General features: G+C 40.5%; 1 protein-coding gene, 1 long non-coding RNA gene and 1 pseudogene across 3 annotated transcripts; 2 read left to right on the forward strand and 1 right to left on the reverse strand.

Moving 5' to 3' along the window:
- Positions 1-14,370: 14,370 nt before the first annotated feature.
- Positions 14,371-24,510, reverse strand: Dynlrb2 (dynein light chain roadblock-type 2). Its single transcript, XM_042700798.1, has 4 exons — positions 24,423-24,510; positions 22,370-22,445; positions 15,705-15,872; positions 14,371-14,608 (listed from the first exon to the last, which is right to left on the reverse strand). Exons 1-4 carry the CDS (start codon positions 24,423-24,425, stop codon positions 14,565-14,567), a joined length of 291 nt encoding a protein of 96 aa, XP_042556732.1. The 5' UTR covers positions 24,426-24,510; the 3' UTR covers positions 14,371-14,564.
- A 137-nt stretch (positions 24,511-24,647) lies between these two features.
- Positions 24,648-85,339, forward strand: LOC122126172. Of its 2 annotated transcripts, none has more exons than XR_006150865.1 (3): positions 24,648-24,915; positions 29,444-29,512; positions 85,246-85,339. It is a non-coding gene; the product is annotated as an uncharacterized LOC122126172 (long non-coding RNA). The 2 variants fall into 2 exon arrangements; XR_006150864.1 differs by lacking the exon at positions 85,246-85,339 and adding an exon at positions 33,158-33,809.
- Positions 85,340-87,517: 2,178 nt separating this feature from the next.
- Positions 87,518-93,376, forward strand: LOC122126053 (annotated as a pseudogene).
- The last annotated feature ends 50,803 nt before the right edge of the window (positions 93,377-144,179 follow it).

Genomic DNA, 144,179 nt, shown 5'->3' on the forward strand with positions numbered 1-144,179 from the left:
TCTAGACTCTCTTGGTGACCCCCCCTCCAAAGCACTTCCCCACCCCAAAGTCCTTTCCTTTATCGTATCTTAAGCATCCTCTCTGTGAAGTGAGCTCACTTCACAGGCCATCATCCGTCTCTGATCAGGGCAACGGAGGCACAAGGGAAGCTGGCTGGCACTGGTGGCATGATGAGCAGCAGGTGGACTAGGGATTTGTTCTGAGGTGAATGGGGTCTGGGTGGGAAAGCCAGTGATTGAGGGGGAGCCCTCACTGAGGTGCGGAGAGCAAGCGTGAGGACAGGAGGCTGAGGGAAGGTGGAGGAGGCCACACCCATTTTGAGATGCCCATTGGACAGCCTAGGGGAAACATCCACCAGGCATTTAAAGGGATAGTTCTAGAAATGGGGACAGAAGCCAGGGCTGGTGATAAAAATGGGTGAGTGAGTGGGAATAGTCTATGGAGAAAACTGAGTCACAAGACCAGGTGGATCACGCTAAAGACAGGGTGAGATGGAGAAGAAGGTCTTGGACTGTAGAATGTAGAGGAGGAGGAGCCAGCAGCGTAATTCTCCTAAAGCACAGCTCTGATCATGTGGCCCAGGGTACACCATCCCCTCGGTCAGTCTCAGCATCGGCATGGGGGGATGGAGATGGTGCCTGGCATGGAGGACCTGCCCAGGCCAGCAGCTGTTGAGAACTGTGCCCACGGTCAATGCTTTGGGCTCTCTTGTCCCCTGGATCTGCACACAGTGCATACTCAGAGCTGAGCAGTGCAGCCTGGGGGAGGCTTGACACCTACCTCTTTCCTATTGCCAGCAGTGCAGCGGTGGCATCTGGCCTGCTGTCACGTTAAAATAATCTGAGGAGCTTCTGGAATGTGTAAGTGGAAAAGCAACTGAATGGAAATTCAGAGAAGGGAGGCCAAAGGAGCCAGACTTCTGTCTCTTGAAATGTTGCTAGTTGATCCTGATGCTTGGTGGGTTGAGAAGCCCAAGTGTAGGAGCCTAGGAGGTTGAACCCCACAACCAGGGCTAGAGGGGAGTAGATTCCAGAGGGGATATAGGACAGGACTGTGGATTTGACTTAGCTAGGGATGTCTGGGATGGCTTCCCAGAGGAAATGACCTTTGAGTTGAGATCAGAAGGACAAAGAGGGAAACAAAAAGATGAACAGAAAGCAGCACGTGCAAGGGCCCTGTGGCTGAGGATTAGGGCAAAGCTCTCAGAAGGAACTGCTGCGGCTGGAGCCAGGAGAGCTGGTTGGGGATGCTGGTGCGCAGGGAGTTGGAGGGGAGCAGGAGAGGAGTCAGCCTCCCCAGGCTTTGTTATTTTTGCCAGCTAAAATAGAACCTTTCTGTATCCTGAGATGAAAGAGAAAGTAAAGGGTGCTGAGCATGGGCTGGCATGCCCACACTTAGACGCACACCGCAGGCTGCAGGTGGAAGCGTGCACTGAGTTCCTGGTACACTTTAGAGAGGCCAGTCGGGAGGCCATGTTGTGGTCCAGAAGGGAGGTGAGAACCTGGGATTGTGGGATTGGTGGTTAAGAAAGATGGCCTGATGCCAGGGCTTAAGTCGTTTGGCTAGGATCATATGCCAACAAGTCAACCCTAGTCCAATTGTCCTACAAAGCTCACGTATCAAGCCACCGCAGTCCTAAATAGAGTGTTTGCTCATGCAATCAGGCCACCATTTTGTGGATCACAACCAACTAGAATTTGCAAAGGAAAGCAAAGCAAAAGAAATGGAAAGAAGGAAGGAAGGGAGGGAAGGAAGGAGTGAAGGAGGGAGGGAAGAAAGAGAAAGGAGGGAAGGAAGATAAGTAGAAAGGGAGGAAAGGAGAGAAAGAAAGAAAGAGAAAGAAAGAGGGAAGATAAGGAAGGTAGGAGGCAAGTTAAAGAGAAAGGGTAAAGGAAGGGTAGAGGAAAGAAGGGTAGGAATAATAGATAGATGGAGGGAAGATAAGGGAAGGGAGAACAGAAGAAGAAAGGGATGAAAGAAGGGAGGAAGAAAGAATGGAGGGAGAAGAAGAAGGAATCAGGTAGAATGAAACCCATTTCTTGCAAAGATCTGAGGGTCGCTTCCTGGGTCCAAGCTTGTTTGGTGGGCACAGCTATAGCGGCATGCCCTGGGTGTGATACAGACGATTTATGGGGCTGGTCAAGGCCCTCTTAGAGACTCTTTTATCATCTTCCACCTCCTCTCACTGGCTGACTCTGGGTCCTGTGTAATGAGTCACAGTCATTTCCCTCCATTCTGCTATGAACATCATGGCTTCTGACAATGCAGTTGGGGAAGGCTAGTAGAGGGGCCCAGGCTGCAAACGGAGCTGCTATGGTGGGCTGTCCCCAGGGAGGGGAAGGCAATGTGGGTCCTCAGAGATGCAGAGTCCTTCCTAGCCCAGCCCCACGGTAAAGTATAAGCCACCTTGGAGTATTGCCATATTATTTATTCACAGCTACAACCCCCAGCCATGAGTCAGAGCACCCGTGACCAGATTCGCCCCCATCCCTGGCTGTGGCTGCAAGGCAGGAGTGGAGCCATGGAGCCCAGAGGGCTTTAATTTGCCATCAGATGGAGTGAGTTGCCGATGACGGCTGCTCCCGAGAAAGACAGCACATAGCTCTCACAGGAAGGAGCTGGAGAGAAGACAAAATAGAGACAGGATACTCCCCTCCCCTTCATGTCACCACCCCCCTTCTCTGGGCCCTGAGAACCCATGATCTGGTCTAATGGGATGGGTGGGCATCTTAGTCAGCTTTCGGTCTCTGTGAAAAATAATCTAAGAAATCAACTTATACAGAGGAAGAGTTTATTTTGGCTCGTAGTTCCAGAGGTTCAAGTCCAGGTTCCTTGCTTGGTTCCATTGTTTGGGCCTGTAGTAAGGCCATGCAATACAGTGAAGCACGTCTGGTAGAGCAAAGCTGATCATCTCATGGTGGCCAGGAAGCAGAGGGACAGACAGACAGACAGAGGCAGAGAGGGACACAGAGAGAAACAGGGACAGAGACACAAAGAAACAGAGACAGATTCAGTAAGACAGAGGCAGAGAGAGACAGAGACAAAGACAGAGACAGAGAAGAAGGGTGTGGGGGTCCCAACACCCTCCTCAAGGCACACCCCCAATGACCTAACTACCTTCCACTAGGCTCCACCTCCTAAAGATTCTACCATCTCCCAATAGTGTTATAGGCCAGTGACAAAACCTTTCATACACGACCTTTGAGATCCAGATGATGTGGAGAAAATATACAGACCGGGGCTGCTGAGTCTCTTGGAGTCAGTGTTGAGCCCCAGATGTGTAACGAAAGGCTTGAGTCACCCCTGTGAGTAGCAGTCTCCTCATTTGTACAGTCCCATCACTGGAAACATGGTTATGCTTTCATTGACATGCACAGTGATTGATTTTCTTCCAGTTAGATCCTGAAGTGGAAAAGAATGGCAAGGAAGAAAGGCTGGCTCCAGCCACCTGTTTATTAACCCCTCTCCTTTGCTTCCCTCTGCTTACATTTCTAGAATCCCCTGTAGCCAGTCCTGCTTAGTAAAAGGTTGTCAGAGGTTCTTCCCTCCCTCCCTCTCCTCCTTCTTTTGCTCCTCCTCCTCTTCTTCCTCCTCCTCTTCTTTTTCTTCCTTCTCCTCCTGCTCTTCATTTTCCTCTCTCCCCTCTCTTCTCTCTCTCTCCTGGAATCATACTTGCTAAGCAGGCACTCTACCTCTTGAGCTATGCCCTCACCCTGGAAGGCTTCTTTGTTCAACTGAACCACCTCCCTCTTCGACATGGTTATGATGTCTGGACATACAGCAGCCATTTTGAGACCATAATGCTGCATGATAAAGATAAAAGAGTAGAATTACAGTCATGTGTTTTATGATGCTGTGTGGCATAGACTTTGAACTGTGTACCTTCAGAATTCATATTTATTTAAGCAGTGAGATTAGTTCTTTTACTTATAGGCAGGTGTACTTGACTTACGTAATGATCTATTTATGTTTAGCTTTATCCTTAAATTTATTCAATAAACACCGATGCACTTATCTGTTATGTGGTAGACAGTGCAACTGCAGAGTTTAATCACATTTGGGTCCTTGCCTGTAAAAGCTTAATGTCTATTGTGTGAGGCAGGAATACAAAACCCTCTTTACAACAAGGTCTATCTGCTCTTTGAGTTCCATTTCTGAACAGGTACTCCTGTGAATTCCAAGGTGGTTTTATAAACTCAAGTTCACATTTAGCTCTGGCTTGTTTTTGCTTCTTTTGGGATGTTCTCATATCTAAATTTAATCTTCATTCCTTGTTACTTCCAGCACAGATCCAAACAGGAAACGTGTCTTCTTTTATCAACCAATAAACCACCCCTTGCTATTCAGAAAAATAATCAAACAGAAACACTTATCCAATGCCATAATGCCATACCCAATCTCATTGTATCACTTGGTAAGGAAGGACTCCTTTTTCTCCTGTAAACTGGAGAAGTACGAATCCACTCTGACTGTTATCCTTCTTTTCTTAAATTGATAGGCACTTCTTCATACAACATCAAATTCACCCTCTTAAAATGGGTGCAACTCAATGTGGTTAAGTCTATTCACAGAGCTGTGTAGTCATTATGACTCATTCCTGAACATTTTCACCATGTTAAAAAGAAGCCTTGTGCTGTTTGTTAGCTACCAACCCTCTTTCCCATGTCTGGTGATCCCTAATCCATATCCATCTCCTTGAAACTGTGGAGAGTTCTGGAATCAATGCCTCCAGTCTGTGGGCTGTGAACTCCCTTTTATACAGCTTTGGTCCTAACATCTGTAGTATTATACTCTGCTTCTTCTCTGACAACTGTTTGTCTTGGTTGTCCTACAGGTGAATCTCCTGTGCATGTTTGTGGAACCCTTGAGTGTCCAAGTTCCTGTAGGAGGCAGTGGTCATCTGTCCCCATTAAAGTTAAATCAGCTAGAGATAGGGTTTCCCAGACTCCCTTGCAGCTAGTCCTTTGATGTATCAACTAGATTCAAGTTTAACCAATGACTTTGAATTGAAATCCATGGCCTGAAAGGCCAGGGACATTGGAGAATTTTGTCTGGAGTTGTGGTTGCAAGCTGAGTAGTATCAATGGTCTACAGGTGGTCATGGTAAGATGAGGAGCCCATGTTCAGTGGCACTGAAGTCTGCATTGGGTTATTCTGATTTTTACTGCAGCCTGGCCATCTCTTAATGTACCTTTGTTCCTGGCCACTTTTTAATCTGACTAATATGTGAGCTAGACCCCATCTTTCAAATAGATTTATTTCCTGCTGAAGTTATGTAGTATTTGTTTCCGTTCTTTCAACCAAGATTTGTATCAGCAAGTAGCATTTTGTGAACAGTGTTTCAACAGAAGCAGGTATATGTACCTGCTTAGGGTTTGACCCTGAAGCATTATAGTTTGGAGGATGCACATTAGGACGTGATCTCCCCTCTCCCATACCCTTCCTTCTTGTTGCCCTATAGTGGTGAGCTAGCCTTGTCTTTTAACATTGCCCCTTTTATAGCAGGTAAGACAAGATGGAGATGCCAACTTGGATAAAAGATATTGGGTGCCCATCCTGGAGTCCCTCTGTGGGAGTAGTAGCCAAGACCTTCCTCATCTCTCTTAATCTCCTTGTTCAGAAATGTAGCTTCTGGCTGCCTGAGTTATGTTACAGTTCCTTCCAAAGATATCTTAAGTCCTAACACCCAGTACCTAAGGATATGGTTTTATTTAGAAATAAGGTGACTTCAGACATAAGATGAGGTCATTCAGAAGTTCTGTGGGCCTTTAAATCAGTCTAAGTGCTGTCCTAGGGAGAGGATAGAGGATGACACGAGGACACACACACCAGGAGGAGGCCATATGCTGGCAGAGGCCGACACTGGAAAGAACCAGCTGCCAGCCAAGGCAGGCCAGAGATGCCAGTCACTGCCCCAGGCCAGGGGATGAAGGAAGGATTTTATCCTCCAGAACTGCCAGTGAGTAATTCCTGTTATTTTACACCCTCTCAATGCAGTAAAAGTGGAGGAAACGACCACATCCATCATACCTAGATTCCTGGCAATGGCTCCGCTTAAGAAAACAGCATTAGAAACAAACAACTGAGCTTGAGTCTTAGCTCCATTACTGTCATCTGCATGGGTGATGGGAGCTGTTTACCTTCCTGGAATCTCCAGTTCCTCACCTGTAAATTCCTGGTGCATAGGCTTGGGATTTAGAGCAGTGCCTGGCACACAAATGGCTGCCATTAATATCAGACAAGTGTGTCTTAATAGTATCTGTCCCTGTCAGCCCTTTCCTAAGATCCCTTTTAAGGGGTATGTCTAAACTCGTAGGGTCCTGATCAATGCTGTGTGTTATTCAAAAGCAGTGAATTTCTTTTCCAAAAACTCCAAAAAACAAAAACCCTGATAACTTCATGTCAGCCATGCTACCACCCCTACTGATTTAATATTTTTCTGCATCCTTAATTTGGGGTGTAGGAAGATAAGTGAGAGTTAACTTGTTCACACAGGGTTGCCTGTCATTGCCCAAGCCTGCAGCCCACCTTCTTCCTAGCCTGGGCAGGAGTGGAAGGATGCAAACGCTGCACAAAACTGTCAGGAATCTGGCCACTGATCTAGGGAAGCGCAGGGCAACCATGCCTTTAATATCCGCTCTCCCCAGCTTCATCTCCACTAGAGAGGGCTATGCTGATTGTAAGGCAATAAAGCTGGAGTTATGGGTATGTGTGTGGTGTGTGGTGCGGGGGGGTCTGCTGTTGCTGGTTATTTCATTTAGAAGCCACTGAGATGCTCTTCAGGGAGGGATAGGAGCAAGCAGGTAATTCAGGACTCTAGGAGCCCAGGATGTTGATGATTGCTTCTGACCCTGGAGATTTTATGATGCGCAGCATGTGCTTGCACAAGTTTAGCATACTGCTCACACAGGGAGACATTTAACAGGTGTGAGAACCAACCTACCCGTGTCAAGTGATTTATACACAACTGTCTACAGATTCCTTACCTACACCTAGGCTGCAGGAGACTGACCAGGTGCCTTGGATGTAGATCGCGTAAGGGAAGGATTTCTGTGCAAGTGACTTAGTAAGCAAGACCCTCCAATAGGAGACAGGCAAAGGAAGGAAGGGGAAGGGGAGGAGAAGTAGAGGAAGTCCAGTGAGAGTGTGATTTCAGGCCAAGACCCATGCAGGGTCTAATGTGGCTTCCCGAGCTCATGCATGTGGCTGCCCCTTCTCTCCTCTTTGCATTTCGAATGCCCTTCATACAGAGTTCTCTTGCTGTTGACTCACTATTGAAAATGTAGGCTTTTGTACATGGCCATCCTCATGGTCACACCAGGAGCTCTTTTGGACAGGGATGATACTAGGCACAGAGCATGCCTGGCATGAAGAAAGTTCTAGTTAAATGCTTGCAGAATGAGGGGCACCTGTTTCATGGGCACCTGATTAAAAAGCACATCTCCTTTCCTTTGACTCCTCAGATGGAGGCGATACACCTTTTTATTAATTCAAAATTTCATAAAAGGCTAATAATGCATGTTTGCCTCTCACGGAAATTGCCAGGCTTGTCAAGGGCAGGTAAACGTGTTCAGATAACATCTCCCTCTCTCACCTGATAGTCTTGGGCTTTTTTTGTTTTGTTTTGTTTTTCTCCTGGAGATGCTAGATGATTACTCTTCTCTATTTTCCCCAAGCTTTGATGAAATCCCCAAACAAAAAGGTTCAGAGGTGGCCAGCAGCTTAAAGTTCATGCCAGATGTGGTTGGCAGCCCTGTTTGGGAAATTGCAGTCCACAGATGCTGGCATGAGCCCATTCCCCAGAGGTCTGGGACTTGCTGATACAGGCCTGCTGTGCACACTCTGCAGAGGGTGCAGCTGGGAACGCTGGATCCACTTCTGAGGTGTTGCTCCCTCCCCCACTGGATGCCTCTTTGGGAATAGCCAGGAAGCAGAAAAGTTGTAGAGGCGCAGGCACAGGCGCAGGAGGAGGCCTGGGAATCAGTGGTCTCCCTTGATTTCTTTCTTTTTGGATTGATTGATTTTCCTATGGGAATTGAGAACTTTCAAGTATGAAAGCATTCATAGGTCAGAATCTTGTCTTTGAGATTTACCTAACTGGGCCTATTTAAAAAATGTTCATTAACTTGTTGGACCCCTTTGCAGTCAATCTCAAGAGCCAGGGAACAGTGCAAATGGAGCCTGGGAGGGGATGGAGACCTTGGCTGTTCACCTTTCAGACCCTGAGCCCTCCTAATTCCATAAGCTCTGTCAGGCCTGAGGGCAGGGAGAAGACAGTGCTTGTGTCCTCAGCCTCACGTGCTGTCCAGTGCACAGCATAGATCAGCTCCTCTTGACTGGATTGTTGAGTCAATGAAGCCAGTCAGCACAGGCCTGAAAATCAGTTTGATGGGTCAGACTGCCCATAATTCAGACGAAACAGAAAAGACTGGCTATAAAGGTAGGCGGTGTAGAGACAGGAAGAAGGGATCATTTGAACTGGTGACAAGTATAAACATGATAGAAGGGAAGAAAGCATAATACAAAGTCTTTTTATGTATAGGGCAGAGATGTATGGGTGTATTCTGGCTCAGGCTTAATCCAATGAGCTGTTCATGGGACATGGTATATGAATGTAATGGTAGCCAACAACCTGTTGACTGGATGGATAGTTTGATTGCCAGGATTTGAGACACTCAGAGGAAAAGTTTGAGTAACTACTGTACTGGGTGACCCCCCCTCAGGGAATATCATCAGATACTAAAATCTGACATCAGTCTTATTCATGGTGATAACATACTGGCTAATAAGGTCATGTCTCACTATTTATTGGTATTCCAGATAGTAGCAAACATGGTAGTAATGCTGGTAGCAACTACCAATTGTATAACATCTACAAAGTGTCAGTAGTGATTTATATAATTTATTCTGATCTCTCAATGACCTAGCATAAGGGGATTATGGTCTATAATTCATAGGCAAGGATTCTGAGTCTCAAAGAGGGTAATTTCCTTGCCATGTATCTGGTGAATAGGCAACATAGAAATGCTTAAGTAAATGTGTGCCAGGATCAAGTATCAGGGCTCAGAATGCCTCTTCTTACACACACTCACACCCCCCCCCGTTCCCCCGCAACCTCAATAGACTTTGGGTTACCTACAAAGCTTTATTACGTCTTGGTGTTTTCATCTGTAAAGTGTGGCGGGAATCCAATGTGGCATTCTATAAGTGACCAATTAGTCTTAACTGTGGTTGCTGCTATTCTTTTTGTTGTTGTTGGTCATGGGGCTTGAAGGCTGGGCCTGGGTACTGTCCCTCAGCTCTTCAGTTCAAGGCTAGCACTCTACCACTTGAGCCACAGTGCCACTTCTGGCTTTTTCTGTTTATGTGGTGCTGAGGAATCGAATCCAGGGCTTCATGCATGTGAGGCAAGCACTCTACCACTGAGCCACCACCTTCCCAGCTCCACTATTCTTCTTCTTGTTTCCTTTTTATTTCTATTATTGCTAGCAGGGCTGGAAGACTAAGATGGCTCTGTCTGCCTGTAAATCAGTGTCCTTTCTTCTGTACCACATTGTGTAGTAGGAGATCAGGTGAATTTGTCCAATACTTCTTTATCCTTTTTCTTCTTGTGTAGTTCTCCACCATTCTGGACACCATTGGCCTCCTGGAGTAGGAATTGGGCAATGAACAATTCATTTCTTAGCCAATTAAAGAAGAAGAGGCCACTCTCTAGGTGGAAATGATGACGAATCCCAGTGAGAGGAATACCTCAGGGCTTCCTCATCCTCCAGAGCTCTGCTTGCTGATGTGTCCATTGGGGCCCTCCCTCCTGTCTATGCTGGGAAGCAAAGGAGAGGGCGATGGTGCCCCATGTGTTCTGATCTCTGATTAATACACACTTCCTGGGGAGTCGCTGGCATAGCTCTGATTCTTCAGCAGCATCTGATCAAATTAGCTGGAGTTGACCCAAACAAAGTCCACATGTGTCTGTTAACGTCCTTTGGTTTTAGACAACAGAAAATGGCTCTAGAGTTTAATCCCTAGTACCACAGATAAAACTAAACACAGGACAAATGAACAGCCCCACCCTGATTGTGTGCACTAAAGGGAATGACTTGACATAGATTAAGATGCATTCTATACATAGTGTGCTTTGTTAAATGGCAGAAATTCAATATATATCCTACAAAATTAAGTGAGGGAAGGCTTGGGTTGGGGGAGGGAAGGGTGACAATGTGGAAGGGTGTGACATTGATCCAGGCGTACTATATGCATAAACTTATTTGTTGAATGGCAACTCCTTTGTACACCTTATAGAACTGAAGGATCCAAATGAAGCTGAGGACCTGGACCGTGACAGGTAACTCACATGATGAGCGCCCTGCCTCTTGTTCTTTGTTACAGTACATGGCTGCTGGGTGCTCTCTGATATCCCCTGTGGAAATACGACCATCTTAACTTCTGTGTTTGTGCACAGGTTCAGCACATGGGGGACTTCTCTCTAACTGAAACTTGATGTCAGGGAAGTATCTCTCATTGGCAAGATCTTCACTTCTGGCAGGTGGAATTGTATTCAGATGTTAAGAAAAACCAGTATAAATTAATTGTGTACTTAGCAGGGTTGTAACTATATAAAGCTACTTAGGCATCTGAGGAAGGATAAGAAGAGGCCGTGGCAGTACCTAATAAACAGCACATGCTATGGTGAATTTGGCATTTTTGCTACTGTTATTAATAATAGCAATTATTGGCATCTATGCTGTATCAGCAGCAAGGCCACTGTGGGGCTTTATACATATTGACTCTCCTAATAATAGTTGAGTCAGACTCTAGTCCCTACGTACCTTCAACTCTTCTGCATTGTGTCACATATTGTAAAGCTAACCGAAAAAGAGAATTTTAAATTAATTCTACATGTGGTAGGAGTTCCCAGGTTTTGAGACATCCTTCAAATGGTTACTGATGGACAATAAGGAGTGGCTCTTTCCTGACTTACAAAGCCAAGAAAAAGTAAGATTCAATTTTCTCTTCTTTGGGTTCAAGGAACAAGTGGGTGTATGGCCAATCCTTCATGACCCATCTTGCAAAAGAAATAGATGAACAAGGTATCACTAGCCTTAAATATTCTAAACTGTCCTGGGGATGTCAATTTTTCTGCTATGAAAGATGAGTTTGTATTAAGGGAATGTTGGAATGTCATGGTCGACAGCATTTGAGGGACTGGTTTATTCTTTGTGAATACTCTGGCTGGAGATTTTACCTCTACTGTGAAAGCTCTGTGATACCACCAAATGTAATTGACTTTTTTTTTAAGACAAGGATTATAAGACTACATACTGGCTGGAGATGGCCAGTTCATCTTTATGGGTTACCATTCTCATTTTTATAATTTTCTAATACCAGAAGTGTGAGGATATCTTACCCCATGTTGAACACATGTTGAGGTTCATTGCAATTTTTCAAAAGCCAAGGAGGAAAGTGATCCAAGCTTTGGTGTATGGTAATTTTGGCTTTGAAGAAAATAGGTGATATTATTCTAGAGTCTTGACCTCCTGACCTCCCCCCAACCTCCATTGGGATGACCCTACTCTTCAGAGATGAAGATTGTGGGGCTTGTAATGCTAATGATGAGTAAGTGCATTTTCAGCTACTTTATTAAGCTGGCCTTTTCAGGTTCCTTATCATTAATATTTATGATTAGGATATGTTTCTCTAGAGACTCTGAAAATTGCTTTCCTATTGCTCACATAAAATTTATGGCTAAGAGGAGATCCCACACAAACCAAGACTTCTGTTTCTTGCAGGAAATGAAAGCTCTACCAATGGCATTTGATGGTATCACTCTTTAGTCAATGGGTCTGGCCATCTTTTAAACAACTATGAATCCAAGAGAGAATGTGAAGGTCTGTGTACTGGAAAGCAGAGGCATGGAATAAATTCTCCATGACCACATCCTCCTCTGTTGTAATTGGCCCTGGCAAGTTCTGCCTTTTGCTTCCGCAGTATTTTTTCCAAATGAAGGGTAGTTTCCTTTGACTGCTGGGAGCTCCCTGCCCTGCAGGATGGAGGGGCCTTCCTCCTTAGCAGAGCCCACATAGAACCCTGGCACTCAAGGCAGTGCCATCTGCAACCTGCCAGCGATTTTGCACTGTTCCATCTCAAATGGGGCTTGAAATTTCTGGCTGGGCCAGGAGGAAGGAAGTGGCTTTACCACTCGGCTTCGCATCTGCTCATGAGCTCTCATGGGCTCAGGAACTCAAGAGGATATTTCAGATTTAGGCGTTGGAATCAAACATTATTTCTGGTGTATTTTTTTCAACAACGAGCAATTCTGTACTAAAAATAACTTTTGAAGGGTATGATAAAATCTTACAAGAGCCCCTAATAAGATCGTCAGTGCCAGTTCTGCGGGCATGACTAGACAAATACAGTCTCATGAATCTAGTGCTTTAAGGACACCGACTCTAGGTTCAGGTGTAATCCTTACCTGTAAACCCCTAGCATTTGAAATAGTAGTGGTCCTCTCCAGCTCTATAAATTTGTCACACTTGTGAAATGGTCCATTTCTGTTAGTGCACTTGCTTGCTTTTTTTTGGCCCTTGTTTATGTTGGAATCCTCAGTTGATGCTGGAGTGGTCTAGGAGTGAAGGTGTTTACTCAGCCTATGTGGGGTTGAATGAAGGGGAAGCTATCACCCACTCTTCACCTGCATTACTTGGCAGTATAACTGGACCCAGCCAAGAAGTGCTCTAGGGGATTAAGGGCCAGGTGGCACTGGGGACTCTCAAGAGGGCAAATATATATTTGATTGTGTTTAAGGACGTTTCTAAAAGCAGCTGAACAGCTAAGGAGACATGATAACAAAATGTATTGGGTGGCCCTTGATAGTGCCATGCGTGGAAAATAGCTATAAAAGACATTACTGGGACCACTGGGGAAGTTTGCATGCAGCTTCATTTTGGATGATGTTATTCTATCAATATTAAATTTATTAAGATGAACTAGAGGAGGTCATTGTTTTGGAGAAAAACTTGAAGTATTTAAAGCAATATAGTATCTGAGGCTTTATAGGGTGTATAGTACATATTATACATGAATATATAAATATATATGTATATATATAACATGTATTTATAGCGGATGAAGCAAATGTCATGTTAGCAGTTGGTGACTGTATGTACATGTGTGAATTCATTGTGCTGTGCTGTTCTTATCTTCTGTAAACTCCAAGTCTTTTAAATAGAAAGTGTGGGGGAGTCATGCAGAAGTCAGGCCTGTGCTACCGCATGGGTTGTCCACTTGCCAGTCCCTTCATCTTGCTTGGTTCACCCATAGGCATGGAGTGCTTGCTCCTATTGTATGATTTGGGATCACTTCCTTTATCCTTTCCTCTCTGAAGACAGTGTCAACATCTTGCCTGTGATCGTGCCAATGTGGTGATACAAGGGTGCAGGACTGACAGCGATACCTGTTCTTGTGACCCGTGTCCAGTGTCTGGGCGCACTCCCCGACTATCCAAGCTAACATCTGTTGAGTTCATCTGCAGCAGCTCAGCTGTTTCTCACAAACTCTGGTCGGTTCTCTCATCCCATTTCACAAATGAAGTTATGGGGTGTATGCTGCTTGCAAAAGGCAGAGACAGAATGTAAAGATGCAGGACCCATGATCCCCAGTCCACATTCCTATCCACTACTCAGTGGGCCTCAGGCTGGAGTTGCTTTGCAATTCCCTGTTGAGTGTTTTCCCAATCCAAGGGTTTTGTTATGCAGTGGGGCTCAGACATTACTGGATAGGCTTGGTTGGTTGGTTTCAGCCTCTTCATCCAGCTAACGGCAGGGAAGTTCCATCTGTGACCTGTGTCTTCTCCCAGCATCTGCTGAAGTGGAAATCTTAGGGATTTGACCATATGGATTTGCTTCAGTCTTGCCTCTCTGTGTATATACATTGTCCATAGCCTCACAGGAAGTAAATGGTTGGGGATGAACCACATTCATCTTCTCCCTCAACTAGCTTGCGGTGGAAGGGTAGCAGGAACATACTGAAGGTGCCTGAGAGCTGCCGTGGGGTGAGTAGGGGGGACTCCTGATAAGAGACCTCTGGGGAAGCAGGACAGAAGCTCGAGGGGCGGGGCAGGATACACCTCTTCCATCATGTTCTCACTACCCTCACTCAACCTGGGGAAACAGCTGGCGTTCTGGGCATTGGAATTTCTGCTTTCCTTATGACTGTCATGGTGCACCATTGAAAATCCTTGACATATCATGGAAACAGGAAAAATTATACTTCTTTCCCATGGAGACAGCCACTTCTAAAGAACAATCACCAGGCAGGCTGTCCTCTTACTAAAAGCCTTCAGTTTTGTGTATTATAAAAAAACTAGAGACATACATGCCAGCATTTGTTTATTATGTAGCAAAAGTGCAAGTTTGCAGTGTAATCAAAAGGGACATGTAGATGAGTTTTAGATGTAAAAATAGAAAAGAATGTGCACAGACTTAGATTGGAATTCAGTCTTAAGAATCACTAAGGAGTGAAATGTTTCCAGCTCAGTGTCACAAGGACAGACGTGGCTGTAGCAGGTCTACTCACATGGATTCTGAATGACAATCAGAAGATACTCCTTATCTAGAAAGAAATGTGGACAAAATTAATTCACCCTAGAAATTACATGTAATCAACGAACATTTCAGCTAGCCTGCATTTGTCTTCCATAGACAGCATACATGTAGATTGAAGGCTGCACATCCAAAGGTTGGCCCTAGAGATTCTGATTTTATTGGTATATGTGCATCCTAGACATACTTTTTTTTAAAAAATAAAAAGCTCTCCAAGTGCTATTAGAAGATAGCCATGGTGACCAGAGCTATAGAGAAAGCTTTGGTTTATGGTCATTTCTGATTGGACAGATGTGCTATGAGAACTTCATTCTAGACTAGATTTGAAAACTGGACAGTCTCCCCACAGGCCTTGGATCCACCCCCTCTTTATTCCCTGGACAGAGGACATGTCTGCTACTCTTTGAAGAGTCTGTGTGCTCAGCTCACTGAAAATGAGAACTATGTCTAGATTTTTGATGATTAATAATGCATATGGGAAAAAATTCAACACAGTCAAAGGTGAAATAGCTGTGTTTTGAAGTTTAACTTTTCAGATTCAAACATGAATTTTTTGGAAGAACTGTAGTTTGAACTCTTGGCCTCATGCTTGCTAGACTATGGGCTATCTGTAGACTAGGTGCTATACTATTGGTTCATACCTCCAGATCTTTTGTGTACTGCTTATTTTTGAGATATAGCCTGGCTTCCCATCCAAGCAGGTTGCAGGGTCCACAGTCTGCCCTTTTCACCTTCTCCTCATAGCTGGGAGGATAGGCATGCACCAGCTTCTGGACTTCTCTAATCAGGCTGGCTAGAATGACTCTTTCCATCTCACCCTCTGTTTAGCTAAGATGGCAGGTGCACACCCATCTATAAGTTGAGAATGGATCTAACCTTTCTTCTTGGATGGCCTCCAAATGTAGTCCTCTTATTCTCAGGCTACTAGGTAGTTAGAATTACAGGTAATTAGCCACTGGCAGTTGGCTTAAACATCTTCATTTTTAATTCAAAGAATATTGTTTCATACTTTATGCTAAAAACCTATGTTCTCCATTGTTTTAAACAAGGATTTGAACCAGTGAAGTAGAACAATGCTGCAAACGTGAAATGAAATGCCAAATTACCTGGAGCTACCATGATTTCATGTTTCTTTGATCTGATCCTAAGAAAGGTGAGGTCATTCTGAGGATCAATATCACGGACTGTGCTCTTGGCTTTCATTGTGAGCTGATGAAGAAGGCCTGCATATTGAACTGTGGTTGAGTTGTCCAAGGTTGTACGGATTGGAATGCCTATTGTGAGATGTAATTGGGAGTTAGTTATTTTTTTTATGACAAGAAAATTCACATTGTAAAATACTGGAAGGCGTTGATAATTGCAAAGAATAAAAATTACCATGGATAGGATCACTGGTATTCAATTTTAGTTTATTTCCTTACATTCTTTTTACCTCGACATAGATTCTATTGAAGTATCTAGTTAGTATTTTTTCTCAGTAAAGCAGAATCAAGCATATGTTGTTAACATTCAGGAGTTCCGACCACTTGCCATGTTGCAGAATGGATCTACTGGTACAGGACACACAGTTCTGGCTTGACCAGTTGCTCTATGTACATTTCTAAGGATAGCTGACTCAAACTACATTGACAGATTTAGCTGTTTCTTTTTCCCCATTTAAGTTAGGTAATCCAAGTTGTCTTTGTTGATAATATCATCACACTATTTTAAATCTCTGCTTTTTTTTAATGGCTACATTACAGTATAATTCATCCTCAATTGTTTGGCCATTTGATAATTCTTATAGCTAATAAGAAACATTTCTGTTCAGAAAGCATTTGGAATCTGTTGAGTATTTCAGTGCTTAATTCACGGTTTTTGTTTGTGTTTTGTGTTTGATGGTTCTAGGAATTGAACTCAGGGCCTGGGTGCTATTCTGGAGCTTCTTTTTTTCTCAAGGCTAATACTCTCCCACTAGTGGAATTAGAGCTCCATTTCCAGCTTTTGGTGGGGGGTAGTTTATTAGGGATGAGTCTCATGGACTTTGCTGCCTGGGCTGACTTCGAACCATGATCCTCAGCTCTCAACCTCCTCAGTAGCTAGGATTACAGGTGTGAGCCACCATTCCTGGCTTTCATGTATTTAAAAAAATAAAATATTATAAAAGCATTGAATAGAGGGATTTGTATAAGTCAGATAAAGAGAACATTTCTTTTTGGACACCCCTTCCTTTGTTCTCTCCAAGTGTTTCTCTCCCTTCATGGATTTTTAATTTTTTGGGGGTGGGGGAGCATGGGGACTGAACTCTGGGCCTGGGCGCTGTCCCTCAGCTCTTCAGCTCAAGGCTAGCGCTATACCACTGAGCCACTTCCTAGCCCCCTTCATGTATTTTTATATAAAATATTTTTCGAAGTATCTTATCTACAGAAAATCTTTTAAATATTTGGTCTGTGACGATGTGTTAGTCTTCTCTGAAACCAGAAATGTAAAGACATTAGCACTGTCCACACTAGAGAGTACCTCCAAATGTATTTTCAAAATTTCTTCCTAACTCCTCACATAGTATTTTGCAAGCCTTCCATTTTATTTTAGCAGCACATGTTAATAGAGATACTCTAGTTTTGCTGTACACTATTTAATTTGCATTCATTTTTTTTTATTGTTGTTGGTTGTGGGGCTTGCACTCTGGGCTTGGGCACTGTCCCTGTGCTCTTCAGCTCAAGGCGAGCGCTCTACCACTTGAGCGACAGCACCACTTCTAGTGGTTTATTGGAGATAAGTGTCTCACGGAGTTTCTTACCCAGGCTGGCTTTGAACTGTGATCCTCAGATCTTAGCCTCCTAAGTAGCTAGGATTATAGGTGTGAGCCACTGGTGCCTGGCTTGCATTCATTTTTGACTTAAGCATTAAGTTTGGTCTTTTAGTCTTTCTACTGTTCTAGGATATAAGTTTAAGACATAATCTATTAATTTAACTATGAAATTCTAGCCAGACAAACATGCAAGTAGAATTCAGTTCAGATCACTGTAAGCTCAATTTGGGTGACCCAGAACTTAATGCTTATTAGTAACAAGTACTGATAGATATTTTACATATACTGTAATCTATGATAGCCTTCATGTTATTTTGAAAATTACTGGATAGCCAGCAATTCCAGGGATTTTATTTACAAATGTGCCTTTAGTTGATGGGGACACATTAAGTGACCTTGGGATAGCTGTCAAATTCCTTCAGTACCTGAAGTACCACTTAGTAAGAGTCTAACATGGCTTTTGATTTTCCTTACAAAGTGTAGCTCAAGAAAATAGTAAACTACCCTTTCTAGAGTTAAAATATTTAAAAGGAGGATTTTGTTTACATGAAACTGTTAGAGACGATGTGTGTGTGTGTGTGTGTGTGTGTGTGTGTGTGTGTGCGCGCGTGTGCGCGCGTATGCGCAGGTGCATGTGCAAGCACACCAGTCCTGGGGCTTGAGCTCTGGATTTGTGTGCTGCTCCTGAGCTTTCTAGCTCAATGTTAATGCTCTACTACTTGAGCCATAGCTCCACTTCTGGCTTTACAGTGGTTAGAGAGTCTCATGAACTTTCCTGCCCATCCTGGCTTCAAACTATTATCCTCAGATCTCAGCTCATGAGTAGCTAAGATTACAGGTTTGAGCCACCTGTGCCTGGCTGGAGACCATCTCTATTGACTTTGAAACAGCCTAATATCTTTTGAAGATAGCTACTATCTCCAGAATAAGTCTTGCTAAACAATACCAGGACAACATTTTCAGAGAAACCTACTAAGATAGGCAAGATATTATAGAATATTGGTAATTTCTGATAGTTACAGTTTTGTTGGCCATTTTTCCCATAAAAGACAGTCTTTTGCACCTGATAAAAGATCACAAGGCACAGATTTTTAGACAGTAGGAATCAGAAATGGAGTAGGCACTCAACTTTTAAGGAGAACTTTTGACAAATAGTTTTATTTTGCACCCTAAATCGTGACTATCTATGAAGTAAGCATTGCTCAGTGTCAAGACAAGAAATACAATTGGAATACATTATTCAAAATCTAGATGACAAGATTATGAATCAGATGTTCAGGCCTATTTAGTCTGTCTTTTCATGAGCCAAACCAAGAAATAAACCAGCTGGCCTTTCTGAATAATAAGCACATAGTATGGAAACTCATAGTAGGCTTACAAAACTTGGGAGGTTTGTATGTACACCACTGACAAATGAATATAAACAATCTGGATATATATTTATTAAGTTGATCTAAGATAATTAATTATTAAAAAGTAATTTTAGCATAAAATTCACCTGCCTCCTTTCTGAGAAGTGCCCACTGCTCCTAGTTTCTTAGGCCTCCAAGTTCTGCTAGTTCAATCCAAAAATCTATGTGTTTGTGTTTATGTTCTTTATTTTAATGGTGTCATTATTCTGTACTGCATGCTTTTCTTTTCAGACCCTTAGGAAATTGTTTGAGTCAGTACATGTAAAGCTAGGTCATGCATGTTAATGAATGTATGACAGTCTATTGAATGGATGTTTTGTAATATACAGCCATTATGTGCATTAGCCTGTGCTCAGTCTTTGACTTTCATAAACAAGGCTACTGAGTATGTCCTTGTGATGTCATTTCACATATGTATGTATGTGTAGGGTAAATTCCTGAGATAGAGCTCTTAGAACAAAGAGTATGTGCATTTTAAAATTGGATATTGATAAATTTATGGTACTACTTTAAAAATATGACTATGATCCTGGTAAGCTGGTATTTGTTATATTTCAATTTGTCATCTTCAACTGTACATTTGTGCTTTGGTTGATAGATTGCGTTTCAAAATAAAAGGAATTGGCTGGATAGCTGACAAAATCTAATGAAATTCAAATGGAGGATTGTTAGAAATGTCAAGAATATTTAAAATTAGAGCCTACAGAAATTGGGCTTATACACAGAGGAATATAGGACAGATATGACTGCCTGCGAGATAGACATTTATATTTGCCACTATCTAGTGTAATGATAAGTGTTGCAATACTCTAAAGGGAATCGTTTTACAAATGGGAAACCAGTTCTTACAAAGACTCTAATCTAAAGACCTATATCATTCAGCATTGACAAATTGATAAGTCAACTTTATTGTTACACCTAGGAAGTAACAGCAAATCCAAAAGACTAATGTTTAATATGATATATGATGACATATAAAGGGAAAAAACATAGTGACTCTATCCAACCACATAGACCATCTGAAAATATGTTGAAATGACTTCCTATAATTAGTAGACCAAAACTGCTAGCAGAGAACAAGAAGACCCAATCTCCACCTTAGTTAAATATTTTTAGTACTGGATTTCCAAAACTTGTAAAGCTGCAAGACTGAACTATAATAAATGACACTTTCATCCAAAATTGAGTAGGCTGTTGAGATTATTTTATTACATTCTGGTCACATAACTTATGCCATATGTCATTAATAAACATCCATGTCATACACTCTGGTTATTAATAATCTGACTATAAAAAAGCCTCTCATTTATATTTTGGAGAAAAAGGTTAATTTGACTTTCAGGTAAAAATTTGAGTATCCAATAATCTTGAGAACTGCCCTGAATCTTAACGTAATCTTATCCTAGTAGAGGTTAATGAAAAGTTAATGGGTATTAAAAATAATATTTTGTTGCCTTCAGATAAACGAGGTTTTAATTGAGAAACCTCAGGAAAATAGACAGAAAAGTCACTTAGACTTCCAATACTCAAAGATCATGATAACATAACCTTTCCTTATTTTAAGTGTATGTGTTTGTACTTGCTGTAGGAATGATAAAAACAGCTGGTTGCAGCTTCATTCCCTGTGTTCTCATCTGAATAGTTCATTGTTATTCCTCAAATATTCATCAACATTTAAAATAGTCATGTTCATCAAGTAAATAGTTAATGACTAATTTAAAAAACTGTCTTGCCTACTATCCAAATAAAATTTCTGATTTGACTGTTATGATTATTACATATGATGCCATAGTGAGTATTCTTCTATCTTAATCTTTGCTTCCTCCTTATGATAAATTCTTAGGGGTAGAGTTACTGATCCAGGCTGTAGATATTTTTTCAGACATTTGACATATATTGCCAGGGTTGTGTGGTTTTGACTAAGATATTCCAATGAAGCACATTAGATGTATTGGCTTGGGTGCCATGGGAGAATGACCTTTCTACTGGATAGACATGTCCCTCCATATTCAAGTCCACCTGAAATTCAGAAGGTTACCTTATTTGAAATAAATGTAATTAGTTACAATACAGCCATAGTAGATTAGTATGGGTTCTAGTTCATAGTAGATAGACACACAGACCACAGAATGCCCTGGGCCTTGGGGACAGACATGAACATTGTAAGCCAAAGGAGCATCAAGGACTGAGAAGAGCCACCTAAAGCTAGGAGCTAGAAGAACAGTCCCTTCTCCAGAGTTTTCAATGACAGAATGACTCAGTGATGTCATAGCTTCAACTCTGGCCTTTAGACTGAGAAAAAAATCTGGTATGTTTTAAAACCACCAAGTGCATGGTATTTTGTTTCTGCAGCCAAAGGAAGCTAACACAGCACCTCAAATTGTGTACATAGCTCACCACAGGGGTGAGGCAGCATACGCAAATACTGAAAGCCAAATCAGCTTATCCAGAGCCACACACTGGAACTGGACCACTTACTGGAAATATTTGGCATAGCTCTTGACTAGCTTGTAAAGATGACCCCAGTCCTCTGATTACTCAAGTTGGGTGAATTTATTGTGGTCTGTTCATTATCATCATTGAGTTATGTTTTATTTTATAAGACCAATGAAATTTGTTCTCTGTAAAATAAATTAAAATTTCCACATTCTCAGAATAATTAACGTGTTGGCTGCTGTGTCTGACACTTGACAATCATCTCATTTAATTGTCACAACCACCAGTAAAGTAGGTGATTTTTCTATCCTTAATGGGAAGGGAATAAATGTCTACTCATGGTTGCACAGTAAGTATTCATTGATAGATTTGCCAGATTATGAACTGGTAACAAACCAATTCTATGCTATACTATGACTTATGTGAAGCAGCTACTCTTATTTCAATGAATGTCCTGCAATTTCTGGTACCTCTTTCCCTTACAATTGCCTAATGAGCAATAGAACCAACAGGAACCTTGAAGATGTTGCTACTGTAGCCAAGCACAGATCAAATGCCAGAGAAAATGCCAAGTGGATCCTTAATAAGGATTGTGCAGTGGGAGCAAGTTTTTGGCAAGGAATCAGGTTTCCTGGTTGGAGATGTATTGACCCTTCTTATCCTACATCCATGAAGACTATCCTATAAGTGATAAGACAACACATTCTCAAAGTTTTTTTTTTTTTTTTATAGATGTGGAAAAAGAATGAAGACTGAAACTTGGTATCCTTTATAATGTTGACACAAAACTAAACATCCAAAAATGATATTCTCCTTATCTCCAACGTGACAGTTTTATTAGTACTCCTACTATGATGAAAGAGAATTTTAAAAGTTGATAATCTATAGTGTTTCTTAAGAATATGAACACATTTTAGACATACTGCATTCATATTTATAGCCCTAGTTCTTAGCAGAGGGTTTTGCATGTGACAGATACTCAACAGATGTTTGTGAAATAAATGCAATGGATAAAATATACAGAATAGGCTTTTGGTGTCAGATTCTAAGATGTGTATCTAAGTGCCTGGCACAACAAACAGGTTTCTGGTTGGCTCTGATGTGTCGGGAAGGCAGACTGGGAAGTGTTTACCTTCTGCATTTACCACCATAGTCCCAATAACCCCTTTATGACTCTGGATCCTCTTCAGGGTTTCCTCCACCTCCGCCTGGAAGAGATCAGGGAACTAATTCACCAAAAGGGTGACACCCACTCTAAACAGAACGTATCCAGAGAGACACTTATTCCCTTATCTCCTCAATCTATGGTGATGGATCTATGTTCTTACATTCTTATAAATCAGACTGGAGATGGTCAAGTCTTACATACCAACCTATTGGGAGACCCCACCCCTGCCTAAGTCTAACAAGTCTCTAGCAAGCCCTGACAAGTTTCTGGAACCCTTGTAGAGACAGGGAGCTTATTGCCCCCACAAGATTTTAGTATGTTTTTTGTCTGTCTTTACTAGAAAAGAATTTTTTACACTGGACAGAAATTTGTCCCAGACCATCTTTTAGCCATGGATATTTTATATTTACAAAAATTTCTATGTTACAGTCCTTTGACTATTTAGACTTACACTGAGTTCTCCCTGTCCAAAATTTGTGTTTTGTGAGAAGCCCCATTTTATTGTTACCTAAACGAGCGTTTACTTGGATGACTAATTTATAGAGGGGTATTCTGCAACCCCCTGACATATCCCAGGATTTCCTTTTCATAATTATAGCTTGACTCTCCATACAAGATAAACCTCCAACCATGCATGATTATGGTGGCTTTTAAACTCATTTATCTGAATGAATGTTATGTGTTCACCCTCTTATTCCACTTTTCTTCTTCTCTTTGAAATGCCCAAATCAAGAATAGTCTTTTCTAAACCTGCATAATTGAACAATCAATCATTATTTTGAATTTATATGGCATTATGCAGAGTCTCTTTATGAGAATTTAAAAAATGTTCTTATCCCCAACATCCTAAGATGAACATTGTTACTTTAGTTAAGATACACCTAATGCAAGCATAGAAATGTAACCTCTTTCCACCACCACAATAAGTGTTCTCTGGATTTTGGGAATGGATGTATTAGATTCACATTTTTTATTAATAAATGCTATCTATTTTTACTAGCATGTCCTTTAAGTTATTTCATTGTGAAATCCTTAAGTAAGTGCATCTTAAAAGGAAACCATTATCACTATTAATAGAAGTCTAGCATTGTTTGTCAAGATGAAAATGACTGTAAAAACAAATAAAACGAAGAAAGGACATGTTATTAAAAATTCCACTGGAATGAAGGTCTTGAGCTTGAGGTCTGTTCTTCAGGTGAAAACTGGAAATTATCAACTGGTGATAGTATTAAGGAACTAATAGTAGTAAAAGCTTTTTATCCCACGTACTGTCTAAACGAGGGTGAGAAAAGGGAGGGGATGTTTGCACGATGTGATTCATTCTGTTTTCACTCTGGTATGTCTACATTCCTTTTTGGGAAACTGCACTTCGTCCTAATAGCTGTGCCGGGGGATCAATAATTGGTTCCATTTCTGACCACTCGTAAGACAATGTCCACTGCTCCGCACAACACTCTATTCCCCCTGCCCCGTGCTTCTCTTCTTCTGATTGCTGAGTCCTTCCAGTACAATCTAATCCTCCCACGTGTACCCCCTTTCCCCTCTTAAAGCTCTTTGTTTCCCCCAGTCCCTTTTGGCTTTTTCTTGCTTTTTAATCTCGAAGGAAGAATGGTCCTCCCTGATCCCCTTCACTTCTTTCCAAAGCCCCTTTCTCCTGATCTTCTTTTCTCCTCCCTCCCTCCCTCCCTCCCTCCCCATCCCGTCGCTTTCTCCTCTCATTTTTGCTTCCTGGACCTTGCAAACTGTCCTACTTTCCAAGACTTCCCATCCTCCTCAGCATCCCCCATCCACTCCACCTCTCCTCTCTCCCCTTCATCTACTCCATCTCTCCGGTCTCCTCGTCATCTACTGCATCTCTCCTCTTTCTTTCTCCCCATCACCTTTCCCGAATTGTCACCCCCCAAATCAGCCCTCTACCTAGCTAGACATCTCGCCCCCTCCCCCAAGAAGCTTTTTGGGTAGCTAGTTTCGCCATGGCCCCAGGACGACACTTCCACCTGAGGCCCCAAGACTTTACCATTGCGTGGCCGGCGAGACTTCAGGCTCAAGACAGCACCAAGGCCTCCGGGGATATTAACAACGCTTGCCCCGTTGCTAGGAGACAGGGGAGGAAGCGGCCTCCCGGAAGCGCCGCGACGCGTACGCGCACGCACGAGGTGGGCAGAAGCTGAAAGCGCGGCTCTTCCGCCCTCACCGCGGCAGGACGCGTGCGGGCCGCGGCTGGGAGTGTTCTCGACAGCCGCGGCGGGCGGGCGCTCGCTCCCCCGCGCTCCTCGCAGACTTGTGGGGAGCCAGGGCGGCCGAGGCGGACGCGGGCGAGCGCGCCTCCGAGGGAAGCCGCTGGGTCCCCGGTCCCCGTCAGGCACGCGGTAGCGTTACCTGCCGCCCGCGCGCGCGGTCGGGAGCCACGTTCCGGCTCCCTGAGGGGCCTGCGCGCTTCTCACGGCCAGACCGACGGACGCCACGCCGCAGCCACGTGTCCACGTGCGACCGGATAGTGTCCACGTGAGGTACGGGGTCGGGGCCGAGGCCGAGGAGGCCTGACGCCGGGCCGGTGGCCGCGCCGCCTCGCCTCGCGTCTCAGTGGCGCCCCACACAGCCCAGAGAGGCCCCCCACAGCGCGGAGCGCCCCGCCTCTCTGCTCCCCCCTCCTTCCCTCCCCTCTCTCCCTCCTCCCCCCTCCCTCCCTCCCTACCTCCCCCCTCCCTCCCTCCCTCCCCCCTCCCTCCCATCTCCCTCTCCCTCCCTCCCCTCCCCCCCTCACCTATATCTTTCTATACCTATTGTCCATCTCTAATATCACTTACCTCCCTGTGTCATCTATGTGCCTGTATCATCTATATCTGCCATCTATATTGATTATCATCTATATTTGTCTACCTGTCTGTACATATATATGATTATGCCACCCCCCCCCCCCCGCCCCCCAGGTCAGTAGAGGAAGCACCATCTCACACCTTAGGCTGTAACAATGCTGTACATACACCACCCCTTTACACCTATCACCTCAGCTGAAGAGTTGCTACTCAGCGGTACTTTTACTCCTTGGTCCATTTGGGTTCTTTTTGCCAACCCCCCACTCCCCTTTTTTGGGGGGTTCACTAAGGCCTTGAGTTAGAGGAAAAACATTGCAAGTGATAGTGCTGGAGAGTCTACAGATTGCCACAGATGAAGATTCTGCTGGGAATTTTAAGACCAGATAGAGGAATCAGAAGTTAAAAATCAATTAGGTATAGTCAGAAGGGACTTGTCTTTTTGAAGGGAACTGATACTATTATGCATAGCCTGGGAGGAAGCGGCCGACTTCACAGCAGAACTTTTTTTTTTTTCCTTTAAATGGTTGAAGTCATGTTGTGAATTCCTGGGACCTGAAGAGAACATATGTTGATGACTGAATGCAGCTTGTAGGTTTAGGACTATATTGTAATGGATTGCTGTAATACTGACTTAGTTTGGGCTTCTATTGTCAGAGTCTCATCCAACCTTAAAAAATGGGTGTTTTTTGCTAGGACTGTTAGCTAGAATCTGAATAGGCCCTTGGTGAGGATTCTCAGCAACAATCAACTTGGTGATTTTGGACTAGATTTTTTTTTTTGCCATATATATATATATATATATATATTTACATCTCAAGTCTTATTTGTGATACTAACTTAGATTCTGAAGAGCTGAGAAATTCTAGTTTTGTTTCAGTCTTGAGAGGTGGATGATTTGGGCCACTGTAACCAACTCCTTCCCTTTTCATTTATATGTCTTACAATGGTGACCAATACCTGGGACTCCAACTGATGAAGCTAGGGTTGTGGGACATGAATCTGAATTTGAGGGTGTGTGTGTGTGTGTGTGTGTGTGTGTGTGTGTGTGTGTGTGTGTGTGTGTGTGTGTGTGTTTGGATATGTGTACAGATTTGTCTCTTAACCGACTACCATTTGTCAGTAATAAGTCTTTTTTGCAGTAACACTGGATGAATTGTGTGAGGACTGGTTCTTGGACTCAGAGTGTTTTTGATCAAGATGATGCCCACTTGAATTTATCCGTAGCCATTTGCTGTCCCTCCTCCCCCTTTTAAAGTCAGTGGCAGTGTACCATATCTTGTGTCAATCAGCTTTAATGAAGAAACTGACTGCATATGCATGGGGTGTGAACTCTTTCCTTTCTAGAGTGAGGGTGTCAAACTCATTCAATAGCTGACAGCTGTGATTAGAGCAAAGCAGGACTCCAGCAGAAAGGCAATGACAGGAGAACCCAACTGCTAAAAAAGAAATGAGAAGGAGCCAAACTGACTTCCAACCAACAGTCAAGTTTGACTCACTGTGCACAGGAAATCAATGAGGAGAATATGAGCTATTTTCTCTCTATTGATTTTCACTTCTAATTATTCTTTGTAGGTAGCTTTATTTAATTTTTGTGGGGGGTTTAATGAATATCCAGGGCAGGGCTATATACACTGCTGTGGCAGTGTCTGATATGTGCCCCCACACTATGGTACATGTGTACAGTACAGATGTGAATTCTCTCTACTCTCTCCCCCACCTTCTGTCCTCTTCTTTTTGGCCTCACAATAAATGTTAAATAGTTCTGAACTTAAAGTATTCATGAATATTACTTTACTCAAATACTTGGACATAACCCCAAAAGTTGTGGTATATGCAGAGAGAAATTCTATCATTTCTCTATCATTTTTGTCGAAATGAAACGATTTTCCTCTAGGGGACACCACTCTTGATCTTTAATAATTCTGGAGTACTCTCTGGTTAGTCTGGAGAAGTCCATATGATTTCTTTTCGTATCCCCTTGAAAATTTCTGTATTATCCCACATATCTATTTTTGGCATTCCTTCTGTTTGGCAAATACTGTGGACTGGGCTATTCTTTCTCTCTTCTGTCCATTTTTTTCTTAAAGAGGCATTGTTTGTCAATGTAAACAAGACTTCTAGTTCTCTACTGGTTTCATGCCAGAAAATAGAAAATAGACAATTCTAAAATGCCCCACAATTGTAAGGCAGAATTAGAGGATATGGGTGATCCCAGTAAGTATTCCACAGAACTGACCTACTGCCATAGACTCACGAAAATGAATCTTTACTTAGTTCTATAAAGTCAGCCATTTTCTTCTGAGGCAGAATCACTCCAGGGCAATTCTTTTCAGGATCTGAATGTAGCATAAATGTTTAACCTCCCTGTTGGTACTGAGTTGTTTCTTGGGGCACAGGATTTGGTCTTGTGCATCCCTAGAGTTGACATTTGTAGGTATAGTCCCATAAATAAACTCTCCAAGCTTCAGTTTCTACATTAGTAATATAAGAATGACAATACCTACCGAGTGGGTTGGTGTGAGGTTTCAATGATACTATGTAGGTGACATGTCTGATTCACACCAGATGCTTGATATGGATCATTTCACATTGTTTCTTTTATATTTTCCTTTTTCTAGTTAGCTTTTTGTTCTTTCCTCTGTTCTTTTCTCTCTTTCTCTTCTCACCTTTCCATTTCACTGCCCCTTACCTCCCTCCCTCTCTCCTCTGTTTCCCTTCTCTCTTCCTTCTTAATTCCCTTCTCTTACATTTCCTCTTTTGCATCCTCCCTAGGAAAAATCTCCAGTTCTCGTGAACTTTTCCCCTAAATAACAGCTTTTCCCTTTCCCTTTAGGCAGTCTCTTATTCATGTTGACCCTTCTAAGTCTTACCCTGATTTCACAACCCCCATTTACATCTCCAACAGACACACTTCCCATTTTATTATAGTGCAACCAGTAGATATGACCTGTTTCTCAGGGTTGAGAGAAAACGTAAATATTTCCTGGCCTACAAATTTTGTGTAAAGAAAGAAAAGTGTGAAGGGAGCAAATGATCCCATATAATAGGTAACCCTTCTTTTCTCTGGTAATCCAGTCTCAAGGTCTGTAACCTATATTTTCAAGATTTATGATCAAGTTAGTTTAAAATTTAATTGTAAGTATGACACAAAAAAGTAAAGTACGTACAGCAAACCACAAAACATAACAGCAAACCACAAAACTTAAGGAATAAAACACTGCTCACCTCCCAAAAGCTTCCGTGTGTGGCCAATCTCAGTCACTACATCTGCCTTTCACTAGGTTATTTACCTGACTTCTAGCAGTATTACTTAGATTACCTCACTTAAAATTATACCTTTAAGTGCACTTTTTGGTGGATGTTATGTGTAGTTCTAAGTAATGATTCCAAGTTATTCATGTGTTCGCTATTGAGAGGAATTTTGGATGTGTCTTCATTTTTATATTGTGAGTAAAGGACCACGAAGCTCCTTTCACATGTCATTGGGTGTATGTGTGCATTCATTTATTCTATGTATATTTCTGTGGTGAGACTTTTCCAAAATGGTGGTGCCAGTGTATGCAACAGTAGTGTAAGAGAATTACTTTTGGTTTGCAGCTTTTTAAGTTGTTGATATTGTTGGTCTTTTTAATTTTTAGCCATTTTGCTCTGGGTATTTTCATGTCTCCCTGTGGTTTTTTATAACATCATGCACATTTTCCACATTATTTATTGGTTAAATTTTGAATGTGTAAATGCACATATGTATCTATATGCTAGCTATTTATTAGTTATTTCCTATATCTACATTTACATCTATAGGAGTATGTAGCTGTATATCTGTATTACATGTATTCTACGTCATGGATAGAGTTTTATTCTTTCACTAGTATCTCTGAAGAATGGAATTTCTTAATTATTTATTCTAGAAATCAGTATTAATTTTCTTTTATGTCTTGTTTAGGAAATATGTTCCCTATCCCAAGGCCATAAAGACATTTCATTTATTTTCTCAGAAACATCAAATTGACACAGTACATTAATTGCTGGGGTTTGTGCTTGATTTTATTAATAACCAGAGGAACAAAAATTTAAAAGCCACTGGGAGATATGACAATACACATACAATTGAGAAGCCTAACAACACCAACTAATGAAAAAGCTGCAGACACTAAAAGGGTCAATTAGTTTCCCACTTCTCTCTTCCACATGCATGTTTTCTTGCCTTTCTGTCTTTCACCAGATGATGCAGAGAGAAGGTCCTTGCCAGATGATGGTGCCCTGATACTGAATTTCCTGGCCTTCTAGAAACGTAAGCAATAACTTTTTCTTTCTCTAAATTAAGTATTCTGTGACATTCTGTTAAAGCAACCTAAATTGGACTCATAATCAGGCACTGGAAAGACTCCTATCTCCACTGTTCCAAAGGGCCATATCTGACATATATGAAGTTCTCATACATGTGTGCCTGTTTTTCTTTTAATTTTTATTTTTATTGTTAATGGAAAGGTGATGTACAGAAGGGTTACAGTTGTATAAGTCAGTTAATAAGTACATTTCTTTTTAGACAATGTCACCTTTTCCCTTTCTCCCAGTTTTTCCCTCCCATCTCTATCCATAATGTGCCTCTCTTTTAAAAATACACTATTTCAGCTGGGCACCAGTGGCTCATGCCTGTAATCCTAGCTACTCAGGAGGCTGAGGCCTGAGGATCATGGTTCAAAGCCAGCCCGGGCAGGAAAGTCCGTGAGACTCTTATCTCCAATAAGCCACTAGAAAACTGGAAGTGGTGCTGTGACTCAAGCAGTAGAGTGTCTACCTTGAGCTGAAGAGCTGAGGGATAACTCCCAAGCCCAGAGTTCAAGCCCCACGACTGACAAAAACAAAAAAACGAAACAAAAAACCACTGTCTTGGATTTTCACAACACAGCTAAAAGAATTATGAGAAGGGAATTAATGGTGTTAAATGTGTTGTTAGAAAAGGTAAGTCTTAAGTTAATCTGGATTCTGATTTAAAAATAAATTCTGTTGATAATTTAACATTTTTTTCCCACGAGAAATATTCTCTGCAGATTCACTGGAAAACTCTACCGAACATTTAAGGAAGCATTTACACCATTTTATGCAATATCTGTTTTTTAAATCACCCTTTTATTTATTTTTAAAAATAATTTTATTGTTGCTGTACAGAGGGGTTACAATTTCATCAGTCAGATTATGAGTACATTTCCCTTTTTTCTTGGACAATGTCACCCCTTCCTTTTATTCAGTCTCTTTTAATGCTTTGATAATGTTAACTTTGCCCTGCTACCAAAAGTAGGGGTGACAGGAATGTGCCTGACATCTTTGCTGTTAGCTGAAGGTAAATAGGTACAATCTGTTTTTCCTGAAGTCACTTTTGGCAAGACCACTTTATAAGCCCCCTATCTGTGACCAAAATCATGGGGTCTGACTGGCCCTGATGCTCCCCACACGATGCTTCTGTTAGTAAGTCCCCCAGTAGCTTGTGCTGAATGCATTCCTGAACCTGTCTGCCCTTTTCTGTCTCATGGTACCTTGGGAATAGTTTCATACACTGGGAGTCCCTTGTTCATGAATAAGGATATAAAAATATAAATAAGCACATAAAATATACTCAGCATCATTAACTCTTAGGGAAGTGCAACTTAAAACCATAATGAGACATCATTGCACACTTATTGGAATGGCTAAAATGAAAGACAGTACAACCCCAAGAATACAAAGAAAATGAATCGTTTATTGTTATTTCATTATGTGAATTTGTCTTGCTTGGAGTTCACTGTAATTCTTGAAACTGTCCTACTGTCTTCTGTCAGTTTTGGAAAACTTTCATTCTCCCATCAATTCTGTAATCTAAAAAGTGTTTTTTAAGAATGCCTAAATATTATCCTTTTCTAAGAGAATTGATGGAGACACATTTACCTACATTGTATATCGTTTCCATTAAGTATGGAAGCAAAACAGAACAACTATACATGACATTTTCCTGTATTGTACTCAAAATGATCTTTCTCTCACCTGGATGTATAAAATACTTTTGTTGTATGTTTTATTCCTAGTTAGAGTTAACATTTATTAGGATATGAGGCAGTTAGCTGTTATTATCAGACTTTTAAAAGCTTAAGGATATTGGGTGTTGGATCAGTTCTTTATTAACATTTAAAACTCTTGGATTGTTAAAGTTTTTGTTAGCTGAGTATAACTTTTTAACACTTCCAGGATCTCTGTCTCAATTTCCTTTACTGTAGTCCTTTGAGCTGTCAAGCTTAGCTCCATTTTGCAGATGATATCTCTCTGACACGAAGAAGTTAAATGACAAAACAAGCATACCAGGGTGGGAAATCTCACTTTCTACCATTCTAAAACATTGCACAAGATGCCTTCTATATTTGAGTGCCCACTATATATCCGTCAAATTGTCTAGATTATCCTTCCTTGGGCAAAATAAGGGCTGAATAAAACCAGGAGCAAAATAGAGCTTCCTCATATTCTCTGTGCTTTTATGCCACCTCATATAGGAGAGAGAGGAAAGGAGGAATTTGTTGCTTTCACTGCAACAAGGATGCTGCTTCAGCATAGTATACAAAGCTTCCCAGATATGTCCCTCTTGAAATGTGTTGCTTGATTGCTGGTAGCTGACCGGGGAAATGGGATGAGTTGCTTGTAGATTCTATATTGACTCTGGAGATGGTGAAAAGATAGCTAAGCAAAGTTGCCATGAGCCTTGGCTATCAATAAATGTGTTGAATTGTGAGTACCTCTTTTGATCACTTTGAGGATTAGGAGAACAAGGTATGAGTGTGAGACATATGGAGATGACTGAGGCACATGTTTAGAAGGCACAGAAATGGAACATGAGAGTTGCTCTCAAGATAAACCATAACTTATATAGGACAACCATTCTGTCAGCAGTGTTGATGGAGTAAAGGCAGAACAAGGGAATAGAAGCAACTCCTAGTTTCATAAAACCTGCAGCCTAGTGGGAGGATGGTTAAGAAACAAGTAGTTACAACACTTCACATCAAGTTTTACCAGGAGGAAAGAAGAGGTTTCAAATGGGGTACTGGAAGTTGTCCCAACCCAGCATGGGAGAGGCCGGGAAGCATTTTTTGAGCTGGTCATAGCTCCCCAAGGAAGCCCTAAAAGAAGATCACATACTATTCAGGAGGCAAACTGAGGAATAACATATGCAGGAAAATGGAGATGTTTCAAAAGAACCAGAGTTACTTGGTATAACTTTAGCTATGGCTTTAGTATACTGGATGAGATTTCTCTAGGCATAGTAGTACTTTGGTAAACTGGGCAAGGATGCATTGCTTGAAATTTATAGTCTCTCCATGGTTTGAGCCATTGCCTCCCTACAATTGGAATGCTCATTTAGGAACCTGATTCATTTGTGGAGGGAAACAAAGTACAGTTAGGTAAGGCCCACTTCTGCATTGAACTGCTTGCCTGTAAGTGGGACCAATTTCTCCATGGAGGCAGAGAGTGCCCTCTGGTGGAAATACAGTGAACACCCTCTTGTGCCTTAAGGACCCCTAACCTACAGAGCAGGCATTTTTGGCAATTACCTATGAACCATAGAAAGCAAAGTCAGCTGAAACTCTGATTCCAGATTAATGCAATGGCAGAGTTACTTTCTATGAAGAGCTGGATAATCCTATTACCTACATTTTAATCCTCTTAATATGTGTAAAGAAGTTTCCAGATTAAGATAAACTGCAAAAAGTGGGAAATATTTTGTCATTTCTCTTTCAACTCCACTCATAGAACACTGATTTAGTTTTGGGTAGTAAGGTGAGTTAGTAACTGGATCTTCTGGTGTAAACAGTGTCCACAGAGAAAGTTCATTTCTTCTCATCTCATCAAAATACTCATTGAAGGTATGGCTTAGGAATGTGACTTTGACTCATTGTGAAATGTCTGGTCTTTCCAGTTGCTCTAGCGGCTGTTCAGGACAAAATGAGAAGCTGTGCCTGAGGGAGGAGTCAGCCATGTCACAGTGTACCAGGGCTTGGCTACGCTGGAACACACCAGATTACCACCTCCTGCAGGAGATGAATTGCCGTCCTCTGTGCAAATGTGCGGTGGCTTTGAGGTCATTCAGTTTAACTTGAGATGCTTCAAAAGGCACAAGAAGGAAGGTGTTCTCAGCAGGAAGAGGGCAAGTTGGGAAAATAAGCCTGTGTTGCTCCCAGAATCCTCTAGGTGGTGCTGCTGTGACAGCTATTAGTGGGATTTTTTTTTAGCGTAATGATCACACCAAATATTTAACTTTAAGTGTTTTATACTTATAGTTAATTGTTAAGATAATACAATTGATAATATATACAACACATTTACATTAGAGTCTTATAAGAACTAGCCTGCAGCCACAAGTTACACGACAAAGCAAATTTCAAGGTTTAGAATACATGTACTTCCTGGTTAGCAGTTAATTATATTAAGTCGCATGTGGGTAAAGTTTGCCACATACATAAAAATCAACGCTATGATGAGCTCTCCCTTACCTGTACCAAGTGAGACAAAGCAGTGCTCTGTTCACAGGTGCCAAATTAATTTTTACCAAAGGACCTTGTTCTTTTTTGTTTTTCCCCTTTAACTTCTTTTTGTGGATAAAGGTAAATAACTACATTAAGTATTTAAAAATCCTTAGTCACAGCTTGCTGCTTATCTTTGCTAATAAAAAGGTTTAGAAACCATTTTTTCTTTATCCCTGAGAATGGCCTGAGTGTGTATGTGTGTGAGTGTATGTGTGTGTGTGTGTGTGTGTGTGTGTGTGTGTGTGTGTGTGTGTGTCTAATCACTAATCACTTCTTTATTTTAAAGCAAATTGGTTTTTGAGCTTGGATCCATTGAAATGCAGGAGTGGTGTGAAAATTTGTGTTTGATAATTGTCCCAATCTTAATCAAGATTTTATTAAAATCAATATTTGATATGCTGCTCAATTTAATTAAATTAAGCCACAGAGAAATGAGTAGTAAATGAGTTTGAAAATCAATCACAGAATAAGGTATGTTTCTTTTAATTAGTGGAATATCTGAAATGTTGGGTAAGGCAAGTGCTGATGAGGAAAGAGAGAAACAAACAAGATGCCACTTTTGTTTATATAAGATGAACACATTCTTCCTGCCAGGCACTCATGAAACATAGTCTGTATGTGTCTTCATTTCTTCTGGAATGAAATGAGAAGGTCTGTTTCCTAAGTTTAAGATTCAAGCCCCAGTGGGAGCCATGAGGGCTGTGTAGTCCATCTGTTGGTAAATGGCAGGCCTAAATTTTAGTACAGTGTCCAAGTTCAAGTTGCTAACAAATCAGAAGGACAGGCACAGTCTATGTCTATTTTAGAGAACTTCATAGGCACTAATTTCCTTCTTAAATGTAGTTGTCGTAAGAAAGTAATTAGGAAGGGGAAACCCAGATTAAAAGGCATGAGAGTTAACTGGGCCTGGTGGTACATGCTGGTAATTCCAGCTCTCTGGAGGCTGAGGCAGGAGGATCCAGATATTGAGGCTATCTGGGCAAAATAGGGAGAACCTATCTCAAACAAAACAAGGGAAAATGCCATGATAGTTATGTGGCAGGTCTGAGTCCCAAGGTAGACACAGAATATAATTCTTCACTGCATAATTTATGTTTATTGGGTGGCCGAGGGTAATAGTGTTAGTAACAAAGAGTTCTAATGAGGGTTAGCTAAATGTGGTGGGATTAGAATACAATTCAGTACCTAATAAGCAAGAAAACAAATTTAATATGCATGTTAATTCCTTCACTCATAAATATTTATTGAAGGGCTACTGTGCACCAGTTGCTATCCTAGGTGATGTGGATATAATTGTTAAGTCAGAGCAACTGCTAGAATTACAGGAACCAGTTTTAGTATGAGAAGTTGAAAAAGCAATCCTTTTATGAATAGAGGATTTTTATTTGGGTAGCATGTTGTGGAGAATTGACATTCTCATTATTATTGTTAGTGCTAGCATTGGATATAAGTGGCCCCCTTTCTGATTAACTGCACATATATGGAGGAATACTCCTTAGGCTTGATGAGTCATTTTATCACATCAAGACAATATCTGATCTTCTTAGTTCAACATTTATTCATTCATTAACTTACACATGTTACCAAAATATGCTTGTAAGGTGCTCACATTCTTGTATCTACTGAAGATATTAAAATGACATTGGGCTCTTCCTTAAGAAACCCATTAAAGAGTAGAGGAAAGATGTAGCTATAGGTCAGAATCTTCCTAAGAGCCCAGAAAAGGAGTGGTCACAGACCAGAGTCATTTGTGAATTTCATTTGCATGTAGCACCTGCTGTGATTTGCATACACTCTGTTCAAACTACCCTGACACAAGTCCCAGTTGTCAAATACATCATGGTGAAGTAGCAAGCAACTCACTTTTCTGTTGGGAGAACCATCCTGGGAAGACTATTTTCTTAAACTAAAAGAAGTGTCATCATGGTCCATTGTAGAAAGATCAAAATGGCACCCTTAGGTGCTCAGTCCACAGAACTTCATTTCCATACATGGTTTCTCTGTCTGCAGCTGAGATGACAATGCGCTGCTTTTCTCTCATTGCAGTATTTTTTGACCCCTCATCTAGACTTTAAATACTCAGCAAGATTTAAAGTTGTCAAAGAATTCTAAACTTCTCTGATCTTAGGAAAAAATAACTGCCATCTTATTTGAAGAGCAAATAGATGCACATTCCTAGTGGTTTGAATGGGAACTATGAAGGCATAAGAAACAAAACAAAAAGGAAAACACCCTGAGTGTTGAGGTTGCTATTTCTGACCAAGTTGGAACTGGGAAATATCAGCTGTCTCAAAGGAAATCTTATTTTGCCAGAAGACAATCTTGGCTTAAGCGTGGCTCTGCATGTTTGTATCTACCACTGCAGACCAAGACCGCTTGCCTGTCATTTATTATCATTCACAAGGTGGTGTTAGATGCTCAGCTTTTAAAAGATCTGGCTTTTCAGCAGTATTTTTACCCCTGAGAGTATATATGAAGAGCTCTATGTTGTATATTAATCAGACCTTTCACGACTTGCTTGGAATGGTATTTGAAATGTGTCTGGGAATGTGGTGAATGAACTATGCTCAAAGTGTGCTCTATTATTTATTACTCAGGAGTCACTCCATCTGAGACCTAGGCTGAAATAAAAGGCACCAAATACCTATCTTTACTGACTCAGTGTTCTTCCTTTCTCCTCCCTGAGCACTCTCCTATCTACAAAGGATTCTAGGATTTGATTCCTCCTAAGAGCCAGTTTGTAAGTACAATTAGACTAAAATCTGTGATTTAAATGTCTACCTCTTTGTGTGGATATGTAGATGTCAGAGTACATGCCATTCACTTAGCAAACATGCCTAGAGGTTGTTCCTCCTAGAAATACTCCCCCCTACCTGCTATTTCCCAGATGGAAAGCTCTTATACATCCTACAAAACCTGGCTCAAATGTCACTCCCTCTTCTACCTTCTTTGATTGCCCAGGAAGTTGTTCACTTCCCTGTACTCTTGCCATTTTTCCATAGATGTCTATCATATGCATTTTCCATGGGGTACTATTACCCCAACAGTGTGAAATTAGCTCTTGGGGGATAGGGGATAAAAGAAAAGAATTTTATGTATAAACTACACACACACACACACAAATACATGTGTGTATATGTATATATATGAATAAAATGCACATAGAGACAGTTTTTAAAATTTTTGAGGAATATTAAGAAAAATGTATCATGAAATGTTCCTTATTAGGATGTCAGCAATGAGAACAGAATGAGAAATGCTTTGGATTTTTGTAACAATTGCCTTTGTGCAACAGTAGTTAGCATTAGTCTGTGTATCTCTCTTCTGAAACGGTAGCCTCTAGTGCAGTACTTTCACACACTAGTGTGGGCGCGCACCAGTTTCTTGAAGGAGTAAATGATGATTGATGTTTGCTTCCAATCTAAACTGCTTCATACCAAAAACTTCTGCAGAAATCCTGAATATTATTTCCAAGATCTTCCTCCAGAAATTTTACTTTACTAGCTCAGGAATCAGGCCATTTTATAATGGGAATGATTATCCTGTTCAAGATTTACTTTTCTATTGTTTCCATTTATAAGAACAAAATCCTTAACCATAGATGTTAAAAAAAATTCTGTTGATATTTCTCATCCTGGTCAGACCACAGAACACTGGTTTACATTCAGTGTCATTTTCTAGGAAAAATACTGGCAGCTTTGAACATTTCCAGAAAAGTTCAACAATGTGAGCTTCTCTCCTTTGTGAGAACATTAGATTGAAGGGTAATAGGAGTGTGGCAGGCAGTGTGGTCTGGCTTACCCCCAGGAACGCCCTGGGCAGGATTTCTTGGTCAGAATGGACAAATTTGAACAATTTTGTAAGTGAATGAATGTCTAGGGGCTGTTTAACAGAGACATAGGAGGGTGATTTCTAGTGGTGTGACATGAGCTCTTTAGTTGTGTCCTAGAAGAAATCATTTCAGAGATTTGACTGAAACTATGGGAGACATACTTATCAAATTTATAGATTGCACATGCTACAGAGGACTAAAACACAAGAAAGACACTTCTTTATGAACTTTCAAGTGAGTCAGAGCAGAGCTTCTCAAGCCTTTCAGATACAACAACCACTTTATATAAAATAGTTCGTAATGCCACTTTTCCTGTTGTGAAATAAATGAACATCACAGACAATATAAGCTCTCTGTCTCTACACATAATTTCCAGACATTAGCATGATGCTGTGAATGTAATATAAAGAAGAAATAAAAGGGATGGAAAAATAAAATTACACTGGGAAGCATAATGAAGTGCAATCAATCCTGTGTAATGCTTTTGAAGATGCAAATTTGTTCTGACATAATTGATATATTAGGGAACAATTTGAGCATTTGTGTTTGATTATGCATCATTTCATGTGTAAGAAACAAGGTGAACATGGACTCTACACAGCTGAACTCATCCCACAGAACATACTAAACTTGTGTTTGCACACAACTCAGACATACACTCCCCACTTCAGTTCTGCACATGTGACAAGCCACATGCACACCTGGTGTGATTACTTCCTTCCCAGTCTGACAGCCCTCCTTTTTCTCCTTTGTAATAACACGGACCTAAAGCAAACAGCAGTCTTTTTCAAGACTTATGGTAGTTCTTGTGGTTCTTATGTATAAACCATTTGCCACGTGTAATACAAGGCAATATTTATTTATTGTTTTTTTTTATTGGTTGGGTGAAGTGCTTGAACTCAAGGCTTGGGTGCTGTCCCTGAGGTTCCCTGAGGCTAATGCTCTACTGCTTGAGCCACAGCACCACTTCTGTTTTTCTGGTAGTTAATTGGAGATAAGAGTCTCACCAATTTTCCTGCCTGGGCTGGCTTTGAACTACCGTCCTTACATCTCAGCCTCCTCAGTAGCTATAGCTACAGCTGTGAGCTACTGGTGCTCGGCTAGTGCAATCAGTTTTATTGGGTTCTTTTCTCTGTACGTCACCATTGACATTTATGAATGTTGTGCTCCTAATTCCACTTTCTTCTTAAGTCTGGTGGTTTTTATCATGTGATCTTGCATAATGTGGTGTTTTGTGGGCATGCATTTATATATAGCTGGTTGTACTCAGATGCTTGTTTCTAGTGAATTATTTCAAAGTTAGGATAAGTAATATTCTTCAAGTAAGTAGTATTGACACTCTTTCCATCTGACATTTTGAAATAGGGTTAAGCAAGTTTATTAGCACACGTGTGTGACATTATTTGACTGGACCCTTCAGTGATAACAGTACAGTTGAATTACTCTGGAGACTTAAATATTAGAAGTGGACTTGTAAATGATATATTTTCTGTAATAATGAATATTGTCTTTTAAAATTCTTTACAAAACCAAATATACCTTGCCACTGATTTACCCAGTAGTTCCTTTCCTGGGAAATTTCTTTACATTAGTCCTATGCAAAACATACTTGTATTTATAACAAAAATGGACTATAGAGATAGCATATGGGCAGGACAAGAGAGACTATGAGAAGCCCAGGCTCCTGCCTTCTTTTTTTTTGGTCAGTTATTGGGCTTGAACTCTGGGTTAGGCACTGTCCCTGTGCTCTTCAGCTCAAGGCAAGTGCTCTACTGATTGCACCACATCGCCACTTCTGGTTTTCTAGTGGTTTTTATTGGAGATAAGAGTCTCACGAGACTTTCCAGCCCAGGCTGGCTTTGAACTGCAGTCCTCAGATCTCAGTCTCCTGAATAGCTAAGATTACAGGCGTAAGCCACCGGCTCCTGGCTCCTGCCTCCTTGAAAACAGTACTGTCTCCTCCTTATCATAAGACAACCCAAATACTCTCCACAAATTCCGTCTGATGATCCAGAGGGTTATAGCAATAGACTACAGCATTCTGGCACCATCAAGGGCATGTGCTTACTCCATTTTTCCTCCCTTTTCTCCTTCCCTCCCTTTCTTTGTTTCTGTTGTACTGGGGATTGAATTCAAGGCCTCAAGCTTGTTAGGTAAGCACTCTGCATTTAAGTAATGCCTTTGCCCTTTTGATTTTAAGTTTATTTTTCAGATAGGATCTCCAGCTTTTGCTTGGACAGGCCTCAGACCAAGATCTTCCTACTTCTGTCCCCAGAGTAGGATGGGACCAAATGTATATGCCAGCATGCTCAGTCCTCCTGCCTTTCTGTCCTGATCTTCTCAATGTGGCTTCTGTTCTTCTCATCTAGAGTTAGTAACTGCCAGAGCTAGAGTCTATATGAAGACTTCTATTTAGAGACCATGATCTTAGTTACTAGCTAATGGACATTTGGAGGACTTTCTGTCTTTTGATTTATAAGGCATTAGGAAGGTCAAGTCCTCCTGCCAATTCTAGGTGATGCCATTGAGGTGACCACTGAGCCAGAAAGGTCCTAATCTTGACCTGGTATGGCATTTTTCCTTCCTCTGTGGCCTTTTCCTGTCAAGAATGTGTGAAATTCTTTTGTCAGTGATAGCATTTGAATTCATTTTATGGATTCACACCTTTCTCCACTCTTGCCTGATTCTGCATCTATGAGCACTGTGAGCTGGAGGCCCATAGAGTTGAAAACCTTTTCCCCAGGGGAATAATTTTCCATCAATACTTTCCAAATGAGTCCTACCCTCCAAAACACTGCTGCCATTCGCATGAAGGGACATGTTCAGAAAAGAGATAGATGAACTAGCTGGTGTCACTTCCTCTTTTGACCTGGGAGACTTCTATTCACTTCTCTAGGCCACACATGACCTCTCACAATACCATCCATAACAGTGAAGAATCCAGCTATCAATAGCTTTTGACTACTCATGACCAGATGAATACCTAAACTATATGGTAAGTAGGAAGAAAGTGGTAATCCTAAGTCAAAGGGAATATAGGTCATTACTACTGTGCATAGGAGACTCAGAAAAATAAAATATCCTTCAACTTCAGAGTAGCTAGAATACTTATGATGAGCCACATGTTTCATTTAGGTGCTGCATAAATTATTTTCTTCAATTCCTGTAAGGAACATCTGAAAGAGAATTTTTATACCCATTGTACAAATGAGTGCATGGAGACATCCGGAGGTCAAGTGATATTTTCAAGGCCATATAATTGTAAGTGGTGGGAGTGTAATTCAACTATCCTATAGTTTAGACACTAATGAGTCTAGATTAAACAATGGGACATGCTTAACTTGGAATTCTAAAATTGTCCTCTAACTACAGTGGATACCATATAAGAGACATAGAGTGAGAGGCTTTTTTAGTGACTCTAATACTAGCTAATTATCACCTGACCTAATCACATACACCTTAGAAACTCAGGCACACATATAATCTCCATGTTCCAGTGCAAGGTCAGAAGGTACACAAACATCAGTCAAAGAAAGAACACTTGTACTTGAGTGTTCAACGAGCCATCTCTGTGAGGTATAAATAATAATGCAGAATGAAATATGTTAGATGCAAGATGTCAGCTATAATTTCAAGAAAATGTTGATTGCATGCTTTAGGAACTATTTCACAAAGCTTTCCTCCAGTACAGATTTTTCTTGTAAGGTAGTATGAAAAAAGAGAGAGAGATTTTTATTTTTACTTCGTGTTCATTGTTTCCTTGTCGGCAGCTGTGCCAGTGTGGTGTTGATTATGCAGAGAAGAATTATTTTGATTATTGACAGTTGGCTTTCTTCTCATAATTTGAAGTTCTTCATCTCAGAATTATTTCCTCACCTCCTCTCCTGTCTTCATATGAATAAAAATCTAAACACGCTTGCTAGGATCCTTACCCAAAGCAGCTGTTAGCAGGAGCATAGTTGAAAGTTCAGATGCAATTTTATGTTGAGCTCTCCCTCACGCTCGTTCCTTTCTCTGAGCATCACTTCAGTGGGGTGAGTTATCCCTGGCATGTGGTTTGTCTTGAATTCCTGAAAGGGAAAGGTCACACACTTTTTCAGGGGTCTCCTTCCTTGAATCCTTCAGGGTGACAGAGCACCCAGCAACTGACGTTCAAAAGCGCATGCCAGTGGCTTATCAGTCAGAGTTGGCTTGCTTGTGCTACTTCCAATACCTTTTGTTAGAAAAAACAAAAATGACCTGCCATGTGGTTTCAAGTGGTATAGATAACAGATGCCTCTGACATCTTGTCTTGCTTCTTCTCACTTCACTTGATTTTTGCTATAGGTAAGACACCCCCAAGTGACAGGAGCTCATCTCAAGCTTTCTCTTTACCTTGAAAATCCTCAGTTCAGGGAATCTGATACCAGGAACCTTCTCCTTTTACTTCCAAGCAGGAGAGAAGCTGAGGATACTCTGGGTTCTACTTTAAGCTCAGTCTTTCCTGAAGCTGGATAACTCTTATGTTCAGGCCTCTTGATGATGCTCCACGTGAGATAAAATGACATTTGAAGAGTTCAGCCTTCAGAAACGCTACTTTGAAGGATTTGGCTGTTGGTGAGAACTCAAGGCACATTTCTCTGATTCTTAATTGTCTAATGTCTTCACCAAAGGCATAAGTATTTCTAAAGAACACTGTTCTAATGGGTCCCGTGTCAGCTTCAGAGCTAGAGTTGGCTCTCGATAGGGAGCCTGTCCACTGACAAGGAAGGTATATGAGTTTCAGGAGGTGAGCGTGTCCTTCAGCCTGCAGCCAGTAGGCAATTGAGACCTCAGTCTTGTATACCTATGTGAAGGCAGAGGTAAGAAAAATATGTTTACCTTCCATCACTCCTTTGCCATCGTGGTGACCAGGCAGACTGCTAGCATAAAAAAGAATACAGAAGGGCGTCCCCTCAGGGAGAATGGTCTGTGGTCACAAGGATGAGAAATGGATACTGATTGTGCTGTTTCTGGTGTGCAGCAAGCATGCCCTCAACTCCTAGCCCCCTGGTAATCAAACCTGATTTGGTGGTCTCCTCCAAATACATTCCTACTTTCCTTTTTTTTTTTGGTCAGTCTTGGGGCCTGAACTCTAGGCCTGGGCACTGTCCCTCAGCTCTTCAGCTCAAGGCTAGTGCTCTACCCCTTGAGCCACAGTGCTACTTCTGGCTTTTTCTGTTTATGTGGTGCTGAGAAATTGAACCCAGGGCCTCATGCATGCAAGGCAAGTGCTCTACCACTGAGCCACCTCCCCAGCCCCTATATTCCTACTTTCTACTCCTTTTGTTAAATGACAGATGGATTTCTAATTGCTTAAGATAAGGGAGTAGTGTATTTTGGAGCTCTGATTAAAAACAATAGTACCTATCTCTAGAGATTAAATTGGGAATGCAACTATCAAAAGAGTTCTAAGGAGTACTAGGGAGGCTACTGCTTCTGTTTTCTCGAGCACGTAAGGCCACCACTTGTTGTACTGTTCTCACCAGACCTGGTTGTGGATACTTTCATTGTTACTGCATTTCTTGTTGCTGCAGGAAAATGATGTGGATATGTACCCAACTGCCAAACAAATTCATAGCGACTCTTCCTAGACTTTAAGACTAGCTCTTGGTTCAAATTCCAGTGAAGGTATATCTCTGACTGGCCAAGCTCAGTTCACATGACTATGCTTCGGTTTCAAGAAAATCTAGGAAAACAAATGACTGTAATCAGAGAACTCACAAGACAGGGAAATTTTCCAGTAATATAATGGGTATGCACATTGTCCACCATCAAAGTGGCTAGAAATAGTTTGGATGAGAGCTCAAGTAGTAGTCTTTGCCCTTAAGCACTTATGATATAGTTGAGATACTGAATGGTGAAGTGCTTGGGCAGTTAACTGTGCAGAATCAGCTTTATTGATTCTAAAGAATTCAGCAGCAGAGGAGAAAAGCTTTTTTTTAATAGCAACAAAGTCAAGCCAGTTGTACTTAAGCACTAAAACTTAAGGAAAAACTAGATCAAGTTAGATTCAATGCACCATTTGGTTCAGAAAAGCATAATATACTATAATAGAAAAATACTAAAGAAATGGGTTAATGGGTTCTCCAGGCATTTCCATTTTCCTCTTGTTGGCTTGGGACCTATTATCTAATCTTCTTCTGGAAATGTACCTGAAAAGGATGTTTGTTAGACTTAACAAATAAAAGTATTGGACATTCAGTTACATTTGAATTCCAAGTATGCAGCAGAATTTATTTTTAGCATAAGTATGTCTAACTTTTGCACAAGACACACCCATACCAAAAATTATTAGTTATTCATCTGAAATTCAAATTTAATTGGGAATTCTATGCTATGTTAGCTTTGGAAACTATACTTGGAAGAACCTTAATTCTGACCTTGCTGAGGAGCTCTAGGACTGAGAAGCTGAGCCATGCAGACTCTCAGTAAGTGCTGGAAGTTTCTGGGGTTGGTTTTTGCAGGTTACATACATCTTAGGGCAGGCAAGTCTAATACTAGAGAACAAAGAAGTGTCACACACAGCTGCACGTATGGGGAGAGTAAGCACGGGGAGGTCTTTAAGCTGTTGGCTGCCAGTTGAAAGCAAGATTAATGCACCCTCCAAAGTCTCTTCATTGAGGGCCAAAATCAGCTGTGCCATTATGGTTTAAACTATTCTTACTTAATGTTGACAGATTTGACAGATCAAGGATACCTTTTCATTTTTGCTTAAAAATAGTGCATCAAGACTTTTATTTTGATCATTGACTTTTCTGGAGTGTCTTAATTTTTTTTAAACTCTTGTGCTAGTCCTGCCTGTTGAACTTAATTGAGTCTTCTTCTGGGAGTTAATGTCCATTATGTGTGCTTTGTGGGGAGCATTGTTACCTGAATAAGGTAGCTCTACCTTGGAGCATACCCTTAGCTTGTCAGAATCTCTGAAAAAATTCTGTCATCATCCCTTCTCTAGTTGTAGCTGTTGGCATCTCTGTCTCTTTGTGGCTCATAATCTTACCCTTATAAGTAACGTAAAGAGAAAAATAGTTCCTATTTCATACAGCTATTTTGTAAGGATTTAGTGAGATTAGATTAAGCACATTATCCTTATATTGGTAAATAGGAAACAACAAATGAATGTTATAATAGTAGTGCTTAACATTTATCTAATTTTGTGCTCCAAATAACTGTGTGACATGAGCACTATTTTTATCCTCATTCACAGATTGCAAAGTGGGGCACAGAATGGGGGAGTGGTGTACATGATGTAACTCAACTAGTGGTTAGTGAAGAAGTCAGACTTCCTGAGTCTAATTCCAGTCCCCAGCTCCAAACAACATACCAGAACCCTGAAGAGAATAAGGAGAACTAGTATGTAGAGTGGAAGTTTCTAGACCCTTCTAGAATTGAAAGTATACAATTTTCCCCCTGACCCATAGTGAACCATTATATGTGAAATAATTCTACCTGCATTTTACTATGCCTTTTGATTGACTTTCAGATTTAATATGTGTGTTTAAAGATCTAAGACAACCACAACAAAGTATTAATTTATTAAACATTTGAACATGGAATTATGATTAAGGATAGGGAAATACTTTCTCCCTTTGCTTTTAGAATGCTAGATTACAGTGTAGGGAAAATAACTAAAATTTATGAAGCCCTACAGTGAATAACATTTGGAGAGGACCAGTCGGATTCACTGGGATCTTCCAGTTGATAAGTGATCACCTCCTGGGAAGGCAATGGCTATTCCGAAAGTACTCAGCAGATTTACCTGGAAATAATTGGAATTATCCAGGAGTTAAGGAAAATTTCAAGGTTAAGGCATCACTTTCTTCCTTCCCTAGTAATCTGTTGTACCATATTTATTACCAATGCAAAACCTATAGTAATTAAGAGGAATTCCCATTCGTATTTGAAAGCCAAAAGCCACCAACCATCAAAAAAAGACTTAAAAATCCCTTCTTTCAGATTTCTCTCAAACATCCCTTTTTGCTGTTGGCTGTAATGTGTGTCTTGACATCTTTTTATTTGTTTTCCTCTGAGAGTCAGTTATCCAGGAAATAAAATATGTTCTCTTGAGGCAGTTTAGTGTTGTGCTTTAGGTCATGGACTTTGTAAAGAACTGAGTATGAATGTCAGCTCTCTAGATTCCTGTTATATAAAGCTGGGCAAGTTACTCCAGCAATTCAAGCCTTGGCAACTGGATAATAGGCTATCTCCTTTATATATTCTTGAAAGAATTAAATAAGCTAATGCATATAAAGTGCTAGGACCATGTCTTACTGTAAGTAGTCTAAAATGGTTAATTGTTAGTGGGGAAAAGATATAATGCTTTGAGGGATATTTTGAAAATTACCTGAGATTCACTCCTCAACATACAGTTAACATTGAATGAGTATTTGTTGCTGATCCAGTTGTTTTTTTTTTTATGTTATTTGGAAAATGTGGATAATGCAGTTAACCTAGTATAGTTGTGAAGAATGAGATAAGCTATGTGAAGGCTTTCCCACTGTGTTCGATGTGGACTAAGAAAGGAGTAGTGGTAAGCTTCTGAGGATGAGCACTGTGTTTTTACATCACTTTATCCCTAGCATCTCTGGCCTAGTGCTGGACATATAATAGACATCCAATAACTAACTATATTATTAATTAGATTCTATTTAATCACAAAGGAAAAAGATCTTGTAAAGAATTACTTGCTCCTTTTGAATTTGGTGATGCTTTAAAAATGGGAAATAAAATAAACCCAAGAAGACAGGATGTTCCCAAACTGTGAGATCATCATCACAACCCCTACATTAGAAAGGTCTTTATGGTTCACAGAGAACTTTCATATCCATTATGTCATTCAACATACAGGGAAAAAAAGGCAAGAAATGTCCTTTGGGTCAACCTGGATACAAAGCTCAATTTCTTACAAATGATTTAAAACCCACTCTGTGTGGCTGTAGATATTGCTTATAGAAAACTTCAGCCACAAAGATGCTAGCCAGCTTGATTTAGCTTAAAGAAACCTTTTGTGACCTTATATAAACAAACATATCCCAGTGGGAGTCCAAGAGGAATTTCAGAATTTTGAAGATGAGCTGAGAGAATTTGCTCAGGAAGGGGATATGTTAAAACAATCTCCACCAAAGGAGTGAGAACAATAAAGAGATTGACTCAGAAGAGAACACAAAGGCCAGTGCCACTTATTGGGGAGCAGTGAGCACCATGCTCATTATAACTTGACTGCCTAGCAATAATGTTTGGGAACATTGCAATCTCAAGAGCAGGCTTATAATGATGTTCATCTGCTCATATGGATAGAAGCCCTTACATAAACTCGGCTGCTCACGGAAAAAAGCTTTTTATCCTTAAAGTACACTATCAGAGTGGGATTGAGTAAGGCTGATTAAAAGACATTTTTATAAATACAAGAATCAACTTCTAAATGCCCATTCTCTGACACAATATTTGTTTTTCCTGCATGCATGGGTGGACATTTTTTTTTACTTTATTTCATGAGTGTGTGGCTAGACTAGTTGAGTGAGTTATTGAAAGAGGAGACAAGAGCTTTATTGGTCAGGATCCAGCAAGAAACAGATGGCTCTAATGGAAGTCCAAGTGATTTGATTGAAGGGACTTTACTATGATTGTATCTTAATCAACCCTTGTACCAGGATTTTGAAAGTGGATGAGGATAGTGAGCGAGAGCCCTAAAAGTTTAGCAATAATAAGATAACCCAACCCGTGGAATATATAGCAGTATGAGAATATGGCAAGAAATGAGCAGGTATAGGAAGAATATATGGAAGGAGCTTTGGCCATGGAGAGCTTCATATGTCTCTATAGGCATGACAAAACAGGGAAGAAATACGTGGGCTTTTCTTTCCTCCACACTATAAGTTCCTTCAGGTACTTTTCTTTTTCTTTTTTAAATTAATTAACTAACTAATTAATTTTTTTTTTTTTTTTGGTCAGTTGTGGGGCTTGAACTCTGGGCTTGGGCGCTGTCCCTCAGCTCTTCAGCTCAAGGCTAGCGCTCTACCACTTGAGCCACAGCGCCACTTCCGGCTGTTTCTGCTTATGTGGTGCTGAGGAATCAAACCCACGGCCTCATTCATGGGAGGCAAGCACTCTACCACTGAGCCACCTTCCCAGCCCCTTTAGGTACTTTTCATGGGTCAAAGCCAACTAGATGTAGGAAGCAAAAGAACCTGAGAGATTCCATCTGCGTAGAACAGGGTAGGAAAATTATAAAGGATGAATCTTAGTGGTGGCAGATAGAGACAAATCAGCACAAGAGTTATATAATTTGTCTATTGACTTCCTGTCTGAAACCTTGTCATTGATCTCACACTTTGGGTCTGTGTCTCACCCTGAGCAAATGATTCTCATTGTGTGTATGCTACTTCTCTTTCTATCTGTGGCTGGCCTGAGAGCTTCCCAAGGACAGGAATAATATTACATTTGTCTTTGGATGTTCAACATTCTGTCAATTACCAAGTGACAGAAGAATTTGGAACACTGATTTATTGGAGTTCATGAAGAGCTCAAGCAGGAGCCAGCAAATCTTTCCCACAATGGGTTACCCTTTTGCAGAATAGTCTATTGTATGATTTTACTCTGCAGGCCAGGCCATCTTCATCACATTTACTCAACTCTACTGTTGGGAAGGCAAATATCTATAGAGAATATCTAAATGAATGAGTATAGCTGTGTGCCAGTGGACTTTATTTGTAAGTATAAGTAATGGACCATAGGTCATGTGGACTCCTGACCAGAAGTCTCAGTCTTATCAGAAGGTTTATATGTTGAATCCCACAGTCATTCAGTTTTTGAGGTGTCAGATGACAAAAGCAGCAATGTCTTTGTTAAATATTTTTGGTGAAGATTTTCCTCCACTTGGTTTCTTTCCAAGTGGTGTCCCATAAGTTGAAATAAATGCCCCCAATGCAGACTTAGCATACACCAGGGTAAACTCTGGTGGAAGCCTTTAACACACTTGGAATGAGAACATAAATAATTCAACTTAATACATAAATGATTCAAGCCCATCTCAGTAGAGGGTGTGCATGTGCACAAGTGTGTGTGCTGGATGGTTTATTCTGAGCAAAAAGATAACGTGAGAATTATGTGTGAATTTGAGACACAGCTCAAAGGTTGCAGTCAATGTCCTGGTTAAACCAGCAGAATGTCAAGGGAACCCCAGTCAAAACCTGGGCAATTCCAGATGAGAGTAGGGTAAGGGTCCATCATTTGAGGGAAGAGATGAAAACAGTTACCAGTCAGGACTTACACCATTCCTTGTTTTAGGTAAAGACTTGAGGTAGACAGAGGGGGGTACAAAAACTTCATGGAAGGATAAAAGAAAGGAAAAGGAGGCAGAAGCTGAGGGCAAGCTAGCTAGGAGCAGGGTATCCTATGCATACCCAGAGCATATTTGCTTTTCTTTCCTTGGTCCTGACTTGGAATTGGAATTGGAAGGTGTTACAGACCTCTTCCTCTTTGGGTTTGTGGAATAGGGTTTCATTTTCATTTGTCATCTTGTCTATTTGCATGTGCAATCTCACATTATCTGTGTTGCTGATGGCTCTTTCTTGGCTCTACTACTTCCTGGTTGACCTTAAAATAAGATGAATATTTCACAGCCAGCTGCTATGGCTGGAGCCAACTAATAGAGGCCACCCTGACCTTTCCTGATTCATACTTCCACACATTCAGTCATGCCAGTGAGCAGAGCAAAAGACTCGAAATAAATATGTAGCTGCCTGGTTATCACAACACTGACTTAATGAATGTCACCATGAGAGGACTTCTTTGGGAAACATTCATCCTTAACTCAGCCCTTTTATATAAATCTGAAACGCTTTCCGTAACAATGCTAAAGCCCTTTGGATTCCTTTCCAGATGTCTATAGGGAGCGGACCCAACCTGATCTGCTGTGGGCACTCTGCAGTTACTGTTTCCTTCATTTGCATAATTTTTTCTCATTATAATTTTCTTTTCATGAGATGTACAAGTAGTTTTTTCTCTTCTTGCTTTAGTTCTTCCTCCAAACAAGACTTATTGTTTTCCCCTCCGTGTCTGGCTAGATGGCATGACTTGATCATGATTTTGCTCAGTTGCATTGGATGCCTTTCTCTTCTAAACTAAAAATATAAAAATTTGTGAATTTTGTTTTGATCAGTGTTTCTCTTAGAAGAAATCACATTATCTGCTATGAAACAGACAAACCCTGCAGCCAGTTTCATTTTTGTGTGTACATTTACTTACCTGAGTAAAGATATAAAATTCTTTTTCATAGAATTAAGGATCCCTGGAACAGAGGGTATCTCTGAGGTCAGGATGGCTGATATTCTCCAAATGTGGTACATAGTCCACTAGGAGTATGCAAGACAATAATAGCTAAGCATTTGAAGTTATTTTACTTTTATGTATTTACTTCAATCTTGTTTAAAAAATATAACTGGTAGGAAGTGGCGCTGTAGCTCAAGTGGTAGAGCGCTCGCCTTGAGCTGAAGAGCTGAGGGACAATGCCCAGGCCCAGAGTTCAAGCCCCACGACCGACAAAAAAAAATATAACTGGTACATTAAACCACATGTGTTCTTAAGTAATATTGTCTAGGACAAGGCTGAAGCAGATGGTGCCTTGGAAGTCTATTGTATTTAGTATGTATGAATTGTAGATATTGTCAGGTAATATATGAATATGATAAAGATTATGAAAGCAGAAATTTAGAAGCCAGGACTTGCTCTAGCCTTTCCAATACTACACATGAGGAAACTGAGGCCTTGAGTTAGAAAGATGTCTGAATCATTAGCTCTGCAGAAGCAAGATTAATTTTAGATCACAATTGACGAGACTGATCTCCAATCTTCTTCCATTTGTTTCCAATGACTCCTTAATCCATTTTTTGTTATGATAACTGAACACCTGAACCTGGCTATTTCTAAAGAGGTTTATTTGGCTCATGATTCAAGTGGCTGAAGTGTCCAAGCAGCATGGTGCCAATGTTTTGGTGAGGTCCTTGTGGCTACATCATAACATAACAGAGAAATGGAAAAGAAACTGGGTTCATGCACAAGGAGAAATCACATTGCACACTCTTGCTTTATAACACTTTGAGAGAACAGCATAATCTCTTCATAAGAGTGGAGGCTCCATAACCAAATAACCTTCCACTAGGCCCTGTCCCACCTTGCTAACAACCCTACCTGGGAACTAAGCTTCTAGCACTTTAACCTTTGGAGGATGCACCTGAGCTGTGTCTGAACCGTATTATCCCTTCTTGGCAATTTAAGAGTAGGCTCAATAATCAAGTCCTCAGAAGATCCCTTGAGGATAAACTTTCAAAAGCACAAGACTTTGGACAAAAGCTTATTCTGATCCCATGGCAAATTACCTGAAGAGTATAAGAATCTCATCAAAGCAAAAAGAAATAGTTGTTTATAGGGTGTTGAACAACTGAAACTTCATTGTATAACAAGGTAGATGAATGCATTGCTCTGTACACCAAAATGAAGGCCCACAAGCTGCTGGTTGCTCCCAGCAATGGGAGATTCAGAATGCAGTTAATGGGTTAGTATAGTTTTTATTGTAAAAGCAAACTAAATTAAACTGATAGTTTTAATTAAATTTGAATTGGCTGTGATTTTACTCAGTTTTAAAGGCCACTTGAGACACTAGCATTGCACTTAAAATCTAGTGTTGTAATTAGTGACATCTACATTTATTATAATGGTTACTGCACTTTATTGAATTTATTCAGGAGTAAACAAAAACTCAGCATCTAAAGAGCTGGCATTCCCTGATAGGTTGGCTTTGGGAGCCTGTTTTATCTCTGTTAGAATGTCAGGTGATGGTGTTGATCTTGAGAAGGGAGCTTTATGGTTTGGTGGTCCAGCCAAAAGTTAGGACCTTGGGCCATCTCAAACCAGAACTACCCTTTGCTTATTGTAGTTATGCTCTTTCTGTATTTTTTTCCTCTGGACAAATATGAATTCTCTCTGTGTTTACACATTCTCAGTCTAACGTTTCTGGAGTTTAAAGTCCATGTTACAGGCTACATGCTGGTATCTTTTCCAAATTCATGTTGAAACCTGAGCCCTTAGTGGGATGGCATGAAGGAAAGGCCTTGGCAGGTAAGTAGATCTACATGAGGCCGTAAGGCTAAGGCTTTCATGATGGGATTACTATTCATATAAGAAGAGAAAGAGACTGGAGCTTGCTCTACCTTCATCTGCCAACCAGGAACAATCAACCTTAGCCTGTCCTTCCCAGCCTTTGGAACTGTGAGGTCAGTTTCTGATTTTGGAGATAAGCAGGATTTTTGCTATGTTTTCCTGTAGTCCAGAAAACTATGGGAACTATTCATATGATATGGAAATCAGTAAAGCCGTATGAACATCCCAGCAAGTGTTGGAGAGAGAGATTATTGGCTTCATGAGAGTGACTTGGTGGCTCAGGACTATTAGCTCCAGAAAAACACCAGAATCTAAACAGTGGTTCTCATGACTTTGTTATGTACAATACTGCCTGAGAGAGAGGCTTGTGAGAGAGAATCTCCAGAGCATCATTTTAGAAGGGGAAGAAAAAGACACATTTGCTGTTTTCTGTATTCTTGTTCTTAGTACAGAGCACTTCCGATGGTGCATATCAGGAGCAATTATTTCCCCTCCGCATGTCAATTTTGTTTTCTAGCAGACACTAAGGACTATATTTTGAGTTAGTGTCAGATTCCACAGGCTAAGAGCTCAGTCTTGTTGGGATTTCCCCACATCTGGGGTTCTAGAACTTCTGACCAACAGGCTACAAGTTTGGAATCCCATAGCTCTTTTACCAAGAGGGAGATCCATATGGAAACAGTCCCTTATAAAGTATTCATTGAGCTGGGTGCAGTAGCACCTACCATTAATCTTAGTTACTTGAGAGGCAGAGATTGGGATGATCATGGTTCATGGGCAGCTTGGTGAAAGGTTTGCAAGATCCCATATCAGCCAATAAAAAGCTTTGCATGGTGGTGTGTACCTGTTATCCAGCTATATGGGAACTGTAAATAGGAAAATCATAGTCTAACCAGGCCTAGACATAAACCTGAAAGCCTATCTTAAAAATAACCAAATTAGAAAAAGCTGAAAGCTTGGTTCAACTCTTACAGCCCTTTCCCTGTCCACTGGCCCTGAGTTTAACCCTAGTACTACCAAGAAAAAAAGTTTGATAACAGCTAAATTAAAGATTTTATTTTTAATTACAATTAATAAATAGTTCTAAAACAATTCAGAACTAGGTAACATAAAATGAATTAGTTTATTTAATTATCTCTCCCAGAGGCAAGTTATTCTCTTAGATCTTTGCCATCATATTGTTCTAAGCATAAATGTGTGCAGGTGCTTTTTTCTAGACTTTTTCCTGCATGTTACTTTGCTTTAAGTTCTTAGAGTTTTTTCTCTGTCTTTTTGTGTTTTGGAAGTACTCATTTTATGTAACATCCTATGTTTGCTTTGTAGATGTAAATACTTTGTCAGTGTCTTCAAAGATGATGTCTACGGTTATTATCACTATTACTATTTTTGGTTTATTATTTGTAATATTTTTATGACCACTATTATGATTATCACTATTACTGTTGTACTATCCCTGTTTTCTCTACTACTACCTTTCTTGCTTTCTATCATGAACTTTCTGTGACCAGCTACAGGCATTTTCCAATACCTGGTGGTTTTTGTTCTTTCACACGAAATAACAAGGCAGTAGGTTGGCTGAGTTGAAAAGCTGAATATGACAAGGGTGGTCAATTGGTACTTTCTTTTTGGGAGAGCCTTCTACTGCTGTAACAAGAATCTGGACATTTTGCTTTGGAGGCCCCAGTGCTATCAGATGAAGTGTGTTCTCAAAGGTGTCTTTTGATATTCTCACCTGAGCAGCTCTGATTTTCTCTCTTTATTTAATTCCTTTAGAGGAAGAGTCTTTATTGGTGTTGTTTCTTCCTGTGGCTGTTTATTTCATGAGAACAACTGCCTTTAGAACATTCTGGACACACAAGAAGAAGATTTTACTATTTTATATGCAGGAGTTCAATTTACCCCACTTTGATTTTCATTTATGTGCTGGTGTTTATGAGTGCCAGCTCTGAGAAATTGTCTCCTTTTATGACTAGATGGTCAAACTTAGCATTTTTCATGTGATTTCATGTACACTAGGAAAACACTAGAAAAAGCTGCTTCCCACAGGAAAGAATCCCAGGAAAACAAACCTGGGTATTTTAGTGGTGACTAAGACTTGGGACAATTCCACATCATGCAGATGCATTTTACAGTTTAATCTGGAGGAACTGCATCTGTAAATAATGGTGAAATTTGATCATAATTAAACAATTCTGAATAATTTCCTCTGATTCTCCCAATTCAAACTCATTGACTTGAAATCTATATAGAACCTGAGTATTTAATAGCAATCAAACTGAAAATCAAACAAATAGTGAAAAGAAATCCCAAACTTGATGAACATGAATGCAACAGAGAAAAGTCTGCAGTTTCTATTTAATCAATATAAATCCAACTCTGACTGCTGTTGCACTGTGGGCGTATGGGCCTTGAACACCAATTTTCATCTATACTAGTCAACAATGCATTTTAGACCTTGGTCGTCTTATACATCAGTTGGAACAAATTCCTAATTGAATAACTAAGGAGATAAGGATAAACTTTGTTTGAATTCAAGTTGATATGGATTATTATCTGTATTGGGCTACAGAGGACTTGGTTGCCTCTGCTCACAGGCTGCTGGCAGAACAATTCCCATGACCCTGTTACTATAGGAGATTTGGGGAGCTATAAGGTGACACATAGACGCTTTGGTGAACAGTAGCTCTGTTTGCTGGAATTATTATCATTATCAAATCTAAAGAGATGTAGGGCACAGTCTAGTGACTGTATTCCCAGGAACTCAGGAGGTGGAGGTCAGGATTGTGATTCAGGGCCAGTTCAGGCAAAAAGTTAGCAAGCTGGGTGTGATGCACAGGAAAGAGGACTGCAGTTGAAAGCATGGCTCAGGCATAAACTGTAAGATTTCATGTGCAAAATACAACAAAATATAAGAAATTAAGAGATGAAATATTGTATGTTTAGGCTTATAGAGACAGTTACTGATAGGCTAGACACTCCTCATTTTACATATGGGGACACTTAGGTTCCTACAGGTTGTGCAAACTTCTCAAGCTGTGCGATGAATTCATCTTTTCTGCCTCTCCTTTTCTTTAGGTTTTCTTCTGCTACCATTTCACAATTACTTCTATGACACTCCTCCTCCCAATGACTGAATTGTTTATTATCACCTAAATAGAGTAAGTCTTTCAGTGAAATGTATGAGCATGTAAATTTTATTATAATGAGAAGCACTTCCTTCTAGAACTAGGATAGAGCATCTGGAAACATAAAACACAGATTAAAATGACTGAAGAGACCCTCCTCCCACCAAAGTAATTAAAGTTCCATAGTAAAGATTTGTGTGAAGACTGGGAAATGCTTTATAAGTTGAATGATAGTAAGGTCTTGTCAGAGTGACAAAACAGTCTTCTAACATGGGGACACTGCTGATGCTTCATTGTGGGAGAGCATTCTACTACTGTGACAAAAATCAACCTAAAAGCAGAAGTCCATGGCACCTTGGCCCTGTGGCTTTGGGCTTGAGGTGTGGCAGAGCATCATAGTAGGAAGTCCATGGCAGAGAGTACTATACCACTTGAGCACAGCACCACTTCCAAACTTCTGGAACTTTCTAAAGGTGGGGGGAACTTTCTGCCTAGTTGGAGGAGAAAATAGGTCACTGGGGGGCATGTTTATGAAGGTTATATGGGGTTTCAAGTCCTTTCTCTGTATCTCATCTGCTATAATGTGAGCAACCTCCTTCTGTTGCCAGAGCTACGCCATCATGATGTTCTGCCTCAGTACAGGTCCAGAATCAGTGAGGCCAATAGTCTGAAATCTATGAGACACTGAGCTAAAATAAATTTTTCTTCCCTTAAGTTTTTTCTATCAGTCATTTTGTCAAAGTGATGAGAATTCTCACTAACACAACCAATTTATGGGCAATCTTGCTTCATTGCTATTTTCTATTGCTATTTCGGAACAAACCAGTGACATGTTGTTGTTGATCATTTCATCTGTGACTGTTTTGATATGTGTGTTGTAAGTACTAGAAGTAACTACAATACAATGATCACATGTATAAAAAAGGTCACTTTTAAATATTATATCAGTCATCTTGAGTGAGAGGAAAAGGCAAACAGAGTAATTATGTTTTATTACAGGTTGGTAAATTAATGTCTGAGTACTTTGTGACCTTTACACAGATTAGAAGAGTGTAGAAATATGAGGGAAGCTGAGATCTTGGAAGATCATAATTCCAAGCCAGATTGGGCCAGAAAAGTTCATGCGACCCCATCTCACACTCCTGCCATCCTAGGCTGTGGTGAGAAGCATAAATAGAAGGTTCATGGTTAAAGCTGGCCCAGGAGAAAAGTGAGACCCTGCATCAAAAATAACCAGAGCAAACAGGACTAGAAGCCTAGCATGTGTGAAGCCCTAAGTTCAAACCTTAGTACCACTATCACCAAAAACACCAAAACAAACAAGCATGGGAAAGGAATGAAGTAAAGACTCCATACTATTTCTGATCCTGTGGATGGGGCACATGGTTTTCCCCTCCAAGAAACAAGTAGTGGGAGCTGAGAATTGGTCAAGACACATAGTCACATTTGTTTGCTGCCACTGATCAGCAAAGCTTGACCCTTTCATCAATATTAGTAATCACTGCTAGTCTTTTTTTTTTTTTTTTTTAAAGAATCAATAGGTTTTGTTGCAATGTGGATTTTGGACCCAGAGAAGAGAATCAGTATGCTTAGGATATTATTTTTCCTCTCAGGAAGTAGCAAAAAGGGAAATAGAAAGAAAATCCCCAAATATGTCCTAAGTATGCTACTTGAAGACCAGTAAGTTTTCCCAAGTGGCATCATTTCCTATAGCAAGGTGCCAGAATTTCATTTCTTTTTTTGTTTTTAGAAAACTGTCAAGTTAATTAACACCCTATAGGACCTTGTTATAGCTCAAAACAACTCTACATCTGTTGATAACTTAATCATTATAAGTGTGACACAAGGAAATCGAACTTCACATCCCGTTACATAATGTAAATTGACAGTCAGTGAATACTGCTCAATAGCTTGATGTCATTAATAGGGTTTGTTCTTAAGCTCATAACAAATATCGTTACTTTCCCAGAAGGTTAAGAAAAGAGATTCAATATGTGATAGTTTTGGGATGGGAAATAACTTAGGCATGTCTGTTTTTCATTTGGAAATTGTGAGCTGTTGAAGAAAGTTATATGGGGCTGGATACCTGTTTGAGGTAAAGAGAGTTATAGAAGGACATCCTCCAGGGGAGGCTGAAGGATCCTACAGCTACTGCTCCCCTGAGTTGTCTTTAGGTATTGTCTTAGGTGATGGAGGGTTCCTGTTCCACTCTGAGGAATGTCTACATGAGCAGTATGCAGGGACCTCAAAGGTTTTACCATATTGGTTTGAGGGAAGGCCTGTCTTGTGAACAGAAGCCAGCAGTTAGAGCTTCTCTTGTACCTCCAGAGGTTTTCATCACTGGGTCCTAGGAACCTTTATAGTCAGAAAACAGATTCTTGGATCCACTTCTTCTCAAAACAGCACAGAGAGTAGCCATGCCACGTGGGGACATCATGAAGCACATCCTCTTGTGAAAATGAGCCCAGACGCTGGCGCAGCCAGAATTATAGCTGTAAGTTACTGGTGCCCAGTTGTCTGCTCTTTTCTTCATCTTCTTTCATATACATTGACGTATATATGTATTTGCACATTTACACATACGTATTCACACATATATGTATTTACATTACATACATAATATAAATATACATCACAAATATATATGACATTATATTTTTGTATCATAACCTTAGTGTTGATGATTCATTTTCGTGTATCTGCAGTGTTGATTTTGATGGCTGATTAGTATTCCACTGTATAAGTGTGCTCAGTCTCATTTGCCTAACAATCAGCATGAAGCTTTTTCTAGTATTTCCTATTGTTCATCACAGCAGCACATTATATTTTATCCCTTGAGCTCAACCTCTAATCATAAGCCCCAAGGTCTGGTGGAGAGAAATAAAGAATGATTCTCAAGTCTGGTTTGAGGGAAACAACTATGGTTTTGGAAAAATTTGACCTAGTTTTATTAGGTATCAGTAATAAACACCTCAGACTTTAATAGTATAGGCTCTGGGAATAGTACAGTGACTGGGAATTGACCATGTTGCAATGATGGTGATGATCTTAATAACTCCCTAGCATAAATTTTTTTCCATGCAATGGTCTGGAATCAGCTTTGAGTGTAAAATCTGGGGTCAGACATGAACCTACGATCCCAGCCTTCTACTACCAGCATTGGGACAGAACAGCTCTTTGGCCTCAGTTTCCTCATATGTGAAATGGGTGCTACAAAACAGCATGCCTATGACAGTGCTCAGGACTATTGAAGGAGAAAAGGCATTTGGAGCACATAAATAGAGCTCAGTATTCTCCTGCGAACATAAGATATCTAGACCTTATTGTAACAAAAAGTGTTTGGTCCCTGTTGTGTGACATCCTGTGATGATTGCAAGGAGTCATCTGTGGCTCATTGTCTATCTCAGTCTGTGCTTGATGACCAGATCACCTTGTTCCCCATAGGAGAGCTGTTCACATACTTTCACCTCATCTGTGCTCTGTGCACAATACACTTCCTTTCTACTTATTTTGAATTGCTTTAGCCATTAAATGGCATCCACCCTAGTTCCTCTGCATATCCACAGACAAAGCCTGCTCTTAGGATTTGGGTATTCAGAGCTTCTCATTGAGTACACAGGAGTCTTCTATCCTTCAGAGAGCCTTGATTCCATTCCTGCTTCAGAAAATGTGAGCAAAGGACATCCCTTTGCAGATGAATTCTGTTAGAGAAAGAATAGATAAACAAACTCTTTTTTTGGTATTCAATATCATTTGTCTCTTTAGTACACATTTTATGGAATTGTGGAAGAAAAACTTTCTGGATGTGAAGTTACACAATGTGAACTACTTGAGGGCTGGGACCTTGAATTGTTCATTTTTTTTTTTGTCTCCCTGGATCATGGGCTAATGTTGAGAAGAGAAAAAAATATTCTTCTTTGGATGCCTCTTAAAGTAACAGTAATTTAAAAAATTAAATGCACAATCTAGTCTGCTTGGCAGAATTCCTGCGCTGAACACAATACATAACTCTGCTTGTTCCTGCAACTTAACCCATCTCAACAGCGTGTGATAAGAGCTGTTTGCTAAAAACCATTAAATGACTGAGAAGGCTAACAGATTTTCCAGGTCTTCCCACTCTGACTGGTTGTCCTGCCCAGCCTGATGTCTTTTTTTTCCATTAGAATAGATCAGAGGCTATGGTATCTTGCCTCTAATTAAATTCTCATCTTTGCCCAACTGTTGGAAAGGGCAACTGCCTTAAACCTTTGAACTTTATTTGTAATACAAAACTTCAATTAGATAAAGGACAATAATTAGCAGATCTTTTATCTTTGGGTATAATTAAATCTTTAAGAAGGGACATTTTAATCAATGAATTGTAATGACAAGTTCATAAATTAATGAATCCCACCAATGGAGGCTTGGCAGTAATCAATGGATCTTTAAAGAGGTCCAGAGCAAGGGGACATAGCTAGGGGAATTCAGATGCTCAGTTCAACTTGGTATACAGATTCTCATTTATTAAGGATTAGCTGGTTCAAAAGATGATCTATTTATTTAAGGAGAAATCATTTAAAATATGAACTTTTCATGGGAGTTAAAAACCTTCTCGCAAGTTTTTGCTTTCAAAAACTTTGCTCTGAATGTTAATAACTCAAATCATAGCTGCTGTGGTGATTTGTGGCCTTGTCCTAAAGCAGTTTGCTTACTTACTGATTTTATAGTTAGCTTGACTTAGAAACCAACACCAAGGTTGATTATCATTAAATGTTTCAAATTTTTTCTTCTAAAATGTGATTCAGAAGTCACTATCTTACTGGCCAAATCTAACCCCCTGACTATTCTTGTAAATAAAACTTCATTGGGACACGGACATGTCTACTTGTTTCTGCATGGTGGTTACTATTTCACACTTTGAGGGTAGAGCTAAAATATTTTCAACAAAGACTATAGGACCCATGAAATCAGAAATGGCCCAGGTATACGTATTATTTGATCCTCTTAACAATAAAAGTTTGTCAGCTTCTGTTCTAAATAAAAAGATTACTTTTTTTTTTTTTTTTGTCGGTTGTGGAGCTAGAACTCTGGGCTTGGGCGCTGTTCCTCAGCTCTTTAGCTCAAGGCGAGTGCTCTACCACTTGAGTCACAGTGCCACTTCTGGTTTTCTAGTGGTTTATTGGAGATAAAAGTCTCATGGACTTTCTTTGCCCGGGCTGGCTTTGAACTGTGATCCTCAGATCTCAGCCTCCTGAGTAACTAGGATTACAGGCGTGAGCCACCGGCACCTGGCTAAAGATTGCATTCTTTTCCCCAAACTTTGAGAGTTTGCATAAAATTTAAACCCAATACAGAATGAGATAGATGGCACTCACTGTAAGAATCTTGTACTTCTTGGCAACCATTTTTATACCATCAATTGGAGGAAAGCAGCAAAGAAAAGGTGATTTGGATAGGAAGTGTGGGGGAGGAACCAGCATTTACAAAGGTTCTGTGGCAGAAGGGACCACGGTCCATCCCAAGGATAGAGTGATGTTGCCAGTGGTTAGAGAGCAGGAAGAAGAGGGATAGGCTGGGTATAGAGGTCAGAGGCTAGGCATATCATCAAAGGCTGGAAATTTAATTATATTAGTTCCAATAAACACAGTCAGTTCTTTTCCTTTAATTGAAAACTTCCAAGAACTTCATGTTTCTCTAGGACACAATCCCCAATCCTAGCCTCAGAGTCAGACCAGCTTGCTTCAGATGAAGGGGAGTGTGGAGGCTGGAAGGGATGAGAGAGAAGAAGTTGGAGATGGAAGAGTGCTGCTGGGGTTTGCAGGACTCTGTAGCCTCTGCTGCTGCTATTGCATGACCTCCATAGTGGCTGCTTGCTATAATTCCCTTTCCTTGCTACTCTAAGGTAGATAGTCATTGAATTGAGGGCTCAGTCTAAATCCAGGATGATTTTATCTAGAGCTCATTAATTATATTTACAAAGATTCTTATTTCTGAATGATATCTCATTTATTGGTATCATGTGGTTAAGGAATGAGTATCTATCTTATCTATCTATCTATCTATCTATCTATCTATCTATCTATCTATCTATCTATCTATCTATCTATCTATCTACCTACCTATCTATCTTTTGGGGACAAAATCCATCTGCCACCCAGGTAATAATAGGATCTGCTTTTATTTTTTATTTTTATTTTTTGTCAGTTATGGGGCCTGAACTCTGGGCCTGGGCATTGTCTCTCAACCCTTCAGCTCAAGGCTAGTGCTCTACCACTTGAGCCACTGTGCCACTTCCAGCTTTTTCTGCTTAGGTAGTGCTGAGGAATCGAACCCAGGGCCTCATGCATGCAAGGCAAGCACTCTACCACTGACCCACCTTCCCAGCTCAGGATCTGCTTTTAAACATAAGACTTTTACTTGCTTCCTTGGTTAGATTGGACCAAAGAGGCATAAGCTTCAAAGCAGGGGGACCAGCCAAGAGACCAAGTATCTAGATACAAAATGATGAAGAATTCTTAAACATGGCAACCGTGCTGCAGGCAAAGATCAGGGATATGGGAGTTGTTGCTCTATGACCTAGAGGAAATAAAAAAAAGCTGGACTTTTGTAAAGATGAGTGACATTTTCTGCTCACCCCTGAGAGAATGTATGAGGATAAAGGCTTTGCAGACAAATGAGGACCTAGTTTTCGGAAGGGACTCACTCTGAGTATAGAAGGTACTCCAGGTACCGTCATGATTTACTAATGGAATAAATGCAAGCAGAAAAATGTTCTGTAAGGGTTCTTTTCTGAGAATGTGTTTGCTTTGGTAAAGAATTCAGGTCTCCCCTTTTCAGGATGTTTTTTAAGCTAACAATACTCATTTAAAATGGAGCTTAGAGTTCCTTGGCAAGGAGACATGGGGCTCTTGGAAATATTACTATTATTTCTGGAGCCAAATTTAGCAGGGACGGCTCTGCCTTTAATTACTGGTTGATGCTGAGTTGTACAGGCAAATGATTACATGCACAATTAGTTGTTCCCACAAGTAGCCAATTATGGGAATGATTATTTAAGAAAATTGTGCCTCCTGCTAAAGGGACCTTACACTGGAGCCTCACAATACATTTCTGTATAAAAATTCCTTTTATTGCATGTATTATTATTTTTTTCCTATCTTCTGGGTTGCTAGAGAAACAGCCCTTGCAGTCCTTTTTGTGGAGAGAAATTTTCTGTGTGGAAACCCAGACCTTTGGGCCACTCTGAGACTTGGCAGAGTTGGCTTGAGAGTTGGAAGCTATCCAAGGGCTAGTCTTGCTCCAGAGACAATAGTTTTACCCAACAAATAGAACCTAGAAGAAAACTCTGGCTTCTAAATGGCTGATAAGCACTAGACGTGGCCATGTGTTGCTATCATCAAGGACCATCAATCTTTACTGTGTCCATTGGCACCCTTGTCACTTTCTTCTAGTAAGCATACTTTTACCCAGGCTACTTTTTACCTCTGAGCATTATAGTACCCACATACCGAAGAGCCTTGTCATAAAAGTGTAAGCTTTTAAATCTAGGAGGGTCACTGACATTGGTCTGTCGCTCTCATTTTAGAGTTGGTAAAATGGAGGCTTAGAAGGTACAAAGAACTCACCCAGTGATCTCAAATCCAGTCAAAAAGTATGTGGAAAGGTCTCCATAAATTTGAAACTAATTTTACATGAACTGGGAAGGATTCTAAGGCATTCTTTAAGCCTCAGCTTCCATATCTATAAAATGTATTCATTATATTTCTACCTCATAAAGTTTAAATGAGGATTACATGAGCTATTGATAATACTTAGTAAGTGGACAGAATAGTGGTCCTCCCACAAATGCTCTCATCTTCATCTTCAGATCTCATAAATAAGTTAGGGCATTTAATAAATGTTTCTGATGGAATGAGATTGCTTAATCAGTTGACCTTGAAAACAGAAATTATTCTGGATTATCTGTCTGACATAACAAGGGAATCTCTAACTGAAAGAAGGAATGGGAAGAAAGAACAAGGTAGAGTTCGGTGTGAGGCTTTGGCTCAGTGTTGCTGGCTTTAAAGATGGCAGAAGAAGCCACAAGCCAAGGATCATAGGTGACATTTAGAAGCCTAAAGCAACAATTCCCCTTTAGAGTGTCCAGAAGGAATGTGGTCTTACTAATAATTTTATTATAGCTTAGTATGATATATTTCAGATTTCTCATGTGAAGAACCTTAGGAAAATGGATATGTTGTTTAAACTACCAAGTCTATAGTATTTTGTTATAGTAGCGGTTGGAAGCTAATTCCTTTAGTCAGGGCTAAAGGAATGCCTGCCATTACTTAAGTATTCAGTACAGGAAATAGAGCTCTGGCTCAAGTGGTAGAGCGCTAGCCTTGAGCTGAAGAGCTCAGGGACAGTGCCCAGGCCCAGAGTTCAAGACCCATGACCGACCAAAACAATAGTATTCAGTACAGTTCCTTAGTCCTTAGATGTGCTTTATATCATATTCTGATCTAATTTTTCCTTTATAGTATAGTCTGACCTAATTTTGATAAATATTTGTGTTGGTTTGATGAAGTGTATATAGCTATGTTTGTTTTGGAGACTTTGTTTTTGTTTACCTAACAAAATAATTGCATTACAAAGCAAATTTCTCTTCAAAACTATAGATATTTCTTGTTTGCTGGTATTTTGTACTGCAGACACAAAGTGCTATACTTAATTTTTGTTCCTTTCCCCTGTACCTGCTTGTATTTTTAGCATTATTTTACAATTTTTATTGTTGAAACATTTGCTAATCAGTATGACTGAAGACTTCATGGATATTACCTGAGTGGAGGGAATTTTCTCTGTGATACAGACTCTATGACTTAGATGACATACTTTATTCTTCCATTTTGCTACTTTTATGGGAAACCATAATTTTGGGGTTGGATCTCTATGTGTTTTCTTGTCTGCCATCTTCTAGCTCTAGTTAAGGCTTCTGAGCTGGCAAAGGAAGAACAGATATGAAAGCCTGCATTCAGGGAGAGCTGCACACTTTGTCTGGTCTGTGGAGATTACATGCCCGGGAGTCACATGTCAACTGCAGACATCCTAGCACTTGTGTTCTGAGATGTTGTCTTCTGCCTCTTCCAGTCTCCAGTTGGCTATAGAGAGGAAATGGAGAGCCTAGGCAGGGACATACTTCTTGATGCCTCTTAAAACCACATGTGTACAATAGAGAGGTATTTGTATATTTTTGGTATAGATTTTATAGTTTTGAATAATGGGATCCAAAGAGAGAGAAGAAAAAAATGTTTGCCTGCACCCAGAAGAAAAGCTTTAAATGGTTTTCAGTACCATGGCCTATTTGTCAATTATATATTCATTTTTTTATTCATTTAGCATTGTAGAGATTAGACATTTATCAGAGATACTATCACCTGGTTGACTTATTTTTGTAGGATTCAGAATTTTCCTCTTTTCTGCGTGAGTATTTTGATGGAAAGTAGGGAAAGACTTGATTGATATAGATTTTCCAGGAAGATATTATTCTTGGGAACATTTATCATGTTTCTCTCATAAGTCAGGCAATGTTCCAAATGTGTTATTCCATTTGGAATAGGAGATGTTATTTCAGGGTTTTAAACTGGAGAAAATAAAATGCAAGAAAGAAAGTGGCTCAGGGTCACAGAACAACAGCATGGCACAGTTGGGATTGGAACACAGGGATTTTTGACTCCCAGATATTTTCCTTGCTCTAGAAGGTGATTGTTTTTCATGGAATGAAGTTCCTTTATGCATAAACATGAGCATTGGGGGTGCAGTATAAAAGGCATTTACAGCTGCATTTAGGGGAACATGGCATTTCCTGTACTTGCCAACACCTCCCATGAATGTGTCAGCTCACTCTTTGAATAAGCCATTTTCTGTGATAGCCACAGTGCAAAATTCAATCAAAATTTCACTTTTACACATATACCTAGCATATAAATGTCCATATATATGCTAGGAGACATGCAAAAGTATTCCCAGGAACACTGTAATCACCAACCAATCAACCAACAACCCCAAAACCATCCACAATAGGATGGATAAATGAATCCCAGAATATTCATACTGGACTACAATACAGGAATGAAAACGAGCTTTCACTCTACAAAGCAACAAGGAGGCATCTCACAAATAGTATTAGTGAAAGAAGCAGATCCAGTGTGACATTCCAGTTATATATGAATTTCCTAAGAGAGGCAAAACTAACATATGATGATGGAGGTCAGAATTATAGTTCTTTGGCAGGGAAGGAGAATGTTGACTGGGTGTCAGTGACACAGGGGTGACTCATTAGTGCTGTTAAAGCCAATATCTTAAATTGGGGTCTTCTATACATGGATGTTCATTTTGTAAAAGCAAGCCAAGCTTTTCATTTATTATTTATATACTTTTCTGATTTTATACTAAGCTAGAATAAAACATTGACCCAAAGAAAGATAAACTCGACTAGACTAATTTAATTTTTTGGCTCTATTAGAGTTTGAACTGAGAGTCTCACATTTGTTGTTTACCACTTGAGCTATGCCCTAGCCCTTTTGGTTTGTGTTTAATTTTTGAAGGTGTTCTCACTTCTGTTTTTACCAGGGCTGGCTTGGTCTATGAGCCTCATATTTATACTTTCTGTGGTTAGATTGAAATGGGGCCTTGCAGACTTCTTGCCTGGACTGGCCTTGAACCTTCCTCCTCCTGATCCAGCCTCCTAAGAAGCTAATATTACAAGTATGAGTCACTGCTCTAGATTATTTAAAAAAAATTGATGTGGCTCTTTGCTTGGATTCTTCTTTGCATTTCTGTGTTTCTCACTGGCTGCTACTTTTGTTTTATTCTTTTGCTTGCTCTTCCTCTTCCACCTACATTTTTTACCTTGACTTAGAAAAAAATTGAGAAACACATAAAGAATTCTTCATTCATCTTTCAGACATGTTAAAATCTCACATAACCATAGTATAATGTTCAAAACCAGACACTAATACTGATACTATACTAGTAACTGATTTGCAGACATTGCTCAAGTTTTTCCAGTCAATTCATAGTCCCTTTCTGATCTAGCATCTAGTCCCAGGATCATACCTTGCATTTAATTATCATGCCTCCTTAGTGTCCAATGTACAATTTCTTCATCTTTATTTATCTTGCATGACTTCGACAGATTTAAAGAGCTACTGGCCCTTCTGTTTGGGTTCTTTGACATTTGCTGGCAATTACACTGAGGTCATGCACTTCTGGCAGGGACATTACAGAAATAATGCTATGTCCTTCTCAATACACCCTGTGAGGAGGCACATGATGCGCTCATTGTGAGGCTCATTGCTGTGAGATTAACTTTGACTATTTTGTTAAGGGGGCATTAGCCTCGGTTTCCCACATTATGCTTATTCTTTTCTCCTTTGTAATTAATATTTATCTCAAGAAATACTCTTTGAGATTGTGCAAATGTGTTGCTTTGCATTATTCTTTCCCTTACTGATGTCAGAATGTGTTGATTGGCCACCTGTCTTTCAAATATGGGAGCGCCTGAGATTTTGTCCCAGGGCTTCTTAACTCTCAACAGTCTCTAGAGAAGCTCACATACTACACAGCCTTGGGATACCACTGCCAAATCCTGCAGCTGCATTTCCAACTCTATCTTTTGATACCGCTGTATACATCAAAAGATCCCTCACTGAACTCCCCTAATGCATGACTCTATCAAACCTGCTCCTTCTTTTAGCCTTGCTTTTTCATCAGGTGTCATGACCTACACCCATTTCCTTATGTTAGAAAGCTCAGACTTAGGGGCTGGCTAGGTGGCTCAGCTGTAGAGTGCTTGCCTCACATGTATGAGGCCCTGGGTTCGATTGCTTAGCACCACATAAACAGAAAAGACCAGAAGTGCCACGGTGGCACTATGGTAGAGCGCTAGCCTTGAGCTGAAGAACTCAAGGACAGGTGCCTAGGCCTAGAGTTCAAGCCCCACGACTGACAAAAAAAAAACAACAACAACAAAAAAAACACCAAAAAACAAACAGAAAAGAAAGCTCAGCCTTATCCTTTACAATGTCCTTTACAACGTTCTTAGCTCTTAGCATTTCCCTCTGCTCCGCTTTTCATGTTATAAAATCAATAGCCTACACTTGGAGCTGTTATGTAGCCATTGTACATGCTGAGCTAGTTATGTAACAGGAGACATCAGGGAAAGACTTGCTGACTGACTGAATGACTGAAGGAATGAAAGTATTCTAGTCTCTTCTTATTAGGCACTAGTTCCATTATATGGCCCTATCCATATGACTTTGTCTAAAACTTATTATCTTCCAAAGGCCTCATCTCTAAATACCATCACACTAGGGGTTAGGGCTTCATGATCTGAATTTGAGAGACACAATTAATTAATAGCTAATAGTTATCCCATGATTCAGGGAACCAGCCAACTTGTTAGTTCTTTTTTTTTTTATTTTTTATTTTTTGTGAACACACTGTACAGAGGGGTTACAATTACATGGGCAGGTTAATGCATACATTTCTTATCAAGCATTGCAGCCTCCTCCTTTGTTTACCCTTCACATCCCTTCCCAGCCTCCCCCCCCCCCCGCTTTCCCCCCCCCCCAACATTGTAACGCTCGTTTTCGACATGACAACTTGTACTTCTCATTGTTGCAACAGGTCCACCTGTATCCTTAAACGACTTGTTTTTCCCCATCTCTTCTACAAGTTATACTGACATCAAATATAGTGAAAGCACGGGTTATACTGTGGGGGAGGGACATACAAAGCTACAAAGAGATAATCTTATAAATGCGTTAGAAACAAATGCATGAAAGGAAAAAAACATTAAAATACATATCTAAGGATTCATTTTCCTAACATCACATTATCTGACCTTTTCCGCTTGACTCATACATATACTAGATATTGCAAATAAGGGAAACCATGGGACCTATGTTTCTTGGGCCTGGCTTACTTAATATAATTTTTTCCAAGTTTTTCCATTTCCTAACAAATAGAGCAATGTCATTCTTTCTGATGGAGGCATAGAATTCCATTGTGTATATATACCACATTTTCTTGATCCATTCATCTACTGAGGGGCATCTGGGCTGGTTCCATATCTTAGCTATGGTAAATAATGCTGCAATAAACATAGTTGTGCTGGTAGCTTTAGTGTGGTCTTGTTTGTATACATTTGGGTAAATGCCCAAAAGTGGGATTGCTGGGTCATAGGGGAGCTCTGTGTGAAGTCTTTTGAGGAACCTCCATACTGCTTTCCAAAGTGGTTGAACAAGTTTACATTCCCACCAACAATGAAGTAAGGTTCCCTTCTGTCCACATCCCCTCCAGCATCTGTTGTTGTTAGAGTTCTTGATTTTTGCCATTCTAACTGGGGTGAGGTGGCATCTCAATGTTGTTTTGATTTGCATTTCTTTTATGGCTAGGGATGTTGAGCATTTCTTCATGTGTCTATTGGCCATCCTTCTTTCTTCTTCAGAGAGAAGTTTCTCTTTAAGTCTTTAGCCCACTTATTTATTGGGCAGTTGTTTCTTTGAGGATTTGTTGTTGGGGGATTTAATTTTTTGAGTTCCAAGTATATTTTAGATATGAGACCCTTGTCTGTTGTATGGCTAGTGAAGATCTTCTCCCAATCCGTGGGCTTTCTATTGATCTTGCTAGCTATGTCCTTTGCCATGCAGAAGCTCTGCAACTTCATGCAGTCCCATTTATCCAACCTTTCTTTGATTTGTTGTGTTTCTGGGTCTCTATTCAGAAAATTTTGGCCTGAGCCAAGGAGACCTAGGGTTTCTCCTATTCCATCCTGTAATGTTTTCAGAGTGTCTGCTTTGACTCTGAGGTCTTTGATCCATTTGGAGTTGATTCTGGTGCAGGGTGATATATAAGGATCTTGCTTTAGTTTTCTACAAGTAGTTAACCAATTTTGCCAGCACCATTTACTGAAGAGGCTTTCTTTCTTCCATTCTATTTTTTTAGCTCCCTTATCGAAGATTAGATGGCTATAGGTCTGCAGGTTCATTTCTGGGTTTTCAATTCTATTCCATTGGTCCTGAGGTCTGTTCTTATGCCAATACCAAGCTGTTTTGATTACTATGGCTTTATAGTAGAGTTTGAAATTTGGTATTGATATTCCTCCAGCAGTGTTCTTTCCGTTGAGGAGCGTTTTTGCTATTCGGGGTCTTTTATTGTTCCATATGAACTTGTTAGTTCTTATATCCACTCATGGATTCTGGCTTGGTCCATCTGGGGTAGGCTCAAATATTCTACATTTTAATATGCATACTCTGTGTATCTAAGGTACATGGGCCATCATGTGAGAAAGAGTAGAGTTGTTCAGATGTGGGATTGGGTTAGGTAGGCCTGTGTTGTGCTGGCTCTAATCCTTTCTACTTCAGGACCAAGCTCATGCATGCCCCTTCATCTCTTAGAGACTCAGCTTGTTTATCTATAAAACAGAGATAGTGCTATCCCCTTATCTTATGAGGTAGCTGTGGGAGTTAATCTTAAATGATTGCTTAATGTTATTATTATTATTTTAATAAATTATTAATTAGCATTGATGCTTGCAAAGTGACCAGTAGATCTTAATTTTTTTTTATTTGCAACTATCACCACCAATATTATCATAAGAGTATTTTCCTGTCTTTCCACATGATCACATAACATCTGTTGTGAGCCCGTGGATGCTGAAAGGATTAAGAGTAGGATAACTTTCCTCATACCACCATTTATCTCTCCCTTAGCCACAGGCCAGACAGAATGGGACAGGACTGGATTTTTCCTTCTATGTTATCAGTAAACAGTGTGGCAGATGTTCACTTTCTAAATGTTTTTTTTTAATAAGTTTTTTATTGTGAAAGTACTGTCCAGAGGGGTTACAATCACATGAGCAGGTAATGAGTACATTTCTTATCAAGCATTGTTGCTCCTTTGTTTGTCCCCTACAATCCCTTCGCTCCTGTCTCCCGCCTAAATTGGAAAATTCATATTTTGACATAGCGTCTTGTACATCTCATTGTTGCAATGGGTCAACCTATATCCCTATTTAAACAATTCGTTTTTTCCCTTCTGCTCCACAAATTATCAAATACAGTGAAAACAGGGGTTATAACAGGGGTTATAAAACCACGTGGTACCTTATAAATACATTAGAAACAATAGGAAGAAAGAAAAAAACCACTGTGTCCTTATCTTGGAGTTCATTTCGCTTAACATCATCTTATCTGACCATTTTTGCTTGTCTCCCATATATACTAGTTATCGCAAATAAGGGGAACCACGGGACCTGTGTTTTTTTTGCACCTGGTTTACTTCACTTCACCTAACTTTTTCCAAGTCTCAATTTCTTTTGGTTAGTTTGTGCCTGCCTGAGACAATGGGTAGGAGCAGCAGCTCCTCTCTCCTGGTGCCACGAGATGGCGGTGTTTCCTTTGGCATTGTCCAGTGGGTCGCTGAACCTCCACCCCAGTTTTAGTGTCTTGGATCCCACTTCTCTCTCATTGTTGGTTCCCTGCCCAGGCAGAAAGCTCTAGCAGGTCATGGTGCCCCATCTGTGAGATGTGAGCAGAGTATCACAACTCCTCTGTAGAAACCCACCATCTCTGCAGGCACAGGAAACAGGTTCCGAGTTGGGTTAGGGAAAGTGATTTTTTCCTTTGGTTGGCGAAGTTGTTGCTTGCTAACAGCTTTGATCTGATTTTGGATAACTGTGCCTAGGCACACGGATGTCGGAGGGTCCATACTTGGGTTCCACTTTCACTTCTTGCTTCCATATAAATCTCTCATTAACTACTACTTTTTGATAGGTGAAACCCCAGTGGGTCATCTCAGTAGCATGAATGTAAAACTATTCCCCACATAATTTGAATGAATCCCCTGAGAACAGGCACAGTTTGTTTCTGAGGAAGGGTTGTTGGTAAGCATCTGCTCTTGCCTTTCTGAGGAAGTTTTCTTACCATTTAGCTGGTGCAGACAGAGATCTGTGTACCTCTCTATAGCTGTTCATTTCTCATGCAGTGTGTCATGTTGGCTTGCTATCAATAGACCAGAGCCCCTGAACTGGACCTCTCACTTCTCTGTCACACTATCTCCTCTCCTCAGGCATTTTTGCACAAATGTCTCCTGTAATTCCTTCTAGCAGGTAGCAAGGTAGTTAGCATGACATCAGCACCCTGAATATGGGTGTGAGTCCTGGAAGCTGTTTATTTCTTTATATTCGGGTCACTTATTTATCTATACAATGGGTGCAAGGACAAAGGGTACTTGTTAAGTTGTCAGATGTAATTTGATAATGTACAGGAGGCAGTGTCTGGCACACTTGGTAGGGCACTTTGTTATATGACTGAATCTTACCAAGTCATCTCCAGAAGGAAGGAACTTGAGAAAGGGATGGGAGAGGATGGGACAAGAAGGAGGTATAAGTGACACTCTTGTATTGGATCTCAAGAGAATAGGAAGTTACAGTATATACACCAGTACCAGCACTGTAAGATGTGGCTGCCAGTCACTGTCTGACCCTACAATGAAACATCTTTCCCAACTTTAAGGTATGTGAGTGTATGTGTATGTTTGTGTGTGTGTACATCTGTGCTGATTGTTTTCTTTCTCCTTCCCATTCACATTATCCATTCTGGGCATTTGGCATGACTCATCTTCCCTCATTCGTGCCCACCCTTCTCTTCCTTGTCCCCAACTGCTAGCTCTGCTCAGCAATCTCTTGTCTCTCTCAGGGAGGCTTCACTTGCTCTCCAGGGCCCCTCTCCAATGACACGCTGCTAGGTTTTTCCCATCTCTTCTCTGGGTCGTAGGGCCCCTGCATTGACATGGTTTTACAAGGGAGCATCCCCTTAAGTCCTGAGCACCTAGGGGTGCTCTACTCTCTTCACCCCAGGCCTGTCCCACACATAGAACATTACAGAATTAAATTAGATGACAGTAGAAATGATGCTACTGGATTTTTTTTGTAAAAACAATAAATAAAGGATCAGATTCTTCCTGACAGCCTTTTATACCCAAGTTTGGTGCCCAAGCTCATTTTTGGAATGGGAGAGTGGTAATGTTTACTGTATCTATTTGGAGGGCATCCTTCCAAACGTTTTGCTATTGCATCTTTTTGCGCATGTCTGCTGATGTTTAGTAGTGTTATATACCTGGATAACATTGATTGCGATATGTCATTTGGTGTATATTTCTGCCTTACTCAATAGGCCACAAGCTACTAAAAGGTACTGATGTCATCTTATTGATCCCTTTATCTCCAGGACTCAACCACTGAATCATGTACATAAAGGTGTGTTTCTGTAGGTGGCAGTATAGAAGTAAATATGGTTGCATATATATATATATATACACATAGATACCCAGAGGGAAGACTCAGAAGAGGAAAGTTTAATTGGAGTGTCACCTCTTCACAGTGGCTAAAATTCTCAGAAGACCTCTCAGACATCTGCCAAAGCTGTAGGAAAGGGCAAGGTTGGAGCGAGAAACGGAGCAGAACATCGAGTTAAGTGTAGGCACCGATCCTTGACAGGCCTGGCTTATCCGGGAGGAAGGGGAAACACAGAAAATATGGGATGCGCGTGACCCAACTTCTCAGCTTCAAGCTGAGCTAAGATTCATTTGGTCATTAAGATTCAACAAGAAGAGACACACAGTCTCTCTGTCTTGTAGACGCCTATTGAGAATAGACTGTACAAGCTTGTGTCTGGATGCTGCGAAGGACTTGTGAATTACATCTAAAAACCTAGGGGAAAATGGCATGAAAGGACTCGGTCATTAGAAATGTATTTTATCACCCTACTTTGGAAGGCTGCTTGCAAACATGAAATTCTTTCTTTGTGCCTCCCACAGGTAGAGAGGGTATTCTGTATTTGCAACCTGTCTCCTTCCCTATTAATCATCTGATCGTCTCATCCTGTGTAGATGTCACAGGCCTCTCTATTTGAAGACTTTATCAGTATTTATCTTGTAGTCTTTAATAAATCATTTGCTCCCTGTGTGTGATTCAGGGTGCTTTACATGAGTGAGGCATCCTCCTCTCCCCAGTTCACTGTACTTCCTTGACAGGTTGGTGTGACTTTCTCCCTCTGACTCTTTCTTGACACAGAAGCTGGAAAGCGGCAGAGAAGCTGGCTGTTTCAAAAAGCTTGTTTGTTGAGGAAGGGTTTTCACTTAATCTACTAGTAGCAATTATTTCTCAGAGGCTGTACATCAAAACAGGAATGTTTATTAAAACAAGTTAGCGGAGGCTACTGAAAAGACGTTTGTCCGTCAGTCGAGGGTGCTTTTCAACTATCTTTTAGCCCTCTTGAATCTTCAGTTTCAGAGTTTTAAACTAGCCATTTGACAAACAACTTTTGGGCCAAGATGCAACTTCCATCCTGTTTTGTAAATAAAGCTTTATTAGAATGGAACCACAGGCACTTACTCTGTGTCTTGCGAAGTAGCTATATCACCAATTATCTGGCCAAAATATTTACTCTCTAATATTGTATAGAAAATGTTTGTGTTACTGGTTCTAGACATTTCTCAGATATCAGTGGGTGGTAGCTTACTGCTCTGTCCCAAGGGTGCTCCAGTATGTTCTGCCAGGGACCATGTGAATATCTGTGCACACATATGTGTGTGACATTTAGGTTTGCACCTATACACAGTGTAAACAGTGGCTGCCTGATGGCAGCGCTTTATGTTGTCTTTCTCATGTCTGTGTATTTTGGAGTCTTTCTGAAGTTCTCTGTATTAGTTATATAACAACAATAGTAGAGACAAAATCCTTTCTTCTCTTGGTGCCTCATTTTCCCTAATTGTTTGTCAGGATAAAGACATGTTCCTCTGAAGGATTCAAGGAAGGAAATGCTACTTGCTGTTACTTAGACACAGCTGTGTTTGGTGAACACAAAATTGCTGGTCTTTAACACAGTAGAGTGAACAATTACACCTATCCTTTTAGCATTAAGCCAAAGAAGTACTAAAATATAAGATATTTTCTCAATCTGTTGTCCGTTGTGCTAGTGTACAGGTATTAGTGAATCAATGGCTTTGGGAAAAGTAAGGAATCCTTGAAAATCTGTTTGTAGGTGTTGGGAGCCAAAAGTTAAGTCTCTCAAACTTGATAGGCTTAACTATCGCACTGGAACAACCTGAGCCTGAGTTTACAGAATCCCACCTTTTCACCACGCCTTAAAGTAAGCACCCTGCAGCTACTAACGACTACCTTTTCACCCCGCCCTAAATCTACTAACGACCACCTTTGCACCACGCCCTAAGTCCAAGCATATAAATACCCTTGTGTGAAAAATAAAAATTGGCAGCTTGATCAGAATCTTTGTCTTGCTGTCTTCCTTCGTGTCTCTTGTCCCTTCATTCCTTCTCGCTTAGGTTCACCGCCCTCGTTGAAGTCCTACAGTAGGAGAAAGGCATTAATTCATGTTGTAAGCCACAGGAAGTGGAGGGTGGTTTGACTTGCTTCTGAGAGAGCTACTGAAAGAGACCAAGGCCCCAAGTCTCCTTCTCCCACCTCCAGATTTTACTGCATGTGTGCGTTATCAGGCATATATGAAAACTACTCTAGATGCCTTTCTGCATTTTCAGTTTTTTAAAAAAAATAAGAACTCTCAACACACTCTCAATCTGGCTTATTCCTCCTTCACAAGCCAGCCTGACAGGTGCAGAGGTGTGTAGGTGTAGTTCTGAAAGCAGGTCCCTTCGTGCTGACCCAGGCCACTTGTGCATTGAGAAGTGACATGACTATTGCTCTTCCACCTTAGTCTTTATTCAGTTCATTTCCAGACTTGGGTTGGGAGCCCCCAGGGGTGCAATGCCTCTGTAGGCTGTGCCAGAGGTATTGGGCTGAGTCAGAATCTACTTCTGGTCTGTGGGGTACTGAGATGAGGTGCACCTCTGGGAGAAATGAGTAAGCAATACCTTCAGACGACTCCTACAGCCCTGGAACACTACCTCACAGCTCAGCAGTGGCTCCCCAGCTTGCAGAGTCCCTGGATGGACAGAAACACTGGCAGGAATTAAAGACCGAATTTCTTCTCTCTTGGCATTGGTTGGAGAGAGGTTCAGGTGATGGAATGGAAGGTGTTAGCAAAACAAATGATGCCTTTTAGGTTGGCCAATTCATTTTTGAACAGGTTCAGTATTTTTGAGCATCCTTTCTATTTCAGCTATAGTTACCAAAGAGATCTTTATTTCTGATCATATCCAGACCACTCCTCCATCACATAGTTTTGGCATCCCCAAATTTATTCTGTTGTATAGTTTGCCAGATTATTCCCTTTCCTTTACCTGAGGTTACCATCCCTTCTGTCACTGAATTTATTTCTAATTATGATTCAAGAGCAAGCTTGATTTGGGTGACATGTCTTCTGGTGATCTAATCTGAAGCCACCTGGACAAGGGAGGACTCCCTCCTTCCCCTGTGCATGTGCTCCTATGGCTTCCTGTGTGTACCACTCAGCCTTGAGCTGTGGTGATCATCTTTCTGAGAAGGTGAGCTCCTGGAAGGATAAGAAAGAAAAGGAGAAGAGTAGATCATGACAGCCCCAAGCTAGGATTTTTTCCATGTTATTGTCTGATTGAATCAGTCAAAGAAGTCAGTGAAGGAGTTTTATTACTCTATTTTACAAAGAAGGAAAGCCACAGACACATAAAATCAGGGTGTAGCTGAGTTAATATCCTTCTGTCTCTGATTTTTTCAGCTCATGGTCTTTCTAGTATACCCTATTTTCTTGGTATTTAACAGTGGGAATCAGGCAAGTTAGAGGATGATATACTAGAAGGAAATAGTAAGCCAGGCAAGAGCAATATGTTTTTGTACCATGCTAGGATGTGCAAGTGACAGTGTTGGTGACAGAGGTGTTCACTCTTGTTCATCTCTACCCCTCATGAGTAGAGAGTAGGGGCTCAGAGATAGGACAAGTCATGGGTGGGGGGAGTGGGGGAGGTTGGGAAGGGATGAGAAGGGGAAACAAGGGAGAAGGCTACAATGCTTGATGACAAATGTACTCATTATCTTGCCCATCTAATTGTAACCCCTCTGTACAGTATTTTCACAATAAAAATTTTAAAAAAAGATAGGACAAGTCTTGGAAAAGTTATGAGTAATACAAACGAAGAGGAATTGCATATACACAGATACACACATATGTCTTTTTTCAGTTGAAAGTGAAAAGACAGACAATTTTTGGGTATGTTCTTTTTTAACCTGGAAATTTACTAAGAAAATAAATGGGCTCAGTGTTCTCTGATTCTGAAATCTAAGATCTAGAAACAAAGTGAATTTCCCCTTGTGTTGGCAGCACCGATACTGACAGTCCCAGATATTGGTGTGAGCTCCAGGGCTCTAATAAAGATTTGTTCCCCTGCTTTTCTGCCAGAACCAATGCTCTTCCATTTCCCAACTGAAAACATACTTAATAGAGACAAGTTTTTGGCAAGGGTGAGAGGCTCACCAGATTGAAGGCAGTGCTCTGGAAACGTAAGAGTCAGTATTCCAGTTTAAAGAGTTGAGTTCCACTTCCCTTAAAGAGAGCCCCCGCCTTGTCCTCCACCCACCTCTCCCCCAGGACCAGATCCTCTCAGCCGAAATAGTCATCTCTTTATCACACCAGGGCGCTTGTGTGTGGCCATTATGTGGGATTTCTGGAATGGAGTCCTTATTGGAAGCAGCGGCTTCCTCCCTTTGCCTCCCCCTCCAGGAACTTGTGGAATGTGATTTTCCCCTTGCAAATAAAATCTGTGTTTGGCTGGATCTGTTCAGGAACTATATTCTGCCTGTTTTCCACTCAAGTTTCTTAAGAAAATCCATTGCTTCTCTTGATTTTGTTGTGTGGATGGACAGAGTTGTGAAGTGAGTGAGCCAAATACAAAAATAAAAATAAAAAGTAGACTACAAAGATTCAACTCAGTGTGTCCACAAAGTGGCTGACATCTTGGCTTCCTTTTTAGTACCATGAGCCTGTAGTGCCTCCCTTATGGGGTACTTGTCAGGTATGAATGTGAGAATGTGGGAAACAATTGGCACTGCTTTGCTTGCTCAGCCCTCTTGGCTGCCTCTCTCTGTCTCCTCCTCTTCCTTAGATGCAGATTTATCCTCTTAATTGTGTCCACATTTGAGATCCTCAAAGCCAGTGTGCAGTCAAGCAGAGAAATAGAGGAAAGGGCATATCTGTTGAGCAACTATTGTGGGCCAGGTCGTATGCTTCTGGAACAATTCTGTGATTCCATATCCTATGATGTCCTTCATAGCAGAAGGAGGGAATAGTAAAGTTCCTCTTGGAGAGTGCTTATATTTAGAACACATAAAGTCCATGAGAATGTTGAATGGGCTTTGAATTTACTCAAAGTCATACATTCCAATACACACTAAATTCAGCAAACAGTGGAAATGCAAGAGCAGCTGCTCAGTTGACTTCAGTTCATGCCTTCATTTCACTTGGTTCAAACTTGGGTTTCCTCTTATTCTGCTCCTCTTGCCTGCGATATTCAGTTTGAAAGACCCCCGAAGACTTGGGGTGTCCTTCAATCAGAAGAGACCCTTCCCCAAGGAACAACGAGACCACTTGTGCGGATGCAATCAGCAAGAGGTTTATTCGGGCATGCCTCGGCTCCCAGGTGCACTCAACCACGAGATCCACAAGGTTCGGGTCAAGTGTCTGAGAACCGGTTACACGGGTACCCGGGGCGACAAAGTCTGTCGGAAGACTTGCGCGCCAAGTGCTTGAAAGCACCCTCTTTTTATGGACAGCAGAAGCGAGGTTACAGAAGCGAGATGCGTGGTTACAGGGGGATGATTGGTTAATTTCAAATTACGCTCAGGGTGAGGATTGGTCAGGTTAAGCTAGCCAGATGGGGTAGGTGGGGTTGGGGGGAAAGCTGACGTGTCGGTACTTGCCCGGACAAGTCTGTGCGGGTCGTTATGCACCGAAACTGTTTGTTCCCTAATTTTGACAAGTGATTTATTACATCCTGCCCTACCCTGCCATTAGGGTTAAGTTTTACAGGAAGGGACAGGTGGGTCGGCTATTTTCTAGGAATGTCTGGCTTTAAGGCAAGTACTAGGGTCAGGCTAGGGTCTGCAGGCGGTGACTCAGAGGCTCGAGGTTTCGTTTCCTGGTTAGCGGCCTGCACTTATCCTGCCCCACCACCCCCTTAGGTATGCAGGGTAAGGGGCAGCAACTTTCTTGGGGTACCTAGTGGGCAAGCACGGGCTGGGGTCTTTCATTCCCCCATTTCCTTTTGCCTGAATGAAATCCTTCATTCACCCGACGTTTCCTCCGTTAATTTAAGCTGATGATATTGTTGGGTTAGTACTAGGGCCTGTACGACCGATAGTCGGTCTTTTACAAATTGTATCAGGCGATTTATAATGCAGGGACCTAAGGTAAGAATTAGCATTAATAGTATTAGTGGTCCCATTAGGGAGGATAACAGGGTAGCGAACCATGGGGACTTGTTCCATGATCCTTTGTACCTGCTGTACTTGTAAGCTCCAATTTTAAGACATACTCATACCATTTGCTACATACTTAAACTTTCTGAGGTTTGTCTTCTTTAAAGACAATTCTTACTTTTCAAATCCTTTTTTATCCAAAGTGGATATCAATTTTTTCCCCAATTCCTTTTCCAAGGCTTTTTTTACTACCTTTTTTACAATCCCTTTTCCAAGGCTTTCTTTACCACCCTCTTTCTTTACAATCCCTGAGCATCTTTGTAGCTGTAGTTTAAAACTGCACAATTTTCCTTTTGCTTGCGGAACCTTTATCTTAGAACAGCCTTAAGGCACCACTGTGATGTAGAAGCTTGCTAGATTTTAAGGCTAAGAGTATTACCTCCATTGATAACACACTCAGGTTATTACCATACCAGAGCCAAACTAGGCTGTGACCATAGAGTGGATTTCCAGTCACTATGCACTGAAGTGCCTAAGACAAGTAAGCCAATGATATCCTTGTCCCCAATATTCACTGTGGGAAGAGAGGGTTTTTGGATATCACCCAAAAGAATGTCCGACAAGATCGTAGATTTAGCAGCAGTCAACCAGGAAGCAGACTGAGGTGATGGAATCTTTAGGCAGGAGTTTCTCCAGGTGGCTGTCAGGCAGTCGTTGAACTTTAACCATTAGGGTATGCAGCAGCAGCAGCAGCAGGATCTCTCAGTGGCTCCAAGGGACTGTCACACCTCATGCTGGGCTGTAAATTCCTACACAGACTGGTTAAGGATACATTGCATAGGCTTGGCAGGCTTTGATCCTGCTGGTTTTTAAGATCTTTAAACAATAGCCCAGGACAATTTACCAAAATCACAACATTTTTACTAACCAGATATTTTTGTAAATAGACACAGAAGGCTCAGAAGGCTTAGTCTTGTAACCATCTCTGACAGATGCAGTCTCCACACCTTGCATATCAACAACTGTTAGCCCTATTTTTTATGCCTTTAAAAGAATTATTTTATCTATTTTGCCTCATTTTTCCAAAACTGACTCTGGACCCTTGATCTTAAAATGGGGGTAGAAGGGCGAAGATCCATCTTCTGTAACTTTTTCAAGCTGACTTCAGGGGCGTTGATCTTACCTAGCCAGGAACCTATAACCTTAGCCTATTTTACAAAGAGGCCATCAGGGTTAGATGTCATTAAGAACAATATTTAACATTTGACAACTGCACAGACCTTTTCTCCGGCTACAGCAGTGTAGCTTGTTTAGCACTCTGGTTTGCAAAAGCATCTTCCTAGATGGCTTAGGAATGTGATCTCAACAATGCCTAAGATGCCTAAGTTACCTTTGCAGGCCTTTAGACAGATATCAATAGAAACACACTCAGGTTTGCAAACTTTTTCCTGAGCAAATGAACTTCATGTAACTAGTGTCAGCCAATCAATTAAAGCTTTTTGGCACATAAAGGGGTTGAGATTTAAACTATCCCCCACATTTTATAACATTAGCTTTTTACTATCATAGAGGATTGGCAAGTTCCTGTCTCTTACAAGGTAGTCATGAACATTAGGCATGCTTCCAAACTATCTTCCTATGACCTCCCGGCTCTGACCAGTTTTGAAAGGCCACGCACAAATGACACTAGGATCTGACATTTCTGCCATCCAAGCAGTGGCTTACTGCCTCTGGATGCTTCTCCATTGCTTTTGTCCCAGGAGTGTCTTCTCCACATTGGGATAAATGCCTCATTGGCATTTCCCTTTAGCTGGTTGCTGGACTCGAACTCAGGGCCTGAGCACTGTCCCTCAGCTCTACAGCTCAAGGCTAGCACTCTGCCACTTTGAGTCCCAGACTCAGGGCTTGAATGCTGTCCCCTAACTCTTCAGTCCAGGGCTAGTACTCTGCCACTATGAGTCTTGAGCTTGGCGCTTGAGTACTGTCCCCTGACTCTTCAGTCCAGGGCTAGTACTCTGCTGGCTGAAGAGAGGTGACAGTCTCACAGGGACCTTTGTCTGCCCGGGCTGGCTTCGAACCAGTTTGCAGATCAATGCGTCTTATGAAAGGCCACTTTACTCCAATTAAAAGCAACAAGGTGGTCAACATAGAAGTAGCTTTTAAGCATGCTCTTACCTGAAACTTATTAAGAGTCAAAGTTACATCTGACAAACTTGTAAGAATCCTCTGTGCTTTGCTCTGGGCTTGCTGGAAACTTAAAAAAACCTATAAGAGCAAGCTAGAATAGCAATTATTTTGGTAATTTTAATTTTTTCCTTTGTGCACATTGAGGCCAATGTCAAGAACAGTTTTACATTTAAACTTTATATCCAAAAAATTCATTTTTTTTAATTAATTTTTTTTTAAAAGCCTTTTATTAATCACCTTTAATATTTTATATCATACTTTAGTTTTTATTTGCGTTTTGAAAAGATCCCTTGAAATCTTGAGGCCAAGTGTCACTCATTGCCTCTTGGTTGCTTGTTTTAAAGCAGACACACATTAAGATTTTTAAACTCAAATGACAATTTTTCCTTAATGCCAAAAATTACAGTCACCATCATTATACCACGAGGCTAGACTTAACACCTCTATAACTTTTAAAAACATCCTAATTGTAGAACATAATTGAAAGTAAGCCACATTATACAAATAACCTTTTGGCCCTCTTTTTAAGGCCTTTCTAATTTTAATGTTAACACATCCAAGGGGAAGTTTTAGCAATACTAATCAGGTCATCACATCACTTATTTTAACCATCATGTTTTCAGTGTCTGACTGCAGAGAAAAGAGAGAACAAAGATGGGCCGTTCGGCCCCTTCTATGGAATGGGCACACCCAATCTGACTCTTTAGGGTTAGATGAACTGCGTTTGTGCCAGCTTACCCTCTTTCACCCTGCGTGGACTCTTCCCAGGGCCTGTCCCACCATGCATGGCCAGCTGAACTGCACTTCTGCTTGTTCACCCCTTACCCCTAAAGATAGGTCTTCTGTTGGTTTCTTTTCTCCATCTCTTCTCTTGGTTCTCGAATGAAATACAGTTTTAGACAGACAGAACAGGTAACATCTTTGACAGTGTTAAACTAACCTTTACATTTAAATTTTTAATATTTATCTCCAAATTTTAGCCAAGGGAATTAGATCTCAAACTGCCAATGCATTTTTGTTAAGCCAGATAATTTGATTACAGTATAAACAGTCATGCAATTTAAAACATTAGTCTTTTAAAATACCAGATTTTCTAATTTGCAAGTTAAAGAATCTTTACAAAGCCATTTAAAACAATGTGAAGATTTTTAAAATCTTTGGTAATGTCCAAACCTCATAACCTTTTGAATTTTAACTTTAAACTCACCCAATTGTTACAGCATGCTGACAATTCTTATCTTTGAACATGTTCACAGACACACACAAAGCACTCACACAGATCTTAAAGCGCGCAAAAATCAAAATCAGTCGTACGTACACCTTTTAAAGTTCTTAAACAAAAATTTAAGACAGTATTTCTTTTTAACTAGGTACCTTTGTTGGGCTTTATTTTTCCAGAGCTTGCTTATCTAGCAAGGCGATTCACTAATTAGTCTTTTGAATCCCTTCTGTAGGAGGAGGGCTGGGGGAGGGGGTCACCTAAAACTAAACTGTCCAGATTTTTACATTGTCAGGACTAGTTGAAAAAGTCCAAACCAGACACACAGCCTTTTACACCCTCCCTGCTAGCAGCCTGCACAAGGAGAAAATGCAGCCTGAGGCTTGAAGGGAACCAAACTAGCCCAGTAACCTTCCATGCCTCACAGGGAGGGTGGGCGTAGCGGGTCTGTGACCCAGCCCAGCTGGAACTTTTATTCCCCCAGAGATAACAAAAACACAGATAAACACAAAAACCAAGGATCCACATTTAAAACTGATACCAATTCTAAAACAAAACTAGACAAAAACTGAAGGCTGAGTTGGGGACTAATGAGCCCCAGTTTATCCCTACTGGAACTCTATGCTGTTCTCACTCAGCAAGCTGAATCCAGAGGCTGCTGATTGAGCCTGTCACACTCACCCAGAACTTTCCTACCCCAGAAAACATAAAACAAACACACACTAAAGTTAACAATACAACCAAGTGGCCACAAAGACAAAATCAAGTCTCAGTGAATGGGGCAACATCTCACCACCATTTACTTACCAGGGGACTCAAACCCCCTATTTACCTCCGGAGGATTTTTTTTTTTTTTTCTGCAGACGTTGACCCAGGGGCCTTCCAAGGCGGAGGAGAATTCCCTGTCATCTGGGGCAAGGGAAAAGAAAAATCCCTAGCGGCCGTCCCCTCAGACTGGCAGGTTCTCCCCCACGCTCAGACCCCCTGAGCCAAGGCCCAAGGCTGAGATCTAACTGGGGCCACTCACAGGTGGTCAGTGGCAATTTCATAATTGACAAACAAGCAAGTTCCTAAAACCTGACAATCTAGGCTCGGGCTGTCCTTCCAGTGCTGTAAAGTAAGGCTAAGGGGGGTTGTGACAGTCTGTCCCATGCTAAAAAAATTTTAACAAACACAAATAAAAGATGAACACAGACAACACTTAGCTTCGCTGCGCGTTTTTGCCAACAAACCGAAAGCAAAACCAGATGGAGACTTTATTGAGAGTCCGGATCTCTCGTCTCCCAGACGAACCACGCGTCCAAAAGGACCGGGTTCCAGATGGGCCACTTTTTCAGGCCCTCGGATGAGCCACTGTTTCAGGCTCCGGATGAGCCACTGTTTCAGGCTCCGGATGAGCCACTGTTTCAGGCTCCGGATGAGCCACTGTTTCAGGCTCCGGATGAGCCACTGTTTCAGGCTCCGGATGAGCCACTGTTTCAGGCTCCGGATGAGCCACTGTTTCAGGCTCCGGACACCCCCAAGACGTCTCCTGGGGGTTGCGGTCGGGAGTACGAGCTCGTCAGCTCCTCCACGGGCCCGCCAGATACAGACGAGTACGGCCGAACTCACCAGATTCGCAAGCGCACAGTAATTGACAACATAACTTAGCTACAGACAACACGCAGACAACACACAGACGCTGGCCAGCTTACCTCCCGGAAATGGGTCGGTGGTCCCTGGGTGGGGGTCTCTATCCCGGACGAGCCCCCAGATGAAAGACCCCCGAAGACTTGGGGTGTCCTTCAATCAGAAGAGACCCTTCCCCAAGGAACAACGAGACCACTTGTGCGGATGCAATCAGCAAGAGGTTTATTCGGGCATGCCTCGGCTCCCAGGTGCACTCAACCACGAGATCCACAAGGTTCGGGTCAAGTGTCTGAGAACCGGTTACACGGGTACCCGGGGCGACAAAGTCTGTCGGAAGACTTGCGCGCCAAGTGCTTGAAAGCACCCTCTTTTTATGGACAGCAGAAGCGAGGTTACAGAAGCGAGATGCGTGGTTACAGGGGGATGATTGGTTAATTTCAAATTACGCTCAGGGTGAGGATTGGTCAGGTTAAGCTAGCCAGATGGGGTAGGTGGGGTTGGGGGGAAAGCTGACGTGTCGGTACTTGCCCGGACAAGTCTGTGCGGGTCGTTATGCACCGAAACTGTTTGTTCCCTAATTTTGACAAGTGATTTATTACATCCTGCCCTACCCTGCCATTAGGGTTAAGTTTTACAGGAAGGGACAGGTGGGTCGGCTATTTTCTAGGAATGTCTGGCTTTAAGGCAAGTACTAGGGTCAGGCTAGGGTCTGCAGGCGGTGACTCAGAGGCTCGAGGTTTCGTTTCCTGGTTAGCGGCCTGCACTTATCCTGCCCCACCACCCCCTTAGGTATGCAGGGTAAGGGGCAGCAACTTTCTTGGGGTACCTAGTGGGCAAGCACGGGCTGGGGTCTTTCAAGTTCAGCCTCTGGCATGAGTCCTCAGCCAGGGACCAGTTGTCCATTAATTAGGTGAGCCATGTGGGAGGGGTGTGCTGAGATTAACCTCCCGTTAGTACACTTTATATGAGTGTTAGATCCAAAGAGTTCCTCTCTGCCTTTAGCTGTGATGTTAAAGACAGGATAGGGGAGGGAAAGAAGAGAGAAAGAAAAACTTACTTCCAAATTTCATGTGCTTACATGTAGTTAGAGTTCATGTGAGAGACACTTGCACAGGAAAGTGAATTTCAAAGAAGAATATATAACTTGTTTCAGGCCACATGGTTAGCTGAGTTGGGTATGAATACTTTTTTTGTTGTTGGTTGTGGGGCTTGAACTCGGTGCCTGGATGCTGTCTCTGATCTGTTTTTGCTCTAGGCTAGCACTCTACCACTTTGAGCCACAACACCACTTGCATTTTTCTGTGGATAATTGGAGATAAGAGTTTCATGGACTTTCCTTGCCTGGTCTGGCTTTGAACCGTGATCTTCAGATATTAGCCTCCTGAGCAGCTAGAATTACAGGCATGAGTCACCAGTGCCAGACTAGAAATACTTCTGGTTTCCAAGGTTTGCATCTTTGTCTTGGAAAACTAATCTTAGCTTTGGATTTCTTTAGAGAGCTCTGACTGTCATAATGTAATTTTGAGTGATTTATTTATGTTGTGTTCAGGAGGTCAGGGAGAGGCATGTGTGCTTTAGATCTTTGTATTAGTTAACTTGGGCTTACATAACAAAGACCACAGAGTCAGTAGCCTCATCATCCGCTCATGAGCCATGACCTTATAAGAAAGGAAGAGTCATTAGGGCTGTCATCAATCCCTTTTAGGAGAGAACACAGCAAGAAAGCAGCCATCTACAAACCAGGAAGCCCTCACGTCCTGCTAGAATCTTAACCTTAATCTTAACCCGTCTCTAGAAGTGAATGATAATACATTTTGGATGTTGTCATTGTAGTAACAGGCACCCTGGGCTGAAACTCAGATATTTTCAACTAAGAAACTTACAAGATTCTCATAATGATACATTTTATTTTTTTTCTTGCTTCTTAGGAACATATTGGTATCTACATCTCTGCAATAGGATCTGACCTGTCCGCTAATGGAAATCTATTCATTGTACTCATAAACTGCTTTGTTGAATGGCAACTCTTTTGTACAACTACTTAAAGATAACAAAAATATTTTAAAAAATCTATCAGTCATTTGGTCCCATGAAGAAAATGTGTCCTGCAACCTGCTATGATAAATAAAAGTTTTATTGGTACAAAGTCATTTATTTGCATGTTGCCTGTGGCTGCTTTCATGCTTCAACAACAGTTTTAGCAGACTATCTGGTCCATGAAGCTTAAATATTCATTATCTGATCCTTCACAGAAAAGATATCATAACTCTTTTATACTGAAGTTGGAAGATCACATGAAAGAAATAGGCTTCATTTGAAATATTAGGAAACGGACCTGAAAAGTGGATATGTTTTTAAATACAAAATTAGTTTCATACAAAGCTACAGTAAAGAACCAGTAGGCATAAGAAAGTAATTTTCAGGGTCTGTATGAATAACCATTATAAATTGATTTAATTCCAACTTACCATTTTTCTATGCATGAAATAAGGTGATTATTTTTTATTTTATTTAGACAAGTCAACAATCTTTTTGATAATCCCATTAGGGATTAAACAAAACATAACATGCAAGACCATATGTCCTTCCTGGCATCATTCCTGTTTCAGTTCTTTTGACCTTACATCCCAAGCATTCCTTATTGTCATTAGTATACTCCATAAATGTCATTGCTGATGGTTACATGACATCTTTCTCTACAGAAATGCCAAAATTTATATAGTTATTATAATGTTTTTAGGGTTTTTGTTTTTCATTATACTGAATCTTGAAATTTCTGTCCACATTTCTAAATTCCTTGATATAGATTTCTAGCCAAAGCATATATGTTTTAATGGTCTTGATTCATTTCATAAATTTCATTTTAAAAGGTTGTTCAACCTCTGTTCTGCTATGAGGGTGAGGATGCTAGTCTTATAACATTCCCTAAAGTATACTGTTAAATTTTAAATCTTTCCTGTGAAACTAGTCAATACAGGATTTATTTTTTTGTGTGATTTTGTGTGTGTGTAAGTTTGTGTGTGTGTGTGTGTTGTGTGTACATGCAAGTGCTGATACTGAGGCTTGAACTCAGGGTCTCATGCTCTAGCCTTAACTTACCAGAAGACACTCTTATCAACTCCAGTTACAACTTACAACTCCAGTTCTGGCTTTCTGCTAGTTAATTGAAGATAAGAGTCTTGTAGATTTGTTTGCTCAGACTGGTTTCAAATCACAGTCCTCAGATCTTAGCTTCCTGGGTAACAAAGATTATAGGTTTGAACCACTGGCACCCAATATCAAGGTGATTTTTTCCATATGATGCTGTTCATATTTTATGTTGTAAATATATTCCCTTCTAATTATATGTCTTTTTACTGAGAACCCAAAATACCTTTAGAACTTCTTGTGTCTATTTATTAACCAGTTTTACTGATCGGTTCTTCTGTTTTCTTTTGTTAGTATTTTTAAATGGATTGAAATAGCCTTTTTCTGGTTATAATCCTTATTCCTATCCCACCCTGCTCCATTATCTCCTCTGTGTATTTGCTATCTCTATGAGCTACATTTCTTCATTGCAACCCTGTTCTCTTGGGCTGTCCATTTCCATTACAAACTACTATAGGACACTGTGCATGTGGATGTTACAACTCACTTTTCACACTATGGGCAGCAACTTCAACTTCATTTGGAACCCTCATTGCCTTGACTTCCTTTTCTTCTATCTGGACAATTGCAAATAAACCCATCTTAGGTGATAGAACACTTATAGAAAGAATCTTAAAAGTAGACTCATTGAGTGTACTTATTAACATCTAGTCACTGAGCATTAGCAGACACTGTTCTAAATGTTTGGTATATGTCTATAAACAAAGACAACTTCCCTCATAAAGCTTGCATGCTACGGGAGAGACACACAGAACAAACACAATTAAATAAGTACTTAATACTGTGGGAATAGAAAAAGTAGAGCAAAGGAGTTCAGATTTGGAGAGTGATACAGTTTTAAACATTGTGGCTAGGTTATTCTTCAAAGGTGAGCAGATACACAATAGGTTGGGGCATCTCTGTAATCTCTAAAGGAAGGAGCATTCTAGATGAAACTTACCTGGCCTTAAGTTAGGGTATATCAGTGTGTCCAAAGTGTGACAAGGAGGCTGATGGCTAAATTGGAGAAATAATGGAGAGAGATAGTAGGAGATAATGTCCAGGAGCTTAACAATGAATCCAGGTCAAGTAAGACCTTCCAAATATTATGTATTTTGCTCTGAATGAAGTATGGAGGGTGGAACAATTAGTATTTTGAATAGAGGAATGATTTGATGGAAATTAGGTTTCAATAGGACCATTCAGGATGTTGTAGTGAGGTGATTCTGTGGAGGTAAAAAGGTAGAAGTTATGCAATAAATTGTAGCTAGATTCAGGGTGGCAAGCAGTGGATATAGTGGTTGTAGTCATATTCTGGGTCTATTTTGAAAGCCTAGCCAGTCAAGTCTGCTGCTAGATAGAACAACAAGGCTTTAGAGAAAGAGAAAAATCAACAGTGACTCCAAAGCATTTGACTTGAACAGCTGGTAGGACAGGACAGCCATCAACTGAGATGGACAGGGTTATGAATGGGGTTACGATTGTGAGTGGCTTTGAGGGACCTTGTATCTGAGTTAACTAATTAGGAGTCCAAGTAGAACTGTTAAGTAAGGCAATGTTGAGTGAGTATTAGGAGAGAAGGCTTAGCTAGAAATAAAAGTCTGGGAGTGTCTAGTATATAGATGGCCTTCAAAGGCCTCAGATTAGATGACATCCTAAGGGAAAGCGTGCCGATTGAGAATGACCAGCACTACCAATTGCTGTGCTCTGATATCACCTGGGCTGTGTGTGCAGACTGTTAATTCTTCTGCTTTTTCTTATTTTTTTTAATGACTTCTACCAAGGGTTTGACAGGGGTCTTACTCCTCCTGCCAAGAGTTACATGAAAGATTTTATGATACTCTGTGCTCTGAATCTATTTGAACTCATATATGATTTGAAAGAGTCAGAAAATGTTAAATTATATTTTATATTATACAAAATACATTTTTTAAAAGGAGAAAATTGGCAATGTAGTTTTGAAAAAATTCATACATTTTTCCTGCCTTTATAGTTTGACCAAAGTGTGGAGGTATGTGTTCCCCAGTCAGGAATGCTAAAGTAGTAAATTATGGACATGACCTCATCCATGCCATTGTTTGCAGCTTTATGTACATTAGAATTTTATTTTTTAATAATACAGAATGCACACAAATAAGACTGAGAAGTCAAGGAAACCAGAAATAGTGCATCTCACTTAGAAGAGTAAAGAAAAGTTCTAGTATGCAGGAAGGCTATGCTTCTATCACACCATTTGTTTAGATTACAAAAGAAGGTTGGAAGTTTCCAAAAGAGATATTTTTGGGAGAAAGACCTTCCTAGACTCTTGGGACACTACAAATAAAATAGAAGACATAATAAAAACTAATAGATGGTGGAAAATAGAAAGGCAATTTAAGTCTATGAAACACAGAAAGCAATACAGGCAAAGCAGTGTTATCATTACCTTCTACTGAACTTTACTAATCACTACCACAGAAGAAACCTAGACTTTTTTGTTTTGTTTTGGAGAGAGTGTCTCATTATGTAACCCACACTAGCCTTGAATTCCCGATTCTCCTTCTTCTTGTCTCCCAAGTGCTGGCATTACAGATTCATATCACAACATCCAGCTAAACTTGTTTCTAGTAATAGATCAAGACACTATCAGAAAGAAGTATGTTCTTAGGTAAACCAACATTCACTGAATATATAATATGTTATGTAATTATCTTTATGGATATAGTCACCTTTTATGAAATATTCATAGCTTCCTTAAGTCATAAATAATAACACTCTCCATTTTATAACAGCAAAAACTTAAATACAGACTAGAAAGTCAAGCCCCAAATCATGCAGACCTTAGCACTTGTGTTTCATTATATCTGGAAGGGGTGTGTATTATTGGAGTGTGACCTCAGGGCCTTATGCTTACTAATCAGATGTGCTGTACCACTTGAGCCATGTCTACAGCCCCTTAGTATTTCTGAATTCAATCACAGTCATTGCTTTGAAAGGAAACCAGTCTTCTATGCATCCTGTAGTAAACTTTAGGCACAACAGTGCAGAAATGCTCATCGTCCACATAATTATTGTAAGTGTAATCAGTCCTTTACTTGTTACTTGTTGGCATTGATTAAAATAATAGGCATCCAAACTACAGGTATCAAAAGTTGAATCCTAATATTTATCCCTACCCAGTGAATATTGTAATTAATAATCAGTCATAATGTAGTAATACTAAATGTAGTGTTTAATAGAATCCTTAAATGAGAGGTTCTCTATTGGGGTTAATTTGGTCTCAAGAAGATTGGGGAGTGATTCTTGGTATCTATGAGGTAGAAGCCATGGATTCTCATCCACATCTTATCACATAAGTTAGTCCACCCCCACTCAAGCAATGAATTGGGCAGCCAAGAGTTTCAGTGCTGAGATCAAGAAATCTCTTCCCAAATGAAGTGTAAATGGAAAGAAAGACCAAAAAGTGTGATTCAATTGATGTTTGTGTTTTTCTCATTTTAATCTCTAAAAATTGAGTTATTTTGAGTGAATATTTGTTTCTGTCCTTACTTGCCATTGTTTTGAAAGTGATTTCTTTATAATAATCTTCATAAATCTCTAAACCTTAATAAGAGATCAGTTGCTATTCACTTTATCCAAAGTGTGCTAGTAAAAGGTCTATTTGTCCTCTATATGAGGTAGGTTGTATTTGCACACACATGTGTATGTGTACATGCACACAGGCTGTTGGATTCTCTCTCTCATGCTCTCTCTCTCGTCTTTCTGGGTTTTGTTGGGAAGTATAAATTGGGTTTTGGGAAAAGATGCTTCCCACTGCTTCCAACCTTAAGCCTTCACTGCTTCCCATTAAGATTTCCTTTGGAACTTGGCCTCTTTTACACTCCCATCTCGTGCATTCTCTCTTCTAATCTAATACCTCCGCGTACATATCTAAACATGATCAGTGACAGTTTTCGCTGCAGGGTGAGGCTTTTACTGACAAGGCCAGTGAGCGCTGATTTGAGACCAACCATTGTGAGTGACTTCAGCTGTCTCTTCAAGTGACATCCAGCTACTTGAGAAAGAAGTGATGACGAAAGTTCTTTGGACAGAAAACTTTCGCTGACAAGAAGGTGACAGGTCCTTGCACAGCTGGTCTCTGATATGCCTCCGAAGGGTCCCACAGAGCGACTAATTTGTGCTTTGCAGTAGCTGTGAGGAAATATAGGGCTCATGCTTTCTTAGAGCTTAGAGTAGTCTATAAGACAGTCTGGCTGTGGGCACAGGCTGGAGGAACCTACTATTGAGGGGCAATAGGCCAGGGAACTCCATCTGACTAGAAAATGAGAATGTTGAAAATATTAATGATGAGTGGATATTTTCCATGCCCAGAATCCATTCTTGTCCTAGTAATAGGACCTTGATTTTCCATTAGCAAGCCATCTCATCTCTAATCTTATTTTAAAGGGGGCAACCCTGGATTCCTGGTCTCAGAGATAAGCAAATAACATTCATTCTTTACATCACAGCAGTTGGTTCAAAGAGGGGCAAGTGATCCAAAACTAAATTTTGTGACTTCTGCCACACTTGTCTGGAGAGATATGTACTCTTTCTCTCTATAGTTACAGCTGTGACTGTAAGCCTGGAGTTTTTGAGAATCACTATGTGAAAAAGTTGTTAGAGAATGAACCAACTGGAAGGATGGAATAGCTAAGAAATGGAGAGAAGAGACATTCAGTCCTAATGAAATTGGCTGTGACTCTCAGGTGTATCTGAAGGACCCTCTATTTTGGACTTTTCCATTACACAAACCAGTGAACTCTTGTTTTCCCTATAGCTAATTTAAATTGGTTTCACAACAAAATGATTCTGATCAATACAAGTAGTTACCATGTTTGAGGGTTTGCAAATACTGCAGCTGGAGATGGAAAAGTATTGTGGGTTTTAGAGGCACACTATCTGGTTTTGAGTCTTGTCTGAATATTTCTTACCTGGGTGTCACTGAACTTAACTTTTCGATACCTCTGCTTTCTCATCTACAAAATGGAGATAATAATTTTGTCTATTGTGAGGTGGTTGTGAGGATTAAGTCAGATGACAAAGTAAGACAATGCCTCCAATACAGTAAATACTGCATTTTAGCTGTCATTTTCTGTGCCCTAGAAAGAACAGCCTGCGTGGCTGGGGGTTTAGCTCAGCGGAAGGGTGCCCGCCCGGCACGCGCAAGGCCCTGGGTTCCATCCTCAGACCTGGAAAAAAAAAAAAAAAAAAAGAAAGAACAGCCTGCGGGGCTGGGAAGGTGGCTCAGTGGTAGAGCGCTTGCCTTGCATGCCTGAGGCCCTGGGTTCGATTCCTCAGCACCATATAAGCAAAAAGAAAAAAGCCGGAAGTGTCGCTGTGGCTCAAGTAGTAAAACGCTAGCCTTGAGCTGAGGCCCACAGTTCAGGCCCCATAACCGTACCCCCCCCCCCCCCCAAAAAAAAGAAAGAGCAGCCTGCTTTGGGGTCTAGGTCTACGTTGTGTTCCCTCAGAAAGGGCACTGCAAGGGGCTGATTGACCTAAAATGAATTATTCTATTGCTATGGAAAAGTCTTAAAATCAGGTGTTTTAGCTATGTAACACATCATGTTTCACTCCTTCATTTGTTCTAGAAGTGTTTATGGAGTGACTGCTCAGGGCTAGATGTTGAGCTGAAAACCGACTTGAATAGATGAGAGTCTTCCCCCAAGAAGGGGAGAAATCAAAGCAAGATAATATTAACAGAAGAAGAAACATGTTAAGCACTATATGAGAGATGAAGTAAAGTACTGTGGAGGCTAGGAAGCAGGTCAGGGTAGGGGTGTGTGTGGGAGGACTTGAAAAAGAAGCACCAAATAAAAGGTTTCCAGAAACAGATGTTGGATTGATAGGATTCTGATGTGCAGTTTGGTTGACAGAGAGAAAAGCATGAGCTAAGCCAGAGGAAACATGAGTCATACTTCTCTATCTTTTCCATGGACTAGGAGGTTGTGCACAACTCACCACCCCCATGCCAGACCTTACATTTGCATTTGTTGAGAAAGGTCTCGTAACAAGTTCATATTGACATAATGAGTATTAGGTAAATTGGCTTAAGTTTACTGTATGTTTTGGACCATTCATCAGCTCAAGGCAGGAGAACAAAACCCATCACAGCTAGCTTACCCCAGTATACACAGTCTGAAAGTTGACTGTGTGTACTTGCCTTTCTTTCCTATGTTCCTTTATTTTGTATAGAGGCTCTTACATTAAAACAGTCTGTTGCTCTTTTCCTCCTGCATGCCACTGAAGACTCTGGTGTCGCCATGGGTTGCTCCCCCTGCCCCCAACCTGGTGTTACCAGTATTGTAAGAACAAGCCATATCCAAAGTCTTGCTTTTGTTGAGGTGTCCCTGATGCCAAGATCTACATCTTTGAACTGGGATGGAAGAAGGCAAAAGTGGATGAGTTCCCATTTTGTGGGCTCATGGTGTCAGATGAATATGAGCAGCTCTCTTCTGAAGCCCTGGAGACTGCCTATATTTGTGCCAACAAGTACATGGTAAAAAGTTGTAGCAAAAATGGCTTTCATATTCGAGTGCAATTGCATCCTTTCCACGTCATTTGCATCAACAAGATGTTGTCCTGCGTTGGGCTGACAGGCTCCTGACAGGTATGCAGGGTAACTTTAGGAAACCCTAGGGCACTGTGGCCAGGGTTCACATTGGCCAGGTAATCATGTCCCTCCGCACCAACCTGCAGAATAAAGAACATGGGACTGAGGCCTTACACAGGGCCAGGTTCAAGTTTCCTGGTCGTCAGAAGATCCACATCTCCAAGAAGTAGGGCTTTACCAAGTTTAATGCGGATCAGTTTGAAGACATGGTAGCTGAGAAGCACCTCATCCCTGATAGCTGTGGAGTCAAACACTTCCAGAATCGTGGTCCTTTTGATAAGTGGTGAGCCCTGCACTCATGAAGGCACCCAGTGAGATCTATCACTCACCCCCACGTTAGTCATGTTCCCCAATAAAACTTGCATTATGTCTAAAAAAAAAATCTGTTAGGCACCCTATGGTCATAAGGACATCGTTCCTTTTCTTTCCAATAGTGTCAGAAATACATCCTGACTCATTTGCTTACATTGTTCCCTAGAATTAACTTTTTTTCTTAAGGATGTAAGACTGGTTCTCTATGTCCATCCTCCATGCTCAGTATTTTATATACTCTACCACAAGGGGCTGACTTCTTTGAATGTTTTTGAACTTAAGTCCACTTGGAAAAAGTCATCATGGCAGCAGAGTGGCAGTATGAAATAAAAGGAAGGATATAGTGATTTTCTCCTTGCTGAGAAAACACTGGTGATGGGGATGGAAAAAGGGAAAGATGTGGCAGTTCTATGATGAAGAGAAGCCCAGAAAAGTGCCCTGTTATACTAGATGTCTTCTAACTATAGGATAAATATCCATTATGTCTATAGGGTGGTGGATTTAGAATTCTAGGAAAGTTTTATTCACTTCCTATGGCTTCCACACAAATGGCCACAAACTTGGTGGCTTAAACCAGTAGTAACTGAGTTTACAATTCTAGGGCCCAGAAGTTTGAAAATGTAGGTATCAGAGGAATTGTGTTCTCTCTGGAGACTCCAGGGAGAACCTTTCCTGTCTACTTTCAGCTTCTGATGACATCAGGTGTTCCTTGCCTGGGAGTTACATCATTGTTGTCTCTGACCTTGTCTTTTTTTTTTTTTTGTCGGTTGTAGGGCTTGAACTCTGGGTTTGGGTGCTGTCCCTCAGCTCTTCAGCTCAGGGATAGTGCTCTACCACTTGAGCCACAGTGCCACTTCAGGTTTTCTGAGTGGTTTTATTGAAGATAAGAGTCTCACAGACTTTCCTGCCCGGGCTGGCTTTGAACCAGGATCCTCAGATCTTAGCCTCCTGAGTAGCTAGATTGCAGGCATGAGCCATGGGTGCCTGGCTAATATATGTATCTTTACTTCTCAAATCTTCTGTCCTCAAAAGGACACTTGGCATTGAATTTAGGGTTAAATCAAAAAAGGTCTGATCTGGAGATTCTTAATTAGTTACATCTACAAAGACCCTTTTCTCAACTAAGGTCATCATATTCAAATTTCCAGGGCTTAGGATTTGGCCATATATTTTAATTTTTGGAGGAAGGGGAATATTTAACCCACTACAACAAATGGTGAAAGTTGGAAGGAGAGGAGAAGGAAATGAAAGGATATCTTTGAATGGCAGTTACCAACTAGTCAAGATATGTGCAAAAGATGATACAGTGCCTATTATTTTCTTCCAAAAATCCCAAGCTGGGAAGGAAGTGTTTGGGGGCATAAATGAAACAAAGTTTTTCTGAGTCAATGGATTACCAAAGCTGGTGGGAAGCATGGGGTCATTGTGCTACCCTCTCTGTTTTTTTTCTGCTTGAAATTTCTTGAAAACAAAAGCATGTTGAAAGAACATAATAGAGAATACACCGCTTCCCTAGGTTAACCACTTAGCAATTAAATTTCAGTGTGGTTAATATGCCCAATTCACTGGTGAATTGTGGGGTGTCCACAGATTTGTTTTGTGACAGAACATTCTTGTATTACCTGACAGATAGGCCTAAAGATTTACTTTGTGTGGAAACACACACATCTTTGACAAGATTTTGTCTTAGAATAAATGCTCTTTCATCATAGGCAAGTGGGAAATTCATGTCTCCTTGTCCAAACCCAATGCATTCAAAACCTATGACTAGCCAGGGTCTTAGAAGGAAACAGCTTGTTTTTCTTAATCATCCTGATGTCACTTAGAAGTAGGCACAAACGACAGCTATCCCCTCCTGACTCTATATACTAACTGTCACAGGGAAAGATGAGCCTATTTAACCCCAGGAAAATGCTGAAATAGTTTAATTGTCTTGCTTCCATAGCAGATGGTTGTTATCAGATGGGGGCTGGGATGGCTGAACCCAATGAAACACCAAATGCTGAGAAGAACATGTAGGCAGGCATAATTCTGTAATTTAAGCCCTGGTGTTTTATTAAGAAAAAATTAAGATTGTTTCTAATTTCATTGCAATGCGTGGTGTAAAAATGATGTCAGAGGAATGGTTTGCTGGGTTATTTAAAAGCCTACAGATACCCTTTACAAGGTATGTTGTTGACAGTTAAAAATGGCATACCTATTATTCACGTGACAAGGAAAAGGCTGCTTGAACTTGATGGCTGTAGATTAAAAAAATGGGGAAGTGATGGAGTTTGGGATGATAACCTGCACTGCTGTGAGTCTTGGGCTAGTCTGGGAACTGAATACTGAAGTTTTCCCATGATGAGGTCAGCCAGCCAAGGGACATCTGAGTCTGTTGTAAGCAACACTTGATGAAATTTCCTTGTCTATTACTATCTCAGTTTCTTTGCTATCATTTTTGTCCTGAGTCTGAATTCTTTTTTCCTTCTTTTTTCCTCCTCCTCCTTCTTTCAGAGAAAGAAATGATGAACCATTGGAGAAGTGAAAATTTTAAGGTCCAGTGTCCAGTAATCTCATATATCATGGTTGAAAATAACCTCCTAAAGCAATAGGTCCTAAACTTTAATATTCATATGAATCACTTGAGGAGCTCCATTTTCAATGCAGAATTCCCTTCAGAAGCTTCTTACCAGATCCTCCGTGTTATGAATGTGATTCTCTTTGAACTACAACTTGGGTAACAGGTCTCATTCTTATGATGGTAGTAGTTGGAAGCACACATCCTGTAATATTGGTTGAGTCCCTGCTGCGTATGTTTTTTCTCTAGCATGTAGTGGAATCTAAATTAAAATCCAACACTGTTTAGAATTGAGGTTTCTTCAGGAGAATCACAGTGTTTTCTTCCATTTCTTCGAAATATCGACTGAGAAGTCCTGGCCCCAGTTGGCCCTTGACTTCAGGGATGTGTACACTGTTTAAGAGCATCTGGGGCTAGAGGTAAACATGAATTCGGAGCCATCTCCCAAGTCAGAAGCCTTTCTTCTGGTCCGTAGTTGAAGAATGTTACTTGCTTAGCTCTTAAGGCTTTCAACTGGACAGCAAATGATGTGAATTCAAGTGCTTTCAGTTCTAACATGTAAATAATAAACTTCAAGAATGGAGGTACAATTCCACTTCATCCAGGGCTTCTTGGAGCTTTTGAGTAGCAGCAGTCAGAACATTTGTGTAGGAGGAAAGTTTGTATCCATTGCATAGAGCCTGCTTTCCAGGCTCTTGGGGAATATGGTAGATGGCCATAATGGATCAACTGGGAATGGAATGGACCCAGGGACTGATCTCAGATTGAGAATATTAGATTCTTATCTTCACTTTCAGCAAGAGCTTACCAGAAGTAAGCTCTTCCTTTTGGAAAATAGTGTTAAGTTTATCTGTTTTTGTTTTTGTTATTGTGAAGGACAATCCTTCCTTAAGTTTTAGAATCTAAAACCACAGGTAGATGATTGGTAGATTCACTTGACAGAGGATGGGATAATTTTTTTCCTTTAATTGAAAACACTTTCTAGAAAGCAAAAAAGAAAACCTGTCCTACCTTTGAATGAGTCCATATAGTGTTTGACAGTGATTCCCAAAGGAATGGAGAGGACCCACAGCAGCCTGCCCTCTCCAGGGCTGAAGGTAGTAGTGATGTTGCCTCTCAGTTTATCCTGTAGTTTTAAAGCTGAGCTCTCTAGACTTAGTGGAATATACATCTTTCTAGCCCAAGAATGCCGCTTGCTTCTCTACATGGCCAAGCGCTTCATCCATCACTGCCCTTCCTTGCTCACCTTCATTAACCTAAACTTGAGTTCATCGTGTGGCAGCTCAATAACCTTTAGTTGTGAAGTCCCTCAGTGAAAGCCTTGGTTATAAATCCCACGTCACAGAAATGAAGGCATAAATGCCAATCGGTGTCACTGCATAATATTTACTATTTTAATTAAAGAAAATGAATAGTGACATTTATTAGGTCACAAGTTACTTGTTAATGGCAATGACTGACAAAAAATTACTAATTTTATGAGCAAATCTTGGAGCGTTCCTTAATAATTATTTTGTTATGCTTTCAATGGGACCAGTGCTAGCAATCTGTGGTGCACTTTTTTTTTTTGGCAGGGGGAAGTAGTATTGGTAAGACACACTTCCTGTATAGGAAAGGGAAAGTAAGAAATGGTTAAATTCAGAATTGCTTTCTTCCTGCTTTTCCCAGACCTCTTAGGCAAACCCTGGCTTTCTTCAGTAAGTGTGTGTGTGTGTGTGTGTGTGTGTGTGCGCGCGCGCACGCATGGCCACACACGTGTGTTTATGTGTTTGTGCGTGTTATTTCCAAAGACATACACTCATGACTCAAGAACCTGTCCCCATCAGATATCCACTAGTTCAAATATTGTGGACTTATGAGGTGGTAAAACCTAAGCTATTTCATTGTCATGCTCATACTACCACCATGAAGAACTGTGAATCTCTGCCAGTTCAGTCACTCAGTTTCTTCATTACTGGAATCAGTTGTTTTAGAGTTAATAGATGAGAAAACAAACATGATTATTTCATGACTATGCATTGATAGCACACGGTGCCCTAATCTGTAAATGGTATCCTCAGTATATGAATCCCTGGTGCTTATGTGACTTCAGTATTCCATATAGCTCCTGAAACAGCATCTTCCAGTGATGAGGGTTTCTGTTACCACAGCAAGGAAGCCACACAGTCCTGTGGCTCTGAGATCATTGGTTGCCAAAGTTACTTTTCCTTGATTGTTCAGGAGGTCTATAAAATTTTGCTTTCCAGAGCTTCAGCTCCTTTAGTTTTTGTGTGGCTTATTTTCTTAGTGATCAGGACAGTGCTGAAAACAGTATCTATTATACTGGGTATAGCTTATTTGCATCCTAGTGACGGGAAAATATTAAATGTAAACTTTTTTTTACTTTTATGTATTCTTGAATAAGAATAATCTTGAGTACACTCAGAATAATTTTGAGTCCAGGGGCACTCAGAATAATTTGGGTCGAATGGCACTCAGAATAATTTTGTTCTACAGAGAGTCTGCATTTGAACATGAGTGAAGAGAGAAGAAAATGTTTGTTATATGTGACCTTGCACTAGACATTAGGATAGGCACTTTACATGCATTTCTAGACTGCTGTTTTGTTTTGACAATACTAGGGCGCTGTGCTTGCTAGGATAACATAATATCACTGAGCGGTACCTCTAGTTCTATTCTTCCAAGTGGTTATGTTTAGGATAGGGACTTATTTTTTTCTTACTGCCAGTTGCATACCTGAGCCATGATCTGTTTACTTTTAGGCTCTTGATTGTTGCCAAATGATATGTGTGCACAACTGTGTCCTACTTCCCTCCATGGAGATGGAGTCTCTGGGACTTCTCTGCATGGGCTGGCTGGAACCACAACCCTCCCAATCTCAGCCTTCAGCAGAGGTTGGGATGATAGACATGTGCTACTGTGCAGAGCTATGAGTTTTCTGTCTGGACTGGGTGAATTTTTTTGTCTGGGCTGGTCTTGAAATATGATTCTTAGTCTCTTAAGTAGCTAGGATTATAGGCTTGAGCCACCAGTGCCTGGCTACTTCTTGTTCTTTTATAGCAATAGTTCAGGATAACATATATGTCAAAATGTATTTTAAGTGTATAGTTTAGTGGGCTTTGATAAATGCATATGTGCATATAATGGGTATTCCAATCAATATCTGAAACATTAACATTACTCTAGAAAGTTCCCTTGTGGCCCCTTCCAGTCAAGTCCATCATCCATAGACGTCCACTTTATGATTTCTTTTGCTTTCATTTTTTAAAAATTGTTTTAAGACTTTATATAAATTCAGTCAAATGGTATATGTCCTTTTGCTCTTTTATGTAGTGCTTTGCTTTTTAGAATCACCCATGTTGCTTGTATAGTGAATATCTTTTTTATTGTAAACAGTGTTACATTACATAGACACGCTACCATTTATTTATTAATTCACCTATTAGTGACTACATTTTGTAGTTTTGAGTGATTATGAATAAAGCTATTATGAGTATTCTTTTGTAGTTGTTTGTGAAGATGTGTGTTTGCCTTTTTCTTGGGTAAAGTTTTAGGACTGAAATTGCTAGATGGTAGGGTAGGAATGTGCTTGGCACAATGTAAGAAACTGCTGCACCAATGGTTATGATATTTTATGTTCTCACTGGAGCGTTTGTGAGTTCTAGTTGTTCTACACTTTGCAAGATTTTCAGCTGACAGTTTTAGCCATTCTAGTGGTTTTGTTTGATACCTTGTTTTATTGAAATTTATATTTCCCTAATGATTAATAATATTGGGTATTTGGGGGAGAAAAATATCTTACTTTCTTTAACATCAGGTTTTTATTTAGAAAAAATAGTGATACTGCTTTTGAAGAATTCAAGCAGGTAAAATATGTAAACTGCTCTAACTCAAATTATAGACTAACATGCCAGTAAGCAGTAGTTTTTTAGTCATTCCTGTCAAAATGACCAACATTTTGAATGACCAGTGTTTAGGGATTGGTTATGGAGGAACTGAAACTCTCATATATTGTTGATGAAGTGTAAATTTCCTATACCTACTTTTGAAAAATGTTTGGTAGTATCTATGAAATACAAGACATCTGTCTATCCTGTAACAAGCAATTGCAGACCTAGTTGTTACATTCAGAAATGTATACATACATGATCCAAACAATATGTCCAGGATTGTTCATAGAAAATATTCACAATAGTCATAACCCATTTCTGCCAACAGTAGAATGAAGAGATAAATTATGATGTAACTCCACAATAGAATGCTATCTGACCTTGAGAAAAATGAGGTAACATTGTACAGGGTTGTGGGGATGGAAATCACAGTCATATCGTTAAGAGAAGGATGTCAGACATAAAGGAGTATACAGAGTACAATCACATTTAAGTAAAGTTCAGAGAGGAGAGCAGCAAAGACATTTGTTAGAAGTTAGGAGAGTGATTACTTTTGAGGAAGAAGGCTGGTGACCAGAGGTAACAAGAGATCTTGGGGGTTTGGTCATATTCTGCAGGTTGTTGGTCCTTCTTTGAGCTAGTAGGAAGACTGCGGCACTTTTGAGAATTTCTTAAGATAGATTTTCACGCTTTTTGTTGCACTTGTTATACTGTAATAGAAATGTTTACTTAAAAAGCCAGAGCTGTTATTGCCCTTCGTTATTGGTGCTGTCTCTGAAGGGGCTTACATTGATTGTCTTGCCCTGGCAACCCCTGTACCAGTTGAAGTTTCTTCCTGCAAAGGCAAATCCCACTGCTCCCGAAGACCTCTGTTGTCAGCTTTCTGCCCATCCCCTGGGTAATCTCAGAGACAGCCCTATAAAATCAGACTTGACTCTCCTGTATAACAAATTCTTCCCTGAGTTGGGAGGAGACAGCAGGCCTGCCCCTCAGGCATGATGCACTGCCAGCCCCTTGGAGCTCTTGGTTGATTAAACGCTACATCTTGCCGAGCTTGCAAAGTCCAGTAGACGGGTTAGATCTCAATGCTGGAGGGAGGCCCTGATGGAAATGCTCACATTCTGATCCAAACAGTTGAAGGATTTAAAACTTCACACTTCGTCACAACTTTATGCAGAAATGTTTCTAGAAACTAGTGAGACACCTTTCTCTTTGGTTTACTTTAAAGGAAAGAAATTCTTTGAAAACATTAAACAGCATTGGCAGAAACTTCTATGATTTTGATCTCTTTGATTCCCTCCAGTACTCATGTCTTCCAAACAAAAATATTTGGGCAGCTAGTCTATGTTGGGCATGATGCTTGTGCACATAGTATCACAAGTTTGGTCTCCAGAATAACTAATAGATCAAGATACCATTATTCCAGCTTCCAGTGGAAGGAATTGAGTCTCAGTTTAAATGAGTTGCTCATGGGCATATGACCATGAAGTAACCTAGGAGTGCTGATTTTCAGATATATTAATTTTAGATATATTAATTTGATGGTCATGATTGAACTACAATGAAAACAAGTACAGAGAAGTTTGTGCGTGAAGAATGGATGAAACAGATGCTGCGATGAAGAAGATGAAAGAAAAAATCTACAGGCAAATGGAGCTCAGCAGGCTGGACTTGAGCAGACACAGAGAAGGAATTATCAGCATCTACACTATCACGTTCTTGTAATTTTTGAAGTTTTCATGGTGTAGGTATTTGTCATAGGTTCCTGGATGCATTGTAAGTTTTCTAGACTGGACAATTCTGTGATGTTTAAAACAAAGTTAGGTTCATCATGATCCTTAGTCACACTTAGTCATTACCATACTTCAAGGGCCACAGAAAAATGTCACTTACTTGAACCTAGGTCATCCATATGACCCCTAACTTGTCCAGTAATTGAATATTCAGGCATGGTAGGTTTTCTTTGGTCCAGCTGATGGATAACTGATATGTCACTCTGCCTGTCATTTGCTTCCATCACTGCTCATCAGTTAACATTTCCCTGGAAATCCTGTTGATTAAAGACAAACCACCACAGAGCCCCCAGTGACTGGACTTGTAATGCCATATCTTAGGCTCCTTGCCAACTCTTTGGGCAGTTCTGCTCACCCAATTAAACCCCTTGCCTTCCCTGGACCACATTTGCAGTAGCTTCTCTCTTCCATCACCTGTTATTGAGCATTAAAGGCAAACTCAATTTTATGCAGATAAATAGAGTTTAGTGGTAATGTGCCTTATGACCTTTGAAGTGACAGGATGACATTAATTTTTAGGGATTTTACCTTCTCAGGCTGTCATGGAGAGCATGTAACTTGATGAGAATGAGGTCTCTGCATTTTGAGGACGCACTTACAGTTTAACATGCTGTTTCAAATGTAAGGAAGCTCTCTCTTTAATTTTTTTCACTAGCTTGACAGTTTTTCAAACATATTCACTGTCAGCCCTAACAACCTGTCAACAAATGCCATTATGTGAAAATTGCCGAGACTCACTTGAGGACTGTGAAAAGTGACAGACATGCCACACGGATAAGTTTCTCAAAAACCCTGGGCTGAAACTTTTGAAAGACACTCTGGCCCTTCCAAGGAAAAAATGAACAGTCAGATCTCCAGGAAAAAAGCCATACACTTGTCATATCAGATATCTGTTTCTTTCCTGGGCAAATTAAGGTGTATGTGAAAGAATAAAACATACAGGGGACAAAAGCTGCCAACATCCGAGACTGTGCCATGTCCCCACTGTTATCTGGGAATACAAGAAAGGAACAGAAATACAAGTTTTTTTCTTCTACTAGAGAATTCAGTTTTTCATCCAGTGTTTCAGGGAATGAAGCAAGGAAGAAAGACAGCAAATGGAATCCACTGTGAGCCTCAGACATAATAAAATGAGGATTTGTAGTAAAGTTGGGGAAAGACAAATCCTGGGTGGGAAATATGGGGAGAATGTGGTGGTATAGAGCAAAAGGACTTGGATTTGAGACTCGGAGACTTGAATTTGATCCTATCTCTGCTCAGCAAATGTAGCCTGGCCTGAAACACTTTGACCCTTCCAACCTTATCTGAGTGGATGATAGTGCCCACCCCAAACCTGGTAGTGAGGACTAAGTGAACAGTTCTTTGCACAAGAACTGCAGTGGAATTCTGAGACTCAAGTTACCTTGGCAAAAGAATGTTTCTGACCCCAAGGGAATTATGTCTCACTTTTAGAGGGAATTTGACTCTCTATTTGTCAGTTTTCTGTTTATACAGATTCAACTTGAATGAAATACTTCATGTTCTGTGTGACATGTCAAATCAAAGGTAATCCCCCATGGACAACGTTGGAGGGAAAGGGAGGTTGTAGAGAGGAGAGAGGAAGAACAGCTGGACTGCAGATACAGATCTGTCTTGTCCACAAGACTCCTATTGTTGCTTTACCTATGGGGATAACTGCTTGGTTTTTGTTGTTGGTTGGCCACAGGGTTGGCAGCAACAAGGTTTTCTTTTTTTAAATAAATATTTTTTATTGTAAAGATACTGTACAGAGGGGTTACAGTTACATGAGTAAGGTAATCAGTACATTTCCTATCGAGCATTGTTACCTCTTCCTTTGTTTTCCCCCTACTATCCTTTCCCTTCCCACCTCCCCAACTCCCCGCCCCCCTCAGAAGTTGTAAAATTTGTTTTCAAAATAGAGTCTTGTACATCTCATTGCTATAATGGGTCAATGTGTATCCTTATTTCAGCAATTTATTTCTCTTCCCCTCCTCAATTTAGAAAAATGTATATACAAGATGCAGGGCACTGGAATCAAATACAGTGAAAATGGGATATACCATGGGGGAAGAACATAACAAAAGAAACAAAAAAAAATCACATAGTACATTATAAGTACTTTAAAAACAACAGCAACAAAGAGCCATGTACATATGACCATATAAGATGATGCTAAGCAAAATGAACCTCAAGATAGGGACAGCAGCAGGGTCTTCTAACTACTTTTCTCTTGTATCTTACTCCTCTCCTGAAAGATGTCAAGTAGGAAATCTGACAGAGATTCTTCTTTGTTGTTGGTTTGTTCGTTTGCCAATTGTGGTGCTTTAGAATGAGAGCCTAGTGCTCTCTCTCAGCTTGTTTGATCAAAGCTGGTGCTCTGCCACTTGAGCCACACCTCTTGACTGGTATTTTTTATAGTCAATTGGAGATGGCATCTTGGGGACTTAAAAATTTTATTGTAAAGGTGATGTACAAAGGGGTTACAGTTACATAAATAAGGTAATGAGTACATTTCTTTTTGAACAGAGTTATGCCCTTCCTCATTTTCTCCTGCTCCCCTCTTCCGTTCCCCTCTTCCTTACGTGGTAAAGTTCATTTCCAACATAGTATCTAGTTCTTCTCAGGCTGGCTTCAAACCTTGATCTTCAGATCTCAGATTCTTGAATAGCTAGGATTATTTATAGATCTGAGCTACCCACACCTAGTAAAGATTCTTTTTGCACAAAACTCTACTCATGTTTTTCTGAACTTTTCAACAGACCTTACTTTTGGGCTTCTGCATTTGTCTCTGCATTGTTCCGTTTTACCAAAAGCCCTGCTAAGTTGGTTTAATCAGAACTCCGTATCTTTGTTTCTTGTCATCCTCATTAGAGATTGAGTGTTTTTTTTTTTTGTTTTTTTTTTTTTTTTTTAATCCCCTAGCATCCTGCAGGTGATATCTGATCACACTAGTCTGTTTTCAACAAGAGAGCTATTAGATTGGTTTAGCTAGAGTAGCTATTATGCTTTTATAAGGTCTAATTGGCATTAATATCTTTTTTAAGGTTTCAAAACTACTAAATGGAAGAGCATGTCCCACTTTTATCTGAGTTGAGGACTAGAGACCAGCTTTCAAAGATAAATAATTTACACAAAGTCTAACGCTCATATCCCTAGACTCATTTATGCAGCTTTATGTAAAGTTTTTCCAATTTAAACTTTCTCTGCTCTTCTCTTTGCCATTGTGCCCTTGGGAGCAGAGGCTTCACCTTGCTTTGACTGTAGCTCCCATTAACTCTAATGGGCATGCAGCACATCTCTCCAAGCATGTTGAGATGAGATTATTTCCCATCCAATTGTTTTAATGTCGTGGGTGTTGAGTGAGTCTACGAACATTTAACCTTTTGTTTCATTATAAGGCTCAGAGCAGAGAGGGTGTGGGAGAAGATAAACCAGGACACAAATGCCAAGAAAAGATACATTGACGATAGCTTCATGAGAGCACAGTGTATAGAATAACAGAAAAATAATCACAAGTCCATTTGAGAAGTAGATGAGTCTCTTTTTGGACTTTGAATGTTAGATTAATATTGCTAAAATGCAGCATGGAAGTGGCTAGGAGAAAGAAGAGAAACATAGCACATGCTATGTAAAATTGCAATAGAATATCCCTGTTTGTTTTTCATTATTAAAAAATGTAACAACACTTTTGACTTTGTAATGTATATCAAGATTTTATGTCCATTGTTCCTTTGTTTATTTTCTGATCCTCATAACACTCTTATTTAATTTCAGGATTTAAGGTCAAGGTATATGTATGCTCTTGTTTGAATCCCACTTACAAAACTTACAAGGTTGTGTCCTAGAAAAACACTTATTTTTTCTAATAATGGTAAATGTATTTTTATTAGAATATATTTTATAAAAATATATTTTATAAAAATATGTATGCATACATACACATAGATATATGTTTGTATATATACACACATTTGTACATCAAAGTAGAAGAGAGAGATTACTATATCTCACTCAACATAGAGCCTGGAATTTATTATAAAAACATAACTATTATAAAAATTATTTTTTTCATTAAACACCCTTGTTTCAATATATAAGTAAGCATGATAGGTAGAGAACTTGTCCAGGACGGAGATTCCTTGTTCCCTTTCCCTTAATATACACTGACTCACCAATGCAGACTGGATCTAAAAAGGAACCAAAGTCTGAAACATCCAGCCAAGCTTATTGGGCTTCACGAGGACAGTTTGGGGAAGGTTTTAATATTAAGTTGAGGAGAACAGGAAGGAGTAGACATCTGGGCAGTGTCAGGCCAGCTTGAATTATGTAAGGAATGAACAAGGAGTCAGGGAAGAAAATAAATACTAGGATCCTAGAGTCTGAAGTCCAGTGAGAGTCAGCAAAGCAAAATAGAGAACTGGATATGGAGAACTTGTGGCAGGCATGAGCCATGGCTGTAGTCTGGGATTAAATATGATTAAAATACTTATCAGCCCTGTGCTACTAGTTCAGTAGATGTGGCTACATTTTTTTACTATTGTTGATTTTTTTGTTTGTTCTATTATTGGCTTCCAGGCGACTCCAGAAATTGTCGAAATAGTGTCCGTTATTTAGTACCATTTGTCCCTTGGAAGCAGGCAAGGACTTAGGTAGAAGAGACACATGGTCATCCCCTCAGGATTTTACTTATGTAGTCACAAGTTAACTGAGCACCTACTCTATCTCCTAAGTGAGGGCAGGAACTGGGAAGGCTCTGCTAAGTAAAATTCTGTGACCTCAACTTGGAGAGTTTATTCTCTATGGGGAGAAAATAATAACCAACTAAACAGACGGATATACAAATAAAATCGTGATCATATGCCAAGGGCTTTGAATCAGGGAAAGAATTGGGAAAGAGTTCTTAAATGGGACAGACAGAGAGAAGTGACAAGACTTAGAGAAGGAGTGATTGCTAGTTATGGGGTCAGTGTAGGGAAAGTACTCCAGCCATCAGAAAGAGCACTAGAAAGGTCCAGAGGCGAAGATTTTTGTTTCAAGGTGTTTTGTTCCATAAGCGGTGACTGACTACAGCATCCAAATGGGTGGTATATAAATATATCTTGACAAAGCCTCCAGACATGAAGTTTTCTAGTGACCAGCAAACTTCTAGAAGGGAAGGCTGTTCCAAACCACAAGATTGCACAAGATAGACCAGCAAGTGAAGACAACACTGCCTGTGTCTGGAGCCATAAAAACTGAGATCAGCCCCAAAGTAAGATGGCCTCTCCCCATTGGTATGGGGCAGTGGCAGACAGAGTATGTCCATCTTCCTGGTGTACTGACAGCAGTAAATCACAGCTGGTTATTGCTAGGTTCTGGGATTTGCTTCTTGGAGAAAAAAATAATTAACACTGGCAGGAGTTTGATTGCATTAATTCACAGAAAGAAACACCCAAATGATAAATCCATAGTGAGAGAACTGCCCATATGTTACAGATTGGCTTAACATGGTTGAGGCATTAAATAAAAGAAGTCTGGAAACAAAAACCTTTATCAGCTTTATTAGCATTGAACTCTGTGGCTTCCACCGGGGCTGACATACTTAATTAAAGATGCTCTAGTCTAATTAGGTTGCACATCAAATATACAAATGCAAACTTACTTTAAAAAACCTGCTGGGTAGGGTTTGAATTACCTCTATAGTATATATCTTCATCCTTCCAATACCAAAACTTTTCCAAGTGACACAGGGACTTTGCTAGACAGTTCTGGAGGAGTGACATGGGTTATGTCTTTGTGCCAGACCTCTTTATATCTAGAGAAAGCTCAGGGCAAGAACTCTACCACTTGAGCTACAGCGCCATTTCCAGTTTTCTGTAGTTTATTGGAGATAAGAGTCTCACAGAGTTTCCTGCCTGGGCTGGCTTTGAACCTCGATCCTTAGCTCTCAGCCTCCTGAGTAGCAAGGATTACAGGCGTGAGCCATTGGCATCTGGCGGTGACGGCGGCTGCTTCTTCTTCTCCTCCTCCTCCTCCTCCTCTTCCTCCTCCTCCTCCTCCTCCTCCTCCTCCTCCTCCTCCTCCTCCTCCTCCTCCTCCTCCTCCTCCTCTTCCTCCTCCTCCTCCTCCTCCTCCTCCTCCTCCTCCTCCTCCTTCTCCTCCTCCTCCTCCTCCTTCTTTGAAGAAGATTCTAGTTCTCTACCACTTGATCTTTTTTGCGGGGGGGATAGTTAATTGGAAATAAGTGTTTTACAGACCTTCCTGCACAGGCTGGTGTCAAACTATGATACTCAGAGCTCAGACTCCTGAGTTGCTAGAATTATAGGCATGAGCTGCCAGCAGGAAGCTTAAGAAAAAGGTACTTTTTTGAGAGTTCATCCAGAAATCCATTTTAGCTAGAGTTCTTATTGAGCTTCTTTGGTGGATTTATTTAGATATTATCATTATCCATCAGCATCACTGTCATCATTGTCATTATCTTCATCATCCTTACACTTCATACTTTGCAATACAGCCTACAATTAGCCAATTTATTTACAGGACCCCGGATTCATGCTTTGAAGCTTAATAACTTTGGAAAAGTGATTTCTTACCACTTGTGTTAGTTATCTATTACTATATAAACACTACGCTCAAATTTTGTCTTCAAGTAAGTATTACTCATCTCACCATTTTTGTAGGTCAGAAATCTGACCTACAGTAAGCTAGGTCCTCCTCTTTTGTGATCAACCACTCCTACGGTCTTATCTGTAGGCTCCATTGGGTGATTATGCACTGGTAAGTTCCATCATGAGTGCACTGGCAGATTTGTTTGTTCACCAGTTGCTGCAGTGATTGCCTCAGCTCCTCACTGGCTGCTGGCCAGAGGTCAACCTTAGTTCAATGCTGTCTGAGCCCCTGTAGGGTAGTACATGGGCAGCCAGGGAGGAGGACATACAGATGGAAAATGTAGTGTTTGTATAAAAGAATCACAGAAGTGATAGCATATCAATTAGTCTGTTGCATAGATCAGGGGAAAGGATGATCGTACCAGAGTGTGGCGTGTGATGTGAATACCAGGAGGTATTTTCCAGAAGCCGCTGACTATATCACATTTATCAGCTGTCAGGTGAGGCAGCCACAGTATCTTGTCTTCCTGAGAGGACGCAGTGAGAACTGCGCAAGAGGGTTTTGATCAGTACCTGGTGAATGTTATGTTTGTGGTAAAGGTAGCTATCACTCTGGTCTCTTTTAATCTCCCTTGCCCCAGTAATACTGTGGTTAAATACAGACAACTCATTTTAGAGAGGAAAAACAGTAGCCTAGTAAGCTAACAACTTGTACAGCTTGTACTTGTACAGCTGCAGGTGGCTTAGCTAGAAGTTGAAGCTTGATTCCAAAGCCTTAGCCCTTTCCTCAACTCCCTCCAACCTATACCATGTCTGTGAGAGAGAATTTCATATACATATGGTCCTTGTTTATTGACCAAACTGAGGCTATGACCTATTCTAATATATTCTGGGATCTCCATCATGAGCCAAAAGAAAAAGGGATTAAATTGGCCCAAATTGAGAAAACAGATGCAATGTGATGCTTAAATAGTGCCTGGACAAAGCACCCAAATATTAATATGTTAATATGTTTCATGTTGTATAGTAATATATTGACATAAATTCTTAATTATTGCTAACAAAGACACTAAATGCTGAGATAAAGATCCTTAAAAGTAGTGAGGTGTGGTGAGGACTGGTGTCTCACATCTGTAATCCTAGGTAATTGGGTAGCTGAAAATGGTAGGATCAGAGATTTAAGCCAGTGTGGCCGAAAGGTGTGAGAGATTCCTTCTTGATCCACTTATTGGAGTAATGTTATGTGCCTATTATCCCTAAGTGATTTTGGAGGCTGACTGGGAAAATTACAGTCCCAGGCTAGCCCAAGTAGAAAAATTTGTGAGGTTCTATTTCCATGGAGAGAAGCTGGATGCAGTAGCACATGCCCATTATTACACCAGCAACATCAGGAAGTGGTTTGTGGTCCAAGCACACATCCTGGTTGGAAGCAAGATCCTTATTGGCTCATAGATAACCAGTGATGGGAAAAGCTTGAAGGTATTTTTAATTTATGAACAATTTGGTCATTTTATAAAACAGAACTGTTTATTGCTCAGTGATGTCTGGTTCTTATTTGTGGATTTAGGATGACAACAGGCTAGATCACTGGGTTGTGGAGGAATCAGTCATTGAGAGATGGGTGAAAAGCAATCTGTACAGTTCCTAATCATAGTATTTGCTCAGTAGAAACATGGGCTCATATCTGGTTGATTTAGACTGAAGAGTCTAGCTGGAGATTTGGTTATTAGAAATCTTAACTTTAGTACTATTAGAAAGTAGAGTATATGTATTTCTCAAAGCTCTCAAAGGCATAGAATAAAGGTGGGGTCTTTGAACCAGCAACATCAGCAACAACTGGGAACTTGTTAGAAATACAGACTCTTGGTTCACATCCTAGATCTCTGGAATCAGGAACTCTGGGGTTGGAGCCTGCAATATGTGTTTCAACAAACCCCTGTGTGCATTCTGATACAAGCTCAAGTTTAGGAATCTTTAACACAAAATGTTTCCTTTACTTCAGCTTCACTTACCCAGAATGCTTAGCTCTCATAGTTGGAAAGTTTATTTAGAAGATTCTGACTTTCTAGTAAACTAAGTTGGGGGAAATCAAGATGTAAATTTATGAAAGTCATAGTAATACCTGCATATTAATATGTTAATAGACTCAAAATAACATTTTATACATTTCTGTAAATAGCAACTTACATTTGAACACACTGCTTAATCTTGGGGTGTCCTCCTTTATTAAAGTATCACATTTTAGACATGGTCCTTTCTTTCAGAGTCCTTTCTAATACACACATGAAATGATAGAAAGCTTTCTCCTCTACAATTAAGAACACTTGCTATGGAGGAACATACTAAGAAAGCAAGCACCCAGTGTGGCCTGCACATGTTTGTTGTATGTGCATGTGTATATGTATAAGAGAGTGAAAGAGAGATACAGAGAGAAAAAGAGAGAGAGAGGGAGAGAGAGGGTTGCAGGTGCAGAGGAGACACGCATCAAATATGTCAGAGGGTTTGCTGTGGTAGTTCTTACTTATACAAGGACACTGATCTAGGAGATCACTGTATTGTCACTCATTCAATTGACAATTAGTTATTAGATATCATGCTAGAAAACAGAAATATAGGTATGAATGGGAAATTATTGCCTCTCCCAGTGATGTTAAAATAAACTAGTTTATATACCATCAAACTTAGAAAATGTATGCAAGTACAGAGATCCCCATTTAGAAGGTGACCATATACCCTCGTTTGTTGGGGACACCTTGGTGAATATCCTCATTATCCTAATACCCTGTCCAGTAAGCACTACTTTTACTGTCAAAACTCTCCTACTCACTTCCAAAGCTACTTTAGAGTAGGGGGGTTGCTAGGCATTTTTATGTGCTTGTTCATCCTTGGTAGCCACAGAAGTTGGGCGAGCTTTATTAAGACACCCTGGAAAGGCAGAGAGAAAATGCCAGGTCTGATCGATTACCAGCGATTTGGTGCTAAATGAGCTGCAACAGCTTTTCTGGCACCCCAGGCCTTGTCATTTTCTCCTGCATTGTACTGACCCACTTTCTATGAGTGTACAAGTGAGGGCGTGAGAGTCTAAGGATCTCACAGTCTTGTTTTGTCATGACCAAGCTTGAAAAAGGAAATGCATATTATCACTCAGGAGCTCCAACTCACCTGTCTGAGTACAATGGTTCCACTGTGGCCTTGACACCATGTATACTGAGTTTCTTTTAAGAGTGACATGTCTGGTTTCCAGTAAATTTTTCACTTTTTTCCCAAAAGTATGAACTGTCCAGAAGTAGTTCTGCTGTTACCAAGAATAGATGAACCTCTAATAAAAATGATTCTCTTTTCTTTCTTCCACTTGTCAGATCTCACGTATTTACTTGTTTCTTAGAAGTTACTGGTTATGTGACCCTGGAAAAGCCACCATGTCATTGTATTTGTCAACTATCTATCTGTTCATGCATCTATGTATCCCATCCATCCATCCATCCATCCATCCATCCATCCATCCATCCATCCATCCATCCACATTACTCAGTCAACCACTGAACAGATATTTATTGAGCATCTATGATGAACTAAGATATTGTTATTCCATTTAGTGAGGTGTAATGTAGTAGAATATATATACATCAAATATAGAAAACAGTAATTCACAGAGCTCAATCTAGGACAAAATAAGCTATTGGAGACTGTATAGGATAGCACACCATCCAGTCGGGCTGGGTAAAAGGCTTCTTAGAGGAAGAAATCTCTGAAAATGATAATAAATCTGGTGAAGGTTTATTAATAATCACTATGTTTATAATAAACCTGGTGAAGGGAGGAAAGAAAGAAGGAAGGGATGGTAGGAAGGAAGGGATGGAGAGAAAGAAGGGATGGAGGGAGGGCATTTCAAGGTTAGGCTGCTGCATGTGCCAAGCCTGGTGACCAGAGAAACATGGCATGCTCAGGATGACAGGGGTTGGAACACAGAGTAGGAGGAAGTGAAGCTAGTACTGAGGGTAGAGAGGGAAGCAGTAAAAAATGATACAGAGGGTTGTGTGCCTTGCTAGGAAATTTGGATCTGAGCTCTTGATTTGGAGGCAGAGATCCCCTGAAGAACTTTTAGGAATGGTTGTGAGCTGAATTGAAATTTAGAACTAGAATGCTGACATTCTATACTGTGGTGTCTATATTAGAAAACATTTTGTTCTTTTTTTGCTAATGGTTCTTTAAAATTTTTGAGTTATGCTCACCACAGCCAAGAAAATATGGGAAGAGTTTACAAGTAAATACTGGCCTGAATTCTTACTTGACCCTTAGCACCACTACCTGAGGTAAGTTGAAAACTTTTCAACAACTTTGGCTATCTCAGCCAAAAATATACACATAAACCTATATAATAGGTTTTTATTCTATTCTTAAGAAGTACAATTTGAAGTAGAATTAGACTCCAAAAACTGGCTGTTTTCTATTTTTACTAATCATACATGAGATATATGCTTCCAGATCTTAATCATTTTTTCCAGAGATTACATAACAGTTTATAAAGATATAAATTATTTTTGTACTCTTTTTAGTCCCTTCCCTTTTAATTTTAGCCAGGTTTTATTTTAGTAAAACAGAGTTAAAGTAGAGGGAACTTGAGATGAGAGAGACATTTCCTGCTCCCCATGCAAGAAATGGGAATTAAAGCCTTCTTGACTTCTTCCTTATTGAACATTCATACTGCTTTCAGTTTTTTGTCTTCATAAACAAGGCTGCACTAAAAAGTTTCATGCAAACAACTTCATGTATTCATAGTTTTATTGCAATATAATTACCAAGAATTGGGATTTCAGGATCAAAGTCTATGTGTATATTGTTTTTTTCTTGTGGTACTGGAGATTGGACTTTCAAAGTAGAAACTACATCCTTTGAGTCGTACTTCCAACCCTTTTTTACTTTGTTTTTTGTTTCAAGGCAGGCTTTCCTTTTTGCCTGGTCTGGCCTGGGCTACAATCCTCCTACTTGTGCTTTCCCATGTTCCTGGAGATGACAGGGATGTTACACTTTGCACTGCCATTTTGCTTTCCCCAGTTTCATTCCATTGTGTCCAGCCATTGATTGATGTGTAGTCTCATAAAGTTTTACAACCATTTCCTATAGTAAAGTTGTACCTGATGAACTTATGTGAACCTTAGCATTCCATTAGTTCCTTTGAAGATGGTGAACCAGACTTGTCTTTTTCAGACCCAGTGGAAAAATGTTTGGTCCTCACCCAAAATTGAACTACTCATTGTTTCATTTTTCTCTAGACCCTGAGAATGACAATCATAGTTAGTGATCTTCTATGTGCTTATTTATTTAATGTCCACAGATTTTTGTTGTTGTTGTTGGTTGTGGGGCTTGAACTCTGGGCCTAGCACTGTCCCTCAGCTCTTTCCTCAGATCAAGGCTTGCTCTCTACTATTTGAGCCACAGCGCCACTTCTGGTTTTCTGGTAGTTTATTAAGGGAAGAGTCTCACAGGGACTTTCCTGCCTCAGCTGGCTTTGAATCACGATCCTCAGATTTCAGCTTCCTGAGTAGCTGGGATTACAGATGTAAGTCACCGGCACTGGGCTGTCCACAGTTTTTATTAGCTTGAAAGCCCCGTGGATGCGTGGAGTGCTACTCACTACTGAGCTAACTGCTGTCCCAAAAGGGCTTGGTACCTACTGGGAATCCAGGAACCTGTTGTTTGAAGACAAGGATGAAAGGCTTTACCCAAGTTTTCTAATCGTATATTAAGGCCCAACTTGATTTTAGAAGGCTAGAAGCCCAATCCTCGGAGGTTTTTAATGGATTTACTTGTTAGACTATGTCCAGCAAGGAAGAATATCTGTTTCATTATTTTCATTGTAGATCTTTTTCTGGTACTGAATTTACAAGTAAGGATGTATAAGCCAGGTATACTGACTCACATTTGTTACGGGAGGCAAAGAATATGAGGATCAAGGTTCAAGACCAGCCCAAGCAAACGTTAGAATCATCTCAATGAACAAGCTGGATTTGGTTGCCATATACCTATGATCCTATCTGCAAGGGAGACATAAATAGGAGGACTGCAGTATAGGCTATACAGGACAAAAACATGAGACCTTACTTAAAAAATAATGAAAGCAAAGAGGAGTTGGAGTTGTTGTTTAAGTAGTAGAGTGCCTGTGTGGCCAGTGTGAAGCCCTGAGTTCAAAGTCTTTACTGAAAAGACAAAGAGAAGAAATGATAATGTCTTGGTTATCATGACTAGTTACAAAGTACACATAGGTGTTTGGTCTATGGTCTATGTTTAATAGAACCCGCTGAAATTTTCACTCTTAAATGCCTGATGTTGATCTTTGAAGAAGTTAACTATGATGCATCTTTTCTTATTAAGTGTCTTGAGCTTTGAATCTATCAGACACTACATTTGTATTCTTGCTTATTGGCTCAGTGTCCTTTTGAGCCATTTAACCTCTTTGAGCTTTGGCCTCCTTTTTTGTAAGATGGGCTTACATTATTTCCTTCCTTTCTCATTGAGTGAAGATTGTAGAGAAGCAATGGCATGCTTCTGTGTAGTAGGTGCTCACTGAATGGTAGTTAGCATTCTAAGTGAGACTCTCCAGTGCAATTGCCCACATAGAGAGCATGTGGTGACTCCACATCACAAATGGTGATATTCCAATGGTTCAGAATGTATTCCAGTTCTTACTGTGCATGCATAGCTGCTTCAAGATTTGTGTTGAGGAGGTTCTGAGGTGGCCATGATGGATTAGTAGTCCACTACTATGGGTATAGTGGTTGGCCCACCTGTGTACCCTGGGGAGCTCTGTCTCTCTTAGGGAAACTATTCTGAATGTCTCATGTGAAATGGAGTAGGAAGGAGTTTGGAATTAAATTGAAAAAGATTAGGAAGGCTAGTATGCACAGGTCTTTCCCTAGGACACAGTGGTGTCTTAGCCCATCTTGACTGCCTGTACCCATAAAGAGCTACCAGGGTTTAGGCATGACTCCAAATTGAGGGAGGGACACATTCAATCAGGGTGTTTAATGATCCCTTCTTCGTTGCCCTTTGTTTGCCTCTAATGTGGACTTTGAATTTGTTTGCTCAAAGTTTCAAGGCCTATTAGGCAGGTCAAGTTTGGCTTTCCCTAAGGAGCAACTAGTTGCTTTTTGGATGATAGTCAGGGCACCTTTTCTTTCAGTTTCTTTGACACTCTTCACCCCGGCTCCAGAATTATTCCATACTAATTTTTAACTAATTGGAAGATTTTCTTTTTCTCAGAGTTGGTTGACCTTTAGGCCAGCCTCACTGATGACCTGTAATTATTAACCAGCCTACTCACAAAATAGCAATGGGGAATGTGAGCAGATAACCAGAGACAGACTGTGGAAAGGATCCCAAAGTGGGACCTCGTCTACATGGGGTATAGGGTTATAATGCATGCAGACCTGTTTGGGAAATTAAAAGTTACAACGGTAATGCTTATTATTTTATTGTTTTTATAAAAAAAATCCCCTTCCCTTCCATTGCTTTTCCCAGCAAACTTCTTATTTTGAGGTCTTCACTTCATTAGAGATGCTTTTCTCTATTACCTTATTGAAGTTTCCTCCCCCTGCTTATCCTCTACCATTTTCCATGTTTTCATTCTTATGGCACTTGTCAATAGTGCAAGTGGTTAGTTAGAGATGTATTTCTTTGCCTCTTTATTTTGTTTCTCCACTTTAAGATCCAAACTCATCTAATTTCCCTTTCTGTCTCCAATAACTAGCACATATGACTGGCACACAATAGAGGATCAATAAATATCTGCTGAATGGATATTTAGGATAAAACATGATCTTGCAACAACATAAGCATGAGACTAAAATAAATGCAATTATAGGTATGTGTCCTGGTTGCATCTTTTACTAGGTGTTTGTATTGGAAAAATTATCACTCATGTATAAAGATAGGAAAACAGAAACTAAAGTGATGAATGTCAATCCTTGTGTGCAGTGAATGGTATAAGGCAAATCTTTTACAAATATTAGCTTTATTTTTAGGATGGTTGGATATTAGAATAAATTAGACATTCATTTCTACTCTCATTCAACAATAATTTATGGGGCAGGGCTTAGTATATGTCAGGAACTCACAGATGCTCTTTATTCCTTTTCTTACTGCCTCATTCTTCTCTTCATATGCAGTCTAGCCAATCAACCTGGCTCAGGAGTAACTTTAGATTTTCCATTCTAATGCCTTGAGGTCCAACCTACTTCATTCCTTCTCAAAATTAAAACCGTATTCAATCTAAGGTAAATCTCGTCAACACTAAGTACGATGACCTTTGTTGACTATATAATAATGGCTCAAGAATGGGTATATACTCTTATGTGGTAGAATACGATGCTTCCAGTTGAGACTGTGCTAAGATTCAGCTCAATACTACAGACTCACCTAAGAAGTACCTGTACCTACTGAATGCTCCATACTGCAACTGAGACTTTCACTTACCCTGGAGTTTTCAACCTTCTTCTGAAATTAAATAGACACCAGTCTTCTTAGCAACCCAAACTGTCTTTGTTCCCCAGATCTCATCTTCCATCCTGCAAGATGCAAGCAAATTGCCCTTCAAGTTCCCTCAGCATCTGATTTTTCACTTCTTTGTGGTAATTTGTGGAACATAAGCTTTTAGTTCCTTGTTGAAATTAACCAGATGGAGAAGGAGAGGTGTCAACTCTGGAAAGGAGGTAGCGCAATGCTGAAAGCAATTCTGCTTTCCAACCTTAATTTTATATGCCTGCCTACAGTTCGTGTGACTGCCTTAGGCTGACCAAATGTACAAAAGGTTGTTCTACAGTCAAGGAATAACGTCTAAATATACTGTGGGAAGTTTTACCGCTGTCCTTCCCTCACTCTCCAAATTTAGACTTTCTAACTTGCAGGACCCCATTGCCTTCCAGGCCTTGTCTCCTCCACTCTCTTGGGCTCTACTTCATTCCACAGTGATTGTCCAGAGTCAGTTCCATCATGACTTTCCTTAAATCTCTGGAATAAGATTTAATTTCATCCTTATTGCAAAAAGGTAAATATCCATGAAGGTGGAACATAACGTCTACTGGTGTCCTCATCATGCCTTTCTAGCTGACAGAGTATCCAGAGCCTTCCAGTTTGAGGGTTTTATTCCAGGATGCTCTCTCTTCCATCTTTTATCCTTGGTCACCACATGTCTGAATGTTTCACATAGAATTCTAGCATTTAATCTGCTCTTCCAAAAGCTCAGCTCTTTCTATTCTATTCCCTGGTATGGCTGCAAGAAATTAGTGTCCATGCCAACTCCTTATCAGCACACTTTAGGCTACATCCTAGCTGACATGATGAAAGGAGGCTCTTCCCTTGGCTCCAGTTTCAGACAAGCTGGAGAATATTCTTTAGCAAAAACATGGTTTGAAAATGTGTGTTGTTTGGCAAGAATGCTACATGGAGACACTATGGGATGTTTCCTTCTCCAGAGGCAATGATCCTCATCCAGGGTCTCTTGAGCACACATCTGGGGGCAGTTAACCTCTCCCATTAAATAAAGGGGAAAAGCAGCTTGGAAATGCATTTCCAAGCACTTGAGAAATTCCTGGAAGATCATTGATGCTTTTCTGGACAAACAAGTGATGATTGTCTTACCACCTGGACCAAACTCGGACATTTTCTCTTTCCAGACTCTTTTGTTTCCCTATCCCCAGGCTACTATGGCTGTTGTTGTTTGTCCCACTTAAGAATTATTGAGATAAGGAAGATTAAGAAACATGTTTGAAATTATTAGTGGCGGAGCTAAGATTTGAACGTAAGTCTCTGTGTCTCTAACGCAGTTTCTCTTTATTCTCTGACACTGATTCTAAAATAAGGAAACAAAAGCATTTTAAATTAGTTGATTAGAACAACATGTCAGTCTGGCCTGTATGTCATTTTTGTAATTTAGTCCCAATAGAACATATACAAAGAGCATTTTCAGGGGGAATCTAGGGACTGTGTAGAAGACATGGAGTCCATTTACCCATCTACAAATGTACAAGGATCTATTTCCAGTGGGGAGAAAGGGGAATAAGAGGACTGAGAGGAGGGGCAGCTGCTATAAGGACACTGAAACATGGTCTTGATGTTCTAAGGTTATAAAACACATCAGGCTCCATTGGATGCAAAGTAGATGGAACAGAATGGCATTTAAGGTCATGCTAAATGTAGTGGACTTGAGCTGCTTAATAATAATAACAACAATAATAATATTTAAGGATATAAGTAGACATTTATTATTTGTTTTTTAATTTCTTGTACTTACTTTCCTTTGGAAACTGTGGGTTTATTTTTTTTCTTGGAAATTTCTTTCCTTGCTATAAAAGAAACATATTTTGTCCTGTGACCCTAAAACCACTCTCTTTGCCCCAACCAGATACTCCAGATAAATGGCCCAGGAGGAGTTTTTGACACATGAGCTACTCACAAACAGTCCCTTGGATTTTTAAACTTCAGTTCAGAAAGAGTAGCTGTCTTTCTCCAGGAATGGACTGTATAATTAAAAAAAAAACCTTATTTGAAACATTCAATACTCAGATTTCTACAAGGTAGTGAAAATTAGTGTCTTCTATTCAGAATCTTTTATACTTGCCCGAGTCTGATTTTGTGGTTCATGAGGTGTATGACTTGGGCAAGTTATTTCACCTTTCATCCAGAAAATGGTATTATTTGGAGAATTCAATTAGCTAATAGCATACAGGTGAGGGTCAATGATGTATACATAGTTGGTATAAATGTTTTACCAATAGCAGTGGCTGCAGTACTAGAAGTTATAGAATTATGGTAGTGCCATTTCATGTGGAAAGGCACAGACTTCAGATAGTGACATAATCTTGGTGGCGTACATGTTTCCTGGTTCAACTACATTTCTAAAATCTGACACAAATCCCAGACCTTAGCCTTGCAACATATTCTTGGATTCCATGAGCCCATAAACTCAATTTTTGTCTGATCTGGCTGTGCTGTTCCTTAAGCTTGCCACCAAGAGTCCAATAACTACATTTATTGAGCACTTAGCATGTTAATATAAGTGAATTAATCATAAAAGTGATATAATAAATACTATTGACCATTAGTTAGCAATAACAAAGTTGAACAGCTTGACATTTTTGTTTCAGATTTTAATCCTCATAATTATTATCACATAAAATGTGACAGCTATCACTGAAACTTTCTTTTTACATGTCTTCATAGCCTTTCCCTCATATCTTTTCAAGGGAAAACTGGCAAGTGCCTGTCACTCCCATAATTGTATACAAAAATCATTATATTAACTCATGTGTTTCTGGATCATTCATATTTATTTTAAAAAATCGTTATTAAGATGTTGTACAGAGGAGTTCCATAGGTTAGTTAATGAGTACAATTCCTTTTTAAAATTTTTAATTGTATTACTGTTATGTAAGTCAGATAAAGAGTACATTTCTTTGTAGACAATGTCACCTCTTCCTTTGTTTTCCCCTAGTTTCTCCTTTCTGTCTCTGCACACAATTTGTATAGTTCCTTTTCAGCATCGTGTTTCCTTTTCTAAGAATCAAATGCATATAACTTTTGCTAATTTTTACACTATATTATTCATCTCTTCCTTTTAGAAAACTAAATATTCTTTATAGATGCTGGTACTGATTACTGATTAATTAAATGCCTTCTCCAACTCTGTAGTTATTGTTTGACAATTTTATGCTGTCTTTAATTATATATAAACTGAAACTTTATAAGCAAAATTCACAATGTTACTTTATGATGATGCTTTTAATGTATTTAAGAAATTCCCTATTAGTGTATTAATGGATTGTAACATATTTTCTTCCTGTTAAAGTTTTGATTTTTTTTTTTTTGTTGGGCGTTTTTTTGTAGGGCTTGAACTCTGGGCTTGGACACTGTCCTTGCGCTCTTCTGCTCAAGGCGAGCGCTCTACCGCTTGAGCCACAGCACCACTTCTGGTTTTCTAGTGTTTTATTGTAGATCAAAGTCTCACAGACTTTCCTGCCTGGGCTGGCTTTGAACCATGATCCTTAGATCTCAGCCTCCTGAGGAGCTAGGATTACAGGTGTGAGCCACCTGGTGCCCGGCTAAAATGTTGATGTTTTATACATATATTGAGGCTAGAGTTCACTTTATTTGCTGTAATGTTCAGGTTTCTTTTATTTCCTTCCTCTGTGACTATCATTTGTAGCAGCCCTGGAACTGATAGAGGACAATCTGTGATTGTTCTCTGTCCATTTACTTCCCTATCACCATCACCCCATCCTTTATCCAAGCCATTCACAAACATCTTTTTTTTTTATTGTGAAAATACTGTACAGAGCGGTTACAATTACATGGGCAAGATAATGAGTACATTTCTTATCAAGCATTGTAGCCTCCTCCTTTGTTCACCCTTCCCATTCCATCCTCCCCTCGCCCCCTCCCACCCAACCCTCCCCCCCACCAAAGTTGTAAAGTTCGTTTTTGACATAACGATTTGTACGTCTCATTGTTGCAATGGGTCCACCTGTATCCCTATTTAAACAATTTGTTTTTCCCCTTCCCCTCCACAAATTATAACAACATCAAATACAGTGAAAGCACTGTATGGGGAAGGGTCATACAAAGCAACAAAGAAATAATCTTATAAATGTGTTAGAAACAATCACATGAAAGAAAAAAAAACATTGGAATACATATCGTAGGGTTCATTTGCCTAATATAAACTTATCTGACCTTTTCTGCTTGACTCAGACATATACTAGTTATTGCAAATAAGGGAAACCATGGGACCTATGTTTCTTTGGGCCTGGCTTACTTCACTTAATATAATTTTTTCCAAGTCTTTCCATTTCCTAATAAATGGGGCAATGTCATTCTTTCTGATGGAGGCATAGAATTCCATTATATATATATACCACATTTTCTTGATCCATTCATCTACTGAGGGGCATCTGGTTCCTTCCATATCTTAGCTATGGTAAATAAGGCTGCAATAAACATAGCCGTGCTGGTAGTTTTAGTGTGGTCTTGTTTGTGAACATTTGGATAAATGCCCCAAAGTGGGATTGCTGGGTCATAGGGGAGCTCTATGTGGAGTCTTTTGAGGAACCTCCATACTACTTTCCAAGTTTACACACCCACCAACAATGCAGTTATGTTCCCTTCTGTCTACATCCCCTCCAGCATCTGTTGTTATTAGAGTTCTTGATTATAGCCATTCTAACTGAGGTGAGGTGGTATCTCAGTGTTTTGATTTGCATTTCTTTTATGGCTAGGGAGGTTGAGCATTTCTTCATGTGTCTATTGGCCATCCTTCTGTCCTCTTCAGAGAAGTTTCTCTTTAAGTCTTTAGCCCACTTATTTATGGAGCAGTTGTTTCTTTGAGGATTTGTTGTTGGGGGATTTAATTTTTTGAGTTCCAGGTATATTTTAGATATGAGACCCTTGTCTGTTGTATGGCTAGTGAAGATCTTCTCCCAATCCATGGGCTTTCTATTGATCTTGCTAGCTATGTCCTTTGCCATGCAGAAGCTCTGCAATTTCATGCAGTCCCATTTATCCAACCTTTCTTTGATTTGTTGTGTTTCCGGGTCTCTATTCAGAAAATTTCGGCCTGTGCCAAGGAGACCTAGAGTTTCTCCTATTCCATCCTGTAATGTTTTCTGAGTGTCTGCTTTGACTCCGAGGTCTTTGATCCATTTGGAGTTGATTCTGGTGCAGGGTGATATATAAGGATCTAGCTTTAGTTTTCTACAAGTAGTTAACCAGTTTTGCCAGCACCATTTACTGAAGAGGCTTTCTTTCTTCCATTCTATTTTTTTAGCTCCCTTATCGAAGATTAGATGGTTATAGGTCTGCAGGTTCATTTCTGGGTTTTCAATTCTATTCCATTGGTCCTGAGGTCTGTTCTTGTGCCAGTACCAAGCTGTTTTGATTACCATGGCTTTGTAGTAGAGTTTGAAATTTGGTATTGATATTCCTCCAGCAGTGTTCTTTCTGTTGAGGATCGTTTTTGCTGTTCAGTGTCTTTTATTGTTCCATATGAATTTTTGGATTGCCTCTTCTATTTCCTTGAAGAATGAGGTTGGAATATTGATAGGTATCGCATTGAATTTGTAGATAGCCTTGGGAAGTATTGCCATTTTCACGATGTTGATCTTTCCAATCCAGGAGCATGGGAGTTTTTGCCACTTTCTAAGTTCTGTTTTGATTTCCTTTTTCAAGTTTTTAAAGTTTTCATCATAGAGGTCCTTCACTTCTTTGGTTAAGTTAATTCCTAGGTATTTTATTTTTTGTGGGGCTATTACGAATGGAGTTGCTTTCCTAATTTCAGCCACACTTTTCTCATTGTTGGCATGCAGAAAAGCCATTGATTTTTAAGGGTTAATTTTATAACCTGCTACTTTGCCAAAGTTTTGAATCAGCTTGAGTAATTTGGGAGTGGAGTCTGTGGGATTCTTTAAATACAAGATCATGTCATTTGCAAAGAGGGAGAATTTTACTTCTTCTTTCCCTATTTGGATCCCCTTTATGTTTGCATCTTGTCTATTGCTGTAGCTAGGCATTCTAATACTAGATTGAAGAGAAGTGGAGAGAGCGGACATCCTTGTCTCATTCCTGAGTTAAGTGGAAATGGCTTTAGTTTTTCACCATTAAGCATAATGCTGGCTGTAGGTTTGTCATATACAGCCTTTATTGTATTGAGGAGTGTTCCATGGATTCCTAATTTTTCCAGAATCTTCATCATAAAGGAGTGTTGGATCTTGTCAAATGCTTTTTCTGCATCTATTGAGACAACCATGTGGTTCTTATCCTTGCTCCTGTTGATGTGATGAATTATGTTAATTGATTTGCGTATATTAAACCAGCTTTGCATCCCTGAAATGAATCCTGTTTGATCGTGGTGTATGATTTTTTTGGATGAATTCTTGAAATCGATTGGCCAGAATTTTGTTGAGAAGTTTTGCATCAATGTTCATCAAAGAAATGGGTCTATAGTTCTCTTTCTTTGATGAGTCCCTGCCTGGTTTTGGGATGAGGGTTATGCTGGCTTTATAGAATGAGTTCGTAGTGAACTTTCTCTTTCAATTTAATTGAAGAGTTGGAGGAGTATTGGTGTGAGCTCTGCTTTGAAGGCTTTATAGAATTCCGCTGTAAAGCCATCTGGTCCTGGGCTTTTCTTAGATGGGAGGTCTCTTATTGCTGTTTCTATTTCAATGCTTGATATGGGCCTGTTTAGATGGCTTAACTCCTATTGGTTTAGTTTCGGCTTGTCAATATTTGCTACGAGAAGGTCCATTTCTGCCAAGTTCTCAAACTTATTAACATAAAGTTTTGAGAAGTATTCCCTTATAATGTTCTGAATCTTGGTTGTTTCTGTGGTGATGTTTCCATTCTCACCTCTGAGTTTATTTGGGTGTGTTCTCTTCTTTTTCTGATAAGATTTGCTAAGGGTCTGTCAATTTTGTTAATTTTTTCGAAGAACCAACTCTTTGTTTTGTTGATTCTTTCTATAGTTTTTTTTGGATTCTAATTCATTTAATTCTGATTTAATTTTAATTATTTCTTTCTGTCTACTGGATTGGGGTTTATCTTGCTGCTCTTTTTCAAGGAGGCTCAGATGTCTCATTTAATTGTTGGTTTCAGATCTCTCCAATTTGTTGATGTAGGAACTCAGCTATAAATTTGCCCAAGTACTGCCTTTGCCCAGGTTTGCACAAGATTTTCCTTCTCTGTTCCTACAACTCAGTGTCATCACTGATTAGAAACAGCCCAGTGTCTTCTCAATGTACTTGGAATTTAAACTATCATGTTTCCCAAAAGTTGTTATCCAGCCTCCTTCCCTGACACCATGAGCTTCCAATCTCCAACTTGTCTCTAGTTATCAAGCCTTTTTCCTCACTCCAGCCAGCCTCATTCCTGCTGAGGGGCCTCAGTTCACTGATCCTGAGGTGCTGCTCCACCTTATTCCAAGTTTACCTGAATGCCAGCGTGCCAGAGAGCACTTTCCTGACCATCCCATCTTTAGCAATATGACTGTAGCCATCATCTGTCCTATATCATTCAGCCTTATCGTCTCTATGCACTTATATCTGACATCTTAATTAAGTGTAAAGCTTGCTCATGGCTGTAATCCCTCGCACCTAGAACTCATAGAGCATATAGGAGACACATTTTTTTCTCTACATTATTTGTCTCTTCCTTTTGAAAAACTAAACGAATTTGATGGATGAATGTCTGTGATGTATGTATGTGCACCCGAACGCCAGAGGAGTCCCAGTAACTCATGCCATCTTTATTGAGGGGAAACCACCTATGTACACAATGGTTCTTTTTTTTTTGCCTTAACTTTCCACATACTGCTTTATCTAATCCTCCCTTATGAGCCTCCTAGAGCAGTGAGTGGGGGCTGAGACATCTAAACGATGTGCTAAATGTTCTTCTGCAATATTTAGCTGAGGCAGGCCAGAGGCTTACTGCTTCTGACTTCCAGTGCACAATTTGTCTAGAAATTACTTCCTTCCTACTCAGAGCTGTTGGCAGAGAAAGCAAAGATTAAACAAAACGAAGAGTCTCTGTACAGAATCCTACCTGAGGGATGTATTTTCCAGAGGCTTAAAGTAAAATGAAATGCAAAAACCAAGCCTAAATTGAGATTTGAATAGTAAAGAAAGCACAACATTCATTCCAAAATTTTAAAATGTTATAGTTAAAAGAGGTAAGGAGAAAAACCATTAAAAGATAGCATTACTGATTTTCCAAAAGCTTGCTCTGAGCTGTTGATCTAATTCAGCAGATCATGTTGATGTAGTAATGGAAGGTGGGGCTGCATGTTCTTTTTATTTTATTATTTTATTAAGTGACTTAAAGTCCAAATTAGGCAGAATCAGCTCATCTCTAGGGCTGTTTCTTGATTTTGCTTCAACTCATGGTGGGAACTGATCTCTGCAATTGTGTAAGGCAAGCTCGTGTGTGCTGGGGTGAAGGCCCCATGGCTGGGCCTCCTGGGGACTAAACGGTGCTCTGTGTTTCCTTGCTCCTTTGTTCTTAGCTCTCTGGCTGTTGTTTCTGCGAGTGACACAATCAAGCAAAATAAAACTGAACTCTGTGTCCAGATACTCATATACAATAAATATTTAGAGACAAAAGTAGAATTCAGTCAGATGGATGAGTAAACATTTATTCCTCCATTGCCAAATTCCCGGTTTAACTAACTACTTTCCTAAAAAAGTCTTCTTTGGCCTCCATAGATCATTAAGTTGAAGAAACCATTTTATGTGCACTTTATCTTTTTATGAGGTTTTAAAATGCTTATCTCAGAACTGGGAACAAAATCAGAGTCCTTTCTCCACCCCTCCCCCCCCCCGTTCCCCCCAAGATATCTTTAGCTTTTTGATTTATTTTCCTTTTAATAAAATATTGAATGCCATTTTCCTTAATTATTTCTTATTGAATATACTCCTTAAGTCCCCTTTTTACAAATAAAAAGAATAAAACCGACCATGTAATAGGACAATGGTTCTATCACTACTGATAATTATACATTTTGTTCTCATTGTAATTGCCCTGGTTTGAACTGCGCTTATTTTAGCAGAAAGCGTTCATTATTTTATCAACAACTGGCAGACCCCGCTGGTATTTACTGACTTTTCTTTAACCAAAACAAGGATTAGAGCTCCTATCCATGGCTCAGCTGCTCAGTCTTTGCAAAGAAATTTGGGAACCCCTTTTGAATGAAACTCAGTACAAAGCTTTAAGCACTCTTTGAAACTGAGTTGTATCAAATGATAGACAAAAAAAGCCCTCTGAAGAATTGGTGCTTAATTACAACTTAATTAGCATAATTATGCATGCTAATAGCATCTCAAATGAATAGCAGTTGTCAGGAGGTTGGGACCATCTGTAAGAATGTCGGATTAATACATCATTTTTTATTTCTAACAACGCTGTAACTCTTTCCCTGAAAGTGATTTTCATTAATCAAGTTCATTTTTATTATATAGAAAATTTGGCATTTTTCATTATGGGCCATTATCTGTTTCCCCATGCAGCCTTAATACAATACTAATGAGCCCCCGTGTGGCTGGTCTGCATTGACAATGGTTGTACAGGTGTATTATTATAATTGTTACAAACAGCACATTGTACCTTTGGAGTAGTGGAGTTCTAATCTCCCAGCACCCGCAGTTTCCACTTGGTACCTCCCCAGGGCCTAGTACAATTTTCAGAGCTTTATGAAAAACATACATGTTTGTGGTTACAAAGAAGCTATTTAAAGAGAAAGAAGCCCGAGATTACCTGCAGTGCAGGATGCTGTTTTGCTGAGAGTCGGTTTTGTGGGAACAGAAAGCTTTAGGGGCCAGGAAGGGGGTGTGTATCTGCCTGCTGGTGGGGGCGTGAGTGGGGCAGCGCTGTGAGGTCTGGGCTCCTCTGTACAGTGCCTGAGCAGGCCAGCCAGCCCAGCCATCCAGGCTGCATCACTCATTGTAAACATGGTCATAAAACTGCAGGGGGGACGTGTGTCTTCATGGTGCTTAGCTCCAGAAACACCCCAAATGGCAGTCTTGAAATTTACATCTGGATCTGCTCCTCCTGTAGCAGTCTGGTAGGTAGGTATCTGGAGAGGCCATTTGTGCTCTGAGCTACCTTTCACTTTTAACTCTGGCTTTAGATTATTTCTGGGTTTATTATTTCTCCCCAGCCAAAAAAAGCCCCAAACAACCACTGTATACCCCGGCTACCTTTTTCCCCTGCACACACACACACACACACACACGGGCTCTTTGTATTTTGTTGTTCTCAGAGGAGGCTCATCTGTTCCCTCATTTACCCCCAGCCCCTCCCCTCAAAGCTAAAGCTCAGGGTTTGTGCCCAAGACTGTCCTGCAGAGGAATGGACAGTCCTGCACCCTGTTCTTCCCGCCCTCCCTCGAATACCTTAGCTGCTTTGTGAAAATACAAAGCAAAGGGAAAGCTGTATCTTCAGCCTCAATTCTGGAAGAAGTAGAGGCTAGCTGGGGCAAGACCGCATGTCAGAAAATGCTGGATGTGCTACCATGCACCTGTCATCTTTACTATGTGAATGTGTAAAAGGGAGGATTAATGCTCTGGGCTGGCCTGGGCAAAGTTGGAGACCATATTTGAAAAATAACTAAAAAAGACCTCAAGTAGTAGAGCAAAGCGCTGAGTTAACTTTCAGTACTACCAGGAAAAGCCCCCAATTACTTGTGACATCTGAAATTTTAATTTAATAGATAAAAAAATCCCCAAAACTTACTTAGTCCATGCGCACTACTGTGTGGCAGCTGGAATCCTGATCACAAGCTGTGTGACTCTGGGCATTGTACCCTCTCTGTGCCTTGTCACCACTGTAGAGTGAGTGCAGAACTACCTACTTTGACATAAGGATTAAATGATTTGATAAATACACATCTAGAACAGTGCCAAACAGTAAGTGCTCATGAGGTGATAGCTATCAGCACTGTCTCCAGAGAACAGGGAGCCAGTATGTAGTCTGTTTCTGTGGTCCCTCCTTGGTTATATCCCTGTAATGTTAAACACTGCACCTTTTCTGTGCCAGTCGGCTTCACCAGCTCTTGGAGTGGGCTGTGTGCTGCTGTCTGGTTTCCCAAACAGGTGCTGGGTAGCTCTTGCAGCCTTAGTGTAAAGCAAAGGGCAGCTGTGCTGTTGAGGCAGATCAGGCAGCAGCAAGTAAGAGCGTCAAGCATGCTTGTTTTGTAATTCAGGGTCTCCAGCCCTTCCACAGACTGAAGTGACCTCCTGGGTTCTTGCTGGCAGGCAGAATTAGCCTTGGTACCTGACTTGTCAGGTTGCAGATAATCTCCTGAGACAGAGTAGATCGCTCAGTATATAGCCACATGGAAACTGACTTCCAGATTCCTGGGGGAAGAGCCACATGCCCCAGAGATCCTGCCCGATTCTCCCCCTCATATATGCTAGCTGTATGACTTCGCTCTGTGCCTTTGTTTCCTCCTGGATCGATGCTGATTATGGTAGTTCCCTTTCTACTAGCAGTGCACTTGGTATAGCACCCAGCACTTAGTTTGCCATCTACTAAAGCTTATGCTACATCTGTCACTGCTTCAGTTCTTTGTCTCTTGCAAACTCTGCATTGCATTCCAATGCAGTTCTTTCCATTGGAAGGGAAAGGCCCTGACGCCTTGCTTCCAGTTCCTGGCCAGGGCATTTTAGTGGCATTCTCTGCTTGCCTGGCTTACAGAGAGCTGCCACTGGGAGATGCACTCTATCTGTGACAGCTTCAATCAGCCTTAACAAAAGAGCACCAGACAGTCCTGCCACTGACAGCCTCTGGTGGGGGGTGCTGGGCCTTCAGAAAGGTCATGGACCAGCTGCTTTTGTTGTTCATGCAATGGCTTGCTTTGTGCCAGATAGTGGTCATGCTTAGGTGCATGTAACATGTGTGTGTGTGCACGCACACATGCAGAGCCACTAATCTGAGGGTTCAGGTCAGTTCTTGACCAATCAGCCTCAGCAGGGATATTGTAAAGAACATGGACATGGCCTGAAGGCTGCCACCTCCATCCATATTCAGTGAGGAAGAGCCTTGTACTTCCTTGCTGAAAGGCTGAGGGACCCCCTTGGAAAATCCATGGTCCTTTCCATGGCCTGCTGTTCACACTGTCATTTCTTTGACATGGCGAATTCCTTTAGCAAGTGTTTGACAGATCCCTTTGCTCTGTTAAATAGGAGGAAATGCTTATGGTCCTTATGACTCCAATGAGTCACGTCCTCAACTGAGCTTTTATACTGTGGAAGAGCCAGATAGGATGTGGATGGTGTGAAGACTGGAGGGGAGGGGCCAGGAGGAACTGGGGAAAGAAGCTGGACCACAGGAGGCAGTTGAGGAAGATTTCTACTTGTTCTCTTTGGAGGCACTGTAATGACGGGGCTGCTTGCCTTTAAAGTGCACGCATATATGTTTCAAACCAGCATGTCCTCTGCTAGGAATGTTTCCTTCCGGCCTGTGCATGCAACTACTCAAAGACCAGAAACAACCGGGCATGTTCATTAACACAAGAATGGGCAACAAATGGTGCCTGTGTGAATAACAGGGTAGTATAAAGTTGTGGGAAAAGATACAAGTGGATCTTTACTCTGTCACATGAAAGATCTTTTGTTGACTGAAAAATACCACAGTCAATATGATAGATATGTAATATTCCCCTCGGTTAAAGAAAAAATAGAGCTATATCAACAGAGTGTATGTTTGGAGTTAGGGCCTCAGGCCTTTGGGAGTTTGATGGAAGTGTCTTGTATAATCCCCTTACTGATAGGTTTTTTCATTGCCCCATGGAAGTACATTTATTTTTTCAATAGAAGAATGAAAATGTCGCAATGAAATCCATTCTTTGTGAATTAATATATACTAAAAGCTAGGCACTGGTGGCTTATGCTCGTAATCCTGGCTACTCAAGAGGCTGAGATGAGGATCACAGTTCAAAGCCAGCCCAGGCAGGAAAGCCCGTGACATTCTTTATATCCAACTAGCTACCAAAAAAGCTGGAAGTGGAGCGGAGCTATGACTCAAGTAATAGAGTACTAGCCTTGAGCAAAAGAGCTCAAAGACAGTGCCCAGGACGCACGAATATAAATATATCTATATCCCATTCTTGTGCATATATGTATATGTGTGTGTATATATATGTTTGTGTGTGTGTGTGTGTGTGTGTGTGTGAAAGAAAATTTCTCTTCTTGGTATTGTGGGAAGGGAGGCTATAGGACTGGAGGTGGAGAGAGTGAGGGGTGCATATACATGGTATACAACAACCTTTTAGCCTGGAAGAGTCCTTTACAAAGATTCCACAACTTGTCAAACACAGTAACTGGCAGAACTTCCTCATTCCTAGTTTCCCAGTGTGACTTTGTCTCATGGGACTGTTGACTAAACCTATTTGAGTGGATTTTACTTGTGTTCTTTGTTGCTGAGACTGAAATAATATAGGAGTACCTTTCCTAAAAGGGCCCACATCAGTTAGAACCAAGAAGCATCTCTTCTTAAGATGACCAGATCAGAAACCTTGAGCAGGTTATAGTGAGCCACCAATAATGATAGTCTTTCCTGGTGTTATCCCTCTATCTATACTATATATACAAAAGCAAGATAAGAGGAAGAGAAAGAGGAAATAATGAATCAAAGAAAGGAAGAAAGGAAGGAAAGAAAAGAAGGAGGTAAGCAAAGAAAGGGAAGGAATTAAAAAGGAAAGGAAGATAGGAAGGAAGGATTCTTTAAAATGCCTTGTGCAGGCAGGGTGGTGGAGAAGGAGTGACAGTTCTATTCACTGGAATCCCTATAGAGTAATCAAGTCTTTTCATCCTAAAGAATGTTATTGCCTAGAAATTAATATTAGATCTGATTTTGAAATAAGTCTAATGATGATGACTTTTGGAAGAGTCTATATTTTTTGCTGTAATTGCATAAAACTCTTTACTCGGATTGACACATGGAAGTTAAAAATACAAATTCCACCCTTCAAATTACTCAGCCAAAAGGGTGATTGTTACAAGGCCACACTTGAGAGACCAGCTTAATGTTGGAAACATTGCTTCATGAAACTAAGTAGCTGTCCAGGGAAGGATGAGACTTTCTGATGGCCATGATCTATCTGGAGCCCTAGGAGGTTTACCTGGTCATGGCAGAGAACTTATTTATCCAGTCATGTGCACAGTTTTCATAGCCCTCTCCTTCATCTTCTCTGCTAAGTCACAGCATTGCAGCTGGCAGTTTCTGCTCTCAGATCAGTATTCACACAATGAAGTTAACAGCACACTAATTTGCATTTCACCCCATATCCATTACCTCTTCATATATACATTGCAGTGCACCCCAAACAACAAACATTTGTGCCATCAGCTTCCATGGCTGGGAACTGAGGAGTGGCTTAACTAAGAGCTTCTGTTTTAGGATCTCTCAACTTTCATCTCCTTTACACACAATGTTTTCACTGTCTGGAATGCTTTTTCCAATGGTTCTTTGTTCTTGTTTTTTTTTTATTTATTTGTTTGTTCTTTTTCATTTTTTTATTGCCAAGATGATTTACAGAGGGGTTACAGTTACCTAAGTAAGGTAATAAGTATGTGTCTTGTGAAACTTGTTACCTCTTCTCTCATTTTTCTCCTACTTTTCCTCCTCCCAACCCCCCCAAGTTGTACAGATCATTTCCAACTTATTGTCTTGTGCATATTGTTGTTGCATTGGTTTCTTCCCTTTGCCCTTTGTCTCACTATTCTGTTGTTCCCCTTCCCTTCAAATAAATGTGTATACAATACCAGGCTACCAAATTCAAATACACTGACAACAAGGGATATACCATAGGGGGAGGAACATACAAAAGAAACAAAAAATCAAAAAAACATAAATATGAAAATTAAAAAAAAGAAACAAAAAAATCACATAGTACATTAGAAACAACAACAAAGTAAAACCTCTAGTGTCCATGTCTTGGAGTTCATTTCACTTAGCATGATCTTATATGGTCATATGTACATAGCTGTTGAGCTATTCTGTTCATATGCTAATTATTCAAATAAGGGAAACCATGGGACCTATGTTTCTTTGGGTCTGGCTTACTTCACTTAATATGATTTTTTCCAAGTCTTTCCATTTCCTTATAAATGGAGTGGTGTCATTCTTTCTGATGGAAACATAGAATTCCAGTGGTCCTTTGTCAATTGGCCATTAGGAGATGTAGGTATATGTCCACTATGAAGTTCTTGGAAGTTTGGCTTTCCCAATACTTGTATGTCACAGTGTCTTTTTCCCCCCTTTACCAGATAATAAACTTTTCCCCTTCTTAATCCACTAGTGTACTCCACTACAGGTCTGATGGCTGGAACTACAGTAGTTATTTTTGTGGCATAAGGCAATGAATGAAAACACAGGAATGTAACAGAGCAATGAATAAAGAAAGATGGAGACTTTGTCAGCCCTAGATTATATGTTCCCATGCTTCTCATATGAGGAAAATTATCCTCTTGACTTTTGAAGTCAGGTTTTATTTTTATTGCAGTCAAATGCAATTCTAAAATACACAGATAGAGCAAGTGGGAGCTCCAACCCTCTGTAATGTAGAAGAAAGGAGAATTCTTTTCTACAGCTGAGTACTTGGGACCTCTAGTTACTGGTAATAGAGCAACTGAAGGGAGTGACATTACTGAAGAAAAACAGAGAACTGAGGCTGGTTACTAGGAGGCCCTGCTACTCTTTAGGTTGAGGCAGTGTAGAGGTCCACTGTTCATCCTACTTTAAAAATTTGTTTTAGTACTTATGTAGGTGGTGTCATTGGAACAACCTAGAGCTCTTGTTCCCATGTTGGCCACTGGATTTGTTCCACCTGAGGGAGAGACGGGGCAGTGTTGGATACTGAACTGATCTGTCCAGTCAATGCTGAGTCTAGAAATGTGTGAAAACTATTTTATAATGCTTTAGAGTCCTTATTTTGTACCTTTTCCATATTGTGCTTTTGCCTGAAAGTGAACCAGAAAAAGTGACCTTATTTTGATTAAATGTACTGAAATGTGTCAATTGGTAAGGATTCTAACTATAATAATGCTTTTATCTTAGCCAGGTCCCCTGTGGATCACATTTTAATGTGTCAATTAAGTACTTAAGTATGTAGAAGAATGTCTGAGATGTGCTGATCATCCAGAGTCATGACAACATTTGTTGATGTAGGACAGGAGGGAAAAAAATCTAAAGTGTGGCTGTCAAACTCTATTCTGCTCAACACACTCTGGTTTGCCTACTGGCTTGGAAGTCTTTGATCCTTTAATTGGCCTATAGTAGCAGATTGACAGTAAGCTAGATTTCAGTCAACATATTCCTGATTTGTCAGTATTTTGAGCAATAAATTGCTAGCTAATAAATTTTCCGTAGCTTCCTTTGTAAATGCCAGCAAAGGGCCTAGACATTCCATGTAGATTTAATTACACATTTAGTATTCTTGTAATTTTGAATTAATTACATGCCAAACAGATTTATGTTCTATGTACTTAATAAACCTTGGTAAGTGCCCTTTTAGCAATCAATTGGTATTTAGGACCCAGTTTGTTTTTTAAAAATAATGGTTTATGTTGCTTCCATATGTTTGGGTGTTGATTGAATTAGAGGTGCCAGATGTTGATACTGAATTTCAAACAGTGACTGGTGGATAGCAGGGTTCAGGTGTGGGGTGTGGAAAGAGATGAGCTCATATTTGGATGTCAGAGAGTTGGATCATGAGCCTCAATTGAGGCTTAGGGCTTGGGCATTTGCCTGGGACCTTGGTGTGGTTGGAGCAAATGCTGTGATTTGTGAATAGCTATGCATCTTGGAGAAGGTCTGATGGGCTCATGGCTTCCCGGTAGTTGAGGCTCTGATGATCACTTTTTTTCCATTTCTCTGAAGATGCTGCTTATGTACTTCTTCCTCCTCTATTCCCAAGCTTACAGGGAATCAGAAATATATTTGTGGAGGATTTACCCTGTACTCCATGCTTCTTATGACAACTCTTTGGTGTGGGAACCTAGCATATATATATATATATATATATATATATACACATACATATACATATATATACATATATATATATATATATTTGTGTGTGTGTGTGTGTATGTATCTCTGCAGTGTATGTATGGATAGCAGTATGTAGTGTTTATGTATCTGTGCTAACCTGTGGTGCCAGGCATCTAGCAGGGACTTTGGGGAAATAACTATACCAGGTGTTTGTCATTCTTACTAAATTTTTATGTGGAGTTTCTTTCCTGTTGTTTCCTAACCTCTCATCTGCTCAGGCTACTATAATGGTTTATTATAGATTGGGTAGCTAATCGACAGACAGACATCTATTTCTTAAGGTGGGCGGGCCAGCAGCCTATGGTCAGGTGCTATGGCTGGATTCTGGGAGAGGGGCCTCTTGCTGCTCGGTCACATGTATCACCTTCCTGCTGTTTTCTCAGCATGGCCAAGAGAAAGGGAAAACAGTGTCACCAATCCCATTGGGGACCTACTTCTACCCTCAAGACTCATCTAAGCCTTGTTACCTCACAAATGCTCTGGCCCCACTTTCAGATGCCATCTAGTTGGGCTCAGGGTGCTCATGGATGAATTTGGCATGTAGATAGGTAGGCCACAATTCTGTCTCTGACTGTCCTGAGGTAGCTGGAAACCCATTTGGGGGAAGCCCAAAGCCAGTGGTTGTGATTTCCATCTCCATCTGGCCAGCAAGCTTTCCAGGAGGTAGAGCTGGGGCTCTGGGGGAGGACACACCACTGCCTTCCATCAGTCTCTAAGAGCATGCTGTTAGGAGAGAGCTGGAAGAGGCCGCTCTGTCCTCATATGTGGAGCTTTATCTGGACATCTGGGGGTGCCAAAGCAGGTCAGGGTGATGAGAAAAGGGCACCCTTGAAATGAGAAAGCAGCAAAAACCTCCAGTGTGAGACAGGAATGCTATAGCCTGAGTGCTCCCTCTGCAAGGCCAGCGTCTGATTTCCCACTTGGCAAGAGGTCAGGTAGGACTGTTTACCAGTGTGGGGATAGGAAGGATGATGCACTACCCACCACTCAGGATGCTCTTTTGGTCTGATGAATGTTATTCAGGCAGACAAGTGTCCACCTGTATTCCACACACAGCCTCCTGCAGAAAAAAGCACATAGGTGTCCTTTTCCCAAACCACCTTTACTATCTCTGATGGCCACTTTGATACAGTCAATAAAAGGGGGAAACTTGCTGAGTTTTGCCTGCATTTTCTCTGGGTATGGAAACTCACCCATGGAAACTCATGGAATTAAGCAGTAACCTAGCACATGGCCATCATTATTGCCAGATAATTGACTATGGATCCCGAGTGAAAAAAAGGTGGTTACAGAATGGAAAAGTCAATTATCAGTTATTAATGGTGGTTACGGAGCATAGCAGAACAATTTATAAATTGAATTTTTAAATTGAACAGCTTTCTGTGTATATTTTTAAAGGCAGGAGACAAGCTATGTAGATTAAAGTGTGTGACATTTAGCTGGTGACACAGGGCACCTGTTTTTGAGATTCTCTTTGAAATGAATTCTTAATTAGATCACCTTTATAATGCACCTTGTTCCTTTGAAGGAAGCTACTAAATGTGCTAATTATCTGGAGTGTGACTTGAGTGAAAGACTGCAGTAGCGATTACCCTCCCTGTGTGGGCCATCCTGTGCATTTTACCCACATGCATATGTCATGTGAGTGTTTTTAAGGAGTACATATAGAAGTATAAGAAAGAAGACAGAAAAGACAGATGGGTTAGTTCATTATCTCTTTGGTATTTATTTTATATCAAGTTTCCTGTTAATGTATGCATTTCTTAGCAATAAAATATGGGTTCTAATGTGATAGTAACTGTACTTGAATATAAATGGTGAACAAAAGCTACTATAAACTCATCAGGTTTTGAGCTGGCATTATAGCTTAGTGGTAGATTACTTGCCTAGCATTCTTGAGGACCTAGGTTCAATCTTCAGCAATGTGTATATATGTATATGTATATATGTATATACATATATGTATATATTGTGTATATGTATATATATACTCATACAATAGATGTGTATGCTTATATGTATACAACATATACATATATATCATGCATATAATATATAATATAATGTATATAAACATATGTATGTTTTTACAGTGCATTATAGTAATATTTATGTTTGAAAAACACTGCAAGATAAGTAGACAATGAATACTTTGCAAGGTAGGTTGCAAACTGCAATCACTAGAAGTTGTCTTTTAGAGGATCACATCTTTAAAGTAGAGTTGCAAAGAACAAACATCAATCTATTAAAATAATATTCTTAAAAAAGCCTCACTAAAACTGAGCAACAACATAAAAATCCGGCTGGGGACTGACCCATACTTGGCAAGGTCTTGAATCTTTTTGAGACAGTTCAGCCCTTAAATGGGATGTTTAACCAGTTTCTCCCATTTGCTAAAATGGTAGAAATGAGGTTACTGAAAAGTAAGGGAAAATATCACCCATACCAGAGTTATATTCTGTCAGGAAATGATTGTGATTGTGTTGAGTTTTGAATGTATTTTAGCCTTTGAAGTGTAACTTGGTACCATGATCAGCTACACTCATATAATTCATAGTAGGGTAAATGACTTTCCCAAATTCTTGTTTTCAGAATGAAGTGCACCATTCTAACACTTAGATTACCAAGCAGACTAAGATGAACAGCTTGTGAGTTTGAAACTATTAGCTCTTTTCTTTGTGTTGTGGTGCATACATGCAGCACAGTAACAAGGGATCTCATTCTCATCATGACTTCATAGCCTGTAAGATCCTTGTTAATTTATAATCCGAGTCAAACTTTGACCTTCAACTATCCTCACCAACTAAGCCAGAAGTAAAGTGACCTGTGGGGTACTGTGCCATGTCTCTGTTTGTTTGTGTGGGTTTATATTTCCCTCTGGGTGACCCGATTCTCTGCCTTATTCCTCAGAACTGCCTGTTTCTCCTCTCCCCTCTTTTGAGCAGTTATTCACAGCACAAACCATTTTGCAATTTCACTCTTTCCCGTGAACACCCTTCCTTCACCCTGATGTTTGGGGCTGGGGGATGTCAGTGTTCTCTGCAGATGTTGCTTCATGCATGATAAATAGGATGGGTGAGCGCACAGCTGGAATTCCTGCAGACCCTGTGCTCTGGAACATGCCCTTCTGTCCTGTCCTCCTCTCCACTGTGAAATCAGCAACACACCCTTCCCTTTCTGTGTTTCCATTAATTTTCCCTTCAGCACATCTGATTTGGATTGCAGGGTCTCTGGGTGGAGCCCTGATTAGCTTTTCTTTTGGAGCTGGTCCCCACATTACTTACAAAGAGAGTGCAAATCATGAAAATGATCCTAAACAAAATCCACTAGTGGGAAATAAGAGTGGGGGAGGCTGTATTGCGGTGGGAAGATACTTATTTGAAACTGCTGTTTGCCAGTTTCTGCATAAACAGTGGGCATTGTCAGGATTAATCTTTCTTGCAATATTCCTGCTGGGAATTATCGAGTTGGCCATATCTGGAAGATTCCTTCTCTCTCCTTAAAAAAAATCAAAAGACAGAAACCCCATCGTTTCTCCCACCAACCTACTTCTAATGTCTCCAGCCCACTTGTATTGACTTGGAATTTTTGGCCCCAATTAAACCTTTTGTGCCTCTTTACATAATAGACAGGCCCCTGTGAGGAGGGATCAGTGGAGAGACAATTTTATGCATTGTGTCTGTGTTCTGTGATCGGGTCAACAGTACATCCCCTGGAATAGAAAAACAGCTTAGAGAAGAGAACAAAACCATCATTTAAAATGTCACCCCACCCACCCTGGACAGAGTGACATTTGAGCACCCCAGCTCGGGAAGGAGTCCAGTGCCCAGAACATACTCTACTCTCCAAACTGTGCCATGCCTCTAATGGTGCTGCATCCCTCACTTCTGCTGCATTATATCCCTAGTAGAGAAAGCAGGTCGGCCCTCATCCCTGCCTCTCTGTTCCAGCCAAACTTCCTGCACTGGTCATAAATATTTAAAGCTACAGTCAATGAAATTTACAGATAGGGAAATCATGAAACCAGATCCTGTCTGCAGTGCTTTCTGTGTTTCAGGATCTGCCTGGACTATCCTCCTGAATAAGGTCAGCAGTATGAAGCCCAGAAGGAAGGGGTGAGATTTTTCCTCTTCAAGCAGGTGCTCACACCTAAGGAAAGCCATCACTCTCTGAGACAGGGACCAGCCTTGCACTTTGTGATTTCAAGTGCTGAGTGAGAGAGGGAATGGACGGTGACTGCAGAGTTTAAATCAGTCTGGTGTATTGTACTGTGCATTGGAAACCTTGGATCAACCAAGCGCATCCTTAACCCTGGCTTTGACCAAACTATGTGTTGGAGATGAGTAGTAGAAAAGTTAGCAGGCATAAATTCCTCCTTCCCAGAGATGCTTTTAATGAGATAGGGTGATACGTACTCCAGCTTAGTGTACTTGAGGCCAATTGAGGCATATACTGTGGAGGCCAAAAAGACAGTTCTTCTACCCACTAATAACCATGTGTTTAGTGCGTTAGCCTCTGGAGTCAGAAATGAGGAGAGAGGCAGAGGGAAGTCAAGCCCAATGGCATGTAAGGGGCCAACCTGCCTAAGGAAAAGGTAGAATGGGCCATCTTTTCCTGGCTGTCAGGGAGAGGGAGAGAAGGAAAGAGAGAGAAGGAGAGAGGAGAGAGGAGGAAAAAGGAGAGACACAGAGAGAAAGAGAGAGAGAGAGAATGAAAGAGACCATGGTCTCCTGCTTGCCCTGGCTTTGTAGCTGACTGGCTCAATTGTCAGGATAGGCAGCGGCAAGGATTTTTCTGGAAGAATAGATGTGTCTGCATTCTTTCTGCAAGAGCAAGCCCAGGGTTAAATTCGCACAGGTCTTGCCTCCAGGGTAACAAAAAAATGGATGTAATCTATGGTCATGAATTGTAGATGCTTTCTTCTTGGATGAAGTGAGTGACGTGCACATTTTATTGCCGAGTATGAATCCTGACCCAGAGGGCAGCTTCTAGCCATGATGGGTGCTCACTTCTGGCTTTTGGGAGTAGAGCTGCCCTCCTTATATAGGGGCCATCCAGAGCCTTAATTTTAAAAGGCTCCTTTATGTATTAGCAATGAAATTATACTTTACAAACATAAAAATGTTTTTACAATATGTGAAATTGGTTTTGAAAATAGTCTTTTTTGTTTTTGCTTTTGTGTTTTTTTGTTGAATGTTCCTTTTCCCTATCGTCTAAGCACATTAGACTTTACAAGGCATTCTCACATATGCAGCCTTTTTTGTGGTTCCTTCCACTTGCCAGGCCAAGTGCTCTATTCCTTAAGCTTTGCCTCCAACCCTTTTTGCTTTAGTTTTCAGATAGGATCTCATACATTTTTCCTGGGTTGGCTTTAGATTTCTGATAGTTCTGGGGAGAACAAGATGTCATTCTTCTAGGATAGGTGTCCTCAGGTGTAGTTCATTCATTCACAGAGTGAGATGAGAATAAATGGAAAACCAATCTAGGACCAATGCCAATTTAGTGGATATCATGTTATGGGGTAGAAGAGGCAACCACTGCTAACTGCCAGTCTAGTTTTTGGGGGAAGTGATCAGACCCTCTCTGGGGTTGACTTTTGTTTCTGTACATCACCCAGAGTACAGGTAAATTAGAAAGGGAATGTGGTTTATCAAGCTCTGGCGTCAGTAGCTGAGTTTAACCTCTTGTCACCTGTACTTGTACTGCATGACTTGGGCATATGATTTCATATCCATGTGCCTCAGATTTATCCCAATGAAAAATGGGGAGAAGAACCTACTTGTGATAGGCTGAAAATGGTCTTCTCAAATAAACTTGTGACCCAGTTCCTTGAACCTATAACTGTTAGTTCATTTGGAAAACAAGTCTTTGTAATTGACACAGTTTACTTAAACATTTGAGATGGGAGATTATTTTGGGTTATCCAGGTGGAATCCTATAAAAGGGGGACAGAAAAAAATAAAGGGGGACAGAGGGAGGTCTCACAGACACACAGAGGAGAAAGGAATCTGAAGATGGAGTTTGATATTGGCTTGAAAATATTGCTTTGAAGATTGTAATGATGCTATTCTGAGCCAAGGAAGGCCAGCAGTCATCTGAAACAGAAAGAAGTAAGGAATGGATTGTCCTTGGAGACTCCAGAAAGAACCAGCCATATTGACATCTTCATTTCATCCCAGTGAGACCGGTATCAGACTTCTTGCTTCCAGGGTTCTCACAAGTTTGTGTTGTTTGAAGATAGCATATTTGTGGTAATTTCTTATAGTGAATGCACAAAACTAATAACATACCTTCATGGCTTTTTGGGGGAAGATTTAATGAGATAATGCCTATGGAACACTTTGCAGAGTCCTTGGTGCTATCAAGTAAGCCCTTAGTAAATATTAGCAAGTATTATTAGTTTATTTTGAAGCCAGTGGGACAACAGAAATGGATGGGAGGCTTGAGTGAGTGTCCTGGCTGGGTATTGTGATTTGCAAGCTGAGATTCTGTTTTCTTCTTTGGCAAAAGGGTTTTAGTAAGTCCTGCCCAGCTCTTCTGCCCTGGAATTGTGAGGATCAAATAAGTTAATGAATGTGAAAGTGCTTTGCATGTCACCCGTGTAAACTGTTAAGCTTGTGGTCACAAAGGCTAGGGCCAAACTGAGGCAGTGGCACAGAGGGCTGGGCAGGAGCTTTGTTCCTCTGGCGCTGTGGGGGTGAAGTCATCTCTCTCAGCTTTTGTTCCTGCCTCTCTGAGTTCATTTGCTGCTTTCCCCCTAATCCTGGCTCTTGTAGCCCCAAATAGAGCCTCAGATGACAAAGCTCCAATGGTCCCAGCCAGTCCTGAGCCTCCCCCACTGGGGACATTTCTTCTTGTTTCTATTTTTAAGAGGCACAAATAAAAATTTAAAAAATTACCAAAATATATTCATCTTAAAGATTATTTACAAGGCCTGCCATAGAGATCATGGCAATGGATTTCAATTTGACTTCAAGATGATTCCGATGTGTTGTTTAAAGACTCTCAAGATCCAGTCTCTGAGTGTGAACTTAGATGGGGACAAGTCAACCCTCCCAAAGGATTGAAAGTGGTGAATTCATCTGTGAAGATAGCCAGCCTCCCAGGAAATGTGCTATTGTGGTATGAGTAGGGAAAGGAAAACACAGGAAGCAGACCAGCCACAACTGTCCGTGATTTGCTGTGCCCTTTTCTGATGTTTTCTTCTAATAACTCATCCTAAGATGGCCACAGGTTCATGTCTTGAGACAAACCATTACAGAAGTCTTGGCAGATTCCTCCAGTTCCTTTATTCTTTTGTTAAATGTTACTGGGGTTTGAACTCAGAGCCTCCTGCTTGGTAGGCAGGTACTCTGCCACATGAGTCATGCTGTTCTCTTTGCTTTGTTTTTCAGATTAGATTCCCTGTTTTTGCTCAGGGAATAGGCAGATTGCACCTTGCTTGGCTTATTGATTGAGATGGGGGTCTTCTTAACTTTTTCCCCAGGGAACTCCACAGTCTTCATGCTATCTGTCTCTTGAATACTTGGGATTACACGCATGAGCCATGGTGCCTGACTTCTAGCTCATCTATTTGGATATGCTTGATCACTGTTTATATGCATTCATTAAAAAATGTGTTAAAGACCCAGTACATTCCAGTTAGTGGATTAGATGCTCAGGATGTGCCGCTGAATATAGTGCATATGAGTATCACAGTCCAGCAGGATGACATTAACCAGTGACAAGACATTCACAGACCACAATAGGGCTGTGGAGGAGGACTAGGTGCTGGGAGGATTGTTTCTGAGAAGGAAGGTTCTCCTAGGAAGTGTAAGGAGCCAAAAGGAGAGCACAACACATTACATTCAAAGGGAATGGAGTGTACAGAGGCCCTCAAAGTGTGAAAAGTTGTGACAAACAAGAATGAACAAGAAAGAAGCTAAGGTGGTAGAAAGCAGAGGAAAGAGAAGAGTGTGAAGCGGGGACACGGTGGTGGTTGAGCATGGTCTGGTGAATACTGCTTGAGGAGGATTTACTTCCCTGGCCCTGCAGTCCTGAAGAAGCATTGGTATGGCTTTCCTTGGGTCTGTCCAATTCCAAGTTTATTTTGACCAAGGCAGGGGCCATTATAAAACTGATCTTCAAAGGCAGGAGCTCTAAGATGGATGCCCATTTTCGGTCTTCTTTTGCTTTCATTCATGGCTATTTCTCTGTAGTTCTAAATCTCTACTTGAACCCCACTCTGTCTCTGGCATGAATCCTGCTCTTTGTAGGTTCCTTCATTCAATAAATATTTATTAAGCACTGCTCACATGACAGGCAGTGGGCTAGGACCTGGGGATGCTTTGCTGAGCCTGTTCTAGTGGAACATCAGTTCCAGTGAGGGGAGCGACAATAGCTTGGACTCCCCAGTCAGAGGTCACTGTCTCCTTAGCCTGTCACCCAACCCTCTATGTCATCATAAGGCAGATTGCTTACCTTCCATGCTCTGTTTCTTTATCATTGGAGCTTGGCCACAGGCCAGACCCACTCAAGACCTGCCACGGTGGGCAGTCCTGGCCCTCCATCTCATGGATCAGAGGGCAGCACCAGCTATTCCCCTTGATCCTCTCACTTTTTGCCTGCCTAGCTCAGAGCTTAGTCTGGAGCTGAGACACTGAAAGGATCTTGCAGAAATGACCATGCTGCACCACTCCACATGCCCAGAAAGGCTCTCCTGGTTATTTTCCTCTGGGCATCGATCCCTGCTCCCCATTGGCAAGTCTTGCGAAGGCAGCAGAAGGACCTTCAAACCACAGCTTATTCCAACTTGTCAGCAGCTAATGAAGTGTTGCTGGTGATGGTTAATGCTCTGTGAAATCAGTCATTAATTGTAGAAACAACTGATCTGAGAGATCGTGGCAATTATGAGCTGTTTATGATGGTGGTGGCATAGCAAAACCACTGCCCTGTTGCCCATTTATCATGAGGGGGTGGAGGCCGAGAGGCGACTTGGAAGTTTTCCCCTAACAGGAACTGGACATGGGCCATGAAGCACCTGTAGTCCCTGAAGCCTCATTCTTAAAACCCTAGCTACAAACTCCCAAACTCAGCAGCTGTGCTCCTAGGGAAAGAAAAAAGGTTCACCTGCCACTGGCCGGCAGAAGGAGGCAGCATCGGATAAAGGATAAAGCTGCTCTCTGGGTGGTGGCTGTTCCTGTTCTAGTGGCTTTAGAACTGCACTCCAGGGATCCTCTGACCATCAGTAAGGTGCTCCAGGTGGTCTCTGTGCTGAGCGAGATGTTTCTGAGACTTACTCCTTTTTTGCTTTGTTTCTGGAAATACATGGGCCTATTTGTTAGTAGTATATCCAAGACACATTCATTCCTTTGCACCTTTCACAAGGTTAGTTTCCCTCTGGCAGGTCAGAAGTCAGTGAAATTAATAAGAGCAAATAATCTTTCCTGAAACTCCCCAACGCCTGCCTTCAAGTTCCCTAGCTATTCCTGAGCCCTCAAGAGTATCTAGTTTAAATTCTTAAAGGAATCCTTAAAGTAGCTCCCCCCCCCCCCCCCCCCCCCCCGCCTTCCTGTCTCCCCTCAATAGGAAATAGGAGTGTTTTCCCCTCCCCTGTACTTCCAGCTTCCTGGCTATGCACTCATAGATCCCAGGCCTGAGGCATATACCATCATTCACAATACCAGAGGGAGGAGGCCAAGAAAGTTTCCAAAGCAGTGAAAAGCAGGCTCATTGTTGACCACAAGTCACCATCGGTAAGGGTTAATATGCAGGTGCAGTTCCCAGCAGATTGGTTTACAAAACTGTAACATTGGCATTGCCTTTCCTTATCAACAACAGGGGGTTAACAGAATATATTTTGGTCAAAAGGTGAAATCTCAAGTAGGGCTTATTATCATTATTGGAACCTATGCATATTGATGTGGAAAGAATGGCCATGGCATATTATTGAGTGAAAAAAAGTAGGCAAACAAATGCACATGGTCTCATTTTTGGAAAATGAGCATATATGTGGGTCTAAAAGTGATGTACCCCAACATGTTAATAGTGCTTAGTCTGAAAGATCAAACATTATTTGGACATCTTCTCTATTTTCAAAATGTCTCAATTTATTGCAAGGAGTATGTCTTGATTTTATAAGAAATACATTTTTTATATTTAATTGAAACTTGTTCTGTTTTATTCATTGTGATAAAATGATGTCCTACCAGTATTTTCTAAACATTCTTATATTTCTTGCCATTTTGGCTTAATTGAGTATAGTATTAGAAAAGTAAAAAAAAATAAAAAGAGAAAATAATAAATTTGCAAATAATTTAGAGCATGAGTTATGAGCATTGAAAAGGAAATGGCTTTCAGGTTGTATATAAATCAAAAGCCAAATATCCCCTTGG

Source organism: Dipodomys spectabilis, unplaced genomic scaffold, assembly GCF_019054845.1.
Source record: "Dipodomys spectabilis isolate Male_0828 unplaced genomic scaffold, ASM1905484v1 ptg000273l, whole genome shotgun sequence".
NCBI classification, from domain to species: domain Eukaryota; kingdom Metazoa; phylum Chordata; class Mammalia; order Rodentia; family Heteromyidae; genus Dipodomys; species Dipodomys spectabilis.

What these genes read in the sequence shown, in the direction of transcription:
- Dynlrb2 (XM_042700798.1), bottom strand. An exon ending in TATGGTGGTAAATGCAGAAG is followed by an intron (nt 15,873 to 22,369) that starts GTAAACACTTCC and finishes ATCTCACAATAG; the next exon opens with GCATTCCAATCCGTACAACC. An exon ending in TGAAATCATGGTAGCTCCAG is followed by an intron (nt 14,609 to 15,704) that starts GTAATTTGGCAT and finishes ATTTCTTTCTAG; the next exon opens with ATAAGGAGTATCTTCTGATT.